Source organism: Macrotis lagotis, chromosome 1 (assembly GCF_037893015.1).
Source record: "Macrotis lagotis isolate mMagLag1 chromosome 1, bilby.v1.9.chrom.fasta, whole genome shotgun sequence".
Classification (NCBI taxonomy): Eukaryota; Metazoa; Chordata; class Mammalia; order Peramelemorphia; family Peramelidae; genus Macrotis; species Macrotis lagotis.
The window spans coordinates 257127261-257271439 of NC_133658.1; the positions used below are offsets into that span (position 1 = coordinate 257127261).

Here is a 144179-nt window from a genome sequence, read left to right on the forward strand (position 1 = left end):
TCACCCTGTAAAATTGAGTTCAATTAATTCATGTTAATTAATTTTGAACAATTTGTCCTGGTGTGTCATACCTTTCCCTTTTACTTATATAACACATGAAATCAGTACAACCTGCCAACATACATATATCATCCTCTTGTCTGAACTTGTGAAAGAAGTGAATTGATTCAAAACCCTCAAATCACAAATAAATCTCCTCATTTAATTTTCTTGCAAGAAGAGAGACTGACTCAGGCTATCTCTTGCATAAGAATATGTTTAACATTAAAAAATTACTTAAACTTGTAATCAACTCTTCTGAAGTCTCCTGAATAGAAATATAAAAAAATTTTAAAATAAATTGTTTTCAATTAAACTAAATGAATTGTACAAATTAGAATATAAGTTTCTTAAGGAGAGGAATTGTCTTGCTTTTTTCTTTCTCCATGCCTTGCATAATATTCTACAAATAGCATATATATGTATATATATATATATATATATAAATATATATATATGATGCTTATTGAATTAAATAGAAATGTGATAAAAACTTATTGGTTTAGTGGGAAGAGATTAGTTTTGGAGTCAAAGAATCTGGTTTGATTATTAGCTATTTGATGCTGGGTGGGTTATTTTTTATATCTTGTGTCTCAGTTTCCTTATCTGTGAAATGAGAATAACTATATTTGTGACTTCATGTTTATCATTTGTAAAATACATCTTAAAACATTAAAGTGCTACAAAAACATATGCTGTAATTACAATAGTAGTAATTAGAATCAGTCGCTATAGTCTATAAGAAGGTAAAGAATTCTAAGAGATATCTTTGGGTTTCATTTTATCCTTTGGTAGAATATTGGGGTTTCTTGAGTAAGTTCAGAACTCTAGAATTTATCTTTCCCTACATTTTATTTTTTTTATTACAGAAGGCTGTAGTTGTTTGATAGGTATATTTGTAACTAAATATAAAGCCTAGGAGCATGGGTAGCTTAATGTCCCACATAGTCTTCAAGAAGCTTCCATCAGCTTCTTCATTTACCTTGACAAATAGAACATCTGTAAATGAGGCAAGGGAGAGATAACCTGGTATAATATTAATATAATTTTTTCTATTTTATTGCTTTCTGATATTTTTCTTGTCACCTATAATTGGATAGAAAAGTTTAATTAGGACCAGGAAGGAAAATTTACCCAGTCATTCACAGAATTCTTCTTTACATTCATCTTCATAATTCTAATATTGTCTAACAGCTTTGTAAACTAGCCAAGACAAGCACAAGTTTTATCCTTTGCTCTCTGATTAGCCATTAAGAGGGTGTAGGAGAGTGTCAGGCAATATGCAAATAATCCCAAGAGATCCTTTCCCAGAGGGCACTGAATCATTGCAGGTAACTTATATGAGGAAAAAAGTTGATGATGACCCATTCATGCTTATTATAACCTTGGTACTCCATGGAAAATAGTTTGTTTATAAGTTTTTTGGAAATAGGAAACAGGAAACAAGAAAGAGTTTTATGTACATTAGCTGTATTCTCTGGTTAGACAATGCACAGAAGAAGATATGAACAAACCAATATGGACTGTTTGGTGGCACAGTGACTAAAGGACTGGATCTGAAGTCAATAAGACTTGAGTTCAAATCCTGAAGACACTTAACAGTTGTGTGACCCTAGGAAAGTCATCTATAAAATGGACCTAATAATAACTCATATCTCCCAGGGTTGTTGTAGGGATAAAATAATACTTAAAGCTGCTTTGCAAATGTTTTGACACTATAGAAATATTAGCTAGCTATTTTTTTAGGTTTTATAGGCAAACGGGGTTAAGTGGCTTGCCCAAGGCCACACAACTAGGTAATTATTAAGTGTCTGAGACTGGATTTGATAACCCACCCAAGTACTCCTGACTGCAGGGCTGGTGCTTTATCCACTATGCCACCTAGCCACCCTAGCTATTGTTTTAAGAAAGAGATGTATAGTCCTGGAGACTAGTGTGATGGCAGTAGAAAGAAAAATGGAGTTGAAGTGAAAAGACATGTTCATATCCCTTTGTGACTGAGCAAGTCTTCTTCTCTGGACTTCACTTTCCTTTTGTGTCAAGTAAGATTGTTGGACTGGATCATTTCAAAGGTACATCTCTTCCAGTTCCCATTCTGTGATTTGAGATTATGTTTTGGAGTAGTGAGTGTTAAAGATTGGAGGTGGTTTGGAGGTGGTTTTGAAATAATCACCTTTGGAAATAAGTTGACCATTTGAGTTGTTTCATTTTCATGCTTCTTTGCCTGGTAAACTTGCTGCCTAGAAACTCTGATTTGTTCTGTCTTAATGTACAATGTTATTTCATTATTTGAGTGAAGGTAGGTTGCCTAACAGGTAGCACAGTCTTTGGAACTCTAGGATGGTGACATTTCATCAGTACTAAATAGTTAGAAACATTTAGACCTTGGAAACATGGAAAAATGTATTGGGACATAATACAAGGAATATTGCTTACTTTGAAGCTCAAAAAATTAAATATATCAATTTAATTAATTAATTTCTACTCTTAATAGTTTAAATCATGAATTCCAAAATAATTTATTAGATTTCTATTAAAAAATCAGAGAACCTTGGGGTTAAAAAAGTACATTCAGAAGTTACCAAGTCCATCCCTTTGTCTTATGTTACTTATGTTACTATTCATTCATCTCAGAAAAATGATCATCTCTTTTTAATATTCTCCAGAAAAGACATTCTAACTTGCAACTTTCCCTTTCATCTGTCCCTGTGACTTGAGAACAAAACTAAAGTAAAAGAATCTAGGTTCAGTATGATGGTAAGAGGAATTCATATCCATTCAATCAGATTTTAAAAATTAGCTTTATTCTATTATCAATTACACAAGTAATTCCTGACTTATCAGCCCTTCATTTATGAATGATGAATATGTATAGCTCTGGAATGCCCACCTCCTTCTTGTCCAAGGATAATTGTTTTGTCTCCCTTGATCAAAACTTGTTAAGAGTTATTATCTTAGAGAAGAGTTTTTTCTTATAACACTAGGTATAGAAGAAATATGCATGGAAAACATGGTTGAGTGGAATATTCCCAATAATAATATATGGTTTACACTGTTATTATTACATATGTAATAATATATTAATATTCCTAGTGAATTTTTCTCAGGGTTAAGCAATATTAAGAAAATCAAACCATTATTCTTAGAAGAAAGACCTTGCATTGCAAATGAGGACTGTAATACAACCTGTTTTCCCGATAAGGATATTTCCATTAACTGGGAGGAGAGAAGACCATTCCTAGACTTTGTATTTCAAGACAAGTTACATTACTTCAATAAGATTGCTATAATCCTGAAGGTAATTCTCATCATCTGGATGGTGAGGTAGTATTTTATGAAAACCTTTCATTCTTTTCTTTATTGCTGAGGTAGATTTTCACAAGTAGAATGTAACTCTGAAGACTAACCAATGAGTGGATAGAGAGGATAAGGAGGAGGAGGGGATTGAGTTAGGCCATATAATCTTGCTTGACTGTCAATCTGGGGCAGCTCCCTTGATCTTCACTACCTTTGTGAAATTTGGAGTGTGCCGATCTCTCAAGAAAAGCAAATAAAAAACTTTCTTTTGCTCAGACCAATCCCTGAAGCTTTTGTTTAGTGTATTTTTATCCCACACGTGATCATTTTAATTTTATTTCATTTTTTTAGTTTTCTTTATTTTCAAAGCCAAGTAGAACATTACATTATGAACAATGATAATTGAAATTTATAGTGCTTTTGTTGCTATTATTTAATTGTGTCCAATTCTTCATGATCCTATTTGGGATATTCTTGGCAAAGATACTGAGGTAGTTTGCCATTTCCTTTTCCAACTCATTTTGCAGATGAAGAAATTGAGGGAAACAGGGTTAGGTGACTTGCTCAAGGTCATATAGCTATCGAATGTGTAAGACCAGATTGGAAGTCAGTAAAACTTATCTTACCTGACTTAAGGTCCAACATGCCATCTACTGTACCATTTAATGTTTTAGAGTCTGGTAAATGTTTTACATACATTCTGTAATTGAAATCTGCAAGGTGAATTTCATATTATCCCTAAATTACAGATGTCATAACTAAGGCTCAGAAAGTTTATGATTAAAAAGTGTCAAAGGTGGAATTTAAAATCAATTCTTCCTAATTCTAAATCCAAAACTTAATCTTTTCGACATATTGCCTCCTATGTACAATTATTTGTGAGGTTAATATTCCTGTTTTACAAATGGATGAGGAATTAGTTAAATGTGTAAACTCAAGGAGGAGTGGGTCAGTGTAAACCTAGAAGGTTCCCAGGGATTTGTGACTGATTCTTTGCTATTTGATTTTTTTGTCATGATTTAACTAAAGGAATCAATGATATGTAACATATGATATGTAACAAATCTGTAGATAACAGAGACTTGGTGGGATAACTAGCACACTGCATGGTGGAATCAGAAATAAAAATTATCTGGATAGCATAGAATATTTGACCCAATCAAATAAAAAGATTTTTTTAAGATGGGCTTTAATAAGGATAAATATAAAATTTTATATTTGGATCACAAAAATCAGTTTTACAAGTTTAATTCCTTTGAAAAAAGCACTTAGGATTTTAGTGGGCTTCAAACTCAATATGAGTCAACAGTGTGAGATCAGGAGCAAAATAGCTATTGGGAGCTCAGGCTGCACTGAGAAAGTCAAAGAATCCAGGACTCAGGGAAGTGATAGTCTCCCTCTATTCTGTTCTGATCATACCATATCTAGAATTCAGTTCTGGATGTTCATGCTATTTGAGGAATTGGCTTGTGTGGGATAAAAATCCACTTAAAAAATATAGAGACTCCTCTGAACAAAAAAGAAAGTTTATTTGGCTTTTCTTGAGGAAAGGGAACACTCCAAGTCTCACAAAGGTAGTGATCCCCTCCTCCTTCCTATCATCCCTCTCTGTCAACTCACTAGTTAGTCTTCAGAGTTACATTTTATTTGTGAAAATCTACCCCAACAACAAAGAAAAGAATGGAAGGTTTTCATGAAATATTACATCACCATCCAGATGATGAGAATAACCTTCAGGATTATAACTATCTCATTGAAGTAACAGTTTACTTATCATCAAACAAGAGGAGTCTTATGAGCTTCATTAGAATGCAAGGTTTTTCTCATGGGAACAGTCTACTGTCCTCCCAATTAAGATAGTATTATCATCAAATAGGTGACTAACTAAAAATGCAAGGTCTCTCTAGAAATAGTCTACTATTCTCCCCCACCCCCCAGCAGACCTGGGAGGGTGCCTGGCTTGGAATGCAAGGTCTCTCTCCTTCTCTCCCTCTTTCTTCTAAGAGTAGTCTAAGAGTAATAGTCTGTCTTTGTTTTAATGATTTTTAATCCTGAGAGGACTTTACTAGGAATATTAACTCTTTTTTTTTTAGGTTTTTGAAAGGCAATGGAGTTAGTTGACTTGCCCAAGATCACAAAGCTAGGTAATTATTAAGTGTCTGAGGCCAGATTTGAACTCAGGTACTCCTGACTCTAAGGCTGGTGCTCTATCCACTGTGCCACCTAGTCGCCCTGGAATATTATCAACTCTTAAGAGGGAATATCCCACTCAATCTCTCCTCTTTTTCCCTAAATATATATATACACATATATATTTGGCATCTGAAGTCTTCTCACACTATACTTGATATCCTCTGAGGTTCTATTCTTTCTCTTCCTGTCCACTTAGGACCCATCTTCTCCTTGGAACCCTGACCAAACAACTTATATACACATATATAGCAATATTGGAGGAAGATGAACTTGTCTGGTTTCTCTCTCTCTTTCCCCCTGGAAACATTCAATATCTTTCTGTATCTGCAGAGTCCATTCCAATCTCCAATTTGGATGACCTGTTGAGATCTCCTCTTCTGGGAAAGGAACTTCTTAACACATCTTACCAGACAGATTCATATTTTTGTCATTAGACCATAAAATTCTAAAGCTATTAAAATTCGCATTTTGCCTTACTCACTGTCACATTGATATACATACTTTACCTTAACAACTTCCATAATTATTCACTTCACAAGTGAATATGTTGAAAATTATCAACTTGAGTTTATAACATTTACATTAGATGACCATCTCTGTACAAAGACTGTCCAGCAAGCAACATACAAATAGCCTTAATTTCTTCATTAAAATAATAACTCAAGTATCCTTAACTAAAATAAATTCTTTTTTCTTCCCATAATGTTTCTTAACTAAACTATAGGTGACTTTTCTTCTGATATACTCACCTGATTTACATTCCCTTCTCAAAGTAGAACTTGAAATTGCTACTGCACAGAAGTGTATCTTGAGATTATATAACCCTCTTTATGCTTCTTACTAAATATCCCTTTCTTACCACAAAATAAAATAAAATCAAAGAATCTTAATTCTTCTCAAAACATATAGCAAACAGCAGAGGTTAAAACCACATGCTGGCCTTTCTATCTATTAAACTCTACTTGACCTAAAATTTCTATATCAGATTGACTTTCAGCAATTTACTATAAAGATCTAGGACATCAAAGGAAAATTCCTTTATAGATATAATTTTGAGTGTCATTTTCCAGGCACAGGTCATGTGGATAATCAAATGCCTTAAGTCAAATTTTTAGATTTATCTGGTGAGACATTATTCAAATGTCACATTTGAGGAAGTCAAGTCAAAAGGGTTCAATCGCAGGTTGCACTGAAAAATCGCCCCTTTGGCTTTTCCTCCCTATATACCTGTCACATGTGTAGTGTGCAAACCTCCTTCAGACTTCCAGACTTCGAGAGCATTGACTCAACAGCACTTCCTTTGCTGATCATACCTGATGTCAGACACAAAACAAAAGCCAATTAAAAGTCCCATGATCTAAAATAGTAATTCCATATAATTAGATCTCCAAGTGAATCCACTTCACAAGGACTAAATGCTAATTTTAATCTGGATTGGGGGGTCACAATCAATCAGTCCTCTTCCCTACACATATATCATCTATATCTACTCTTAGTGTCCCTGTCATCAGAATACATTAAATAAAGTGACTCTCGAAACATTCAAAAAGCAGTCAAGTTCCCCCAGCATCTGGAGTATTCCTTGATATACCCCACCCCAAAGCAACTTCTCACAAATATGTTTCATAATTCAATTAGAAGGTCTGTCCTCCTGGTGGCACTAACTTCTAATCTGCAGACCCACATCCCTTTGTCTGAAATCATATCTGTCTTATTTCTGGACAAAGATGGTATATTAGAAGCCTCTTGGCTAGCCTGCTGCATTACAATAAAGCACCTCCTTTGTCTAGGAGATTATTCTAAGAATTCTCACTTAACAGCCAGAGATTGTCACAAAAAATTACAAATTATTATCATTATTCATTATTTTCTTTCCCATGTTGGTCAGGTGCTTTTACTGCAAAGTAAACAATCACAACTTAGAGATAACAAATACACACACACACACACACACACACACACACACACACACACACACATATATATAAAACAACAAAATTCCAATATATATATATATATATATGTATATATATATATATATATATACACATATAATTGGCAAGTTCTTATGCAAACAATTCTCTATAACAAACCTGTTTAATTGTTAGCCATGTTTGAAATACAAATGATTACTTTTCAGAATTCATTCAACCCATTAGAATATCTTAAGGGTCTCTAAATTAACAAAACAGTAATAAGTGCAACACATTAAGAACTAGATTTCACAAAACAATCATTTTATTACCTGAACCTACAGTTCTAGAGCAAGGTCCAACACATCATTTAAAAATTTCATGGAATCCAGAGGGTTCCCTCATTATCCCTATAAAGCAATCAATCATTAATTCCAGGTTTGACCACATTACAGTAAAATAGTTTATATTTCCAAAGGTAGATCACATGTTTGATAACACTCTTCAACATTTTATTCATTGATAAATCATATAATTAGGGTTACATAATTTTTAATTTCCTAATTATTTTCCAAAGCCCCTCACATTTATACAACATTATTGGAAAGGGTATCTTTCAGTTACACTATCCTTCTGAATCTGCATTTAAAATGGGGGGGAAGAAATCTGCAATTTTACTTCTCTAAAATTTAAACATTATATCCTTAACCTACAAGAAACAAAGTTTTTATGTTGATATCTCATTCTCTTAAAACAAAACAAAACATCAGGTTCTCTTAAAGTTAACCTTATAATTATCTTTTACACACAAACCTCTTCTAAATATGTACTTTATTTTTTTTTTTTAGATTTTTTTTCAAGGCAATGGGTTTAAGTGGCTTGCCCAAGGCCACATGGCTAGGTAATTATTAATTGTCTGAGGTCGGATTTGAACCCAGGTACTTCTAACTCCAAGGCTGGTGCTCTATTCACTGCGCCACCTAGCCGCCCCTAAATATATACTTTATAAGCTTATCTCTTCTTCCAAATACTCTCCTATTTTCAAAACAAAGAAAAGATTCTCCATGAACTTAGTCTTATGCATATGATAATTTCAAAAGCCCAATGTACACTTTTTACTCATGCTAATGTTACATTTACATATATAATTTCTTCTTCTTAAATACCAGATAATAAATAAGCTACATTGATCTTACACATAGATATTCTCTTTTAAAAACATGACATAAAAAAAAACAAAACCTTTCACAAATTCTCTGGGCCAAAAAGACCATGAGATATATAACCTTTTGGCAAGGTATTCTCCAGTATTCTCATAAAAAAATCTTTACAAATGTGATAGGTTAAACCTAATACATTCATTGTTTGTTATTGTAACATAATTTTAAATTCTCAAAAAAGCTGTTTAAATCTGTTCTTATACAAAGTTTACTACTTTTTTACTACATATTTCAATTTCATGTATCCACAGAAAAATTTTTAAGACCAGTTGTTAATAAAATTCCCTTTTTTATAATTACAAGATTTTCTTTATACTTCTCTTAAATTCTAAAAGTCACATTCAAAATAACCTTAAATCATTTCCTTTTTCAAAGCCTAAAATAAAAATTTGCAAGTTCTTTTTATCTTTATCAGTGCAATTCTAACTTCTCAATGCTCTAACTTATAAGAGTTTTCTATCCTTACTGATCCACATTTCTTAATAATAGAACATTTTATGTTCTGGGATTTGAAGATTCCCCTCAATTTGAGATATTAAAGGAATATGTACTAATTCTCTACCTTTACTGTTTATCATTACTCACTCACCTCTGATTTTTTTCAGATACATGAGCCTAAATCCAAACATATTTTGAATCACTGTTTCCTGATTCCCCTTGTTTAGTAATTCTAAAGCTTGATTAAGAGCACACTCACAGTCTATCCTGACAATAGTTTTGGCAGACTGCCAACCTCCACCAAGGCCATTCTGTCCCTATCTGTTACAGTATTTCCATTAATTCTTTTTCCTCCTATGACTCTGGAGGAGCCATAAAACATTAAAATAAAAAAAACCCAAACCCCCTTTCTTTTACACAAACCCCTTAATTCAGTTTACATATATATTTTCAGATTACTTTGTACAAAAGATTAGCACATTATAGAATCAATAATAGCATAATAAAAAAATTAACATTTACCTAGCAATTTCTTTCATATCAAACTTTTCATCTTATTGGGTTTATCGCTTTTCCAATAAATTCATTAGCAGATATTGCAAAAGTGGAAGTTTATTGCAATTTTCAGATTACCCTAACCTCATTTAAACATAGATTTCCATTTGAATTTTTAGGTTTTTTTATACTGCTACTTTTTAAAATTGTTTTTGAAATCACATACCAAGGCTCCTAAAATCCTCAAAATCAATCCTTTTATTTATACAATATCAAACCTGTTCAAATCTTCTGTCTACTTTCTTTAACCAATTTCCATGCTTAGCAAATGGTTCAAAAACCCCAATTGTCTCTATGCCCTGATTCTCTTCCCAGTACTTTCAGAACCTCTTACTTAGATTATGTAACTCACATTTCCCTTAATATTCTGTTCCACTATTCTTTTTCATTAACTCTTTTTGACTGTAGTTAATACTGTTCTGAACTAGCTATATAAACCACAGACATGATTCCACTTTCCACAAAACATTTTTCATTCAAAGGATTTAATATTTAACACTTATTGATTTTAAATGGAAAAAGTTTTGAGAAGGCAAACAGCTACTTAAAAGAAAAATCTCACAGCCTAATTGGAATATCACCTGCTCTCCTCTTCAGATAGAATAGACCACATAACTTTTCTCATAAGGAAGCAGGTCCAAAATCTTTCTTGGGGTCTTGTCTGTTCTCAGGTCTCCACTTGTTCCATTACCAGAATCTATACTAATAAACTCCTGAAACTATAATGTTACCATATCATTCTGGTAAAAGATTAACTATTTAGTCTCCCTTTTCTGGCATTTCTGTATAACCAAATTATATACTCAGAATTAACCTGACTCTCTTGACTTTCTGGAATTTATTTCCCCAATACTTTTTCAAATTAAAATAACATTTCTTTCTGTGATTTCTTTGTTTAACATATTTGGTAATTTTCATTGTCTCTTTCCTGTCTATTTAATTTCAAAATAAGATCCCTTTTAACATTTATTTTACTAAGTCTTCATGAATCAGTTCTTTCTATTATTAATTAGTCCTTTTTATTAATAAATTCCCTTTTTGCTCCCATTTCCCTCCCAAGGTTGAGAGATAACAAACCAAACCAAACCAAAACAAAAACTAGGCAAGCACCCCAGAGAAAAGAAGCAGGGAGGGGGAGGAGGGAGAGGAGGAGAAAGCATTCTGGTAACACAGAATCATAGTGAAGAAGCAGGGAAGAGGAAAAATGTCAACAGTATTTTATCATTTTCTTCACTTTTCCTTTTTTACTTTGGATTTCTTCCCTATTATTAAATCTAGACCCTAGAGCTCTCAGCTGGCACTTCTGGACTCTTCTGTCTTGTTCCTATGGCCTCTAACCACTTGGACTTCTTTGGAATCTCTCCCTGAAAATTGTACTAATTGCTTAGGAGTATTTCCTCCCCTGCCCTTTTTTTTATTCTTATCAGATCAACCTGCAGATTTGATCTGATATGGGAGCCGCAAGGATCGGTTACCCAGGGCTACACCTGGGCTTGTGTATATAAACTTATGGACCATGACACCATCCCTGGGTCTTCTCCCGTGGTGGGGTACATTGTACTGCCTCTGGAGGTCCTCTGGCTTTCAATTTTGCTCAAGTTAAGTCTCTCTTCTGGATTTTTCCCTCGTTCCTCAAGGGATCTGTCTGGGCATTAAATCACAGGCTGCTGACAATTTCCAGCATGGCTACTGCTTGTGTTTGTGTCCAAGAGAGTCTTAAGGAGGGGGTCAATTCCCAGTCAGGGAACCAAACTATGTGGGATAAAAATCCACTTAAAAAATATAGAGTCTCCTCTGAACAAAAAAGAAAGTTTATTTTGTTTTTTCTTGAGAAAACAGAACCTCCAACTCTCACAAAGGTAGTGAAGATCAAGGAACTACCCCAAATTGAGAATCAAGCTCTCAGTCAAGACAGACCTAACATGATCCCCTCCTCCTTCCTATCATCCCTCTCTGTCAACTCACTTAGTCTTCAGAGTTACATTCTACTTGTGAAAGTCTACCCCCAAAACAAAGAAAAGAATGGAAAGTTTTCATAAAATATTACCTCACCATCCAGATGGTGAGAGTAACCTTCAGGATCATAACTATCTCATTGAAGTAACAGTCTACTTATCATCAAACAAGAGGAGTCTTATGAGTTTCATTGGGATGCAAGGTTTTTCTCATGGGAACAGTATACTGTTCTCCCAGTTAAGATAGTTTTATCATCAAATAGGTGACTAACTAAAAATGCAAGGTCTCTCTGGAAATAGTCCACTATTTCCCCCCCCAGCAGAATTGGGAGGGACTGTTATCTAAAAGAGGGCTGTTGGGGGCGGCTAGGTGGTACTGTGGATAGAGCACTGGTCCTGAGATCAGGAGTACTTGTGTTCAAATCTGACCTCAGACACTTAATAATTACCTAGCTTTGTGGCCTTGGGCAAGCCACTTAACCCCATTTGCCTTGCAAAAACCTAAAAAAAATAATAATAAAAGAAGGCCGTTTTTCATGGCTTTTGAGGACAGAACCAGGAGCAATGGGTGGAAGTTGAAAAGAAGAAAATTAAATATAATGTCAGGAAAATCTTTGTAACAAAGTTGAATTTACTGCCTCAGGAAGGGATCTTACTAATTGGAGGCCTCAAGGAAAGAGAATTGGGTAGGTTATGTAGAGAATTAATTTCAGCTATCAGAATTAGATGTCTGTATGCCTAGATCCCTTCGAATTCTGATATCCTGTGAAATCATTAAAGTATGATTTTATCTGAACATTCTCTTTTGATGTTGAGTAGAACTTTAACTGGAGCCTGAATCTAGCTTTACTGGATGTGAAAATTTTTTCACTTATATATTTTTTCATCTATTTTTCACCAAAATGATAGCTTATTTTGGAATGAAGTTCTCAATAAATTTTATAATTTTAATTTTTATTATTTCATGTCCTTGGTGGTTTTCCTCACCTAATCTCCCTCTTCTAGTCCCTCAATTGAATTAGTCATCAAGTCTTAATGATTATATTTTTATTAAAAAATGAATAAGATGCTCATAGATTTCTACCCCTGAATCTTGTCTCATTCAATTTCTACTACAAGGAAGGCCCTCCCTCATTTTCTCAAGTTTACTTATCTAAATTCTACTCATCCTTTCAGGGTAATCTTTACTGTCCTGTGACTTATTCCCTCATTCCTCCTACCACACTTTCTCTCTTTTTTTTTCTGAATACCTTTAGGACTTGTTCTCTATAATTTATGTGGAGCTTATATGTTATCTTCTATTATTATATGTTGTTCCTATGCTCATGCCTTTTATCTCCTACTAGTTCCTTGACAGGAGACCTTGGCATCATCTGTACATAACACAATGAATACATTAGGCATTCAATAAATGTTTATTTTTAATTATGATAGTAAATCATCCAATTTCTCTAGTCTGTCACCCCCCCACCTTTTCCAGCCTTGATGGTAAGTTTGAATAAATCTTTTGATTGTTTGCTCTTCCTAAACTTTCTAGCATTTGATAGCATTGGGTTTCTATCAGAAAAAGGGATGAGATGAACAGGTCTGATGAAAGAGACACCATAATATTGTGGATCATGGAAAAAAGGCAAGAACAGATTGCAGAAAATGTAGTTCTATCTTTGCCCTCAATTTTACAGATGAAGAAACTGAGGCCAAGGTCAATGGGGGGCTTATGTAAGTTGCTAACAGCCACAGAAGTGAGCATCAGAGGCAAGATTTGAATCCAGTCCTATGATTGTAGATTCAATACTCTTTCCCTTGTACAATACTCCTGAGGGTGACCATATGGCATATCAAAGTTGTTATGTTGAGATTAAGCCAAAGAATTTATCACTGTCAACCAATACAGAAGTCTAGAAAGGAGTCAGGAAATGGTGGTCAGAGCAGTAGACTAAGAAAGAAGTAGGATTATTCAGGTGTTAAGTAGATAAAAGTATGGGGTGTGGAGTGGGGAATAGCATTTGTCATGGCCAATATTTCTTCTGATATTACCACTGCTTGAGGCAGTTTTCTTCTGAAGTGACCACATTCCTGTTAACTACAATTCATTCCTTGTTGGATTCCATTTTCTATAATATGGACCCTTCAAAATAAAACATCTGATAGAGTAGAACAACAAGAAGAATAAAGTAAAGTATTAGCACCATAATTTCTTTGAATTTTTATTCATGGCTCTACTGTACTATTTTTTAATTTATTTTGGAACTAGCTTGATTCTGTGAATGCCCTCAGTTCATGGAGCCATGTTAAGGACTGTCCACTTTACTCTTTGTTATTCTCAAATGGAAAGCTATAAGTAACCTTAGCATGTGGATTAAAAAGAAGAGGAAAAAAAATACTTTTCAGTCTTCATTCTAACTAAAAAAAAACCCACCTGTACAAGTGAAGACAACTGGAAGATAGGTAGACAACAATTTCCAAGTAGGATCTGAGGATTTTCATGGACTGCAAGCTCAATAAATCAATGGATGTGACAAGTCAAAAAATATAGTGTTCTGAGTGACAAAAGTAATAATCCTTCTACCCTTTACCCTGATCAGACCACATCTCAAGCTTTGTGTTCTGTTCTGGGAGCTGCATCTTGGACTGGATGATGATAAACTGTGTGAGTTCAGAGGAAGGCAGCTAGGAGGGCGAGAAGATTGTAAATCATATCAGAACAGGATGGGGGGGAGAACAGTTGCAAAGATGTATTAATTCACCAAAACTCAATAAACTCAATTGTAACTCAATAAAAAGAAAATCTTCCTAGGAATTAAAGCTACTTCAATGAGGACAGTTATACCACTCATTGGGTAGTGGGTTCACCATCACTATAGAGGTTGAATGTTTACTTGTCATGGATGTAAAGAATATTACTGTTCAAGTAGACATTGGACTAGATTACTCTTGAGACCTATCTCATATAATTCTGAGAGTCTCTAATCAGAACAATATAATTTCTATAAATTGTGTTTTCTTATAAGGCAGATGAGTGGTCCAGTGAATAGAGTGTTGGATGTGGAGTCAGGAATAAATACATTTGAATTCTGTCTCAGATACTTCTAGCTGTGTAATCCTAAGCAAATTTTTCCTCATCTTGAAACTAGGGTAAATAATAGTGTTTACCTTACACATTTGTTAGAAATAGCAAATGAAGAAATTATATATGTATATATATGGTCCATATATGTATGGACCATACATTCATATGTATATATGAATATGTATACATGTATGTATATATGTATGTATTGCTTTTCAAACCTTAAATTGTCATATAAGTGCTAACTACTATTATTTTATTTGAGCCCATGAAGTAATTACAATACTCTGTGACAAAACAATAAGATCTTTGTTTTTCCTTTCAAGTTGGACTTTTGTCCTTAATATCATCACATTTTCAAATACCTACAAATATCTGGTGATTTTATTTTTTTGCTCATTTTTTCTTAGACTGCATTTATATTTTCAAAAGAAACTATTCAGATTAGAGACTTGACTTCTTCATAATCAGCATCTAGAGGATTTGAATATGAAGAAATGTTAGGTTTAAGTTTTGCCTTTGATAATGTACTGATCATGTAACTACAGTCAAGCAATTTGGGCCTTCCTTACTGGGTTGTTACTACAAAGGCCCTTTTCAAACTATAATATGCTCTGGAAATATAAGCTATGTTTATGATTACTATGTTAGATTGGCTGAGGCATCTTAAAAGCAATTCTTTCATGACAATTTCAAAATTACTTTAAGGATGTTGTGCTTTGGAAAATGAAGAGCAGTCAAAGTAAATTAAGTTCCAATTTTAAAAAGAACTTCTAGTTCAATTAAATTTTCAACATTTATTAGGTGTCTATTAAATGTCTGACATTGTGCCCTGTCTCATATATGCATATTTTATATTATACATGTATATATATATATATATATATGTATAATTACATATGTATACAAACACATTTGCATAGGAACTGGGTCTGTGATTTCATTGATATATGGAACACTTGGATGAGGAAATTTCCTCTCTCAATTAACAATCAACATCTTCTGTGCAATTTATAATCTTAGAGATAACTAGGGCAGTGGGAAATGAAATGACATGCCCAAAGTCCTACAATCTTTGTGTGTCAGAGATAGGAGCTGAATCTAAGCCTTCTTAGGTAGCATAGTGGACAGAACATTGGACTTTGAGTCTGGATAGATATCAGTTCAAATCCAGTCTCTGGTACTTCTGTAAATGAATGATATTTTTTCCTACCTTAATCTCCTCATGTATAAAATTGGTATAAGACTGTGATGGAGAATACCATCTGTATCCAGAAGAAGAACTGTGAAGTTTGAACAAAGACCAAGGATTATTACCTTTAATTTAGGAAAAAAACCTGATACCTTATTGTCTGATCTTGCTATCTCTTATACTTTGTTTCTTCCTTAAGGATATGATTTCTTTCTCATCACATTCAATTTGGATCAGTGTATACCATGGAAACAATGTAAAAAGTGGCAAATTGCCTTCCATAGCGGGTGGGAGGAGGGAAGTAAGATTGGGGGAAAATTGTAAAATTCAAAAAAAATAAAATATTTATAAAAAATTGGTATAAGAGAGAACCTTTTTGGGTTGTTGTATATGAGATAATACATGTAAAAGCACTTTCCAATCCTTAAAGTGCTATGTAAGTGTGAACTATTATTATTTCTGACTGCAAATCCTGTTCTCTAACCATTTTTGTTTTAGACTGATCTTATGATTTCCTTAATTAGGGAACACTCAATGAGGAACTTTTACAAATATATAGATTGGCATCTTCTTTGTAACTTATAGTCTTGGAGAGATACCTGGGATATTGAAAGGGGTTAAGTAGTTTGCACTATTTTTTTAAGGATAAAAAAAATTACACAGCCTTTACCCTTGAGAAACTTTTGAATTCAATGGAAGTCTATAGCAAATGCAAACAGAAGTATGATCCAAGTTTGAATGTCACATAGATAAGAGAGGTATCTAGGCTAACTGCTCTAGAAAAATTTAATGAGAAAGAGAACACTTTCAAATGGGATGATCAGTAAAGGCTTCATATAAGAGATGGGACTTGAACTGGACCTTGAAGGAAGGGAAGTCTTTCAAAAGTTAGAGATGAAGAAGTGTGGCAGATGTTGGAGTCCATGTAGAAGTCTGAAGGAATGTGTCAGAGGGGAATGGTGAGGAGAAACAAATATGGGATAGGATTGTGGGAATACCTAGTAACTCATTTTGATTGAGATACAATCAATGTTTATTAAAAGAAAGGAATTAGAATTTTAGAAGTTTAGGGTAAAGAATTAGTGTTAAACAAGGCTAGAAAGGCAGATCGAATCTTTATTGTTGAGAAAACTAAATGCCCAATTAAGGAGTTTATGTTTTATCCTAAGAACAATAAAAAGACACTAAAGTTTTCTGAGAGGGCATGGTCATAATTGTGTCTTGGGACAGAAAGAATCATTCTTTTGTGTCATTTTGGATGGTTCTCTGCTATTATATGAAAAGTGAGGTAAGAATTCAGAAGAGTAAAATAGTGATTAATTTTACTCAATGACACTATATAGCTTCTGATATGTCTTATTAGGACTACAAATACTTTAACAGGAATAAAATGGAAACATTGAATCCTGGGAATAGAATGTCCCCTAGTGGAAGCATTGAGTATTTCCCAATGTTTTAGAAATTCATATGAGAGCAAGATTTAGAATTTTTACTATATAGAAATGAGCTCAGAACATATGGAAACCATTGATGGAATAGCTGTCGATTGATTGATTTATAATAAAACCCAAGTGTCAACTAGTATTTGAATCAACTCTCCACCAGAGTACCTAGGACAGGATGGTGCAATTACTTCAAACCTGTCATGTCTCATGTTTTAGAGGAAGGAATACTACATTTCAAGCTAAAGAAATTGAGTTTGAATACTATTTCTGTTACTAATTTCCTGATGACTTTGAATAATTTGTTTTACCATACTGGGACTTATTTCCCCCATTTATTAAAATGAAATTTGATCATATGTTTCCTAAAGTCTCTCATGGTTTTATATACACAGACCCACATTTCTAGCAGGGAAGGTCAGATATGTGCAAAAAATTCATGAGGTACTCATAAAAAATCCTACTAAGATCTCGTAATCTAGTTTGTGAAATGAGTTGTGCCTACCTAGAACAAAAAGCAAACAAAGCAGTGAATTATATATATATATATATATATATATATATATATATATATATATACACATATATACTCTATAGAATATTAGAACTATAAGGGGCCCTATATAGATTATCTAACTCTCATTTTACCAAAGCAAGGTCAAGAAAGATTAAATAATTTTCCAACAGTCATATAAAAGAGCTGAAACTTCAACTGAAATTTTCTGACTCACAGTCCAAGCTTATTTCCAGTGTTAAATTGTGTATTATGGATAATAGATGCAAAAGATTTAAAGAGGAGATACCAGGAAAGGCTTCAAAGTAGTACAATTTGACCTGTGTTTAGAAGGATGAGTAGGAGGACAGTTAGAACGGAAAGTAGGCAGGGAACAACAGGAGCAAAGTCATGATGGTCTTTAGTATGATGTGTAGGAAGGAGAGAAAGGATACTACTTGAGAATGGAATTTTACAGAAAAAATCTAAATGTTAAAAAAGTCATATGGTATCCACTTTAATTTGATTTTTCAATTCAGTAAATTGAGGATTTTTTCCTTATTGAGGGATGAGAAATTATTAGGACAAGAATTTGAACTCAGGTCTTGATTCCAAGTGTAGCACCCTGAAGAAATCATTGAAAATATAAAGAAAAAATATTCTAGAATTAGAGTTTATGTGTCAGGAAATAAATTTGTCATTTGTAAATTTGTAATACTTAAGAACTGTAACACACTCTTTAAAAGTTTTTTTAAATATCTGAGCTAGTTAGTTTGATTTATTAGAATAAAAAAAACAGATTAGAAGTTTGATTCTCAAATGGATCAGTTACTTACAAAGAAAACAATGTTCTCCAATCATCTTAAAAGAGGGTCAATTGCCTTGGGAAAGATAACCTCTATTTTGCCTTTCTTTGCATCTCTAGCCCACTTAATAAATGTCTGTTGACTTGATTTATAAAATCTATCTCCAGGGAGAGAGTGGTCTTGATAAAGTAAAAGATTACTACCCCCCCCAAAAAAAGCACAACCAAATAAAAAAACCCTTAACAATCTGGAAGAGTCAGTGTATTTATGAAAGTGTATTTTGCATAGACTAAGACTTTAGAAATATTTCTGGAGAAAGAATAAATTTGAAGTCAGACCTACTGAAAGTCTATTGAAAGAAAATAAATCCTCAAGTCTCTTCCGAATCCTTCTAAAAGCCAACCGCTAAAACTCATAATAAACTCAAGCCTCTGATAACTTCTTAGCTATACTTTTTGTTTATTCTCTGCAGATTCCAAGTTGCACAAAATAACTCATAACTCTTTGAACTAAATCAAGTTGTGATAAGAGAGAGATTCTCCTGCTCTGTCACTCTCCATTGACAGCCCAGCCTTTTTCCACTGAGATTGTAGGTTTTAGCCTTGGAACAAGAACAAATGCTACAGACTTCACAAACCACCCACACACTTTGAGTTGTGAAATGGTGTGATGAGTTTATTATCTCTCAGTGACAGAAACTAAACTGGAACTTGTCTGGGCAATTTTGTAACTTACATGCCAATTCCATTTGGGGAAATTGGCTTTATTTTTCATTCAACACAGTTATAAGTGCCATTCCAGGAAACTCTGGATTTCCATGGGGGGTATTTCCATGTATTTTCATGGGGTATTTCTATGTATTTCCATGGGGTAATAATTCCATAGTGGTAGTACCATAGGGTAGATACCACCTAAATGGATATGGTAACTTAAAATGGAATGACCACTGAATAATGGAATCATAATGGGTGGAACTTCAGAAGGTCACACAATCCATTGCCCTATATCTACTCTACAGAATGTATTGGTGTTTGATTAATCTTGTAGGAGACTGCAAGATCCTTCTTAGCATTATGTCTATTAACACATTGACTATTTTCAAACTATAATAAAGAAGGATGACAATTGTGATATATTTTCCTAAGATAACTTATCTGAGTATAAGTTAAAATTTAATTTGCTTTATAACTTCTAACATGCCTAGAGAGGCAACATTAGAGGTACTGGAGAAAGAGCTGGTTTCAGATTCAGGCTCAAGTCCAGAGTTTAAGTCCAGCTTTTTATCTATACTGGTATTCTAATTAAGTCATTTAACTGTATGTCAGCTTAGACAACTCCTCAAGATTTTCAACTGCAAAGACAATGTATAGATAGAGGGAATTTCTTCCCTAAACTAATGAAATCACAAGTACTGAAACAAAAAAAAAAACAGCAAAAAAAAATCTTACCTTATTTTAAACAGACTATGAATGTAACTCTGAAATTTCTCTTTCAAAATTCAAAAATGACAGGCTAATCACAAAATTTTTTTTCTTCAGTATTCATTTGTTTTGATTTGAGGGCAGCATTTCATTAGACTCATTACCCTTTCTATTTTTGGGGAGAAACTTCCAGTTATTTGTCATCACCCTCACTTGGTTCTCCTCCTGCCTTTCTAATCATTCCTCCTCCTTCTCCTTTGTTGGTTTCTGTCTCTCTGACTTTCAAAACACAGACAATATCCAAGGTCACTTGACAAATAATTGGTCCTTTTCTCCCTACAGTCTCTCACATCAGTCATCTCATCTGCTATACAACTTCAACTTTATGTCTGAGTATAATTCCCAAATCTTTATCTCCATTACTGCTTTCTATTGATTATAGTCCTATATTTCACAGAAATCAAATAATTTCAGAATTTAATGGAACCTTGGAAGATCTTAAAGATTCCTGAACAAGATGCACCTCTATAAAATTCCCAACAAGTGTTCATTATATTTCTACCACCAAACCTCCAATGAAGGACTGTTTACTATTTCTGAGTCAATCTATTCCTCTTTTGGACACCTCTAATCATTAGAAATTTATTCCTTATTTTGAATTTAAACCTTTATCTTTGAAACTTCTCCCAACTGTTTCTGGTTCTGCTTCTTTAGGGAACAAAATAAATTGAATCTTCATTTGGTAGATCTTCAGATATTTGAATACATTTTTCATACCTCCCTCTCCCCATTTCTCCAACTCGAATTCTTTCAACAAACATAAACTAAGCCTAACTTGCCACTAATGAAGATTTGTAAAGACACTGGAATGTAGTTCATACATTAGAAAACTTGAATTCCATGCCCAACTAAAGGCAACAAAAAAGAAATCTGCAGGAAGAAAAGCAGATCAGAAATTCTATATTAACTTAATCTGACGAAGATAAAAACTAAAAGTTTTAGGTATAGAATGGTTAAAGATAATGTTAAAAAAAACAACAAAAGGGGTGGCTAGGTGGCACAGTGGATAGAGCACTGGCCTTGGAGTTAGGAGTACCTGAGTTCAAAGCTGGCCTCAGACACTTAATAATTACCTAGCCGTGTGGCCTTGGGATTAGCCACTTAATCCCATTGCCTTGCAAAAACCAAAAAAAAAAAAAAAACCCAAAAAAGCAATTATTCAAATCTAATGTAATAGGACCAACATTACTCTGCTTCTTTATGGACACTTTTGAACTTTCTTTTGCATAGTTTAAAATATTTAATTTTTGCAACTTTTTTTGGTACCACTATATCTACCCACCATGTTCCCTCTTGAAATTCTGTACCTTCCCCCCAAAAGTCTTCTCTTCTTATTAATAAGTACAATCAAACAAAACAAATTTGTTTTGTATTGTGTCTGAAAATGTGTATAATTCTTCACTCGCAATCTATCTGCTTTTCTACCAAGAGGTGGCAGGCATGCTTCATCACTGATTTTCTAAAATTCTGTCTGGCTATTGCATTGAAGTCTTTCAAAGTTATTTTCATTTGTAATGTTGTGTTGATTGCATGTTATTTTAACCTACTAATTTCATTCTTCATCAGTTTTTACAAATATTTTAGGGTTTCTCTGAAACTATAGTTTTTATCATTACATTTAAATGACATAATTTGTTCACCCTTTCTTTGGTTGAAGGGCAATTTTTTTTGTTTCCAGTTCTTTGTTTAAATAAGGTCAAGTTCTCCCATTGAATCCAACATCATCTGCAATTGTCCTGATCATGCCATTGGATCTAGAAGATGCCAGAGGAGAAAAAAAGACTGATTACTTTGCACAATTCAAAACAAAAGTTCTTTGGTATGCTACTATAAATATTATTGTACAAAAGTGTCATTCTGTTTTTAATCTCTTTGGGATACATATTTGCTAGTGGTATCATCAGGTAAAAGAGGAAACATGACTGAGAGACTTTTTGAGTATAGTTCCAAATTGGATTCAACAAAGATTGGGCCAATACATAATTCTACCAATAATACAGTAGTTGATGTAATTAATTGTTTCAACTAATTTTTATTTGGATTTGTAGTGTCCTAAGTAAATCATAATGTAATCTGAAAAAAGCAATAATTTTGTTTCTTCTTTGTCTCTGCTGATCCCCTAAAATTCTTTTTCTTGTCTTATTACTCTAGCTCTTACTGTTAGAACTATATGAAATATCAACAATGACAATGAGTATTTTTGTTTTATCCTTTTCTTATTGAGGTTTCTAATGTTTCTCCATTATAGATTTTTTGGTTTTAAATAATACCATCTATACTATTGAGGTAAGGTAAGATTCATTTATTCCTATGTGTTTTAGTGATTCTAATCTGATAAATAATTGATATGGTCTTACGCTCTCTTACAAGTGAGGTAATGAGAGGTCCATGCCCTTCACCCTTTTATTTATAAGTATATATTTTTTCTCATGCATCCCATTTAAGTGAACTAAGATCCTCCCCCTGCTTCCTTATTTATTTATTACATTCCTTTTCTTTCCTTTTTTTTAAGCCAGCAAAGCAGAATAAAACTCAGATCCGAAACCAGATGGTGTATGTGTGTATATGTGAGTGTGTTAAATGTGTTGTGTGTATTTCTGAAGACTCTAGGATTCTGAAGGAAAACATTCTCCCCATATTAGACTATGCCAGGAGGTTATGGCAGATTGAGGAGGAAAATATCTTCTTTCCTTTCCTAGATCATTTGGCATTTAAAGCAAGGCTTAATCCTTTGGAAACCTAATCATTTGCATAGTATGAACTAGCTAATCAATGCTTGATGAAATTTAAAGCCATTTCCTTTATCATGAGAAGATATGAAGATTAGGTGATCCTACTTCAATAATATAGTGATTTCATGATTTCACCAGAACATTTTCCCCTCTAGTGTAGCTTCTCCAAATCATCTCATTTTATGCTATTCTTTTTGTTGTTGTTTGTTTTTAATGGAAAACTATTGTAGGTAAAGCAGGTTAGTTGGACACAGTTTAGATGATTCCATTCTTTTTTGGGAACATTTAAAGTATCATTGTCTGGAGCAAGTCAGACATAGGTCTCCATCAGACCAGATCAGTATGTTGACCCTAGCCACATCAATGTCATATAGTTTCTTTAACACCTGCTTGATATGATACTTGTTGGTCTTGATGTCCACAAAGAAGGCTAGGGTGTTTGTCCTCAATCTTCATAGTAGACTCAGTGGATAAGGGAAACTTAATTATGGTATAGTGATCAAGCTTGCTTCTCTGAGGAGCTCTTTTCTGAGGATATTTGGGCTGTCTTGTAAGTCTTAGTGTGTTAGGTCACCAGAAAGTGGTGGATCTTTATATGCTTATGGAGACCCTTCAACATTGCCTTCTTGATTTTCAAGGCCTTGGATTTGCTGTCTTGTGGGGGAACAACTGCGGTTTTCACCTTCAGTGTCATCTTGGCAGAGGGCAGGGGAGAGGGTCCATTCTATACTATTTTTATGCATATATTTCCAAAAATCCTCCAAATCCTCCAATCTGCCATAACCTCCTGGCATAGTCTAATATGGGGAGAATGTTTTCCTTCAGAATCCTAGAGTCTTCAGAAATACACACAACACATTTAACACCCTCACATATACACACATGCACCATCTGGTTTTGGATCTGAATTTATTCTGCTTTGTTGGTTTAAAAAAAAAGAATTTTCCCAATGTTCTGGAGTTTTTCCTTTATATTTTTGAAATCTATAGCATATATGGAATTTGCAATGCCTATTTTTTGCTATATGATTCTTTAAGAAATAATACTTTGGATGATATCTTCTATGCTATGCCTAACATTCAAGTAATCAATCTATCCATAATTTTTTCCCTTTGTTCTTTGTATCATCTTAAATTGTGATTTTTTTAAGGTCCTGGTGTTGGTGTTCCATGCTTGTAGTCATATACCATCAACAGAACTGTGATTTGAGATAAGTTAGCTTTACCCTACTGTTGAAAGATTACTGCCAAAAAATTACCATATTGATTATTAGACTATGGAGAGACAGAACAACATCAGAAGTCCTGTTTCCTGTATAATGAAGCCACTGAGTAAGATGGTTCTGGAAAAGGCAGTTAGAGAAGGATGTCTTTGCACAATATTCCCTTCACTTTAATCAACATAATATTCGTGCTATATCATCATTTACTTGATGTCATAGACTTGATTCTGAGGGACAACCATATCGATCAATCAATCATTTGCTTTTATTGTTTAAGTCCACTTTCTTGAAGACTTCAGAGCTGCAATCATATTAGACAAGCTCTAGTGCCCTGATGACAAATTCATGTTTAACTTCTCTCTTATTTTGGTCAACAAAACCAAGAATCATCTGGAGATCAGAAACTCTAAAATTTATCATAATATTTTTGGCCTCCACCAGCTCCGCTGTCATCTTGACTCCCTCCTCCAAGAGCCCTAACCATCGAGTCATGTGACTGCCCACCACTTGTGGCAGAAGTAGCCAACTAGCACTTTTTTTTACATGTAGCATATGAACTTTATTAAACAAATATAATTCAGGGAGAAGTCAAACTGACTCATATTAAAGAGAAAATTGGAGAAAAATTCTATCAACATTGTATAACAAACTACCTGCAGTGGCATTTAACTGAGCTCTAATACAGTTCATGCACAGATATGATTGAATGAATTTATTGTTTTGAGTATTCCCTGAATACTTGGCAGTTTGTGTCATCTCTGAAAGGTATGGTTTTAGAGACTTGCCTAAAGCATTGGGAGGTTTAGTGACCTGTCCAAGGTCATAATTAATATGTCAATGGCAGAACTTGAATTCATGTCTTCTTGGCTCCAAGGATGGTTCTCTATCCATTAAACCAGACTGCTTTTTTGTATGGGAAATAAATAAACAAAATTCATCCAGTATTGTCTATTTTATAGTGTTGTCTATCTACTTTATCTTCACTATAACTCTGTGAGATAGGGTATTACCCCCATTTTACAGATGAGAAAACTGAGGCAGACTGAGGGTAAAGTTCAGGGTCACACAGATAATAACTATCTGAGGCAAGATCTTTTCAGATTCTAAATTGAGCACTCTATTCATTGTGCTTCCTACCTGAGATAAGTACTTATCAGATGAATAGTGGTTCTACTCCATAAAAGCAGCTCATGTTTACAGAACCTCTTAAGCCTTGCAAAAACATGTCGATCACAATGACTATGTTTTGATGCCAGAGGAGGAAACCAATGCTGAGAAAGATGATTAATTGGTCTAAAGTCACTCTGGTTGTATGTATATCCAAGTTTCGAGACTCCATTACATTATGCCACACTGCCTTCTAGTGGTACTATTTGACTGGTCTAGAAATAAACAAATATAATCAAATGAGATTCCATTAAATTTTATAGAGGTGAAAGGGACCCCTTTCATTTTGCAGATGTGAAAATTGAGACCTAGAATGAATGAAATAGCTTTCTCAAATGTCACATAATATTTAAGCAGCAGAGCTAAGATTTAAATTTAGGTACCTTGGATACAAATCTATCATTCTTTGTAGTATATCATGAAATAAAATATTGAATGTATTATATAAATCCTAAATTGCCATGTAATTCAGATTTTAATAATTTTGATGATAAAGAAAATAGCAAGATAGTGCCTTTCTCCACTTAATTAAAAATATTTAGTATTATGCTTTCCTTACTCTCAGGTAAAAATTTTAACATTCACTTTTTACACTCTGAATTCCAAATTCTTTCCTTCTATCTTCCCTATCCCCTAAAAGAAGACAAATAATTTAATATGTTATACATGTGTAATCATGTAAAACATTTCCAAAATAGTCATGTTGTAAAAAATATATAGATTAAAAACCCTTGAGAAAAATAAATTTAAAAAGAAGTACAGTTAAATCTATATTCAGATGCCACTAGTTCTTTCTTTGGGGATGGATCATATTTTTCATCATAAGTCCTTTAGAGTTTTCTTGGGTCACAGTATTGCTGAGAATAGGTAAGTCATTCACAGCTGATCATCTTACAATATCATTGTTATTTTGTATATAGTACATATCACTATCAGTGTATATATATATATATATATATATATATATATATATATATATATATATATATATATGTATGTATATGCCTTTTCCTTTTTGGTTTTTTATCTCTTTTAGAACACTGACCTGATGGTGGTATAGTTAGGTCAAAAGGTATGCATGGATTTTTATAGCCCTTAGGGCATAGTTTCAAATTGTCCTACAAAATGGTATAATCAGTTCACAATGCATTAATGTCTCATTTTTCCCACCTCTCCAACATAATTTTCTTTTATTGTCCAGTTAGCCAATCTAATAGGTATGAGGTAGTACTTCAGAATTGTATTAATTTGATTTTCTCCAATAAACTGTGAGAGCATTTTTATATGACTATAAATGGCTTTAATTCTGAAAACTGCCAATATCTTCTGATCAATTGGAGAATGACTCTTTTTATAAATTTGACTCAGTTCTATATATGTTTAAGAAATAAAAACTTGCTTCAAAATTTTTTTTCACAACTATTTCTTCTCATCCTATTTTTTCATTTATTTTATTTCCTCTTTTTATCCTTTTATAGCAGTTCTTTTCTGATGGTAAAGATTTGGAAATTGAGGGGATGACCCATCAAGTGGAGATAAATTGAGATAAATGATTATGATGGAATACTATTCAGCTATAAGAAATGAGTAGGATACTCAGAAAAACCTGAAAAGACTTAACATGAGCCAATGGATAGTGAAATGTATTATATATATATATATGTATGTATATACACTAGATCTTCTGACTACCCCTTCCCCAATCTTACTTCCCCCTATCACTCTCCCTTCTCTCATTCCCTTCCCCTCCTACTTTCCTGCAAGGTAAGATAGATTTCTATGTCTAGTTAAGTATATGCTATTCCTTCTTTGACCAGTTTGGGTGAGAGTAAAGACTCTTGCTATCCTCACCTCCCCATTTTCTTCCATTGTAAAAGTTTTATCTTGCCTCTGTTCTACCTCCTTTTCCCTTTCTCCCAGTACATTCCTCTATAATCCCTTAATTTTATATTTTTAAATATCAGCCTGTCATATTCAACTCATATCATGCCCTTGCTATTTACTATATACTAACTATGTTAATAATGAGAAAGGTGGCTCAATGGATAGAGCGCCAGCCCTGGAGTCAGGAGTACCTGAATTCAAATTCAACCTCAGAGACTTAATAATTACCTAGCTGTGTGGCCTTGAGCAACCACTTAACCCCATTTGCCTTGCAAAAACCTAAAAAAAAAAATGAGGAAGTTATGAGTTACCATTAACATCTTCCCATGTAGAAATATAAACTGTTTAGCATTGTCCCTTATGATTTCACATTCCTATTTTTTAATACTTCTCTTGTGTCTTGTATCAAATTTTCTATTTAGCTCTGGTCTTCTCATCAGGAAAATTTGAAAGCCCCCTATTTCATTGCATCACCATCTTTTCCCCAGAAAGAATATGCTCAATTTTGCTGGGTAGTTGAATTTTGGTTGTGATCCAAGTTCTTTTGCCCTCAGGCATATATTCCAAGTCCTTTGATCCTTCAAAGTAGAAGCTGCATGATACTTGAATTGTTTTCTTTCTGGGTGCTTGAAATATTTTCTCTTTAACTTGAGAGCTCATTTAACTTGGTTATGATATTCTTTGGAGTTTTCATTTTGGTGAATTCTTTTAATTGCCATTTTATCATCTGGTTCTAGAATAGCAGAACAGTTTTCCTTAATGTCTTGAAAATGATGTCTAGGTTCTTTTTTTTGATCACTGCTTTCAAGTATGCTAATAAATTTTAAATTACATCTCCTAGATTTATTTTCCAGGTCAGTTTTTTCCCAATGAGATAGTTCACACTGTCTTCAAGTTTTATATTCTTTTGGCTTTGCTTTATTGTTTCCTGATTTCTCATAAAGTCATTTGCTTTCCTTTGCTGAATTATATATTTAATGTAATTTTCTTTTGAGGTTTTGCTCCTCCTTTTCCATTTGGCCAATTTTTTTAAAGCAGTTTTTTTCTTTCAGTGAATTTTTGTGTTTTATCTATTTGTCCAATTCTGCTTTTTAAGGCATTCTTTTCCTCATTGGCCTTTTAGCAACTCTTTTTACCATTTGGCCCAGTCTGGGTTTTTTTTTAAATTTTTTTGCAAGGCAAATGGGATTAAGTAGCTTGCCCAAGGCCACACAGCTAGGCAATTATTAAGTGTCTGAGCTCAGATTTGAACTTAGGTACTCCTGAAGTCCTCCATTACCAAATGGACTTTTCCCATGATTTTCTTGTAACATTCTTATTTCTTTTCCCAATTTCTCCTCTTACCTTTTGTACTTGATTTTTCAAATTATTTTTTTGAGTTCTTTCATGTCCTGAGACCAATTCATATTTTTATTGAAGTCTTTGATGTAGAAACTTTGACTTTATCTTCTTTCAAGTATGTATTTTGCCTTTCCTTGTCACCACAGTATCTTTCTATAGTCAGTGTTTCCCTATTGTTTACTCCCTTTCCTAGGATATTACTTTACTTTTAAGTCTGTTAAAGTAGGATTCTGCTTTCAGGGTAGAGGATGTACTTTTTTCTGCCCTGGAACTGTGAAGAAGCTCCCCTGAGGCTGCAAACTCTAGAGAACGTTACCCTAGGAAGTGAGACCAGAAATGAGTTTGGGCAAAGCATTAGAGTCTCTGTAATCTCCTCCTGCCCAGTTGGGTTTGGGTTTAAAGTTCTGGAAGAGTGCTGCAGCTGCAGCTGCTACTGCTGCTAATTTAGCGGCTCCTGAGACCTGCTCCTAATTTGCTTGGCTAGGTGTGTGTTGGTGCTACATATGCTGTACTGTGTTCCACTCTCACCCTGGTTCAAAGAACCTTTCCTGCTGACCTTCTAGGTTGTCTTTGGTGTCTGTTGGCTGAGAGGTCTTGAAGCCACTGATTCAGGCACCCCATGGCCTGATGCTGATTTATTAGGGCTGGGTTGTGCTCACTGGACTAGGATCCTCTCTCACCCTGGTGCAGCAGACCTTTTCTGACAACCTTTTAAATTGTCTTATGTTAGAAAATTGTTTCACTCTTTTTGTGGGTTCTGCAATTTTGGAATTTGTGCAGTCATAATTTAAAGATATTTGGAGGAGTTTAGGGGAAAGCTTAGGCAAAATCCTGTCTTTACTCTGCCATCTTAGCTCTGCCTCTTCTTCCCACCTTTTTTTTGCAAGGTGGGGGTTAAATGACTTGTCCAAGGTCACACAGATAGGTAATTATTAAAAGGCTGGAACTGGATTTGAACTGAAGTCCTCCTGACTCCAGGGCCAGTGCTCTATCCACTGCACCAACTAGCTTCCCCATCTTCCCACTTTCAAGGATTTTATGATCAATGATCAATCTATTAATCAACAATGAGCATTTACTAAGTGCTTGCTTTTTGACAGACATTTTTCTTCTAAGTATTTGATAGACTATGAACAAGTGGACAAAATAATTGCTCTTGTAATTGATTGCAATTTGGGGATTGTAGGCTAATCTTTGGACTCATTGAAATTATTTTTGGGACCACTCTAGGAGCAGATCGTTCAGGAACTATATTTGCTTCATCCTTTACTTCCATGGTTTTGATTTCTTCTGGTTGGCCTTCATATTTCATTCTATTTACTTTGAAATTATGTGTATGTGAGGTGTGGAGCCAAGATGGCAACATGAGGGCAGAATTCCCCAGAAGCTCTCTTCCAAAATATTTCAAAAACCTTAAAATTCTGACTCTAAAATTTTTCAGAGACAAAACCCACAGAAAGACCAAGTGAGGCAATTCTCCAGCTCAAGGCAATCTGGAACATCATGGGAAGGCTCTGTTCCATGGAGGTAGGAGGGGGTGGCAGCACAGCTAGGATAACACTGTGCAGGAACACAGGAGCTCTAACCTTGCTGGAATAGCCTGTAGGATGCCTGGGTCCCTGGGGGTGCCAGGTTGTGGCAACAGAAGTAGTTTCCATAACTCCCAATCAAGCACAACTTGGAAGATCAGCAGGAAAATCTCTGCCAGAGTGAGAGGCGAGCCCAGGTCAGTGTGGCCCTCAGCACAGTTGTAGCCCTCTGCACTGTCCAGATCCCAGGAAACAGAAGCAGGCCATTGGAGCTGCCCAGCAGCTACTCCCAGAGTGCTCAACCCATAGAAGGTAAGGGGATGGGCAGAGACTATCAAGGTATTTACTCTTTTCCTGGGGCAGGACTCTGGTGCTTTGTCCATATTCAGACCCTGGTTGCAGTCTGGGATCCCCTATTACCATAGAGCAGGGACCCTCCTCATAGCTCGGGGGCAGAGGGGAGTACCTGTGTTCATCCACAGACCAGAGCACAGACTAGAAAAGCAGTCAGAGTCTCTCAGAAGACATTGAAAGAACTGAGTCCCTTGCAAGGGTGTCCCAATAACACTCAAAAGCTTGGGAAACACCCCAATCCAGGGCACAGTCTGGGAAAATGAGTAAACAGAAAAAAAAAGAACCTGACCTTAGATAATTACTTTGGTCCCATGGAGGATCAAAACACACTCAGAAGTGGATAAAGTCCAAGCTTCTGTATACAAAGCCTCCAAAGAAGAATAGGAGTTGGATTCAGACTATGGCAGAGCTCAAAAAAGATTTTGAAAATCAAGTTAGGGAGGTCGAGGAAAAATTGGGAAAAAGAAATGTAAGCAATGTATGGAAAAACATGAAAACCAAGTCAGCAGCTTGGTCAAGGAGATACCAAAAAAATGCCAAAGAAAACATCATGTTAAAAACCAGTTTAGGTCAAATGGAAAAAAGCAGTCCAAAATGTTAGTGAGGAGAATGCCCTAAAAAGCAGAATTGGCCAGATGGAAAAGGAGATAAGAAAGCTTTCTAAAGAAAACAACTCCTTCAAATGTAGAATGGAGCTAAGGGAAGCTGATGACTTTGTGAAGAATCAATAAACAATAATACAATAGCAAAAGAATGAAAATTTTGAATGTAAACTATCTTATGGGAAAAACAATTGACCTGGAAAACAGATCCAGAAGAAACAATTTAATAATTATAGAGCTATGTGAAAATCATGATCAGGAAAAGAGACTTGACTTCATTTTTAAAGAATTCCTACAGGAAAATTGCCCTGATATCCTAGAAGCAGAGGGTAAAATAGAAATTGAGAGAATCCACTGATCTCTTTCTGAATGAGATCCAAAAAGAAAATAACCCCCAGGAATATTATAGACAAATTCCAGAACCCCTGAAGTCAAAGAGAATATATTACAGTCAGAAGGAAACAATTCAAATATCATGGAGGATTACAATCAGGATTACACAGGATTTAGCAGCATCCATATAAAGGGCATGTTGGGCTTGGAATATAATATTCTGGAAGGCAAGAGAGCTTGGAATGCAACTGAGAATCAACTACCCAAAAAACCTGAACATCCTCTTCAGGGAAAAGACAGGCATTCAGTGGAACAGGGGAATTTCAAATGTTTCTGTTTAAATAGCAAGAGCTGAACAGAAGGTTCAATTTCCAAGTATAGGATTCAGGCAAAGAATAGAGGGGGTAGACAGAAAGGACAAATTATGAAGGATCTAATGGTGTTGAATTGGGTGTGTTCCTGCATGGGAAGATGATACTGATAACTCATAAGAACCTTCTTATTTAATGGAGCAATTAGGAGAAGCATATTTAGACAAAGCACAGGTGGGAGCTTAATATGAAGGTAAAATATATTGTAAAAAGGGAATGTACTGAGAGAAAGGGAAAGAGAGGTGGAGGGGGACAAGTTATTTTGTGTAAAAGTCAATAAAAAGCTTTTGCAATAGAGTGGAAGATGAGAGAAAATGAGTGAACCTTCATTCTCATCAGAACTGGCTCAGAGAAGAAACAATATATACACTTAATAGGGTATAGAAGTCTTTTACTCTAGAGGAAAAAGGAGAGGAAGAGGATGGGAGAAAGAGGATGAGTGAGTGGAGGGGGATGTAGGTAATAGAGGAGAGGGTAGATGGTGGGAGAAGGCAGTTTTGTTTTTTCAAGGTGGTGGGGTGGGGGGCTACCTAGGACCACAAGGCTGAGTGATTGCTGGGTGTTGGGGATGGGATGTAGGCTTGGGCCTCCTGGCCCCGGGGCCAGTGCTCTGTCCACTGTGCCACTTGGTTGCCCCATAATACATTTTTTAAAAGGGACAGAGTGAGAGAGAAAAATAGAATAAATGGAAATAGGGAGGAATGGATGGAGCGAATTACAATCAATAGCAACTATGGGGGAAAATATGGCAATAACTTCTCTCATGGACTTAGATTAAAGAACTGGACCCACCTCAGTGATAGAGCTGATGATGGTATCTGAACACAGACTGAAAACAAAAATTTATTTCACTCTCTTTCACTTTGTTTCTTGTGGGTTTTTTTTATTTTTGGGGGGTAAGGGGGGGATTGTATTTGCTCTTCCATAGGGACTATTTTGGTAATGTGTAAAAATATAAATTAAAAAAAGAAATTATGTGTTTGTAAACATCTATTAATAATGCTGTTCTTAAAATTTTAAAGCATTCAAAATACATCCCTCAAAGCTGTTGGCAACACAAAAACAAATATTCACTTCCCTTGAGGAGTTTCAGGGGAAGACATAAACATACATATACACACATACAACATATATGTATACATTTATATATAAAAACATTTACAAAATAAACAAAAGCTAATTTAGATGGGAGAGAAGAAAATGACACAGAGGAGGAAGACAGTGTTTGAAGTAAGTTTTGAAAGTTGAGATTCGAAAAGAGAAAAGAAAGGAGTGAGTGCAGTCCCAGCATAAAGAGAAGAAATTATACAAAGATTAGAAAAAACTATCCTACTGCTGCGTGAAAAATAGGAAAAGAGCCAGTTTGGCTGGATTGTAGATACTTAAAGAAGGGTAAAGGGTAACGGGACTGCAAGCACAGGTTAGAGTCGGATTGTGGAAGGCTTTAAAATGATAGTGGAGCTGGCGTTTCATTTCAGTAGTAGAAAATAGGGAGTCAGGGAGCTTAACTGACCCGTGTGTCATGTTGCACTTGAGGAAAATCCCTTTGCTTGCTATGTGGAGGATGAATTGAAGTGTGTGTGTGTCTGTGTGTGTGTGTGTGGGGGGGGGCGGTTTAAAGCGTTGATAGGCTATGAAGTGGCCATTCCAGCAGTGCCTGGGACAGGTGGGGGTGACCTGGCAGGTCGCAGATCTCACCAACCTCTTTAGCATAAACTACTCACGTCAAACAGTCAGTGGGTCAACCGTATGTTTTATTCGCCTTATTTATGAAGGGCGGCCCTGAGTTCAAGTGCGATCTCAGACTGGCTGTGTGACCTTGGACAAGTCGCTTAAGCCTGGCTGCCCCACCTTCGGGGCCAGGTGCAGATGACTCTGGAGCGGAAAGTGGGTGCAGCGCCCCCTCCCTCTAATCCGATCCACGGTCTGGTCACTACAAAAGCCAAGCATCCGAACGAGCCTCCACGAGGCGGCGGCTGCCCGGGCCAGCGGGGCCCCAGGGCGGGGTCTCGGGCCCCGTCACAGGCCTCCCTCCTCCCATTGGGCAGCGCCGCCGGGCCCCGCCCCTCCCGGCGCTCCGGGGCCCCGCCCCCTCGCCGCGCCCCCGCTGAGTGGAGGCCGAGGCTCGGCGGGGCCTGTGCCTTTAAGAAGGAGATACCAAGTGCTCCCTCCTGTCTGCCTCCCTCTGGTTCCCGGGGGCTAAAAAGCGAGCGTCGGAGAGCGGGGGGCCGAGAGTAGAGCCCCCCCCACCGGGAGGTACCCCCCCCCCCCCACAGAAGGAAGCCGAGGCGGGGCTGCAGGCTGAGCCGGGCGGCTTGAGCCCCCCCCCCCGTCCGGAGATGGTTCAGTCCCAAAATGGCCGCCACCATGAAGAAGGCGGTGAGTGGGGCTCCGCGGGGTTCTGGGGCTTTGGGCCGGGGCGTCGGGGCCTCGGCCGGCCCGGGGGCCGCGGGGTGCCGGAGCCGGCGAGGGGGCGGCGGAGGGCCCGGGCTCCCGGGGCCCGTCGGTGTGCCGGACGCGGCCGTGGGCCCGAGGGGCCTGCGCACGCCGCGGCCTCGCCTCTGCCGCCGGGAAGCGGGGCTCCGGCGCGGCCGGCGCGGGGCCGAGGAAGGGCCCCCGGAGCTGCCTGCCTGCGGCTCCTCGGCGCCCCGGGGCCTGGGCCGAGGTCTTAGAGCCCGGCGTGCCGCAGCCAGCGGGGCCGCCCGGGCCGGGCCCTGGGCCTTCGTGCCCCAGCCTCCCGGCGCGGCAGCCGCCCCCGACCGCCCGGGGCAGCGGCGGGCAGAGCCCCGGCCTGCCCACCCCGGAGCTGGCAGAGGCTTGGTCCTGCGGCCCCCCGCGCCTCGCCGCCGGGCCGCGCAGCTCGTGGCTGGGGCCGGACTCGAGCTCGGGCCCAGTGACCCCGGACTGGGGCTCACCCGGGGTCAGAAGGGACGCGTTTGGCCTGAGCCGCAGGCGGACCCCGAGACCCGCTGCTCACTTTACAGACGAGCCCCAGAGCGGTCAGTGCATGGGCCGAGCTCACTGAGGGAGGGGGAAAGCCAGCAGTCAGTGACCGCCGGTCTGAAATGACCCTTAAGTGAAAACTTAGGCACAGCTTGTCTTCACCCACTATGAATTTCCAAAGGCTGGTTATTTAAAAGGAAAAAATGCATATCTTTACCTGTTACCTGTATATTTCTCTATATATCTGTCTACATCTATATAACTATCTATATATCTATAGCTATCCCTATCTCTATATATCGCTACATATCTGTATCTATATCTCTGTATATAAGTCTGTTTCTATATATCTATATATCTACATATCTATATCGCATCTCTGTGTCTTTCTATATAATCTATATCTATATCTCTGTCTATATCTATCAATATCTATATCTGTACCTAATCATCTATATCTATATATATATCTATATCTATATCTATATCTATATCTAATCATCTATATATGTAATCATCTATATCTATATCTAATCGTCTCTATCTCTATCTATATCATCTATAGCTACATCTATATAAAAGACTGCCACCATCTCTATTAAGAATTACTTTCTCTTTTGAGGAGGTTGGGATTTGTTACATTCCATAGTAAAATTGAGATTCATCTTAGTGAAATGTATGGGGGGAAATGATGGACTTGGATTTGATAGACTGAGTTTGAATTCTGACCCTGACACCTAATCAATCAATAAGCAGATTGTATGTGCAGGTGCTTGGGATGAAAAGACAAAAAATGAATTGTTTTCACACTTGACCTGCTTCTAGTCTGGAAAGACAGTTTGTACAGGTAGATCAATCAGCAAGCACTTAAGCACCTACTCTGCTCTAGCAGCTAGGGAATCAGGAAGGATTGCCTTTAGAAGGTGGCTTTGAACTATTCCTTCAAGAAAGTGAGTTAGATGGAAGATGTAGTACCCAGTGTGGAACAAAGAGAAGAAGGCTGTTTGATTGGATGGCAAGATGTAGTGGGTAGAATAATATCTAATTAGGTTAGAAGAGGGGATTTGGCTGAAGGACTGTTGTGAAGGACTTTAAGATTATGTATATATATATATATATATATATATATATATATATGTATGTATGTATATGTATATGTATATATATATCCTAGAGGCAATAGGAAGCTTCTCATTGAATTTTGAATAAGGGAGTGACCTGGATAGATCTACACTTAAGGAAAATCACTTTGCTTACTTTGGTAGATATGGAGTAAAAGACTTGGGGTAGGGAACCAATTAGGAGATCCAACTGGGTCTCCTAATCACTGCAGCATCCTCGAGCTGGAAATTGAATACAATGGATGAGGACTAGCAGGATGGTTGGTTAAATCATTTTAAGGGAAGTAATGTATAATGAAGTCAGAAAGGTTATTCGAGCCAGATTGTGAAGGGTTTTAATTGCCAGACTGAGAGGAAAGTGGAAGCACCTATTATTGATCAACTTTTCAAGCAGTTTAGCCACAAAGGCAGAAGAGAGAGATAGGAAATAGGATGGGAAAAAGATGGAAGGGTCCCAGAGACATGGACATACATGTTTGTAATCTAGGAAGGGTAGTTTAGGACTGGAGAACACAGTATAAAGTTGACTGGTTCACCAAGGAGTTAAGATGAGGGAGAGGAACTTCAGAGGAGATGATCCAGAGAGCACTGAAGGGTTGAGTGATTGAAGGGCACATAAGTGGACAAAGAGTAGAGTTTGGCAGGAGAAGGTACAGGGGAAAATTGGAAAGCCAGTAGATGTTGGTCAAATAAGGGGATTTTGTATTTCTTCAACATAGAGACAGTATATTTGTAGGTGATGGCAAGATCAAGGCTATGATCGTCTTTGTGTGTACCTGAAGTGGGATGAAAGTATGGGAAGTGATTAGATTGAAAAACATAATGGGAAACCATAAGGGTGTTTGAAAGAGAATCATTATGGATATTAAAATCCCCTTTTAGGAGATGGAGATGATAGAAAAATTTTGAACCAAAAATCACTGAGAAAGGAAGGGGAGTGACCTGTAGGGCTACAATAACTTCCAGGCTTTTGATTGGGTGGTAGATATGAATTGCATGACCTCAAAGGAGATATTACTGAATAGAGGTAGGGGGAGAACCACAAGGAATGAGGAAAGTTCCAGCCAGTATTGGAAAAAGTGACCAGGGCCTACTTTATCACTTGGAGGGGGAGGTAGTTAATGAGAGCTAGAAGATGGAAGGAGTAGTAGGAGAGAAAAAAAAAATTAGGATGAAAGGAAGTTACTTTCTTCTAACAGCAAAAGAAGGATTTGAATCTATCTATGCCTTCTGTTCTATTTGAATCTGTACCCTTCTACTCTACTCAGTGCCCTGTTCTCTTAGATGGGGGTGTGGGTCTGGGGGTGGTGGTGAGGAGATCACAAAGAGGGAAGGGAATGACTGCCAGGATAATCTGCCAGAGTAGGATAAAAGTAGAGCAGTTGACCTTGGTGAAGATAAGGACCTCTCCATCAGAGATGGGAGTGAAGGAAGCTAGAATGGGGAGAGGATGCTAAAGGGATTTTGTGATATAGAACAGGGAATTAGGATACTCAGGGTGAATGTCTCTGTTAAGTAATGGACCAGCTGCCTTGAGAAATGATTTAGAATCAGCAAGAGGGGGTGAAATGATTAATGTTTGTGAGGTTGAGCAGATTATTTAACTTATTTTATTATGGTAAAATGTGGATAATGCTTGTACTTTTTCAAAGATGTTGGGGGGGCTTAGGGGGAGGGAAGCAATTCATTTGTTTTTATAAAGATTTTATTTATTTTGGGTTTTACAATTTTTCCCCTAATCTTACTCCCTCCCCCTACCCCCAACAGAAGGCAATTTGCCAGTTACATTGTTTCCATGGTATACATTGATCTAAATTGAATGGTCTTTGTTCAAACTCTACAGGTCTTTCTCTGGATACAGATGATACTCTCCATCACAGACAGCCCCAAATTGTCCCCAATTGCTGCACTGATGGAACAAACGAGTCCATCAAAGTTGATCATTGACCCCATCTTGCTGTTAGGGTATACAGTGTTTTTCTGGTTCTGCTCATCTTGCTCAGTATCAATTCATGCAAATCTCTCCTGGTTTCTAATAGAATAGTGTTCCATGACATACATATACCACAGTTTGCTAAGCCATTCCCCAATTGAAGGACATTTACTTGATTTCCAACTCTTTGCCACCACAGACAGGACTTCTATGAATATTTTTGTATGAATGATGTTTTTACCTTTTTTCATCATCTCTTCAGGGTATAGACCCAGTAGTGGTATTGCTGGATCAAAGGGTATGGACATTTTTGTTGGCCTTTGGATGTAGTTCCAAATTTCTCTCCACAAAGGTTGGATGAGTTCACAGCTCCATCAACAGTGTAATAGTGTCCCAGATTTCCCACAACCCTTCCCACAATGATTGTTATCCTTTCTCATCATATTGGCCAGTCTGAGAGGTGTGAGGTGGTACCTCAGAGAAGCTTTAATTTGTATTTCTCTAATAATTAATGATTTAGAGCAATTTTTCATATGACTATGAATTGCTTTGATCTCCTCATCTGTAAATTGCCTTTGCGTATCCTTTGACCATTTGTCAATTGGGGAATGGCTTTTTTTCCCCAAAAAATTCGACTCAGTTCTCTGTATATTTTAGAAATGAGTCCTTTGTCAGAAACATTAGTTGTAAAGATTGTTTCCCCAGTTTACTACATTTCTTTTGATCTTGGTTACTGTGGTTTTGCCTGTGCAAAAGCTTTTTAATGTAATCTAGTTTGTTTTTAGTGATGTTCTCCATCTCTTCCTTAGTTATAAATTGCTCCCCTTTCCATAGATCTGACAGGTAAACTAGTCCTTGATCTTCTAGTTTGCTTATAGTATTGTTTTTTATGTCTAAATCCTGTAACCATTTGAATCTTATCTTGGTATAGGGTGTGAGGTGTTGGTCTAATCTAAGTTTCTTCCATACTAACTTCCAATTTTGGAGGGAAGCAATTCTAACAAATATAATATATAATAATTTAAAGCAGCTTTTATATTAAAAATATTGACTTTTGTCATGATCCATAGCCTCATATGAGAGGTAGCATGACATAGTGTGCAGAATTCTACACTTGAGTCAGGAAGACAGTGTTCTTTCTGATCCTGTTACTGTCACTAGTTGTGTGGCAGCAAGCATTTGACTTGTCAGTTACCTTTCTGTAAAGATGAGAAAATAATACTCCTTGAACCTACCTCACAAAGAAATAAGGCAATGGATATTAAACACTTTGTAAATTTTAAAATAAGGCAACTAGGTGATACAGTGGATAGAGTGCTGGACCTGAAATCAGGAAGACCTGGATTCAGATGCAGCCTCAGACAGTTATTAGCTGTGTAAAAAGTCATAGTTTACTCATTGATAAAATGAACTGGAGAAGAGAATGGCAAACCATTCCAGTTATGTTTGCCAAGAAAATCCCAAAAGGTGATATGAAGATTCAGACACAACTGAAAAATGACTAACAATAAACTTTAAAGCACTATGTAGTGTCAGTGTAGTATATGCCTCTCCTAATTCTCTGCATTTTCATTGTCATCTTAGAATGCAGTGTTTTCCCTTGTCATCTCTCCTAGCTTCACTGACTTCCTTCAAGTCTCAATTAAAATTCTGTCTTCTAAGTTCTTCACTCCTTTAATGTTAGGGCTTTCCCTATGTGATTGTCTCCAGTTTATACTGTATATCCATATACTGTATAGTATCTATCTATCTATCTATCTATCTATCTATCTATCTATCTATGCATACTATATACACACACGATATATATATATATATATGTACTGTATAGTATAGCTATACTATTTATATATTTGTATTTTTTCTCCCCAGTTCCATAGTAAGCTTGAGGGAAAGGACTGGTTTTGCCTTTCTTTGAATCCTCCTTATTTATCATAGTGACTGCCCACATAGTGGCTACTTAGTAACTCCTCTTGACTTGTTGACTGTTAGAATTCTATACTCAGTCTATTTTATCAACAAACATTGAACTAGTCCTTATGTTTAATCTATTTTCAGCAAACATTGAACTTTCAAGGCCCTAAAAAATACTAAGAGGTTTAAAAGTAAAGTATGTGTGGCCTTGGGCAAACCATTTAGCATCTTTTCTATCAACTATGTAGTACCCATATTCCCTTGACTCAGATTTTTTTGATTCTTTGACATTGTCTCTGCTTGAGGAATGTACAATTCATTTGGAAAGGGAGATCATTTACCTAAAAAGATCAATAGTCCCAGGTCTAAAGGTACGTAGTGTATATAGCCTTGTTAATATGTTAAAACTAACCACACTATATCTAGCACTCATCTCTGCTGAACTCCAGCCCTTAATTAACAACTTGTGGTACATCTCCCCTTGGAAGACCTAGCTACATTTTGAACCTGTTGTATCCAAATATAATTCATTTCCCTCAAAACCCATTCCTCTTCTATACTCCCCTATTTCTTTTGGGTGTTAGATATGAATTACATGACCTCAAAGGAGATGTTACTGAATAATAGAGGTAGGGGGAGAACCCACGAAGAATGAGCAAAGTTCCAGCTAGTATTGGAAAAAGTGACCAGGGGCCTACTTCATTTATCCTTCTAGTCATTCATATTCAATTCAGTCTTTCTTTTTTCCCCCCTTATTCTTCAATTTATATTCATTCATGTTGATTCTCTCCAGTCATATATCCACCATTCTGTTTAAAGCCCTCATTACCTGTTGTTTGAAGCTTTAGCTTCCTAATTGGTCTCCTTGCTTCTAGTATCTTCTCTTTTTTTGTTTTGCAAGGCAAATGGGGTTAAGTGGCTTGCCCAAGGCCACACAGCTAGGTAATAGTATCTTCTCTTTAACTATTCTCCATATGGTTTTCAAATTAATATTCCAAAATACAGTTCTGACAATGTTACTCAGTAAAAATTGTCAGTGGTTTCCTCTTGCTTCTAAATTAATGAACTAGAACTTTGTTAACCTTCCATTTACATCTCTCCACAATTGTTTTCATCCATCTTTTCTACTTATTTCATATTCCCTTTTCAAGCTCTTATTTTCCAGCCAATATGATCTCTTCTCATAACTTGACAAATTATTTCTTTTGCATAGGATATTTTCCATCATACATGAAATGCATTGTGTCCTTACTTCCACTTTATAAAATTCCCAGTTTCCTTCAAGGTTCAGTTCAAATGCCACATTCACCTTTTTGCTGCTTTCCCTCACTTGTTAGTTCTTTCTTCCTCTGGAAGGTACTTTGTACTTATCTGTTTCCTATTGTATGTAATCTTTCCTTGTAATTAATTTTCAGTTTGATTCTTACTTGCATTTTAATGATTTCCTCTGACTTTTGGGATCTGTAAGTCAAATGACTATTAGAATTCATGCCCAGGAAAATGAAACAAATTCCTGTGCTAATTAAATAAATAAGTAAAAGACATATATATATATATATATATATATATATATATATATATTCACATCTGACTTTGTTTCCTTGTCACAAAAAGCATCCTCTTCTTAATGTCTTATGATAGCTAAAAGCTACTAAGACATAGGATACTTTGTATTTCATTTTTATGATTCACATTACCAAAATAAATTAAGCTTTTAAGGTTTATAGATTTTGGGACAAAGTGTCATAGTGCAATCTAAAAATTTTTAGATCCAAAATAGCAGATCTAACTTTCAATATGCTGTATGGCAAGCAGACAAACAAAAAGCATTTATTATGTAGTTAGTAAGAACCAGACATTATCCTGAGTTCTGGGGTACAAAGAAAGCCCAAAACATCCCCTAAACTCAAGAAACTCACATTTTAATGGAGGGAACAGGCAAACTACTATATACATTCAAGATAAAAACATACACAGACATGCATGTGCGATATGTGTATGCTATCTGATGATAATCTCAGAGGAATGTCATTAGTAATAAGGGGGACCAACTTTCTTCTTCTGGAGATGATCAGAAACTCAGAGGCATAGATGAAAAGGGTGAGTGTAACAGACATGGAGGACAGTGGGTGAAAATACAATGTTGGGAGATGAAGTGTCTTGAGAGAGGCATAGGAAGAAGTCTAGTGTTCCTGGATTTTTAGATTGTTTAGACTATTCCATACTTTATTATACTTTATATTATAGAGGGAAGTAAAAAAAAGAGAAGGCTAAAAAGTTATAAAGGGTATTAAAAGACAAACAGGATTTTTGGAATTTATTGAATGGTGAGAGGTTGATATGATCAGATCTGTGCTTAAGGAAAATCACTTTGGTAGATGAGTGGATCAGAGTTGGGGGAGACTAGGGTCAAGGAGATCAATCAGAAGACTATAGAAATAGTCAAGGTATGAAGTAATAATAGGTCTGCATCAGAGTCAGGAGAGAGAAGGGGAGAGTACATAGGAGATACTCTGAAGGTATAATCAACAAGCTTGACAACTGCTTTGATATCTGGGGTGAGTGAGAACAGTTGAGGATAACACAATTGACATAATTAATCATATTTAAAACAAGAACATCCAAAACCACATCATAATCTTATACTTGCAAGAAATAAGTTTTGAAAATAAAAACAAAACAAACAAAACCTTTAGTATCATGAAAATCATTTATCTAAAACTAAAAGCCAGCATCACATGTAATGGGGATATTCTAGATATGGGAATGAAGCGAGGTTGCCCATTCTCCCTACTTCTATTTGATATAGTTCTGGAAATGCTAGAGTAGCAATAAGATGAAGAAGTAGTTAAATAATAGATAAAAGAGGTGATAAAACTTGTTTGCTGATGTGGTGTATTTGGAAAATTTCAGGAAATCAGCAAGTGTTAATTGCGACAATTGCTTAAGCAGATTTGTGGACTATGAAATGAATCCCCCCCATTAACATTTTTTTCTGATGATAGTAAGAAAATAAAAGAATCAAAAAAATAGAAAAATTTCATTTCGAATAACTACAAAATCTATAAAATATCTGAAGTTCAACCTCTCAAAGAACATAAAAGATTTGTAAAGATTCATTTACTACCTCCTTAAGGCAATAAAGGATCAGCTTTTACTGGAGGAATATTCAGTGCTTGTGGATAGGGTTGTGCCAATATAATAAAAATAATAATCATACCAAAATGAATTTATACTTTTAATGTTATACCTATCAAATTACCAAGGGGATACTCTACAGAACTTGATAAAATAACAAAAATTATTTAGAAATAAGAAAATAACTAGAATAATAGAAGTGATGAAAAGAAGCAAGGACAAATAGCATACCACTTCCAGATCTCAAAGTATATTGAAAAGCAAATTATATCATCTGGTGTTAATGAAGAGAGAGAGAGAGAGAGATAGATCAGGACATTCAGAAACAGAATTCAGTAATACAGTGTTTTCTATTAAATGAAAATCTAAATTATATAGGGAAAAATATTCTTAGGGCATGAGTTTTTCCCACAGTAGATGTTTAAAGAATATGAACAAGGTACAGCTAGGTGGCACAAGTGGATAGAGCACCGGCCCTGGAGTCAGGAGTACCTACCTAAGTTCAAATCTGGCCTCAGATACTTAATAATTACCTAGCTGTGTGGCCTTGGGCAAGCCACTTAGCCCCATTTGCCTTGCAAAAACCTAAAATAAATAAATAAAAAAATAATAATAAAAAAATATGACCAAGCACATCTCAAAAGAACTGCAAAATGAAAATGGTCCAAATCACTAATATCAAGCAAAATAAAATCAAAGCAACCCCATATCTGGCAAATAGGCAAAAATGACCAAAAATGTTAAACAGGAAGGATTGTGAAAAGATAGATATTAAAAAAATATATATAATATATATTATATATCACTAATATATATATTGTTGGTGGAACTGTGAAATGGCATAACTGTTTTGTAAAGCAATTTGGAATTATGCAAATAAAGTGACTAAAATATCTATACTTTGACTCAAAGACTCTATCCATTACTCCCTTATACCCCAAAAAAGACATTGATAAGAAAAATTTCCCTATGTGCTCTAAATTATTCATAACAATATATTTTTTGTGACAGCTAAGAATTGGAAACAAAGTATATGTCCATGAATTGGAGAATGGCTAAACAATGTAATGAAAAATTGATTTGTTGATTCTTGTCCTTCTTTATCAAAGAAGACCAAATGATATCACTATGTTTGAGACAAATTAAATGTACCTGATTGTGACTGATCAATGTGAGGCATACTCTACCACAGGTCGGGCACAAATAGTCCATGTGAACACCTGGGGTGGGCACTCTAAACTTAGGTATGACATGTTTCCTTTGAGCTGCTTCAATTCTGCCTTCCTCATATAGTACCCTCACTGATGAGGGCATGCCATGCTGGATAGTCCTGTGGCAGTGTTTCCTATGCTGTACAATTAGTTCTTAAGATAGACCTTCAGGGTGTCCTGGTATTGCTTCTTCTAACTCTCTTGTGGGCTCCTACCTTGGAATATTACTGTGCTATAAGAAATGATGTGTATATGATGACTATGGAAAGATCGATAGGAATTGGTGCAGAATGAAGTAAACAGCCAAGAAAACAATATACACAGTATATTGAAAATATGTATTGAAAGAACAGTGACTCCACAAAATTAAAAGTAAATGAATCAAAATTATAAACATCAAATATTATTTAAAAGAATCTCGAAGGAGAAAACACTCCTAGTCCACACCTTTTTGGTGATGGTGGGAGGTCCATAGGCTACACAATGCATATATTTTTGTTCTTTTTCAATGTATTGATCAATTGTATTGACTTTTCCCCCTCTCTAAAAAATTAATTTTTTGTTACATGAGATTACTTCCTGAGAAGGGCCAAGGGAAGGATACATGCATGGAATACTGTGGTGATGTGAAAACCAGAAAATAAAAACTTATTTTTTAAGAAATATATTATAAAGAATGTTTAGATATTTAGGTGCAAAAGCTTGTCTAACAGTATAAATGCCGTTGAGTCTTGAACAGGAAACTTTTTGTAAGGAAAAGGAAAAATGTTTTCTACCCCTTTTCTTATTTCAGAACCTGTTGTAGTCTAATAGTTAAAAGTTTGTCATTGCTACCATCTGTAAAAACAGATCTCTTCACTATTAACCAAATGCTTTCCAGTTTTGCTTGACATAAATAATAACTATTGCTTCTAACAGATTTGATCATTAAGCATAATTGCTTTGATAAATATTTCTTGCACATTTTTTCTGCCTCAGTGTTCTACTTTTTTGTCCCTCACCTGTTACACTGTCAGAGTGATATTTGGTCTTTCCTGTTACTCCATGGTAGAGGTCTGCTTTAATTTCCAAATGTTCCAAAATCATTCCTCCTTTCTCTGAGAGAGAGAGAGAGAGAGAGAGAGAGAGAGAGAGAAACTGTGATTCTCTCCCATAGGACATCTCTGTCTAAGAACCTGTCTGCCATGAGTTATTTCAGGTGATAATTCTTTTAGGCCCTATGATTTCTCTAAAGCATGGGCATCTATCTCTTAAGAACATATCATTTTTTAATGTGAATATTAAACATGCTTTTAATACCAGTGCATCTAAATTTGGTTTAATAGAGGTAGTGATATGAAGAATATTTTCAAGAATTCATCTGAAATTTTTGTTTTAGTTTTACTTTTTTGGATGTTTCAGAGGGGAAAAAATTTAACTCACAAATAATATGTTCTTTCCAAAAGCGATGTCATGAGCAGGCCATGTTTCTTTTGGCTGATATAACTTATAAAAGTTCAATAAAGACACTTGAATCAATTTTTCTTTTAAATTGCATATCTGATTGCAACTTTATACATACTATTTGCTTGTTTGCAGGCAAATATTAATGTCATCTGATATTGGAGTAGCAAATATATTGAAATGTAGTTGATATTTTCTAAAATCTAGAAACTTCAAAATCCATTGACAAAATAACAATGAATGCTGCATATGATAAAATGTCTGTCACAATTATGATGAGACATATAATGAATTCCTACATGCATATTTTTTCAAAAAAACAAAAAAACCTCTGGCAGTTTGTGAACCTGTACAATGTTAGTTATATGAAAAAGGTGAGTCTTGTTAGTTAAGTTAAGGTTTAAGCCGATCTTTGATGTTGCAGTTGTTGGTAGCTGTGCTCAACTTTCCCTTCATTTTCTGTTAACACAAGAGGGGCCATACGAATGGGCTTTGAGGGTGGCTTGCGGGTTGGACACACCAGAAGACTTACAGAATAAATTAATAGTTTATGGTACTTCACTGATTAAAATAAGTTGTTTTATGGAAAAAATAAAAATGTGTTTTTCAGGCTGCAGAAGATGTCAACGTTACTTTTGAAGACCAACAAAAGATTAACAAATTTGCCCGGAATACTAGTAGAATCACAGAACTGAAGGAAGAAATAGACATTAAAAAGGTATTAGGAAAATATTAAACTTCTTATTGGCAAAAAGTGAATTTATTTTAGTGATATGTTACAGCTTTTTAATTACTGTGACTTCAGAAACTAAATATCTGTAGCAGTCTAGAGGTGATGTATTGCATAAAGTTTCACTTTAAAAATCATCTTAAAGTTTATCATTTAAGATTTTATTTTTATGTTTAACTTTTAATTACCTTTGGAGATATACTTATAGAAATTGAAATCTCCTTGTCTCAAATGAAAGTTACTTGCTACTTGTATTTGTATTAGTTTAAAAATCTCCTTTTTTAATGATATTTTCTCTTGGAATTATAGAAACAGCTTCAAAATTTAGAGGATGCTTGTGATGATATATTGATGATGGATGAAGATACTTTAATGATTCCCTATCAAATTGGTGATGTTTTTATTAGCCATTCTCAAGATGAAACTCAAGAAATGTTGGAAGAAGCTAAGGTATATTGGGAATCTTTGTTTTTGTTTGCTCTGTAATTATAAACATGTTTTTGTATATTGATTTCAAAAAATTAAAAACAGATCATTATACCTTTACTTCCAAAATACAAAGATTCTTGGTTTTGAAAATGGTGATATATATTTGAATATAATTACCAAATTGCTGTGCCATTCATTTGCTTCTTATAAGTCTTTTAAGTCTTTTAAATATTATTTCTGATATAATTCTTCAGAAATCACCTAAGAATAACTTGAATAGAATTGTTACTAACCAGTTATCTTCTCCTTTTCCAGAAAAATTTGCAAGATGAAATTGAAGCATTAGAATCCAGAGTTGAGTCAATCCAACGGGTGTTAGCTGATTTGAAAGTTCAGTTGTATGCAAAATTTGGGAGCAACATAAATCTTGAAGCAGATGACAGTTAAAAGTTTTCTAAATATAAATTTTTTATTTGTTTAATAAAATTGAATATTGGTAACAATGATTTCCATTCTTCATATGATGTTGAAATCAAATCAACATTTTTTTCTTTAAAAAAAGTTTGTCTTTTATTTAATGAAAACTTGCCTATTTTCACATGTCTTGCTTATTTATTTTATATTTTTTTAAAGAAAAAGCAGTAAACATCTGTGTATTTTGCATAATAATTTCAAAATTAGGGTCTTTGTGTCCTGTTTATTAAAGTCAGTTAAGCAATCTTTGTATGTTTCTATATTATCATTTAGAATTTTTAATTTGATATTTTCTTTTACAGGGTTAATTGCAATTGTATGTCTTAATTTCTCCTGAGAATGCTATGTTGGTATCCCTACTACAGTGATAGTGAATGTGAAGAGCACATCCTATGAGAAATTAATTGTAAAAAGTGGGATTAAAATGTATAGTTTCCAGTTGCATTAATCATGCTTTTTTCCTCAATGAAAGCATTATCAAAAAGGCATGATTCAGGTACTTATTCTGCTATATTCAGTTGATTATAGAAAAATAACTTAATTTGGTGCCCTTTTTGAATAGGTACTATGTTTTAGTAAATAAAGTAAACAGATAATAGTAGCACAATGCAAAAGGAAGGACTTTTATATAGACTGGCAGAGCAGTAAGAGACCTTATAGATTATCAATTCCAAACCCTTCATTTTTACAGATGAGGAAATTAAAGTTCAAAGTTTTAGTGACTTTAATAACTTACAAACTAAGCCTACACTCTAATAACAAAAATTTTTATCTAAACATATATTCTGCATATATTACTATTCCAGTATTTCTTACATATTAAAATTGTAAATCAAATTAATAGTTGATACATATTGATAATGAAATATATGTATGCAAATACATACATACACACATACATATACATACACACATATATGTATATATTTAAAAGCCTGCTAGTATTTCCAAATAGAAATAAACTCATTTGTTTAACATCATCAAAAAGCACATTTTTCTTTTTAGGAAATCAGAAAGCAACTCAGGTAGTTTGATAATTTCATTGTATTAACTTTCCAGCAGATGGCACTGATATACCAAAGCACTAACTTAAATACTTTGCTATATAGTAGAAATATTTTCCATTAAATTTTCATTTGCTACCAGAGAAAAGTTTTCAAGGCTAAAAATAAATATGTGATTTGTATTACATAGTAGCATTTAAAAATTGTTTTTAGTCCAAACCTATGATGTAAGGAATTCCTAATCAGGGAACTGCCCCTACCAAATTAGAATAGCAGTTGGTTTGTAATTTATGTTAATGGAAAATTGCATGAAGCACTGAGAAGTTAAGTAACTTGCCCAGAATCTTCTAACCTTTGTAGTCTAAAGGCAGAACTGTAGTCCAAGACTTCCTGCCTCCAAACATTTCTTCTACCCTCATAGCAAGCTGCCTCATGAGGAATTTAATCAAGATTCAAGATTTATCAAACAAACCAAAAAACTAATACTTTGTAGGTAGTCTCCTTGAAAGAGTTGAAAAATATACAAGTAGAAAAATGTTTGTAAAATAAAAACAAAAATTTTTTTAAAGTTTAAAATTGCTCAGTAGCAACCAAAATAGCAATGAATGTTTTAAAGTCTTAACAATTAAGTTGTAAAGTGTTGAAATTTACCAGAAGGTAGCTTTTCACCCAGAAAGAAATAATTCTTACTAATTTACAATTTTAAGAACCTAAGTCTAGAAATGTGAAAGAATTAGGTTATATAATTATACTTTGTTAGTTTTTTCCTTTGCACGTGTATGTTCTAGTGGTAGTTTTTTTCCTTAGGAAGATGACAGTAGTACTATCAATTTCATCATTCAAGAAATTTTTATTTAACAAAGCCCCTGAAGATCTTCCATTTTCTTCAGCTTAAAACCCTTTCAAGATTTTAAGTTACATCCCTTTTTCTTTCCCAGAATTGCCACATTATAGTGAAACTATTTATAGTTTTTTTTTATTTAGCAATTTCTTAGGTTAAAGAGGTTTTATTTTGAAGGATAATTGGGAAATATTCAGTGAGTGGGGAAGCAGGATGAAAATGTAATCATGACATCTACCATATGAGAAAATAATCTCTTTGACCATTTGCTCTTGTAAAATGAAAGATTTGGTCTAGGTAAACTCTTCAGGTTCCTTCTAGCTCCAGTGTGATATGGTCCTCAGCATTTTTTCTTCTAAACCTTTGATTACATTTGTATCAATAACTCCTTAGATTTGAAAACACCTTCCATGAATTAAGATCTTTAACTTAATGCCCTAGAGAGCTTCCTGGAACACTGAAGAGTTAAGTGACTTGCTATGATGTAGGCAGTTCGGGTCAGAGGGAGGGCTTGAACCCAAATATTCCTGAGTCCAAGGCCAACCCTCCACCTACTATGTAACATTGCCTTTCTTTGAACTTACCAGCTGAAAGTCTGCACAGAACAGTGACCCTTTGTGTGTGTGTGTGTGTGTGTGTGTGTGTGTGTGTGTGTGTGTATCAAAGGAGTGTATATATACATACACATATATCAGAGGGGTCTGTGTATGAATGTGTATGTGGGTGTATGTGTGTATATGTGTATATCTTTGTGGATGAAGAAATAAAAGCCTGCAGAGTTTGAGTGACCTAACTTAGAAACCAAGATTAAACATCACTGATACAAATGTATGTTTAAGTTCCTTCTCAAAAATGCATGAATATAACCTTATAGAATGTATGAATGTAGGTATATATATGTTTTCATGGGTTTGCCCAAATGATAGATCATGTAACATACTTTTTAGTCCTGCAGTTATATATTGCCATATCCCACATAGCTTTTTTATATATGATCATATATGTATATATTTTCTGACTCCAATTGTGTGTAAATTTTCAACTTAAAGCTATAGTATGCACATTGTGTATATACATACACCTATATGTAATATGTATATTAAGGAGTTGGGGAGTGATACTGTGAGAGGTGCATGAGCTTTAGCTGATCCATATCAAGATAGAATAGCTTCAAATGTGAGCCTGGTAATAGATTGTGATATGATCATCTGAGGGTTAGCCTATCCAATTATAGAGAAGCCCATCACCAGTTTAACTGCAGCCTGATGAAATCTTTGGGCACAGCAACTCTTGGTAAATAATTGTCTACTAAGATGAAGCAAGGAGATGGCTGAATTCAGCTTTGGTGGACTGTTTCTGGGAAACAGGTAAAAGCAATGGTTAGGTGAAAGCACAACATTCCATAAATAGTCCCTACTATTATAAAAGAAAAAAAATATGCCCTCCAGGACTTTTTTGCTGGGGGAAAATAATATACGGAAAACTTATTCTGAGTTAAGTATATACAAATATATCCTTTTGGGGGATGGGGGGGTGGGCAGTGGAATCATGAAAGAGATACAAAAATAGCCTAAATGGAAACCAGGGATATTTTGAGGAGCACGTGAGGAAGGAGAGCTTTCCAGACTTGGGGGAGTCTGTAGATACCGATGGGAAATGTCATGTATAAATATTTTATTTCCTTTTCTAACCTACCATTGCCTGTTAGCCTATCTTATACATTGAAGAGACCACTCTGAGCACAAGAGCATGGCTGACTGTTTATCTGTTCACTGTTCACTCCAAAGCAAGCTTTAGAGAATATTGCTGATCTGTGCTTGAAGCCTTTTTAATCAAGCCAGCAAGCATTTGTAGACCCTTCATATGTCAGGCACTTTCATAGGTAAAGATAAAAGAATCCATACCCTCAGAACTGACACTCTAGTAGAGGAAGCTATATGCACAAAGCTATACAAAATAGCAATTGAAGGTAATCTCAGAAGGAAACTAATAAAAAAAAAAAAGCTCTTACAAGAAGTTAGGGTTGAGTCTTGAAGCAAACCAGGGAAATCAGGAAGTTGAAAGGAGGAAAGAAAGGATTTCAGGTAGGGGGACAACAGTGAAATGCACATTCAGGAGATGAGGTGTCTGAGGAACAGTACAATGTTTGAGATTGTAGAGTTTATGGAAGTAAAGTCTAAAAGGATACTAGAAAAGGAGGAAGAGGGAAGATTTTTAAAAGCTAAATGAGATTTAGTAATTTTATTCTCCAGGTAATAGGGAGCCACTAGTGTATTGAGGGTGTTTGTAAAAGAGTGTATAGTCAGATATGCATATTAATATTTTGACACCTGAGTGGAGAATGAATTTGAGTGGGGAGAGATGAGGTAGGTATACTGCTTAGGCTATTGCAGTCATCCAAGTGTGAACTGATGAGGGCCTGCAACAGTTATGACAGTGTCAGACTAGAGAAAGGGTTGTATTGCAGAGATGTGAAAAACTCAGGACTTGGCAACTGCATGCCTGTCTGGGGTGTTATTAAGGTGTCAAAGGATAATGCCTACGTTGTGAGATTAGATAACTGGGAGAATTGTGGTGCCCTTAAAAGTAAAAAGGAACTATATTGAAAGAGGGGAGATTGGAGAGAAAGGGGTTATTTTGGATATTCAGAGTTTCAAATGCCTGAGGTTGAGATATGAGAACAGAGTTCTGGAAAACTTAAATGAATCCTAGAATCATCTGCATAGAAATCAGATATTTGAATCCATGAGAATGGATGAGTGCTAAGCGAAATAGTATAAAGGGAGAAGAAAAGAGTCTGAGGAAACCTTGGAGGACACACAATTAGCTGGTATGACATGGATAAAGATTTGGCAAAAGGGACAGAGGAAATATTTTCAGACAAGTAGAAGGAGAATTGGGAAAGATCAAGAAGCTAGAGAGACTGTCAAAGAGAAAAGTGGGATCAACAGAGTCCAAGGCAGAGAAGTCAAGGATGAAGACTGAGAAAAGCTCTTGAGATCTGACAATGAGATGAGAAACCAGTCTGTAGAGGGTTAAAAGGGAGAGAGAAAAGGAAATGAGCATTGACTGCAGATGAGTTTCTCAAGGAGCTTAGCCAGGAAAGGAATGAGAGGCATAGGATAACTGCAAGCAGGAATGAAATCAAGTGATAATTTTTTTTTTTTAAGGATTGGGGTGATAAGTAGGTGTGAGAAGCAAAGAAATAGCCAGACAGTAGACAGGGAAGGATGGAGGAATAGTGAAAGTTGGGGCAGTGTGCTGGAGAGGATGGGATGGGATAAGATGATGTAGTAAGGTCTTCCTTGTGAAGAAGGCCCACCTCTTTATGAGTACAGGGTGAAGACTTTTCCTACTATGGATAATTTTTTCCCATAGAAAAATCATGCACTTGTAGATATTTGTTGCTAAAGCTAAAAAAATGCTGGGAGAACACTGTCTTCTAGAATCTGTCCATCAACTCCCCCAGACTTTGAAACCTGCAGGCCTTGCTCAGAAAAAGAGTTGAGTACCTAACTCAGCAGAACAGCCAAATCAAGCCATGACCAGTCAAGGCCACAGTTGGGACTGCAGAGTTGGAGCCAGAACAGGAACCCCAGGGGAGGAGCCGCCTCCTACCCTAGCTCTGCTCAAGCTTCTTACAGTGGACTCCAGTGGCTACTCCACAAAGGTCAGCCCTATTGAATGTTGCAAATTTGGGTCCAGCTCCAGAACAGATGAAGTCTGGGACAGAACTTTGACATTAACATAAGGGGAAAAGTTTTAGTTTTCTGGCACCATGATGTTCAGGTCTATTTACTGTTCTCACATGTTTCATGTCCCATCTCCATACCTTTGCAATGACTGTCTCCCAAACTCTCATTTCTCATTTCTGCCTCTTGAAATGATTGGCTTCCTTCAAGATACCTCAAGCAACCATTTTCTTTCTTTCTTTTTTTTTTTTTTTAGGTTTTTGCATGGCAAATGGGGTTAAGTGGCTTGCCCAAGGCTACACAGCTAGGTAATTATTAAATGTCTGAGATGGGATTTGAACCCAGGTACTCCTGACTCCAAGGCCGGTGCTTTATCCACTGCGCCACCTAACCGCCCCTAGCAGCCATTTTCTTAGGGAAGCTTTTTCTATGTCTAACCTCCCCTACTATGTGCTCCAGTTGGTAATACTTTCTCCTTCTACTATGACCTGTATAATGTTTACTTTGTATGTATCTTGTATATAGACATGTACCCATTGCTTTTCCATTAGAACATAAGCTTCCTGAGGTCAGAGACTGTTTCAATTTTGTTTTTATACTCCCAAGTGCTGAGAGGAGAGCCTGGCATTTAAAAAGGAAAGTTTGTTTGTTGATTGATTGAGAAGACAGTCTCCAGTGGGTGAAGTCAAGATAAGAAGTGGGTAGGGAGACTACGAAGTGGGCTACAGTGCCAAGGAAGGCTTCCTGGGATGGTCCAGGACTGGAGGAGGCTCCTCAGGGAGAAAGGTGGAGCGCTTCAGTATGAACCACCTGGACAGGTCTTTAGCAGCCTGTCTGGCTGCTGGTTCTGAACCAAGGAGATGCAACACCTCCCCTTCCCCTCATCCCCCCCTTCCCAATCCCGATGGAGGTATCTATCTCTCTGCTTAGTTGCAAGCACTGAGTCATCTCACCCACCTTCTTCCCACCCCATAGGCTCAGGCATCTGGATGTGTGTTTGAAAACTCTTTCTGTACTTTTGAGGGGTGTCATCACCTTTGGGGCTGTACTCTAGGGAGCCAACTTTACAGTGTTAAGCTTGTTGCAAAGATGAGTGGGTAGTTAATGAGTTACTGAAGAATATGTCTATAGGGGCAGTGCCCTCCCACAAAGGACTTCTGGTGCTATTGAGTCTATATCCTTTACCCTTATAAGCATGTAAGCTTCTAGAATCTGTCCATCAACTTATAAGCATGTCCTACAGACCTAAGAGGTGGCCCTGGCTGAAACCAAACCATGACCATATTCAGCTTTGAGAGAGCCCTCCCAAAGGTGAGTGTATTTTACAGTTATGTCAACTCCAAATAAGCTTTGGTGGCTTCAATAGCTTGTTACTAGTTTGGATTTCCTAGGACTCAGAAGACCAAGAGCCTGGCAGAGGGGGAGGGGAGGGCGCAGTGCCTGGATGGGCAGTCCAGGTCTGCCTCCAATTGCATTTATCCAATTTTGATTGAATTCCACATCATCCATTTTGCTTCTCAGAATGACCAAGGTAGTCACATTTCTGACTTTACCTAATTGGCAATTGTCAGTGATATGAAGACAAAAAGCAAATTGCAGACAAAATTAAAATTTGTTTTTAAAATATTTTACCTTTTAGTTATTGTTATACTTCTGTAACTAAAAAGGCACAATGAACCTTTCATCTTCTTTGTATTGTATGTACCTTTTTTATGTACATGTCTTCCCCCAATTAGAATGAAAACACCTTGAGGGGAGGGACTGTTTTTCCTTTGGTCCTTCAGTACTTTCCACAAGTAAATTGACTTGATAAACTTGGCATTTGGACCCACTAAAATTGCATAACTTTTCATCAAGTGAAAGTAGACCCAAAAATAAAGTTTTTTTTGTATATAAATGATGCTTTGGGATTTGATTTGGGATTCAGAGGAAAGAATGATGAAATGCTTGGAATTCTACCATTTCAAAGGTTTCAAAGGCATATCATGTAATGAGTGAAGCTTTTTTGTATCCTTGATGCATAATTCATCTCTTAGTTTCCAAAGGCATAAGTCTAAATATGTTTATACAGTTTTTTTTGTCAAATAACACATCAAGTATGTGTCCATGAAAGTTTTAAGTGATCTATTTACCAAAGAGATAAATCAATGAAAAGAGACACTGGGGAAAGGACTTTAAAAATAAATTTAAATACATCCATAGAATTTGAATAGTTCTTAGTAAATAACTAGGGTTTATTTAAGACCTTCATCAAAGATTACAAAAACAGAGAGATGAGGGAAGTCTGAGGCAATTCTGGATATTGAAAACAAACTCTAAATGTTATATAGGACACAATTGAATATTTATCCATCTTTATTCCTTGCATTTAATGAGAGTACCTAATGAGAGACTCTGAGATATGCAAGACAATGGCTAAGTGTAAAATATGGATTTTCAGCAGTTCTACCATATAATAGAGACTCTAGAAAGAGAATAATATATATATATATATATATATATATATATATATATATATATATATGTTCTTATTCAATCATGAATTGTGGCATAAGAACCCCAAAGAGCAAAGTTCTGTGAGAATTGTGAATGTAAAAGAAACATGAAAGTCACAGTCAATCAATATAATGGAAATAATTGTCCATGCAGTTTAGCTGATGTTTAGCCATCTTAATTATCAGAATTTTAATTTTGCCCTGGTATAAAACAGTGATGTGTTCAGAACTGGAACACTAATATTCTAATTGCTATACCCCAAGAGGGTTATAGTAGAATTGACTTAGAATTATAGATAATTAGATAATTATAGAATTAGAATTGTAGATAAGGGATTTCAGAGGCATCAAGGCTATGCCATACCTGAAGTATTCCCTCTATGGCATTCCCTGAAAAGGATCATCTGAGTCTTGCTTGTCAACCTCTACTGAAGGTAAACCTTCCTCTTGAGGTAGCCCAATCCATTTTGGAGATCTCCAACAGTGAGGACATTTTTCCTTATATCAAACTTTAAGTTGCCTCTTTGTAGCATCATTTCTTGCTTTGTCCACCTGTGCTAAGTATAACAAGTCCAATTTCCTCCCCACTCTTAGCAAGACTTTCAAATTCTAAAAAAACAGACAAGATGCTTTCCTCCCAACTAATCATACCCTCTCTCCTCCCTTCCTTGGCTATCTTCACCCCTCTTCTTACCTTATTCAAGTTAAACATCATCATATCCTTCAGCCCATCTCTATGACCTCATGGTCTTTCATCCATTTTGTCAATCTCCTCTAGAAAGTACATTAATGTCCAATATTCTCACCCAGATCTTGCCTGTATCCAAATCCAATACTCTTTTATTCTAATTGCTTTTCAGTGGTGTCCGACTCTTCTTGATCCTATTTGGAATTTTCTTGGCAAGGATATTTTTACAGTTTCATTTTTACAGTTGAGGAAATGGAGGCAAACAGGGTTAAGTGATTTGAACAAGGTCAAATAACTAGTAAATGTCTGAGGCTAGATTTGAATTCAGGAAGATGAGTCATTTTGACCCCAGCCCCAGCACTCCATCCATTCTATAACCAAGCTGCCCATATATTTCCTTTTGTGCTGTATTATCTCTCGCCTTGTGCCCTATATTTGTCCTGAAACTTAGAGATAGTTAAGTACAGTGGATGGAGTCAAGATCTGATTTCAAATGCAGCCCCGTATAATTGCTACCTATATCATCTTGGGTAGGTCACTTTACCTCTGTCTGCCTCAGTTTTCTTATCTATAAAATGGGTATCGTAATAACACATGCCTCCCAGAGATAGTTGCAAAGTGTTTTATGATGATTAGAGAGCTATAGAAATGTTATATATCATTATTGCTATATCCACTTATTGCTATATCCACATATATTTTCTTATTGCCACAGCAATCAAGTCAAGTATCCTCAATCATAGGGAAGATTTTTATCTCCATTTTACAGTGAGGAAAACAGCTTGGAGAGGTTAATTGATTTATCTATGGTAACCTAGGTAGGGGTCTTGTGCTAAATATTTTGTGTATAGAACTAAGACACAATTGTCCTGATTCTTGGTCCAGTGCTTTCCCCACTATATTATGATGATACGGGAAGAAACTATGATCTGAGAGTTGGGGTGAGAGTGGGAGCAGGGAGACAGCTAGGAGCTATTCTCTAGATTTCTTTAAAAACCTGAGAATATGGGGTCTCAGGCAGGTTTTGATCACTTTAGACTCAGAAGTTGGAAAAGTGGTGAAGGAAGGACTATGCAGAGAAAACTTATATTTGTATCAAGGGCTTTATAGTACTTAATTGAGGTAGGGATTTCAAAACCAATAATTTTTGTCTTTAAGCAGCTTACATTTTGATGAGAGTGCTACAAAATCAGTTGATAGAGTCAGGCAAAGAAATAATGCTTCTGGTAGAAAAACTTCCTGAGTTCAGGTCAAGGATATAGGGTAGGGAAGGTAAAGATGTGCCTCACCTCTGATTGTGAAGGGTTGAATGCATACATTAAGGCTCAGCTCTAACTCCTCTGCCTCCCTCTCACTGTAAATCTCTGCTTCGGTGTTGTAAAGCTATTTAGGAGCTAGAAGGAAGTATCTTGATATAAATCCTGAAAGGAAGGATTGATCAACAAACTCTAAAACTGCCTAATGTAGTAACTTTTTAAAATGAATTAAAGAATAAAGTTCAGTTCAATTCAACATTTATTGAATGTCTAGGTCAGTAGACACTAAACTAGGCACAGGGGATCCAAGGACACAAAAGAATTATTCCCTGCCTTCAATGAACCAGGAGTCAACTGAACATCAAGTGAGAGAATAAGCATATGACCCCTTGGAGGAGGGAGGACTAGATATGTCTAAAACATAATCAATTAAATATAGATTCTATGCTGCTAGATCCCACCTAGTACCACTTTCCTGGTGTTCTGGTACTGATGTACATGGTAAGCCATGACTCTTGTTTTGTGAACTTCTGGGTCACCCAGCCTGCCATTGTTGTCTTGCCTGTACTCAACATAGACAAGTATTAGGAGAGTGATTTGGAGACACTGTGGTGGAAATAATCACTAGCAGTCTGATGGAGACCTCAAACTCTCAGGTCATACTGGTCTGATGTGAACTAATATAAGTACACATAAATACTATGGTCTCAAAAAATCAGATCTCAAACATTTAACATTATAACTGTGTGACTAGAAATAGGGTGTTGGGTTCATTGATAGGGATCAGTGATGGCAAACGCAACTTACATGAAGCCTGAAAAACTCTTATGGTCCTGAGCAGATTAAAATGAAATTGGTAAATACTTAAGAAAATTCATAAAAGTACAATACAAAATAGTTAATGTTAAATTGTGGTTTTCTAAGTATATATATATATATATATATATATATATATATATATATATATATATATATAAAACCTGTAAGGATCTGTTTCTAATTAGTTTGATTCTACTGATGTAGGTGGAGTAATCTGATTGAGTAAAATGGACAATGCTTATTGTTCTGGGTGAAATGATTATTAATAACCAAAATTTTGAGGAGATTCAGAGCTTCCCTCACTTCCAGAGTCCTGACTTTAAGGCCAGTTTTTGTTGAAGGATATTACTGATAATGAGATTGCATTAACTCTCCAGATCTCTTAATGAATGTAATTTAAGATGGGGAAGCCCATTCCTTTTACCTAGTTAGCCTATGACTGCTGGGTGTGATCTGATTATAGATAATTTCTCCTTCTAGAAGTCACTTTCAAGCCCTTGTTGATGTTCAGGCTCCACTGTCATGATTGTCTCTCTGGTCTAAGAGAGGCAGCCAAATTACCATAATTTTATTAATAACCTGTGATCTTATTAATAAAATGATTAAATTACCTATAAACTGCCTCTTGAACTCAAACTAAGATTAGAATTTAAATTAGAAATGACTGGGGGAAGGTGGGTGGTACAATGAATAGAGCTCCAGCCTGGAGTCAGGCAGACCTGAGGTTAAATCAGGTCTCAAAAATTTAATATTATAACTGTGTGACTCTGGGCAAGTCATTTAATCCTATTGCTCACAATACGAACAAACAAAAAAGAAATGACTCCCTATCCCAAATCATGATTCTTTTGTAACAGAGGAACCAGAGTTCAAAATCATTCTAGGACAAAAGCTGGTAATGCCTAATTCTGTGCAAGGGGTGGGAAAAAGTATGATTACCATCTTGCTCCCCCATGATATATATACAGACACACACACACACACACACACACACACACAATGCCACAAGAAAAGGAAGAGACTGAGAGGACTAAGTTGGACCTCAGTAGCATCCAGAAGTTTGTGGAAAGGGTCCCACAAAGTCCCAGGCAAAAGATGGCAAGAGCTTTGGGCCAGAAAACTATCGGCATTTATTCTTTGTGCAACCCCACGACACATTTCCCTTTTTCTGATCACTGTAACAGATATGTATCATTCTCAACCCCCTTCTCCTATTCCCTAGGACAAGTAGATGAAAGGAACAGATGAGGTAGATATTATAGAGTCCAATGAGAAAGGAGAAGCATCTCTGTGATGAGCTACTGGGTCCAATTATATGTGAAGAAATAGCCTTAGGTATAGTTTTGATCATTTTGGGAAATTGAAAGCTGACCTAGGTATGAAGATGAAGAGAGCATGAATTAGAGAAGTTTGCTGACACATTTACTTATTTTAAATTATATACAATGCTACTACATATATGTATATTCTATATCATAAAATATATGTTTAATATACATATTAATTTGTATACATTTAATATGTAATACAAAAGTAGACATTTAAAGTAGATGAGATTAAGGGCAGCTAGGTGACACAGTGGATAGAGCACCAGCCTTGGAGTCAGAAGGACCTGAGTTCAAATGGGCTTCAGACATTTAATAATTACCTAGCTGTGTGACCTTGGGCAAGTCACATAACCCCATTGCCTTGTTAAAAAAACACATGAAAAATAAAGTAGATGAGATAAATGTGAACTTTTACTTGATCTTAGTGCAACTAGAGAGCCATTTGAATCTCTTAAGCAGAAAAATGATATGGTCAGGCATGTGTGTTAGGAAAGCCACTTGGACAGTTGAATAAAGACTAGATTTAGTGGAGAAAAACTTGAGGCAAGGAGACCAACCAGAAGATTTTTGTAGTAATCCAAGTGAAAGAGGATGAAGGCCTAAACTAGATAAGTGACTGTGAGAATAAAGAGAAGGCAAGATTTGGCAACTGATTAGATCTGTGGGGTGAGGGAGCATTTGAAGTCCCTTGAGGATGACACCAAGCTTCTGAACCTAGGTGATTGGAAATTGGTGGTCTCACTAATAGGGAAGTTTGAGAAAGGATTGGAGACTTTGAAGAATAAGAAAATATTATTAAGAAATTCCTACCTTCTCTTCCTATATGACACTGTGTTCATCCCTCAAATGAAAAGATTGGGCACCAGCTGAGGAATACCTTTCCCAGGTGAGAGGGGAGACAGGGTGTGGTCAGTGTTGGGGGTTCAGTGCTACCAATTCCTAGATAGTGATTAGATTGTAACATCCCTGAAGAGCTGACACAGCCAAAGATAGCAAGGATGGAAAATATTGAGCAATATTATGGGTTAGACTATTTTATAGGGCAGGGAGAAGATATGACCCATTTTTCTACCTTCTAGTTGTCTGATAGAGTCCCCTTGGGATCATGCCATAGGTTACTTAGAATGATTGTCCCAGCTTTGGAGACTATGATTTTAGAATCTCTATTTATAGGCCTGAGTTTCCTCCTTTGTAAAATTGAGGATTTGAATTAGATAATTCATAATATTTCTCCCAGGTCTAACATGAAATTTTAAAGGTTAAGAGGGAAGAGGATGGGAAAGGGTGATAACTTCAAATCCATTTTAAGCTCACTTTCCTAAATGATTAAGTGACCTTATCATCATCAAAAATGATTTGTTTGAATAGGTAGTCACCAAGTGGCCAAGTAACTAAGGAATCCTTCTACCTCTTCATAGTATCTAAAGGTCTCTGACTACCTTCCTTTGGAGGGAATGGGATGGTGGTGGTGGTTATTAAAGGTGAGTTAGGAGCAACTGAATACGTCATGAGGCCACATTCACAAAACACCTTCCATATGTTTGCTTTTCCATAGGAACTGATTGCTTGGTTGAATAGCTCTTTTTCTTGACCCTGAATTGATGCCTAGTATTTTTTTTAACAGTGACATTTTGATGTAGCTAAAGCAATTGTCATTGATCAGAGAGACAGTAGAAATTATTATTCAGAGTGTAACAGAGACTTCATTTCATTGCCAGTGTTTGTTTATGTGAATTAAGGATTCAGAATCTCATTTGCTGACCTAGTATTTTTTTTCCCCATCAGCAATACAACTTATCAGATTAGTAAGAAAAGAGAAAATTTCTGCTTTGAAACTGGATCGAGTCTTTTTGTTTTGTTTTGTTTTGTTGGGATTTGGGGTTCTCTTGGTAAAGATACTGAAAGTAGTTTGATATTTGCTTCTCCAGCACATTTTTACCGATGAAGACACTGAGACAAACAGGGCTAAATGACTTGTTAGGATCTTAAATAGAACTGAACTCAGGAAGATGAGTTTTCCTAACTCTAGGACTGGCATTCTACCCACTGTACTACCTAGCTAAGTCTATATGTAAACTAGTTTCTTGTTTATTGTATAATTTACAGCACTGCAGATTCCAGCAGATGCCTTTCCTTGATACTAAATATACTTAGACTAACATCAGTATTACTGTAGCTTTATACTTTTTTTTTTTTAATAAAACAGGCATGGAGAATGGACCTGGAATTTCATTAGTGTCGGTTCTAATAAGAAAACTCACTCTACTAATGAAACATTTAGAGCAGGTGTGGGGAACCTTTTTTTCTGCCATGGACCATTTGGATATTTGTAATATCATTCGAGGGCCATTTAAAATCAACAACTAAACAATTAGCTTGCTATATTTGGTCAAACATGTAATTAACTCACTCCTAAAAAGCTCCTAGATTTAATGTGTTTTGAGTCCTGTCTATGATTAGCATGTCAGCCCCAAACCAAATGATTTCAAGGTCTTTTTTTGGTCACCCCTGATTTTGAGAGATATCTAGAATACAAGTTAAATGACTTGTCCAGGATCTCACAGTCACTGTATCAGAGGGAAGACTTGAATCCAGACCTTCCTGACTTTAAAGCAAGCTTTTTCTTTACTATGCTGTGAAGACTCTCAGATGAGATAATAAGGTTAAAACTGTTGGTAAGACTTAAAGTGCTATCTAAATAAAAGATAGTTTGATATTATGTTCGATTTTTTTCTAATCATCTTTTGAGTCACATTTTTCAAAGACCTTGAATGCCAGGTCAAGGAATATGAACTTTATTTTGGACTGAATAATAATTTGATTTTTTAAAAAAATTCTGAATTTAATGATGCCCACCCCCAGAACAAGAAAGAATTTATCCGTATACAAAGTAGCATTAAAAATAGGATTCAGTGTGACACTGCTAATCTTTATTTTGCATAGCTTTCTTTTTTTGGACTATATAATAAATTCTACATATTACTTTCAAAGCTGTTCCTGTTTCCTCTAAACTTTTTCTTTTTAAGACTTGCAAATCTCCTTATGTTTTCATTTAAATTTTAAATTAATTTTTTTCAATTATCAAACATTTAAAAAACTATTTTCTTCTATGCACTTAAAAAATAATTCACTGCTCCCCTTTATTTCCATTAATCCAGTTAACCTGGTCATCTTGCAGCTCTTCATATGTGACATTCAATTTTGCAGCTCCATGTCTTTGAACAGGTAGGTATCTGTCCTCCAAGCCTGGAATAGAGTATCTCTTTACCTCTTAGAATACCTAACTTCCTTCAAAGCTCAGCTCAGGTACCACCTTCTTTATCAGCCCCTTCCTGAATTCCCACTGCTCTGAATGCCATCTGTCCCCTCCCTCAAATTACCTTGTATTTTCTTTTATGCACGTACATACATGCATACATACATACATACATATGTATACACGTATATGTATATGTATGTTTATCTGTTGTCTTTCCAGATAGAATGTATGATTCTTGAGGTAGAGGACTATTTCATTTTTGTCTTTGTATTACTAGCAACTCAATAAATGTGTGCTGGTTGATGTCATTCAATTTATTAAGCACCTGTTTGGTTGTAGGTGCTGTGCAATAACTGGAGGATAACAAAGATAAAAGGAGAAGTGGTCCTTGTAAATTAAGAACTTACATTCTATTGGAAAAAGGGGCAGCTAAGTGGTGCAATGGATAGAGCACTGGCCCTGGTGTCAGGAGGACCCAAGTTCAAATCCAGCCTCAGACACTTAATAATTCCCAACTGTGTGGCCTTGGGCAAGCCACTTAACCCCATTGCCTTGCAACGCCCCCTTCCACAACTAAAACAAACAAAAAACACTATACATTCTATTGGAATAGTTTCAAATCTAAACCACTGAAGGGAGGGAATAGCTATATCAAATGAAAGATCAAGGATTCATTGAAATTTTGGAGAGGTAAGAAACAAATGACTCAATAAAAAGAAATCATGCAGAGATTTTTCAGTAGTAAAATAAACCAAGGTATTGAACATTTTATAATTTTTTTTAAAAGAGGAAACAAATGTGGCTAGAGACATGTCAATAGGTCAACAAAAAAGGGCTGGTTATTAACCTCAGGGTATAGAGGTGCCATTAGAGAGCAGAGAAAAACCATCTGCTATTGACCATTTTTTATTAGCACTTCAGGGTAAAACAATAAAGCTCTCAGTTTCAATTAAATTGTGGAAGCCCATGTTTCCCCTTTATCAGCTGCCTTATAAAAACCAAGATGGCCCAGGAAAGGTTACATGTTTGTCCTTTGAAAAGATTGCTTGCAGCAAACAATACAGGGACACAGGATTTCATTTTTTTTCTGGGTTCCTCCTGATACAGGAAGTGGAACAAATGTAACAGTTTAACAGTTTTCCTACTATAGTCTTCTTGGATATAAAAGTACAAGGCATCAGATGCTATTGTTAACAAGGAAAAAAACAATGGTTATAATTTTGGGGGGTGGTGGAGGTAGTTTTCATTGAGTGCTCAATTTCATTCAACTCAAGTATCTCAGGTGTGGGACAGCCCTGTTCAAAGAAAGACATTGCTGCTGTCCTCTAGGAACTTGTTATCTAGGAGATGACATAGAAGAAAATAAGATAAGGAATAGAATAGCCACAAAAGGTAATTAGGTGCCTAAGAGAGCTCAAACAAGCCTTTGCACTGACTCTTCACAGTAGGCTGCATTCATATTATTTAAAGAGATCCCATTTCACCTATTTCATGATTGATATTCAGAAGGTGTATAACACAACCTGAATCAATACCCACTAGACACAGGATTTATATTTTGGTAGCTGGAGCTATGACAGAGGAAATATTAAAACTTGCAGGCATCTCTCTCCTGCCTAATGGTGGGAGGTGCCTAATGACAAATTGATCACAGTTTTGCCCAGAGTCATGACTAGGGAGGGGGTTCAGATATTTTTCTAGGATTGTATAGTGTGTTTCCTCCTAGGGTAGGTGACATTTTCTTCCAATGTAGCTGGGAGACTACACTATCCAACACTCATTTGGGGATTTGGATAGGGGCCAAGGTGAAAGGCAAGAGAGTCCTGGACTAGCAGACACTGGGAAAGGAAGAGAGGAATACTTTTCTGTCATTTTATACCTGTATTTGTACCTTTCCTCCAAATATCCTTTCCTTGAACAGCTGATGGGATCATTCTTTGGATAATCATGTCCCTTTCTCTGTTTTAATTGAATTTGTCTCAGGTGTTGAAATTTATAGTGACTGCTCTTGTTTCACTGTCTAATTTTCAAGTTTATATTGTTAACACATATAGTTTGACAGTGCTTGGACCTTCCATTTTTTTTTAGGATTTTGCAAGACAAATGGGGTTAAGTGGCTTGCCCAAGGCCACACAGCTAGGTAATTATTAAGTGTCTGAGACTGGATTTGAACTCAGGTACTCCTGACTCTAGGGCCAGTGCTCTATCCACTGTGCCACCTAGCTGCCCCTGGACCTTCCATTTTGACACAGGTAATTTTGACAAAGATTTGATCCTATATTGCTAACCCATACAGTTTGATTTATAGCAAGGCGGCCATCTGTGTCACAGATTCATAGAAAACATGTTTACATCTAAAAGGTAAAGTTGAAAGTTTCCTTATTACATATACCTGTATATTTCATAAGATGGCTGATGACTGCTTCCTGGTCTTGTCTATTTAGTATTTTGTCTATATTTTTTAGAATTCAGTGATTCATGATTTCATCTATGTGGAGGACTGTATTAGGTTCATAGTTCTAGAGTTAGAAGGGATCTCCAAAGTTATCTAGGTGAACCCCCTGATTTTATAGGTGGGGAAACTGAGGCCTAGGGAGGCTATGCTTGTCCAAGATCACAAAGTCACCCAAAATAAATCATTCCATGGTGGCCCCTCCTTTTGTGCTGAGCCTATCTGAACCAAATCAGGTTGATTCTCAGAAAATAAACATTGAGTTTTTGCTAGGCATATAACTTTTATTTTTTGATCTATATTACCCTTTTCTCTCTCTCTCCTCTCCCCTCCCCCTTCCTTTTCTCTCTCCCTCTTCTTTTCCTTTTCCCTTTCCTGATCATGTTTTTATTCACCTAGAAAAGTCTGTGAAATACTTGGATAAGTCTGTGAAATCACTTGTAATAATCAGAGTTTAGGTTTTTGACCTAAACAAGGATGTTTTTCAGAACATCCAATAAATTACATGTTTTCTTCTCCTAAACTTGATGTTCCATCTGCTACTTTTAAAGTTTTGCTGAGGTTATTTCTCACATTTCTCATTCTTAGGAATCAATTCCTGCCTCATGTCAACCTCTTAGAATCTTTTGCTCCTTTCCAGGTACATCTCAGTTATTGTTATCTTTTATTTTATTTTTCATTTTTTATTTAATTTATTTAATTTAATTTTTTATTCTCATTTTGTACAAATGTTTTTTTTACATTAATAAAATATTCTTGTTTATAAGTAAACAAAATACCCCTCCCCCCATGAATATAGATAGACTTTCTTGGGCAAAAAAAGTAAAGGGGAGAGAAAAAAAATTAAAATTAAAAAAATAATAGTAATAATTGTTGGTATGGCCAGGTGGCACAATGGACGAAGCACCAGCCCTGGAGCCATGAGCACCTGAGCCCACATCCAGCCCTGTAGACCCAACAATCATCCAGCCATGTGACATGAAAGCCACCAGATCCCCACTGCCCTGCAAAAACCAAAATGAAGAAAAAAAAGACCCAAAATAAAATAAAATAGTAATAATAGTAGGGGTGGCTGGGTGGCAGACAGAGCATTGGCCCTTGAGCCAGGAGCACCTGGGTCCAAATCCGGCCCCAGACACCCAAAGATCACCCTGCTATGTGGCCCCAGGCAGGCCACCCAGCCCCACTTGCCCTGCACCCTCCCCCAAATAATAATGACAAAAAATGTGCTTCAGTCTTTGTTCCAACACCATCAACTCTGTCGTGAGTGGATCACATTCTTTATGATAAGTCCATCACAAAAGTTACTTCCATATTTTCCCACCGTTGCCATTGCTGATCACAACTCCCTCCTTTCTTATTTCTCCACTACCATGTACTATATTTTCTCTCTCCTTTCACTCTGACTCTGCTGTAGGGTCGCTGAGTGGCGAAGCAGACAGATCCCTGGTCCTGGGGCCAAGAAGCCCTGAGCCCCCATACCACCCCTTAGGCCCAGAATCCACCTGGCCCTATGGTCTTGGGCAGGCCTTCAAATCCCATCCCCTTGCAAGAAGTTAAGAAAATGTGTTATATCTGACCACTCTACCCCCATGGTCCATCCTCTCCTCCTTTATTCACATCCCCACCCCTTCCCCCTGCTCCCCCCTCCTTCTTACTCCAGATGCCTATACCCCATTGAGCTATTTCCTCTCCTAGCCATCTCTGATGAGAGCAAAGGTTCCCTCATTCCCCCTTGCCTACCCCCTTCCATATCATTGCAATAGCTCATTGTAATAAAAAAAAATATTATGTGAAATATCTTGGACTATTCCCCCCTCTCCTTTTTCTTTCTCCCATTCCATTTCCCTTTTTTTCTATTGACTCCATTTTTACACCATATTTTATCTTCGAATTCAGCTTTCTCCTGTGCTTCAACTATAAAATCTCCCTCTACCTGCTCTATTAACTGAGAAGGTTCATATGATTATTATCAGTATCATTTTTCTATACATGCAGTTCATCCTCATTAAGTCCCTCATATTTCCCCCCTCTCCTCCAATCTCCATGCTTCACCTGAGTCCTGTATCTGAAGATCAAACCTTCTGTTCAGCTCTGGCCATCCCAAAAGGAACATATGAAATTCCCCCGGTTCATTGAAAGTCCATCTTTTTCCCTGGAAGAGGACATTCAGCCTTGCTGGGTAGTTCATTCTTAGCTGCATTCTAAGCTCTTTTGCCTTCTGGTATATTGTATTCCAAGCCCTACGAACTTCCAATGTAGTTGCTGCTAAGTCCTGAGTGATCCTGACTGCAGTTCCATGATATTTGAACTGTGTCCTTCTGGCTGCTTGTAATATTTTCTCTTTGACTTGGGAGTTCTGGAACTTGGCTATATTATTCCTAGGGGCTGTTTTTTTGGGATCTCTTTCTGGGGTGGGGGGATCAGTGGATTCTCTTGATTTCTATTTTGCCCTCTGCTTCTAGAATATCAGGGCAATTTTCCTGTAGTAATTCTTTGAAAATGATGTCAAGGCTCTTTTCCTGATCATGACTTTCAGGTATTCCAATAATTTTTAAATTATATTTTCTAAATCTGTTTTCCATATCAGTTGTTTTTTCAATGAGATATTTCACATTTTCTTCTAATTTTTCATTTTTTTTGTTTTGAAGTATTGATTCCTGATTTCTGGTAAATTCATCAATCTCCCTGCATTCTATTCTTTGTCTGAAGGATTTGTTCTCCTCAGAGAGTTTTCTTATCTCTTTTTCCATCTGGCCAATTTTGCTTTTTAAAGCATTCTTCTCCTTAATAACTTTTTGAACTGTTTTTATCCATTTGACCTAAGCTGATTTTTAGCATGCTATTTTCTTCAGCATTTTTTTGGATTTCCTTCACTAAGCTGCTGACTTCATTTTCATGTTTTTCCTGCATCTCTCTCCTTTCTTTTCCCAGTTTTTCTTCCAACTCCCTCATTTGATTTTCAAAGTCTTTTTTGAGCTCTGTCATAGCCTGAGCCTAATTTCTGTTTTTCTTGGATTCTTTAGATGCAGGAGCTTGTGCTTCCTCATCTTCAGACTGAGTATTTTGATCCTTCTTGGGCTCATTTGCAAAATATTTCTCAATAGTCTTCCTCTTATTTCTCTGCTTGCTCATTTTCCCAGCCTGGGCCTTGTTTTTGGGGTGCTTCCTGAGCTTTTGGGACACTCCCACAAGGGTCTCAGTGTGTGAGGCTCTGTCCTCCCTCCTGGTCTGTGAGTGACCATAAGCGCTCCCCTCTGCCACGGGGCTGAGGTGGAGGGGGCCCTGCTGATCTATGGGGGGGCCTAGACTGAGATCAGGATCTGAATGTGGTCAAAGTCCCAGAGTCCTGTTCCAGAGGCAGAGGACAGAGCTCTGCAGTCTCTCTTCACTCCCTTCCCTCAGCTCAATGGGCTCATTCCCTGGAGGCTCCTGCTTACTGGCTCCGCCTGCTTCTGCTTCCGGGTCTGGGCTGCCAAAAGACCCAAGCTGCTTGCTGTGTGCCCTGAGGGCTGGGTTCCATGTGCTCACTCTGGCAGAGGTCCCCCGCTGTTCCCCCACTTTGTGCCCAGTGCTCCCGGGACATAGCTCCGGAGACTCCCCCGCTGTTGTGAGCTGTGGCTCCCAGCGTCCTGGGGCTGCCTCCCGGAGGCTGAAGTTCTTTGGCTCTGGTGGGCCACCCCTCTGGCGGGCCACCCGTCTGACCCCAGGGAGCAGAGCCTTTCTGCTCTTTTCCAGGTTACCTTGAGTAGGAGAACTGCCTCACTGGGTCTCTTTGTGGGTTCTGTCTCTCGAAAGTTTACTTAGAGTCCTTAGCTTATGAGTTTTATCAGAGAGCTCCTAAGACTTGCTCCCTTCTTGTTGCCATCTTGGCTCCGCCCTATTGTTATCTTTTATATAAAACTTTTGATGATTCCCCTGTTAATTCCCTCCCCCTTATTTTTTTTTAAGATTTTTCCAAGGCAATGTGGTTAAGTGGCTTGCCCAAGGCCACATGGCTAGGTAATTATTAAGTGTCATGCCAGATTTGAACTCAGGTACTTTTGACTCTGGGGCCCATGCTCTATCCACTGTGCCACCTAGCCACCCCCCCCTTCTTAAATTGCATTGATTGTTCTGTTTTCATGTTGAATACCTCTAGCAGAATGTAAGCTCCTTGAGTTCAGGGCCTGTGCTTTTTCCTTTCTTCCCTGGACCTAATGCAAAACCTTGCGGTGTTTTATTTACTTAATGAATGTTTGTTGAATGGACACAGGCAAGATGGCATGTGAGGGCAGCATTTCCCAGGAACTCCCCCGCCCCAAACTCCAATTATGTCAAATTATGACTCTAGCCAAAATTTGGAGGGGCATAACCCACAGAAAAACTGAGTTATACATTTTCCAAGTCCAAGATAATTTAGAAGCTTGGCAGGAAAGATCTGTTTCATCGGGTCTGGTAGTTGGAAAAAAGCCCCACCGCAGCACAGCCCAGTCCAGTCCAGTCCAGGGATCACTGGGAACAGCTTGAAGGGGCAGTGAGGGAACTCTGCTACACCAGAATGAATGTGGAGTGAGGAGCACTGGAGAAACCAGCCTGCACCTCCAGAGTACTGCCCACAGATGATAAGGGGGGTCAGGAGAGAAATCTCTCTGCTCTCCCTGGGGCAGGACTACCCACACTCAGATCCAGATTGCAGTTTGACCTTCCATATTAAGATAGCAGTGATCTTCTCACAGCTCCAGGGCAGAGGGGAATGCCTGTGGTCATCTAAATATCAAAGCACAGGCAAGAGGGCATAAGACTCTGGAGGAATAAAGGTCCCAGTGGGGTGTTCCAAAAAAAACTCCCAAAGTCTTGGAGGTGCTGTAAATTAGTCTTGGGCTAAGGAAATGAGTAAACAACAGAAAAAGAAGACTCTGCCCATAGAAAATTATTTTAGTTCCATGGAAGATCAAAACACATACTCAGAGGATGACAAAATTGAAGCTTCCATATCCAAAACCTCTAAGATACATAGAAAATGGGCTCAGACAGTGGATGAGCTCAAAAAAAGACTTTGAAAAGCAATTAAGGGAAGTGGAGGAAAAATTGGGAGGAGAAATAAGAGCTATGTAGAAAAATCATGAAAACCAAATCAGCAGCTTGGTGAAAGAAATACAAAAAATACTGAAAAATATAATACATTAAAAACCAGTTTAGACCAAATGGAAAAAGCAAAACAAACAGTTAATGAGGAGAAGAATGCCTTAAAAAGCAGAATTGGCCAGCTGGAAAAGGAGATAAAAAAGCTCTCTGAAGAAAATAACTCCTTCAAATGTAGAATGGAACTAAAGGAAGCTGATGACTTTGCAAGAAATCAGGAAGAAATAAAACTCTTCCCAAAAAAAAAGCCAAAAATTAGAAGAAAATGTGAAATATCTCAATGGAAAAACAACCGACCTTGAAAACAGATCCAGAAGAAATAATTTAAAAATATTGGACTACCTGAAAGTCATGACCAGGGAAAGAGCTAGACTTCATTTTTCAAGAAATCATACAGCAAAATTACCCTGAGATCCTAGAAGCCAAGGGTAAAATAGAAATTGAGGGAATTCATTGGTCACCTCCTGAAAGAGATCCCAAAAGAAAAACTTCCAGGAATATTCTTGCCAAATTCCAAAACTCCCAAGTCAAAGAGAAAATTCTAAAAGCTTCCAGAAACAAACAGTTCCACTACTGTGGCTCCATAGTCAGGATTACACAGGATCTGGCAGCATTTACATTAAGTCCTCAAAGGACTTGGAATACGATATTGAGGAAGGCAAAAGATCTTGGTTTCCAACCAAGAATCAACTACCCAGCAAAACTGAACATTGTCTTTCAGGGGAAAAGATGAACTTTCAATGAAACAGGGGACTTTCAAACTTTCCTATCGAAACAACCAGGGCTGAACAGAAAGTTTGATCTCCAAGTACCACACTCTGGTGAACCATTGAGGCGGTGGACGAAAAGGACTAACTATGAGGAATTTAATGATATTGAACTGTTTGTATTCCTGAATGGGAAGAAGAAGATATTGATAACTCATATGAGCTTTCTCATTTATGAGAGCTTGTTAGAAGGAGCATATATAGACAGGGCACAGGAAGGAGCAGAATCTAATGGCATAATATAGTAAAAAAGATGGAGTCAATGGGTGATAAAGGGAAGTACTGAGAAGAAGAGAAAGGAAATGAAGAAGCTAAGAAATTTCACATAAGAGTCAAGAAAAAGCTTTTTTCAATGGAGTTGAATGGGGGGAAGGCAAGGGGAATGAGTAAGTCTTCATTCTCATCATAAATGGCTCAGAGAGGAAATAACATACACACTTAATAGTGTATAGAAATCTATCTTACCCTAGAGAAAAATGAGGAGAGAGAGATGGGATAAGGAGGAATGGGGGGGAAGGGGGGAATAGGTGATAGAAGAGAGGGAAGATTGTGGGACAGGGTACTCAGATACAACACACTTTTGGACAGGGCCAGGATGAAAGGAGAGAATAGAATAAATGAGAGTGGGGAGAAACAGAGTGGAAAGAAAGACAGCTAGTAATAGCAATGGTGGGAAAAATATTGAAGCAACTTCTCTGGTGGACTTATACTTTTTTTTTTCTCTCTCTCAATATTCTTGAGGTTTATAATCTTGTGGGGGAGGGGGTTTATGTTTACTCTTATAACAAAATTATTGTAATAATAAAAAATAAATAAACCAAAATAAAAAAAAATTTGTTGAACTAGAGTGCTAAGTCAATAAGGTTTAAATACTGCTCCAGGTAATGACTAGTTTAGTAACTAGACAATACACAACATTGTTACATTTTTTTATCTGTAAAAGGAGAATGATAATACCTATGGTAGCCACTTCTCAGGATTATTTTAAGGATGACATGGGATAATGTTTCTAAAATGCTTTGAATTATTTTTTTAATGCTTTATTTAATATTTATTTATTCTCATTTTATACAAATAATGAATTTTATACATTAATAAAATATTCTTGTTTAAGAGTAAACAAAATACCCTCTCAAAAAAATATAGACTCACTTGAGCGATAAAGTAAAGGGGAGAGAAAAAAATTAAAATTGGAATTAAAATAAAAAATAATAATAATAATTGTAGGTATTGCCAGGTAGTGCAGTGGATGGAGCACCAGCCCTGGAGCCAGGAGCACCCAAGCCCACATCTGGCCCCGTATACCCAACAATCAACAAGCTGTGTGACATGCAAGCCACCCCAACCCCACTGCCCTGCAAAATCCAAAAAAAAAGAAAAAAAAAGACCCAAAATAAAATAAAATAGTAATAATAATAATAGTAATAGGGGCTGTTAGGTGGTGGACAGAGCATTGGCCCTTGAGCCAGGAGCACCCAGGTCCAAATCTGGCCTCAGACACCCAACAATCACCCTGATATGCGGCCCCAGGCAGGCCACCCAGCTCCATTTGCCCTGCACCACCCCAAAATAATAATATTCAGGAGATACTTATGTTCTGAAGCCCTTTCTTCTGATTGGTGAGTCCCTGACCTAAGTCTTCAATCCAATCCAATAAGGAGGTACTTAAAAGTATGTGCTTCAGTCTGTGTTCCAAAACCACCAGTGGGTGGATCACATTCTTTATGATAAATCCATCACAAAAGTTACTTACTTGCATATTTTTCCCACTGTTGCCATTGCTGATTGCAACTACCTCCTTTCATATTTCTCCACTACCATGTACTATATTTTCTCTCTCCTTTCACTCTGACTCTGCTGTAGGGTATCTGAATGGCACAGCAGACAGATCCCTGGCCCTGGGGACAAGAGGCCCTGAACCCCCATACCACCTCTTAGTCCCAGCATCCACCTGGTCCTATGGTCCCGGACAGGCCATCCAATCCCAGCCCCTTGCAAAAAGTAAAAAAGAAAATGTGTTATATCTGACAACTCTCCCCCTCCATGGTCCATCCTCTCCTCCATCATTCACATCCCTACCCTTCCCCCTGTTCCACCCCCTTCTTACTCCAGAGGGCCATACCCCATTGAGTATATATGATGTTTCCTCTCCTAGCCACCTCTTATGAGAGCGAAGATTCCTTCATTCCCCCTTGCCTTCCTCCCTTCCATATCATTGCAATAACTCATTGTAATAAAGAAAAATCTTATTTTATAAAATATCTTGGCCTATTCCCCCTCTCCTTTTTCTTTCTCCCATTCCATTTCCCTTTTTTCTATTGACTCCATTTTTACACCATATTTTATCTTCAAATTCAGCTTTCTCCTGCGCTTCATCTATAAAAGCTCCTTCTACCTGCTCTGTTAATTGAGAAGTTTCATATAAGTATTATCAGTGTCATTTTTCTATACAGGAATACATGCAGTTCATCATCATTAAGTCCCTCATATGTTCCCCTTCCCCTTCAATCTCTATGCTTCACCTGAGTCCTGTATTTGAAGATCAAACCTTTTGTTCAGCTCTGGCCATTCTAACAGGAACATTTGAAATTCCTCTGGCTCATTGAAAGTCCATCTTTTTCCCTGGAAGAGGACATTCAGCCTTGTTGGGTAGTTGATTCTCGGTTGCATTCTGAGCTCTTTTGCCTTCCAGTATATTATATTCCAAGCCCTATGAGCTTCCAATGTAGTTGCTGCTAAGTCCTGTGTGATCTTGACTACAGCTCCATGATATTCGAACTGTGTCCTTCTGGCTGCTTGTAATATTTTCTCTTTGACTTGGGAGTTCTGGAACTTGGCTATAATATTCCTAGGGGTTGGTTTTTTGGGATCTCTTTCTTGGGGGGATGGGTGGATTCTCTCCATTTCTATTTTTCCCTCTGCTTCTAGAATATCAGGGCAATTTTCCTGTAGTAATTCTTTGAAAATGATGTCAAGGCTCTTTTCCTGATCATGACTTTCAGGTATTCCAATAAGTTTTAAATTATCTTTACTAAATCTGTTTTCCATATCTGTTGTTTTTTCAATGAGATATTTCACATTTTCTTCTAATTTTTCATTCTTTTGGTTTTGAAGTATTGAGTCCTGATTTCTCATAAATTCATCAATCTCCCTGAGTTCTATTCTTTGTCTGAAGGATTTGTTTTCCTCAGAGAGCTTTCTTATCTCTTTTTCCATCTGGACAATTGTGCTTTTTAAAGTATTCTTCTCCTCCATAACTTTTTGAACTGTTTTTATCCATTTGACCTAAGCTGGTTTTTAGCATGCTATTTTCTTCAGCATTTTTTGGATTTCCTTGACTAAGCTGCTGACTTCATTTTCATGTTTTTCCTGCATCTCTCTCCTTTCTTTTCCCAGTTTTTCTTCCAACTCCTTCATTTGATTTTCAGAGTCTTTTTTTTGAGCTCTGTCATAGCCTGAGCCCAATTTCTGTTTTACTTGGAGTCTTTTCAGACTAAGTGTTTTGATCCTTCTTGGGCTCACAGGCAAAATATTTCTCAATGGTGTTCCTGTTTTTTTCTCTGCTTACTCATTTTCCTAGCCTTAGCCTGGTTTTGGGGTGCTTCCTGAGCTTTTGGGACACTCCCAGAAGGATCTCAGTGTAAGAGGCTCTGTCCTCCCTCCTGGTCTGTGAATGACCATAAATGCCCCCCTCTGCCATGGGGCTGAGGTGAAGGGGGCCCTGCTGTTCTATGGGGGGGGCCTTGACTGCCATCAGGATCTGAATGTGGTCAGAACCCCAGAGTCCTGTTCCAGGGACAGAGGACAGAGCTGGCTAGTCTCTCTCTGCTCCCTCCCTAGGCTCAGCTCTCTCATGCCCTGGGGGCTCCTGATTACTAGCTTCTGCTTCTTGTTCCTGGATCTGGGCTGCAGTGGGACCACATTGCTGGCTGTGTGCCCTGAGGGTTGGGCTTCACATGCTCGCTCTGGCAGAGGTCCCTGTTCCCTCAAGTTGTGCCTGATGCTCCCCGGGGCATAGGTCAGGATACTCCCCTGCTGCTGTGAGCTGTGGCTCCCAGCTCCCTGGGGCTGTCTCCGGGAGGCTGTAGTTCTTTCACTCTGGCAGGCCACCCCACCATCCCCGGGGAGCAGAGCCTTTCTGCTCTTTTCCAGGTTAGCTTGAGTAGGAGAACTGCCTCACTGGGTCCCTCTGTGGGTTCTGTCTCTCGAAAATTTAATTAGGGTCCTTAGTTTCTAAGTTTTATGAGAGAGCGCCTAAGAGTGATCCTCTTTTGTTGCCATCTTGGCTCCCTAAAATGCTTTGAATTTTTATTTTTTTTTAACCAAATAAAAAAAATCACTTTGAACTTAAAAAAAGACAAAAAAAGAACAACATAAAAAGAGGATTCAATATAAAACCATGATTTTCCATTTCACACTGCTTATTTTTTTTATTTAAGCTATGTAATGAATACTACATATCATTTTCAAAGCTGCCCTGCTTTTCTATGCTTCCAAGTTTTCTGCTTTTTGAAGTGTTTTATAAAGGTAAGTTATTCACATTCGATATGGAATAGGTTGTCTGAATAACTGAACAATTTTGAGCTCTGCTCAACCATTCCCGTTCTCTAGGTTCTACTGTCAAGTGAGAAATTCAAGTGTTATTAAAATATTTGGATCTGAAAGGAAGGTGCTACTATCATTCCTTTTGTATGACAAACAACCCACATTATTTGCCAGCTTGAATATGTAAGTTTGCCAATATTCAGAGGCAATTTGTTAACTCCTACTTATTTCTCCTATACATTCTTTGTCCGACTCATATTTCGAAAAGTCTACTTTTCCTTTTGCCTCTTTAGCTACAATATTCTCTCCTAGTCAAGTTTTATTTATTTATTTATTTTTGCACTTGGATGCAAACAAGAACTACTTTTTAAGGGCATGTGAGTAAAAGTAGAGTTCATTGAATTTAAGGTTGGAAGGGACCTTCACAGACACTTAGACTAATCTGTTCATTTCACAGATCATAGGATCATAGATTTTAGAACTAGAAAGTACTTTAAAGATCATATAGTCCCTTATTTCACACATGAGAAACTATATGCCTTCAAAGGTTAAGTGGTGACCAAAGTCATACAGATATTAAACAAGAAGGCTTCATTTCCAAGTCCTTTGACTCTAATTATAAACCTCGTCTATACCATTTCATGCTGTGCCTAGATCATGCCCACTGTACTGCTAGTTCCACTCCTCACTATCTGGACTTTTCCACCTCTTTGCCAGCAGCCTTCTCATTCAGGAGATACTTATGTTCTGAAGCCCTTTCTTCTGATTGGTGAGTCCCTGACCTAAGTCTTCAATCCAATCCAATAAACATTTTTAAGCACTACCATGTGCTTATTATGCTAATTGCTAGAGATACTATTAATAAAAGATGGTCTCTGCCCTCAAATAGCTTATAATTTAAAGGAGAGGGGGAGACAATATACAAAAGGAGGCAGAAAAATGTAGTGGGGGAGTAGGGCAGGATTCCAGGAGGTACTTGATGCAAAGGAATTTTTATTTTGGCAGGGCAGTGGGGTTAAGTGACTTTCCCACAGTCACATAGCTAGGTTATTATTAAAGGTCTGGGGCCATATTTGAATTCAGATCCTCCTGACTCCAGGGCTGGTGTTCTATCCACTGCACCCCCCCCCAGCTGCCCCAGATACAAAGGAATTAAGTTCTGTAGAGCTGAAATCAGGCAGAGCAGTTGCAAAGTGGAGTGACCATCATTTCATTGAGGTTCCCAGGCCATGCCTCTGAGCTCTAGAAGCCTAGTTTTTACCTCTATAAAGGAAGGTATTTAGGAACAGCTAGGTGGGACAGTGGATAGAGCACCCAGCTTGGAGTGAGGGGCACCTGTGTTCAAATCTTGTCCCAGAAGCTTGATACTTTACCAGTTTGGACAACTCACTTAGCCCTATTGCCTCACAAAAAGCAAAAACAAAAATAAAACAAAAGGAAGATATTGGAAGGAGTTTGGTCCACTACCATCCAGCCCTTCCCGTCAAAGGGGAGGAGGTAGAGGGAGGAGATGCCACAATCATGGGTTGAATTGGCAGATTAGGGTTGAGTTTAGAACTGATGAGCTCGTGGAAGTGACAACTTATTCTATAGATACTTGTTCAAGTATGCCTACTTGAAAGTAGGCAGGGTAAAAGCTATGAATTCGAGTGACCATCCTTTTATGAGGTACACAGGTTATACTCAATTTACTCAAAGCTCTCTCTGATCTTGCTCTGGACTTTTCCACATTTTTGTCTAGAAGTCTTTCTTTTTCTTGGGCACATTCAACACTTTGCTTTTTAGCTCCTCTTCTTGTGTTGACTTCCCATCAGTAAGGGGGAAAGTCCATAAGAGTAGGGACTTTTTTTTTTCTTTATTTTATTTGTGTCTCCACTGCCTAACCAGTTCCTAACAATAGTAAGGTGTTAATCTTTATTATTCTCTTTTTATGAAACTAGATGAAACATTTAGTCAAATAATTCCATGTTAGAAATGTGTTGGATGCAATGTAAAGACTAACAGACTGCCTTCTGTTGGGGGTGGAGGAGGAAAGTGAGATTAGGGGAAAAATTGTAAAATTCAAAATAAATAAAAAAAATGTGTTCAGTGAATTGATCTTGAGGCCACAGTTGAATTACATACTAGGTTTATCTATTTTCTTTAATTTTATTTATTTAAGGCAATGGGATTAAGTGACTTGCCCAAGGTCACACAATTATTGTCTGAGGTTAGATTTGAACTCAGATCCTCCTGACTCCAGATCCAATGCTCTATCCATTGCACCATCCATTGTACCATCTAGCTGCCATATCCATTTTCTAGTTTACCCAGGAAGTTTAATTATTCTTACCCAAAATATGATTTAGCTTAAGGTAGTTTTGTGACATAAATTCTAAGAGCAGTAGTATTGGACCTCTGTTTCTTGAGACTGAATGATCCTTTTTTTTCTAGGTCACAATTCTGGATTTGTTTGAAAGCAATTGAGTAGAAAAATACCACACTAAATATTGACTTTCATTAGTACAAGTTTTCAGATAACTTTTCAGAAAGGAAAAGTGAATAAGCATTTCTATAGTGCCCACTCTGTATTCTGAGAGTTGAGTGTCAGATGCCAAGTATGGATGAGCTGCCTTGAAAAGGGTTTGGCAAGCTCTCACATCTCACCTGTAACTCCAAGAAGCTGTAACCTGAGCAACATTGCACCTCAGTAAATGTCTCAGCAGAAGGGCTAAACCAGGCTTAAGATAACCAAAAGTTTAGTGGTGTCTACTCCAAGTATGTGAACTCTTCCCTGGCAGAATGGGCATCTGAGAACAATTTGTTCCAATAGACATGAAGGTGACTAAAGTAGGCATGGTGGAGCACTTAGACCTTGTTCAGATACTGAACATCCACATCCATGTATGTCCACATCATCTTGGATCACTGCCAGTTGTTTTGACTTTTATCTTGGACCTGGATGACTCTGGAAGAGAAAGGGGAAGTTTATGATGGTCAACTCTGCCTCCCTTATGTCTGGTTCACACATGAATCAAGAAATCACCCCAAGATGGCTTTGGTCCTCTTCAAAAATGAAGGACAAACAACAACAAAGATGTGCGGTTCATGATGCTATATACTCTACCTATATTATCTCATTTGATCTTCACAACATTCTGAGTCTATAGTCACAAAACTATTATGTAGAAGAGATTGAATATGAATTCTGGTCTTTTTGACTCTAAGCCCAGTATTCTATCTATTGTGCCATTTAACTGCTCTTTTTTTCCATTGTGCTAAATAACTCTGGGACAAAAGAACATAGGCTTACAGAATAGCTTTCTGTTCTCCTTTCTTCAATGGAATCCATTTCAATGCTTTGTCTGAAGATTTTGAAGACACATCAAAGAAACCTTTCAACTAAGGAAAACGTGTACAGATATACAAGTTCAGAGAGGCATCAATTTTATTTCTTTTAGAAAATTAGCATTCAAGAAGATGCAAATAGTTCATAAATAGACTAATATATAGAAAATTTAGTAATACAAGTAAATCTATTTTCTTCTAGAGAGTCAGTGTGACAGTAAATAGAGTTTGTCAGAGTAGGAAGACTAGTCTTCATGTCTTACCTCTGCTGGATACTGGCAGTGTGACGGAGCAAGTCATTTCAACTTTCAATGTTATAGGCAACTCTCTGAGATTGGCAAGATAAGGTCCTGGACACTGGGGTCATTCTCTCGAGCTGAATTGCCAAACATTGCAACTCTACTTTGGAGAGGTCAACTTTGATGGATTTTTGTTCAAATGTCAAACATGTGTTTACCTAAAAGGCTATTTTAAGGAGAACTCACTTAAGGCAAAGGATCATGTGGAGGTCAGAAGGGGTTCAAGGATACATGGAAGATCTCTCTGAAGCACTTTAGTGTATGGAGATGCTGGCACAGGACTGCCCAGTATAGTGTACCTGCATCAAAGAAGACACTGTGCTCCATGAGCAAAGCAGAATTATAGAATCACATACAAAGAAAATATGAGATGTGCAAATTTAGAGGTAGCTCTAACCTAAATGTTCAGATGAACTATTTGTACCTAAGCCTTCCAAACTTGTTTTAGACTGATCAGATACAATTCAACACACTGTATCTTGACCCCCACATTGTGATGTCATTGGCTCTCTTCTAGTAAGGATGAACAACAGAAGTTGAGATTTTGACCTGCATTAATGGAAGAGATTTTCTCATATAAGTTCCCTGTACTGTCAAATCAGAGTTTTATTCCCTCTCTAGTTCAGTCTTAGCTATTTTGCTTACATTTTTTTCCTCACTCAAGACTTGCTTTTCCCCTTTCTTATTTTTCTTCTTCTTTAAAAACTTTCACGTTCCTTTTCATACTATAAAGTTAAAAAAAGTTTGTCTTTCCATCTTGTTTTCTGATTGAGACTACTCACACATCAGTTGGAAATAATGGAATTAAATTGCCCCCTTTTCCTAGCGCTACAAACCTTTTTAAAGGCTTCTATAAATGTCAAAACTACTTTTTTCCCCTGAAAAGTAATTTCCCTGTCACTTCTTGATTTGCTTCTTTGAGATACGATATTATTAGTCAATGATGATTTCTTTAAAAAGCATCAAAGAACATTCTCCAATGTTTTTATCATTTTGCTTACTTAGAGTGAATTTTTCACTAACTTCAATATGTATTACTAAATGACTAATTATGCATAAAGATGGTACCGTTTATTATTTACAGAAGTGGGATGATTTTCAAGGAAGAGCCTGGGGGCCCTTAAAATACTACAGTAGACTAGGAACCAAGATGATATCCCCACTTAAGTCACAAACTGCAGACTCTCTAAAGAGAAAAATGAACATCATGACAGATAAGGGTGATGCAGTTTGAGAGCCAGAAGAGAAATGAGTTAGAGTTTGTATTAATAGTAATAATACAGTATAAAAAAATCACTAAAATTAGCACAAAGTCCAAGCATATCCAATGGGTTTTCCACTCAACTCTGGAATCACACAGCTATTTAGATTTGATGTCCAGTAATGAATGCCCCCATCATAGAACAGAAATGAACCACAAATCAAATATTTATTTTGGAAGGGAATGAGCATAATAAGGAACAAGGATAAATTCAGCAAAGGAATCATTCTCAGCCCCCCTATTCCCCACCCAATACAATTTGATACAATCTCCCACCAACTCCAGTAGGAAATTGAATGGATCTTTTGATAAATAACTCTCCTTATTGAGGAAGGGTTTTAGGAGGCCACTTCACCTGGTTTGTGCTGCAGAAGCAATCTTTCTTCTTCTAGAATATTCTTAGCTTTTCCTCTTGCTGGCTTATTATTGTGGCACCAGACCAGATACTTCTTAACTCTGAATAGTATTTACTCCTGCTGAGACCAGGAAGCCCATCTCTCTGCTGATGGGCTCTGCTCCCAAAGTTGGCATCGACTCTGAGTTTCTCTTTGTTTTTACTTTTTAACTCGTGTGTGTGTGTGTGTGTTGTGTGTGTGTTTGTGTGTGTGTTTGTGTGTGTGTTTGTGTGTGTTAATCACTACACTGCCACTTGCTGTGTAGACTTCACTCCTTTAAAGAATTAATTAGTATCCACTCGGGTGATGCACAAATGGACTCCAGGCAGCTATGAGGCTTCTCTGACCAACACCAACACCATCTCTTGATGGTGAATTCTTCTCACTTTTTTCCCTGACTCAGGGTATAAACAGGGTATTCCTCACATGCAAATCTTTCTGATCTTGAAGGGAAGTACTCACATCTCTTGGTATGCCTCTTCCTCCTTTAATTTTTAAAAATCATTTCCACTCTTATTATGTCCCTACATAAGTAGGCATCTGATGATGCAAATGTCTCTAAAGACCAATAAACCTTAGAAAATACTAGAAACACTAAGACAAATTCTCTAAATAAGTATGGTTTTTTTCACATGAGATCTGCCAGGATCAATACAAATAACTTCTTTTGGAAAAAACCCCCAATAAATTAGAGAGAAGATAACTATTCTGGGAGGCATGGGATAGAGTAGAGAGGGGAGAACACCAGTCAGTGGGATCATAGAAGGTTGGAGTTAGAAGGGTCCTTAAAAATTCAGTTACCCCTTTCACATCATAGGGGTTAGGGGCATGATTTAGAAAAATCTATGTAGCATTTTTTGGCCTCTCTTCATACTAGAGAAGAAGTCTAATTTTTGCTTTTTCTTTTGTGTGTATTTATAGTACCTTATTGTAAAATTTGGATTAATTATTTGGTCATAAGCTCTGTGACATCTGCTGGCCTTCATGTGTTGTCTATTTAAAGGCTGTGAACTCCCCCTATTTATTTTCTTATACTGGTTCTGGTATATTGAAATTGCAGTGGGGGAAAGTTGTGATGTAGAAGGAATAATTGTAACATTTCTGCCTGTCTGTCTGTCTGTTTGTCTGTCTCTCTCCTTCCTTCTTTGTGGGCCTCTCTCTCTCTCTCTGCCTCCTCCACTTCCAGTTTGTTCATTTTACATGTATGGAAACTGATGAACCAAGAAATAAAGTGACTAGGTGGCATGGCTAGTGTTTGACATGAAGTCACAACAACTGCTAAGTATGTGGCAGAGAAAGAACTTAAACCCCAGATTTCTTATTCCAGATGCATTATTCTTTTCTTTATAATTCATTAACTAAGTTTTAGCACTACTTGGAAAGGTTGAGAGCTCAGGTACTGTAATCTTCTACATAGCTCTTTAATATATTTGGATTATACTAAGCAACACAATTAAATGAAATTTTGGAATAGAGATGTCATAGAATGCCCAAAATGGGAGGTATTCTTAGAACACAAAATATCAGAACTACATGGGACCTTTAGATCACAGAATATATAATGCCAGAGCTAGAAAGAACTTTGGTTAATGAGTGTTTTAGTTTAGGGGAGTGACAGGGAGGAAGCCATGGAAGATCTATAAGAACCTGAAGAGGCCCCTTGATAGCATTCAGAAGATCTGTGAACTTGGATAGAGGAAAAAACATAAAACATCTTTATTCTGATATAATTAGTTTCCTTTTGTAATACTATGTATTTTATTTAAAACATTAAGACATATTATTCTAAGGCTTGACCAGCTTCTTAAAGGTGTTCATGACACAAAAATATATTCAGAATCCTGAATCTAGATGAAACTTCTTCATTTCACAAATGAGGACATTGAAGTTCAGAAACATGAAAAAACTAATTTAAGATCACACAACTAACTTTAAAATGATTTCTGGAATGCAAGTTGCTATATTTCTAGATGTTTAGCCCTTGACAATTTATCTCATTTCAATCTTGTGTCCATGCCCCTAAGCATTCACTTTTTTTAGGTTAAATATTTCTAGTTCTTTCTCTGTTGTTTCTCCCAAAGGACTTGCATAGACTATAATAAATAGCAAGCATTCTGTAAATATTTGTTATTTGTTTATTTTGTCTGAGGAAATCAAAAATTAAGGAAATTAATCGATTTGCCTGAAGTCACACAACTGGTTAAGGATGAACCTGGGACCAGTCCTGAGGTCTTTTGGCTCCTATATTTTCCCACTTGTCCTCTAGTTTCATTAACAGTCTAAGACATTCATTCAATATTGAACACTCATCTTTCTTTCTTTGAACAATATGGATTCAGAACAAAAAAAGCAGTCTTTTATTTTATCTATTGAGAGAAAAGGTAATCTGAAGACAGAATAAACTGAGAGAGCACTTAGGTTTAAATTTTGATGTTATAATTTTTCATCAATGATTTTCTTCAAGGGGAAGAGTTCATTTTTATCATATATGTATATATATAAATATATACACACATACCTATATATATATCCACATAAGTCTACTGCATGCATGTATATCCATATATATGTGCTTGCATTTAATGATCAGAATAGTGTCAGTGACCAAAGGTTTTCCTTTCTTCTTTTTTTTCTGACCACTTCAGTTCATCATGTATGTCACCCAAGGATAGAGGGGCTGTGATCTAAATTGGTATATGGAATATCCATACTGACAAATCATAGATCCTTGTACTATTATCAGTATATACTTGCATGCAAGAAGCAGCAAGAGGTAGGCATGGTGTATAGAGAGCCAGCAACAGAGACAGAAATCTTGCTTCTGACCTATATTAGTTATGTGACCCTGTGCATATAACCTCTCAGTGCTCTAGGTAACTCTCTCTGTTGCTTGAAGATGTTTCACTATGAGTTTCCTGTACTGTTGAAATCACAGATGCGGACATATATACTAATCATTCTTCTCCTGTCCCCAAAAACTTCTCTTCTTAACATCCCTATTTCTATGAAGAGTAAATACCATTATCCTAGTTAACCAGATTCACAGCCTAGATATCATCTTTGCCTCATTACTCTCTCTTACATTCCTTAATCATTTTGTTGCCAAATCCTATAAATTCTACCTTTGTAATATCTCTGTTATTTACTCCCTCCTCTTCTCTTATACTTCCATGGTCATAGTGAAGGCTTTCTCATTATTTTACATTTGAAGTACTAGAACAGTCAACTGCTTGGTTTCCATGCCTCAAGTGTTTCCCCACTCCAGTTCATCTTCCACTTAGCTATCAAAAGGATCATCCTAAAGAATAGGTCTTACTCTGTCACTTTCCCTACCATTTAATAAAATCCAGTGGATCCCTATTATCTCCAGGATTAAATATAAAATCTATTTGGTTTTTAAATTCTTTTATTATGTTGTCATTTATGGCATTTTGTGACTAAATTGGAATTTTCTTGGCAAAGATATTGGAGTAAGTTTGCCATTTTCTTCTCTAGTTCATTTTACAGATAATGAAACTGAGGAAAACAGGGTTAAGTGACTTGCCCAGGTTACACAGTTAGTAAGCATCTGAGGCCAGTTTTGAACTCAAGAAGATGAGTCTTCCTGACTCTATCCACTTGTACTAGAGGATAGATATCCATTGTGCCACCTATCTGTCCCTGAATATTTTTATAAACTGGCCCCTATTTATCTTTGCAATTTTATACCTTACTTTTCACCATAATCCCTGTGCTCCAGTGATTCTGGCCTCCTTGTCCTTCCTTATACATCTCCTAGTTCCATGCTGGCTGCCTCAATGATTGGAATTCTTTCCCTCCTCATCTCTGCCTCCTCACTTCCTTGAAGAAACTAGATTTGAAATTTCCATCAAATTTCAGATAAAAATCCTACCTTTGATGAGAATCCTTTCTCAATCCCCTTTGGGTGTTTTTCTCTGTGATCCTTTTATTTTGTATATGTCTTGTTTGCAAATTTTCTTCCTACTATAGCATAAACTTTTTGAGGACAGCTACTGTTTTTACCTGTTTTTGTATCCTCATTGCTTAAGACAGTACTTTTGACATATAGTAGGTTCTTTTTTAAAAATTTCATTTATATAAGGCAATAGGGTTACAAGTGACTTGTTCAAGGTCACACAGCTAGGCAATTATTAAGTATCTGAGATGGGTTACAAGTGACTTGTTCAAGGTCACACAGCTAGGCAATTATTAAGTATCTGAGATTGGATTTGAACTCAAGTCCTTCTGAGGTGGGTTGGTGCTCTATCTACTGCACTACCTAGTTGTCCTATATAGTAAGTTCTTAATGAATGTATGTTAACATGATTTGCTTCTTTCCTGGGAATTTTCCCCAAAACTCAATCCTGAGTCATTTTCCCTTGCTATCTTCTGGATCATCTCATCAACTCCTAAGGATTCAATCATCATGCCTATGCAGATAACTTCCAGAGTTATATGATCATCTCTATTCTCTCATTTGACTTTTAGTATTATATTTTATTATATACTATTTTAGTATTATTATATAGTATTATATATTATATAGTATTATTTAGTATTATATAGTATTATATTGTATATTATATTATATATATGTATATTGTATATAGTATTATATAGTATATATAGTATTATATTGCCTACTACCAATTAGACCTTTTCAACTGCATACACTATTGGTACATAAAACTCAACTTACCCAAAATAGAACTCATCTTTTTCTTAGAACTCATTCATATTTTGAAATTACCTTTTTCAATTGAAGCATCAGAACTTTTCCAGTCATTAGGTTCAAAACTTCCATCATTAACTCCTCATTCTTCCCTATATCTCTAATCAGTTACCAAGTTTTAATGATTCTGCCTTCCCCATATGTCTTGTATCCAGACCCTTCTCTGTACTCACAAGGTCCCAACCCTAGTTTATCCCTTCTTAATCGGACTATTTCAATAGGCTCATAATCCATCTCTCTGATTCAAATATTTCCTCATTCCAGTGACATTCCTAAAATATTTCATTACTTCCTGCTCCAAAACCTCCAGTAGTTCCCTACTGCCTATAGGATAAAATAAAAATTCCTCTCTTTGGCCTTTTTAAGACCGTTAACAATATGGATCCAGTCTAGTATTCCTGCTTAATTATACTGGATACTCCAAAAAATCATAGTGTGGTTTAAAATCTTAATAGCTAGAATGGCACTAATACTTCTGGGACATGGCTCCCTCCTTCATTCTTTGGTCTATCTAATCTTGGTTTCTTGCTGTGCTTCTTACACAATATTCCTTCTCTTCTATCTGTGGCTTTGTGTAGGTTATCCTTCAGACCTGGAATATATTCAGTTATTTCTGACTCTTAGAATATTTCCTTCAAAGCTCAGCTCAAGTGTCACTTTCTGCATGAATATTCTCCTGATCTATCCAGTTTTTGTTGTTCTACCCTTCTACCTCAAAAAAATTACCTTGTACTTATTTTATAAGTATTTAGTTTTAAAATCATCTATATTTAATATAAACAACTATACATATAGTGTCCAAAATTATAAATTGTTGAATATTACATTAGTAGAGGGAATTGCCTCCCTGAGAGTTTCTATGCCAAAGAAAAGGTATTGCAGAGTCCAGGCAATTTTTTCCCTTTGGTATTATTTGGTTCATATTGTTTATCCTAATAGAACATAAGCTTCTCAAGGGTAGGCACTTCTCACTTTTGTTTTTGTATCTCTAGCATGTGGTACAGAGTCTGGAACATAGTGTATTTAATTAAATGTTTACTGTTGCTCCTGGTGTTGATTGTTGATGTGTACATATTTCCCTATATAAGTGTCATTTTATGACAAAAACCTTGTCATTTCAATGGGAAAAAATATGTTGGCTGGTTGCATAATGCATACAATGAAAAGACACATCAGACCATTTCAGAAACATAATGAGCCAAGAACTGTCAGCTCAACTATGCTACCCTTTCCTTGATTATTGATATTGAACTTTATCAGGCACTTCAAATATTGATGGGAATTTAAGTAGTTCCTCATGACAATCTACCATTCCATAGAATTGCTTAAGTGAGGTGCTCCTCCTGGCTAGAGGGAAACATTAACTCTTAGGATATGTCAAGTGCCTCATGAGAATGAGGTGTTAAATTTCACATCTTAACTGATATGTTTCCAGGTTCTGTTTTTTCCCTCCCATGAGTTTTTACTGTCTATTAAAGGACTTGTTCATATTGATTGTTGGTTCCAATATAGACAATTGCTACTTCATTATTTTATCAATCATCTACCTAAAATCTGCATATTTGATCTATGATCTACTAAATAGTTTCAGAGTTTTTGCTGATCTTAAAATGATACTGACCTAGCAGGAATTTTGAAGTCAATGAATATAACTACTATTACCTTTGTAACCTGGAAATAGAGCAGAAGATATTTTTGAGGTGACTGACTCTGGGAGTTGTTCTTAGGAATAAATGCATATTGCTTCTAGAAGGATGCTTGTTCTACTCAACTGCAAAATATTAGGCAATTTTCCTATAATTATTCTAGAATTTTTTTCCTATCATTAATTTTATAAAATTTTGAGTTCTTCAATTCTGTAATGATAGTAAATGACATTCAGAAATATATTACATGTCAATTAATTTAAGAGAGAGAAACTTTAAACAAATTGAATTGTCAAACAAAATAAATCCATAGCACCCCACACTTAAAAAAGTATGTCTCTTTTCTTCACCTTGAGTCTATCCTCTTTAATGTTTGTCCTTCATTCTCAAGGAATACCATAACATTAGGGAGATGATGCCATGACAAGGATATGAATTGGATTTGAGTGAGGGGGTGCTGTGCTGTCACCAACCTCACTTTCTTTTCCAGAGACATCTGGATCCAGTGGCCAAATATGAATCAAGATGACTAGAGATGACCCTGGATGTGAGGAAATGGTCTTGCCCAGGGTCTCAGAGCTAGTTAGTGTCAGTTGTCTGAGGCCAGGTTCGAATTCTGGTTCTCTTGACTCCAGAAACAGTGCTCTAATCCACTGCACCACCTAGCTGCACTTCATAGATCCTCTGGGAATATGGTTAGCTATTATATTGACCAGAGATCTTAAGACTTTCAGAATTTAATTCTTTTTTCTTGAAAAATAATATTGTTGACACTGTATAAATATTCTCCTGATTCTACTTACTTCACTATGCATGAATTCACACTTCCTAGTATTCTCTGATATTTCTTTCATATTTTCTTAAGGCAAAAATACATTTATATACCACAATTAGTTCAACCATTTCCTAATTGATAGTTCTTCTCCCACCTCAGATTCTCATTAATTTCTTTTCTTCAGTCTTTTTTTAACTCTCTCTGGAGGATCAGAAAGGTATTTTTTGTTTATTTGTTTGTGTTTATATGCTTTCTGATTAGATCCTTTCTCAACTCTGCTCACCAGTCTCCAATTATTTCCATTTAGTTTGATGTATTTCTGCATCAAACTATTTGCATTTATGTACAAATGTGTTTACAACCTTTCTTTGTCTGTTTCTGATGAGTTAGAGTCATCTGATGTCAACTTCCCATCCTTTCCTCCATGTTTTTGTATTCTTCATATCATCTCATTTATGAATAGCAGATATCCCTGTCTTTGACCTTTCTACACTAATATATTATTTTTACCTCCCTTTGTTTTCTTTCTTAAGAACTGAACCAAGTCACCTCCTTCCTGCTAGACCCTCTGTTCTGCTTATTGAATTCGTTTAGTATCCTTTGAATATATTAGGTTTCTGAAGGGACAGTTTCTTCCCATTAAAGTGTTAGCAAAACACTGATATAACCTCTACTAATTGCACAAATAAATGCACTTTTCTAAGTTTCTCTTCATTCTTTTATTTTTATATCAAAGTTCCCACTCAGTTCTAGTTTTTTTCATCAAAAATGCTTAAAAGTTCTTTTCCAGAGGCAACTAGGTGGTACAGCAGATAGAGCATTGGCCTTGGAGTCAGAAGAATGCAGCCTCAGACACTTGATACTTACTAACTGTGGGAACTTGGGCAAGTCACTTAACCCCAAATTCTTTTTCATTTTCCAATAAGATAATACTAAGCTTTCCTAGTATTCCCCAAGTCTTCTCTTATTTATAGTAAAGTTGCCAGGTCTTGCTTGATTCTGTTCATTTAAAAAAGAGTATTAAATTCTAAAAGACTTAAGAACTTTGCTCACATTCTTGGTACTTGCTCTTTCTGGATACTTTCAATATTTTTTTATTGTTGCCTGAAATCTGAATTTTGACTATGTGATTTTTCCTTTTTTTAAATTTTCCATGAAAAAGATGATTGGTGTATTCTTTCTATTTTTTATTTTGCCTTCTAATCCTAATGGAAGCAAGCAGTTTTCATTTTTGATTTCTTGAAATATTCCATTTCAAAAAAACCCCATGGTTTTCAAGGAATGCATTTGTTATAAACTATTTCTCCTACATTTGTTTTTTAGGTCAGTTGACTTACATCTTACACTTTCTTCTATTTTTCAGCCTTTTGATTTTGTTTTATTTATTGCTGTCTCACAGTATTATTGATTTTTTTAGTCTATTCTAGTTTTCAGAAAGGCTGTTACTTGGATAAGATTTATCACTTTCTGTTATAAGTTATTTATTCTCCTAATTCTTTCCTTCAGTGTCTTTATATATATATATATATATATATATATATATATATATATATATATATATGCTTTTTGCTTCATTTCTTCTAAGTATTCTTGAAGTTTTTGTAAATAATTCATTTTTTTCTATTGAATCTTAACTTACAATTGTTACAGAGTTACCCTTTTCTTCAAGGTTGGAGTTTTGGGCAACTTTGTATCTATAATAATTTATATTTCCATTAGGAAATCTGCTAAATCTAATCTAGATTATTAGATTTTATCAATCCAATGTAGGGAAACATACTAATGTTTTCAACCCTCAATCTGCAAATGTGGACAAGGCCTATGCCCTCCTTAAAGAAATGAATAGCAGACAAACATAATAAAACCACTTGTATTGGGAAAACATTTTACAGTTTTAAGATGCTTTATATCATTTGGTTATCACAACAATTCTGGGAGGCAGATAATCCAAGTATTTTTATCTATCTTTTATAGAAGAAGAAACTGAGACCTAAAGAACACTTTCTCATAATCACACTACTAGTAAGTGGGAGAACCCAGTGCTGTGGTATTTACATCAAAATGATTCTTTTCCATCTTTTGTCACTTGTTATGTGCAACCAGTATAGGACAAACAGCATTGTCAATTAATCAGCAAACACTTACTAAATTTCTGTACCAGGCACTGTGACAGGTGCTGGAAAAATACAGGAAAATAATCCTTGTCCCCAAGGATCTTGAATTCTGTCAAAGGGAGCTATTATATAAATAGATATTGTTGTCCAACTCTTTGTGTCCCCATTTGGGGTTTTCTTGGCAAAGATTCTGAAGTGGTCTGCCCTTCTTTCTCTAACATTTTACAGATAAGGTACCTGAGGGAATACATGACCTAACTATCTGAGGCCAGGTTTGAACTCAGGAAGAGGAATTTTCTTATCTCTAGGCTCGTCACTCTCTATACTGCACCATTTAGCTACCTTCTCCCCCCATAAACACACACCACACACACACACACACACATATATGTGTGTGTATATATATATATATATATATATATATATATATATATGCAAAATAGATGTAAGAGTTGACTCATATAGAAAATTATGGCTATGGATACTGTGAAGCAGTGGTGAAGGGGATGATAATTAATTGAAAGTAAGGAAAATAACCAATTCAAATTTATACATATGAGATTATGGACTGTTGCGTAGAAGGAACAACAAGAAGATTGGGTTGAGTAGAGTAGGATATTCATATATATATATATATATATATATATATATATATATATATATATACCAAACACCAGATGAAAAAGAGCATTTCTATATAGAATGGAATAAAGAGATAAAAAAGAAACTTGTCCATGAAATTTTGAATATTATCTACAGCTTGTTTTTCCTTTAAAGTATGTAGTAAATTTGATATGTAACTTTCAAAGCTGTCCTACTTATCTGTGTTTCCTTCTGGCCTTTCTTCTGTTCTCTTCTATGTATTAAAAATGCTTTAGTGACCCTCTTAACTTTCTTTTTTCTATACCATAGTTTAAATCCATAATTCCCTTCTACTTCCTACCTCATCTCCTGGAGTTGGAAGTTTAAAATGGAAAACCATGAGATCTGGCTGAAAGCTCTCCATTCTCAGCTTTGTTTGCTTTTGTTTTATCCCCTTAGGGTAACCTCTATGATTGGAAATTGAAACATAAAAAAATGCTCACAGGATCTGGAGGCAGAGGACCTGGGTTTGAATTTCAATTCTGTCATAGTGTGACCTCAGGCAAGTTTTTCATTTTTATGGTCTTAATATTCTAATCTCTAACATTAAGAGATTATATGATATGATCTCTAAAGACTCTTTTTAACTCTTAATCCTAATATCCAGTTTTTCTTGTGGGTTTCTGTTTTTGCAACTTATTGCTCAAAGAAAGAAAATTCAAGGAAAGAAAAGCTGTAGAACTCTGCTGCACCACAATGAGTGTGGAGTGAGGAGCACTGACCTCAGAATAGCCCTGCTGTGAGAACCTGCAGCAGGAATCTGGGGAAACCAGCCTGCACCTCCAGAGTTCAGCCCACAGATGGTAAGGGGATGAGGGGAGACTGCAGAAATCTCTCTGCTCTCCCTGGGGCAGGACTCTGCTGTTTGCCCACACTCAGATCCAGCTTGCAGTTTCAGTTTCCATACTAAGATAGCAGGGACTCTCCACACAGCTCTAGGGCAGAGGGGAGTGCCTGTAGTCATCTATATATCAAAACACAGGCAACAGATCATAAGACCTTGGAGGAATAAAGGTCATAGTGGGGTGTCCCAAAAAAACCCCAAAGCAGGTATCCCAATAATATTCAAAAGCTCAGGAAATACCCCCAAACCAGGCACAGACTGGAGAAATGAGTAAACAGAGAAAAAAGAGGAACACTCTTGAGAAATTCTTTGTCCATGATCCCAAGAAGGATCAACATACTCAATGTGAAGATGAGGAAGTACAAGCTCCTGCATCTAAAGACTACAAGAAAAACAGAAGTTTGGGCTCAGGCTATGAAAGTGCTTGAAAAAGATTTTGAAAATCAAGTAAGGGAAATAGAAGAAAAATTGGGAAAAGAAATGGGAGAGATACAGGAAACACATGAAGAAGAAGTCAGCAACTTAGTCGAGGAGATCCAAAAAATGATGAAGAAAATAACATGTTAAAAACCAGCAGAAGTCAAATGGATAAAACAGTTCAAAAAGTTATTGAGGAGAATGCTTTAAAAAGCAGGATTGGCCAGATGGAAAAGGAGATAAGAAAGCTCTCTGAGGTAAACAAATCCTTCAGATGTAGAAGGGAGCTAAAGGAAGCTGATGACTTTAGGAGAAGTCAAGACACAATACTTCAACCAAAAGAATGAAAAATTAGAAGACAACACGAAACAGCTCATTGAAAAAATAAGTAATCTGGAAAACAGATTCAGGAAAGATAATTTAAAAATTATTGGGGTGGGCGGCTAGGTGGTGTAGTGGATAGAGCACTGGCTCTGGAGTCAGGAGTACCTGAGTTCAAATCTGACCTCAGACACTTAATAATTACCTAGCTGTTGGGCAAGCCACTAAACCCCATTTCCTTGCACAAAAAATTATTGGGATACCTGAAAGTCATGATCAGGAAAAGAGCCTTGACCTCATTTTTAAAGAAATGCTTTAGGAAAATTGCCCTGATATCCTAGAAGCAGAGGGCAAAATAGAAATTGACAGAATCCACTGATCTCTCCTGGAAAGAGATCCCCCCAAAAAAAACCAGCCCCCAGAAATACTGTAGCCAAGTTCCAGAATTCCTAAGTCAAAGAGAAAATATTACAAGCAGCCAGAAGGACACAATTCAAATATCATGGAACTGCAGTCAGGATCACACAGGACTTAGCAGCAGCTACATTAAGAGCTTGTAGGGCTTGGAATAAAATATTCTGGAAGGCAAAAGCGCTCGGAATGCAACCAAGAATCAACCACCCAGCAAAACTGAACATCCTCTTCCAGGAGAAAAGCAGAATTTTCAATGAACCAGGGAAATTTCAAATGTTCCTCTTGAAATGACCAGAACTGAACAGAAAGTTTGACCTTCAAATACAGGACTCAGATGAAGCATAGAGAGTGGAGGAGAAAGATAAAATATGAGGGGAATTAATGATGATGAACTGCATGTATTCCTGCATAGAAAAATGATATTGATAATGTTCATATGAAACTTTTCATTTAATAGAGCAGGTAGAAGGAGCTTTTATAGATGAAGCACAGAAGAGAACTGAATTTGAAGATATATATATATATATATATGTATATGTGTATTATATATTGTAAAAATGGAGTCAATGGCTAACAGGGAAATGCACTGGGAGTAAGAGGAAAGGAGAGGTAGAATAGGCTAAGATATTTTGTATAAAAGATATATTTTTTACAATGAGCTTTTGCAATGATTTGGAAGGGGGGAAGGCAAGGGGGAATGAGGGAACCTTCATTATCATCAGAAATGGCTCAGAGAGGAAACAGCACACACACTCAATAGGGTATAGACATCTAGAGTAAAAAGGAGGGAAGGGGGGATGTGGGTGATAGAGGAGAGGGTAGAACATAGGAGAGAATAGTCAGATATAAGACATTTTCTTTTTTACTTCTTGCAAGGGGCTGGGATTGAGTGGCCTGTCTGGGACCACGGGGCCAGGTGGTTGTTGGGTCTCAGGGGTGGTATGTGGGCTTGGGGTTTCTTGGCCCCAGGGCTGGTGATCAGTCCACTGTGCTACTCAGATACCCTACAGTACATTTTATAAGAGGGATAGAGTGAAAGGAGAAAGAAAATATAATATATGGTAGTAGGGAGGAATGGATGGAGGGAATCACAATCAGCAACAGCAACAGTGGAAAAATATGGAAGCAATTTTTATGATGGACTTATCATAAAGAATGTGATCCACCTAAGACAGAGATGATGGTATCAGAATGCAGACTGAAACACATTTTTTTCCTCTTTCCTTTACATTATTTCTCATGAGGGTCTATATTTCTTGGGGGGATGGGTATTATGTTTACTTTTAAAAAATAATATTTTAGTAATGTATAAAAAATCACTTGTACAAAAATATTCCTAGCAGCTCTGTTCGTGGTGGTAAAGAATTGGATATTAAGTAAATGTTTTTCAATTGGGGAATGACTTAACAAAATGTGGTACACGTATGTGATGGAACACTATTGTTCTATTAGTAACCAGGAGGGATGGAATTCAGGGAAGCTCGGAAAGATTTTCATGAACTGATGCTGAGTGAGATGAGCAGAACCAGAGGAACATTGTGCACCCTAGCAGCAACATTGGTGTGATGACCAACCTTGATGGACTTGCTCATTCCATTAGTGCAACAATCAGGCACAATACTTTATTTTTCTTCCTTAGCGATATGATTTCTCTTTCATCACATTCAGTTTAGATCAATGTATACCATGGAAGCAATGTAAAGACTAACAGACTGACTTCTGTGGGGGGGTGGGGGGAGGGAAGCAAGATTAGGGGAAAATTGTAAAAAATTCAGAATAAAATAAAAAAAGAAAAGTTGTATAATAGATTTCATTTAGCCTATTACATGAATGTTTCTGCAAAAACAAAATAAAAACCCAAACCCTTAATTTTCCACTTCTTAAAATAAATCAGTGGATTGAATCCTGTTTTATTTGCAAGGCAATGGGATTAAGTGACTTGCCCAAGGTCATACAGCTAGGGTTATAATTAAGTGTCTGAGGTCATATTTGAACTCAGGTCTCCTGATTTTAGAGCTGTGCCACCTAGCTGCCTGCATTGAGCCCTTTATGTAAATAACAAAACAATATAATTTTGCAAAACTCTGAGGAGAGACAATAAGCCTGACCAATAATAACATTCTAATTGACCATATTTGCACAGTAGGGCACTTGGAAGGGAAATTTTTTAATAATATTCAGCAAGCAGCCCATTTCCAAAAAAAAATCTTTCTTATGAGCTTAAATCACATAATTCTGGGGGAAATAAAAGGCATAACATGAGAATTGCTGAATATAAAAACGATCAGGTGACCTAATTAAAAGAACTGTTTTGGATGATACCTCTGAACATCCGGTAAAATGAATATCATTATGACATTTTCAGGAAAATGCTTGTTTATTTTAATAGTACAAATTCAAGATAGCACAATAGTAAAAGAGAAAGATTGAACAACAAAAGAGGTTATTAGGAAGGACTCATTTAATTCTAAAGATAAAAATCTTACTCTAACTATAAAATTTAGATCTCCAGATACCTTCCAAGGAATGTTGTTATTGAAACTTGGGTTTCCTGGTGAAAAACCTAAGTATATAGTCTCCATATATTCAAACATCTGGAATTGTTGATAGTATTACTAATGTCAATGGGCAACTTGCTACCAGTCATTGCTAGAATGCTGGAGTTGATCAATACTAGTTGTCTCCACATTTTCAATGACACATACATAATGATAGAAAATTTTAAAAGCACATACTGAGTTTATGTATATTGCTTAAAAACTATCAATGCATACCAATACACTAAAAATTATATACATTTTATAGCAAAAATAGAAATTAAAAAGGGATGAGCTAAAGAGGAAATATTTCATTCTATTGTCTATAGGGAGGTACTGAAGTTAATTGAGTTAATCAAATGACATAGTCAGATATGCATTTTGGAAAAATCATTTTGATAGCTGTTTGGAGGATGGATTGTGCTGGGGCCAGGTTTAAGAAAGAGATAGCAAATTAGTAAGCTCCTATAAGAGTCCAGGTGAGAAGTAATGAGCCTGAACTAAGCTGGTGGCTAGATAATTAAAAGGAAGGTATAACTGCTCGATCAGCTAGATAATGTAGTAGAGCACTGGCTTTGGAGACACAAAGATTTATCTTCTTGATTTCAAATCAGATTTCAGACATTTCCTAACTGTGTGACCTTGGTTAAGTCACTTAACTCTGTTTGCCTTGACTCATCTGTAAAATGAGCTGAAGAAGAAAATGGAAAATCAGTCTAATATTTTTACCAAGAAAATCCCAAAATGGGGTCATGAAGAGTCAGAAACAATTGAAACAACAAGCACAACAACTCCTTGAGAAGAGAGATTATTTCATCCTTTGTATTTGTATCCCATGTAGCCCATACTTAACACATAGTAAGCATTTAATTAAAAGTTCCTTTATTCATTAATTGATTGACCAACAGATAAGGGATGAGAAGATAGAACCCACCAGATATGGCAATTGATTAGGTATGTGAGGGAAGGAGAGTGAGGTTGTGAGAACCTGGAAGGCTGAAAGGTCAGTGCCCTGGACACTAACAAGAACGTTTTGATGAGTGGAAAGGGAAATGCTATCTGTGTTCTATATTATAATTCATTCCATGCCTGCTCATCCCATTCGATTTACTCATGCAAGTTTTAGGTTGGAATATTTGCCAGTGCAAAGCCTGGTCACACTCAGATCTGGATGCTGATCTGGAGGGCAGGGGTTGGCTAACTGCTTTGGGTAGAGGTTAGTTTAGATTTATAGCTGCCCCAAGGGTTCAACACCTGACCAGGTAGGGGTGAGTTTGGGAGCTGGCACAGTAAAAATGGACTGTTGGAGTGTTTGGAGATAGAATACTTGTGATTTTTAAGACCTACATGGCAATCATATGGAAGGTAAGAGACCTGGTAGATCTTCTCACAATCTGACTGGTAGATCACATTTTACTTGGCATGAGGTCATGGTTTCTTTAAAGTGATGTCCTCAGGGCCCACCCCTCAGTAAACATTTCTTAAGTGTCTACTATGAGGCAGAGACTTGAACATACAAAAAAGAAGGCCCTCAAGGAGCTTATGACATATGATAGGAAGTTGGGAAATCTGAGGGACCCTCTTGTCCTATGGAGTACAGACTAAGCAGAGATGCAGATGGAAAATGGAATAAACTGCAAGGTGCAGGTCCAGTTCTCCATAAAGGAAAACTTTGGATGGAGTTTAGTGCTCCACCTTCCAGCCCTCAAATCATAGTGGAGAAGAGACTGGGGGAGCTGGAAGCTGCTAAGTATACAGCATTAAGTCAAACAGCAAAATGAGATTTTTATTTGATCATTATTGTTATTATCAGATTAATTTTCTTCCTGGAGCTTGGACCAAATAGAACTGTAATAGTTCTCACTTTGAAAATGACTACTCTACTCATCAAATAAGCTGAAAATTGGAGATATTGGTTATTTTTGTTCATTTTCATGACCTTGTTGATCCAACTCATAATAGTTGAGTAGATCAAGTAGAGAACGTATAATTTCAAACTTATGAAAGTATATTTTTCTTAGAACATAAGGAAACATTTAATCTTTTAAAAACATTTTCTTTCCTCACTATATTAACAACAATTACTAAATATATTTTAATTAACACTATTAAGTTAATATTAAACATCAATATTAAACAACAATTACAAAAAACAAATCTTATAATAAATATGCATAGTCAAGCAAAACAAATTCCCTCATTGGTCATGTCCAAAAATGTATATATCTCATTCTGCATTTTGAGTTATCACCCATTTGTCAGGAAGTGCTTCCTTTTTTGGTCCTTTGGAATCATGGTTTGTTATGCTTTGTTATTGAGTTCTGAAATCTTTCAGAGTTGTTTGTTAGAAATGTTGTTTTTATATAAGTTGTTCTACTGCATTATTTCATACAGGTCTTCCTACATTTTCTTTGAGTTTCTTTCATAATTTCTTATGGTTCAGTAATATTCCATTACATTCATATACCATTATTTGTCTAGTTATTCTTCAATTGGTAGGTATTCCACTAATAGAAACCATTTATTTATAAGGTCATAAATCTAGAGATGGAAGTGATAGTAGGGGCCATTTATTCTATTTCATTGTATAGATTATGAAAATAGGGTCTAGAGAAGTTAAAATATTTGCCTGAGATCACAGTAGCAGAGCTAGGATTTGAACCCAGGTTTTATGATTCCAAGTCTTACATTTCAACTGTACCATGCTACATTTCTTTGTTCTTTTATATTTAGAAACTTCTCTGTTGCCTTGGCAAAACAGCTGGGAAAATGAGGCCTACAGAGAGTTGAGGTCAGAAAGTCAAAAGAACCCGCCAACCCACCTGTCAAGAGTCTGTATATTCTCAACTCCTACTTAAAGCAGATTGAGTTGAAATTCCCTTAATTAAAAGCAGCCACTTCCCTCTCAAGTATATAATTTGTACATTCTATAATTACAGATTACATGAAACATTTCATGCTTCTTTCTTGAGACAGATGAAAATGTTATGGTATTTTAAAATATTAGGTAAGCTAGTTTTTTAAAAAAAAATAACACAGAATTTTATCTAGTGCCTAATACTGTTTCCAGATCATAAGGAGAGTTGTTTGAAGGCATTTAATAAATCCTTGCTGATTGACACACATGGCCTTGAGTAAGTTATTTTCTTGATCCACTTTGTTAAAGGGGTTGAACTAAATTCCTTTCCAATGCTAAATCTTTAATTCCATTCTTTCATAATGAAAATGCACAAAGATAATCCATTACTATGCCATAATTTATTCTAAAATTGGGTTTTATTGCAAATCATCCCTAATTTTGGCTATGCCCCCCCCACTTTTTTTTAAAGAACTAGAACCTTGTGTAAAAGAACATCCATTTAGAGCAGGAAAGAACTTTACAAGCTATTTGATCCCAAACTCTCATTTTAATATAAAAGGAAACTGAGACTTAATGAGGTAAATGATTGCTCAAGGTCATACAGGTAGAACATGGCAGACCCTGGGAAGGTCCTCTAATTGTAAGTGGTCCATTATTTCTACTTCATCATTGTTCACTGAAAGCCATACTCTGATTAGGATGGATGGGTATGGGACCCAAAAAGGAGGGAATAAGTTTTTATTAAGGATGGGCCAGTCACTGTGCTATGCATTTAACAAATTATTTTCTCATTTGATTCTCACAATAACTCTAGGAAATCATTGCTAGTATTACCCCCATTTTAGAGCTGAGAAAACAAGGGACCCAAGAGACATCTTTTGACCCCTTTCCTTTCTATTTACAATCATATTTCTGTCCCCTGATAAACACAGAGGGGAAGTTCCACTCAGTAACAGAGTTAGACACTAAAACAAACAACCTGCCCCCTGCCCAAGTGTTCTGGTAGCCATCAGTGCAATTTATGGCCTCTTGGAAAGGGATGACAAAGTCCTGCAGGGGAAGGAACTCATTAGTGGCAACAGTCCTATGCTTTAGGATGCCTGTGACCTGTGGTATATAAATCTCATCAAGGACTTCAGAGTGCTGCCTGGCACACTGATAAATAGACAGAGGTGCCCTGGAGCCAAGCTTTGCAAACTCTTTGGTTTCTCTGTCCCTGTGTGGCATACGAGGCCATGGATTTTTTCTGCTAACCAGACCTCTAAATTATCAAGAGCTGCCAAAGGAAGGGTATCAGTTTGTCATTTCACTTAAGGTCCTCCCTCATCCTCCCTGCCTCTTAACCTTACTTAGGAATGTCCTTTGGGGCTGATTTTTAGCAGCATGCTGAAAGAACCCCAGCATAATGCAGTGGCATCCATCTAATTTGACCACCTTGGTTTCAAGGAGAGAGGATTGCCCATGGATGGGAGTGAGGGGGAGAAGTATTTCCACTTCAAATAACAATTCCTTTGTAATAGGCTTCAGCTTCCCAGTTGGAGTGACTGGGCTGATTTAAGATGAAATCTCAAGAAAAGAAACAGGCATGAAACATGTCTATCCCGGATCCTGTGTCTTATGCCTTACTGCAAACAAGTTAAAAGAGAAGCCTCCACATCTTTAACAGTGCTGATGCAGGTCATCCAGTGTGGGTCCTTACCCAAGTGTCTTCCAGCTGCATGGAAGGAACTTAGTGTCATAAGCACAGTTGGCTCCCAGAGAGAACCAAGGAGAGGAGGGTTTCTGGTGTGATTTCTTGCGCTTTTGGAAATAGTCTTTTGAGGATTAAACAAAAATTTTCAAAAGAATTGAATTGTCATTACTGAATCCATATAAAAATAACTATTATGAAATTTTGCCCAAAGATCAGCATCTAGAATGATATGTTACCACTACATTTAACATCCCTTCAATTAGGATGCTAATTAAATCTGATTTATTTCAAGGAAATGTCCAATTTATTTTTAATTACTGCATGCTTTGTCAGTCACTGAGTTTAATAGCAATGCCATCATTAGCTGATTATTTGTCTTATACATAGTTAAGTAAAGCAGAACCACAACTCACACATTTTTCTAATTTGAGAATAATAGAGAATAAACAAAACAATATAGTATTTTATCTTTCAAAAAGAAGTGGCTGCCCTAGTAGACAGTTATTATTTGGGTTCTTTTTTTCCTTCTTCCAAGCTTAAACACACACACACACACACACACACACACACACACACACACACACACACACAATTTAAAAAATCCTTGGAAAGATTAATTGAGTACCTTACTTTAGTCTTGCCTATGTAGGACTGGTTTCCTTTTCTTTATTCTACTGAGCTTTTGTAATTATCTATTTTTTTCAATAAAAGCAATGTAGCATGCAGGAGGGAGCTCCTTTTTTTTTCATTTTTTTCCCAGTTTGCCTTTGAATGTCCTCCATAGCACTATTATTTTTTTCCTGTGCATTCACCTTTATTTAGCTTGGGATTTAAAAAATAAATCATTATTTTGTTTGAATTTAATAAACATTTGTTGAGCACTAATTATGCACCATAGGCGGCTAAGTGGTGAAACAGATAGAGTGCTGGGCATAGAGTCAGGAAGACAGCTTCCTGAGTTGAAACTGGCCTCAGACATTTGCTAATTGTGTGACCCTGCGTAAGTCACTTAAGCCTGTTTGCCTCCATTTCCTCTTCAGTAAAATAAGTTGAAGAAGGAAATGAGGTACTGGAGAGTCTGATACAACTGAACAACAAAATTTTTATTCATCAGTAGTCGTAACTTATTTCAAACCATTGATAATATATTCAATGATGCTCATCCATGCTCTGGACCTAGATGGAAGACATTTAAAAAGTCAAGATACTAATATTTGATTAACTCCTTTAATGAGTAGCAGTGTATTTTCATAGTAGAATTGACAGAACATTGCTGGGAAACTGGAAAACCTGGGTACAAATTCTAATTTTAATTTACCAGCTGTATAATCCTAGGAGGTTCTCTAGGACTAAGCTTTCTTTTTCATAAAAAGAGTAGGTTAGGCCAAATACTTTTCCTGCTGTCTGTTTAAGCTCTGTTTGTCATTCTGTCTTAATATTATTCTATTTTATTCTGCCCACTCTCCTCACTCATTCTTGGCACATATTTGGATGTGAGCAACAACAATAAAAGACAGACCTGGTCCTCTGAGTCATTTTCTTGATTGATCTAATTTACCATGAAGGTTAATGTATTCTAAACTAATTCTGAGATTAATAACTACTTAAAGATATATGAAAGACATTTAGATGTATATGAACAGTGTGTCATAGCCTCTTTTATTACCTGTACTAAGACTTTGGGAGTTTATTTGATGAAATTTAAAGGGAAATTTGATTGCAGGCTATTGAGAATGACAGGTACAATGTACAAAAAGAACTTTAGAACTAACTCTTTTTTAATAAGTAAAACAAGTTGTAATTTGATTTTTCTGTAATGTGATTCCCAGAATCAAATGTTTATTTTCAAGGTGGAAAGAATTTTTATTCATTGAATGAGATAATTGAATGTGCTACATGGCTAAAAAGGAAGAATGAAACTTAGGATACAAAATGACATATAAGTTTGCATTTTATTTCTGATTCTTTCACTTAATCAGGTAATGAGACACAACAGGTAGCCAAATGCTGAATGATTCCTGCCTAGCCCTTAGAGCATTTTTAAAAAGATTTAATTTGTTTTCACTCAATCAATTGATAAGTATTTATTAGCATAGCACTATTAATCTCCCTAAGTTGTTTTTGGGTTAAAAAAAAAGACAAAACTCTACTATAGACTAAGTAAATTAATCTGAAGGTTACACAATTTCTCTGAAGTTTTCTAACTCTCTAACATACATGGCATACCTTCTTTTCCTCTCTTTTTCTTTCCATCTCTTGTTTTAATAATAAAATACTTTATGGCTACACAGCACTTGATATAATTTGTCTTGTTTGAGCCTCATGACATCCCTGAGAAATAAGTAGATCAAATATTATTGCTTCTATTTTATAGATGAGGAAACTTAGTCTCTGAGAAGTGATAAGGTCAAACAAATGGTAAGTTCTCCTCTCCTCTTATCTCTTCCTCCCTTCCCCTTCCCCTCCCCTTCCCCTCCCTACACTCCCCCCCTTATCTTTTTCAATTAACTTTCATAAAGTACCTACTGTGTGCTCAGAATTGTCAGACTGCTAGGTGATAGAGTGGATCTTGAGCTAGACTTGGGATTGGGAAGACCTGAGTTCAGACATTTATAATCTTTGTGATTGTTCACAAGGCACTTAACCTCTTTTTTTGTCTCAATTTCCTCATTTGTAAAATGAGGATACTAAAAACAATACCTATTTCCCAGGGTTTTAAGAATGAGATAGCATATAAATGTCTTGCATATCTGAAATACAATTAAATGCTAGATTAGTGCTATTATTAGTTTGATTATCTATGCTATACCTAAATCCTAGAGCAATAGATATATGGGGGATATCCCAGCCAAGTCTTGTTTCTCTAGGGGCTACTGTTAGACTTTGTGGACTTTCTTCTTATTGAGAACATATTATATAAATTAGGACCTAAGCAATATACATATATATTATTTAAATTTCCCTTAATAATATTTAGATTTGGCTCTTTGGGTCAATAATAATTATTCATTATTTCCTTTAAAATTTTTTTTGCAAAGTAATAGGGTTAGGGGCATCTAGGTGGTGCAGTGGATAGAGCAATGACCCTGGAGTAAGGAGGACCTGAGTTCAAATCTGACCTCAGACACTTAATAATTACCTAGCTGTGTGGCCTTGGGCAAGCCACTTAACCCCATTGCCTTGCAAAAACTAAAAAAAAGAAAAAGGTAATGGGGTTAGGTGATTTGCCCAAGGTCACACAACTAGTGAGTGTCAAGTGTCTGAAGCTGGATTTGAACTCAAGATCAATATTCTATTCACTGTACCACCTAGCTGCCCTCTTTCATTATTTCAAGAATACATAAGTTCATTAGTGTAAGTACACTCTTCATTTGTTCAGATGGCACCCTCTCTATAACTCTACAGATGACCTTTGGGAATTGTTTCCCTAAGTAAATTAATTTATATGCAGAAAATCTGATGATAGTCAGGACAAGTTCATAAAGTAGCTAGGTAGTGCAGTGGATAGAAGACTGAGCCTGGAGATAAAAGAGACCTGAGTTTAAATCTGACCTTAGGCATTTGCTAGTTGTAGGACCCTGGACAAGTCATTTAAACTCTGCCTTGGTTTCCTCATCTGAAAAATGAGAATAATTCTAATACTTACCTTTCAGAGCTGTTTCAATGATCCAGTGAGATTATAATTATGAAGTTCAGTGCCCAGCATATAATAAATGCTACATAAATTGAGTTCTTATTTTTGAATGATACTTGGACAACAGATTCAAAGAGTTGGAGCCCACATGGGAGTCAGGTGTTAAATTTTCAGAGAAAGCAACAAAGATGACAAATCAAGGCTCAATGTTGCTTTGTTGGTTGTCTATACCTAAGAAAGTGATGGAAAAATGATAATGATATTTAAATCTTAAATGTTTACATTTTCTTTAAATAGCTAATTGTTAAATACTTTCCCTGTGTCTAGTCCATTTCTTGGTCTATATTTGAAACTTTTCCAGAAACTGTTCTTCCCTGGTATAGTCTTCATAAATCAGAATCCCATCTAAGGCACAGTGAAATAAGTGAAATAGTGAAATAAGATTAACATTAATGATATATTTCCCCTATATATTTCTTCTTTTTTAAAAAGTTTGATTTGGAACATCTTATTTTTATTTTATTTTTTTCCAGTTACATTCAAAGGTAGTTTTCAACATTCATCAATTTACAAATTTACAAATTTCATATTTTTCTACCATTCTCCTTTTCCTCCTCCTCCCCATGACATCTACCAATATGGTAAAAATTGTACACGAACAATTATGTTTAACATATTTCCATATTTGTCATATTGTGAGAGGAGAATCAGAACTACCCCCCATATATTTCTTGGGGAAAAGCACTTTGCATCTTTGTTATGACCAACACTAAATGGTCATGACCAATCTAGTGATTATTGTACTAAATAAACTTCCTGAGGAATCTATGAATTCCATATTAAAAGTAAATAAGCAATTTTTTGCCTGTTCTTTAGACTGATTCTTCCATAGAAAATAAAGGCCACCAGTTGTCTTAGCAAGATAGGGAATCTTTTGAATCTTCTCTTCAGTGGAGATATGTGGGGCAAGAGGGGAAGTCTTTATTGCATTCCCAGCTGCGCAGCTAAGCAGCTGAGATCATCTTCATCTCTCTGTAGCGTTACTTTCTTCATCTGTAAAATAGATAAAAGCATATCCTGACTCTCTCACAGAGTTGGAAGATCAAATCAAATTATCTATTTATTTATTAAATTAGTATTTATGAAATTCCTTCTCTATCTAGTTACTATAACAAAACTTCCTGTTCTCAAGAAGCTTGTATTATATCGGAAGATCTGTAGAAGGGATTTGTAAAGCTTAAAAACACTAGTCAAATGCAATTATAATAAGAAAAATAACTATTATTTCTTTTTTGTTATTCAGGTGTGTCTGAATCTCCATGACCCATTTGGTTTTTCTTGGAAAAGATACTGAAATGATTTGCCATTTCCTCATTCAATTATTATTACTACTACTCCTAATTTTATTCTTATTAAATGGAATTCATATATAGAGAGTACTAGGATGCATTACTATCATAACACTTTTATGTTCTGTGGACTATTGTTCAGGAAGATAAAATGTCTGTCTTGACATTTTGTAATCGAATAAAAAAGTATTGGGATATTATTGCTCATTCTATACATTCACTGAAGGCATTTTGGGCACAACTGCAATAGCAGATAAGATGACAAGATTAGTATATACTTTATTCATGTTTGTAATTTTGGAATTACTATTACAAACGCCCCCATTTCTATTTTTTTTTTTTTAGTTTTTTGCAAGGCAAATGGGGTTAAGTGGCTTGCCCAAGGTCATACAGCTAGGTAATTATTGTCTGAGACTGGATTTGAACCCAGGTACTCCTGACTCCAAGGCCAGTGCTTTAGCCACCTAGCCACCCCCTGCTATGCCACCTAGCCGCCCCCTTCACCCCCATTTCTATAAACAAATCTACATGACCAACTATTTATTTGATTATTTTTTTGTTTAAAATATTGTTGACTAAGGCTTGTTGTTGTTCCTCTCTCTGGTACTATTTTTTACATTTGATACCTTTCTTAAAGTTAGAGAGAAAGTCAAGACTAATAAGATTGTCTTGGGAAGGCTTAGAAGGAGGGGAGCGAAACTGATAATTCATGTTTACTTTCTCTTTGCATATCTCATTGGCTCTGGAAAATTTTATAGACATCAACAAAGGAGGTGAAGAACATAGTACTTCTTAAAAAAACACACCAAAAAACCCCCATCAATTCCCCATTATTACTTTATCTTTTGCCATTCTATCACCCCCAACTTCAATCTGAAGATATCTCTTGGCATTTATCCCATGTATTCTTTGTAAACTTTTCATACAGGTTTGTCTTATCTCTCCAGGTAGACCACAATTCTTTTTAGGGCAAAGACTGTCATATTCAGTTAAATTAAATAAAACTTTATTAAGTGCCTACTATGTTCCAGAGACTGTGCTAAGAGTGATGCAAATAAGAATTCTTTGGATCACAAGATCTCATAGTTGGAAAAGTGGGACCTAGATATGATACATTCTAAATTTCTGCCCAATATATGAATCTTCTCCCCAGTGTTACAGACAAATGATATTCTTGTCTCTACTTAGTCAAGTCTAGGGAACTGAATAGTCAAAGAGACATTTGGTTATATTTTTAATTATTTCTGATTGTTAAAAAGTTCTTCCACTATTGGATCTAAATCTGCCTTCTTGCTTCCAATATGGATCTAAATCTGCCTTCTTCTTGCTTCCAATACAGCAAACATTTATTTCTAGTGCAAGAAACTTTGTTAGGTGCAGAGGATGAAAGACAAAACTAACCAACACACCAAATGACCACCACTACCACCACTATCACTAAAAAAAATGACAACTAGTTCCTGTCTTTGAGAAGTATATGTAGGGGACCTGAAAGATCATCTAGTCTGGTGGCTTTTAATTTTAGAGTCTAAAAAAAATTTTTTTAGATGCAATTGGGAGTCTTTGCCCAGGGCCACATAGCTAGTAAGTATCTGGAGGCCAGATTTAAATTCAGGTCCTCCAGATTTCAGGACCAGTGAGTGCACTATCCATTGTATCACTTAACTGGCCCTATCTTATGTATTTGCAAATATTATTTTGAGAACGATCTATACATAAGTTTCACCAGATTTCAAAAGTAGTCAGTGTCACAACAAATTTTAGGAATCTGTGATCTAGACTAACTCTTCTCATTTTAAAGAAGAGGAAAATTATGCTCAGAAATATGAAAGGACTTAGTATCACAGAGCAGGTTTTGTTTGGAATTTGGTCCAAAATCATGCTTGCTAGACTTCTTTATAATGTTTTTAACCCTTTTTTCTCCATGAGAGCAATCTCACATTTTGATGATTCTCTTGTCTTCCCATCTTCTCTTTATCAGGCTTAACATTTCTGGTTCATAGGACTTGGAATTGTTTTCAATAAATAATATATTCAATAAATAGTATGATCACAATGCTCGCCAAATTAAAGTTTTGGAACATGAATCTTTGGCCTGGGCAGTTTTGCAAAAGCAAAAGTTGTGTTTTTAGTCAAATACCAATTCTGAAAAAAATTTGGCTCAATATCATGAATTCAGTCATTTATTGGCAAACCTTGCTACTAAACAATGAAATTACAATGGGCTATCTTCTGGGTTGGGGAAAAATGATTTATTTTCACTAGTTATTGATGATCTCATAAGTGCAGAGTGGTGGAACAGAGCTCAGCTAGGAGTGATTTATGTAGGGTTATCAATAATGAATGGAAATAAAAGATATCTCCAGAGTTAGCCCTATTGTATGTCCACTTTATGCAACACTAAGCCCAGATAAATGTCAGGATTAAATCAATTATCTGGTCTCAGAAATGTACCAACAAACTGTTTAGAAAGTCAGATTTAATAGTCTAGGAGAATAATTCATCTTGGCTAAAATTCTTTAGAGTGCAGTTGTCACCAGAAAAGTCACAATCAAATGCGATTAAATTTTATATCTGTCTTCTTTCAATGAACTGGAGGCAAAACATGCATGTGTGAATGCAGCTTGAATGGACACCTGAGAGCTGATTGTTAAATTTTCAGTGAGAGAATTTATGCCTTAGAAATTGACAAATGCTATAAATCAAGGTTTGATTTATTGTTTTGTTGGTTGCTGAGACTTAAAAAATGTAAATGTTAATAATTAATATAGAACAAATTTCAATATTTTCTATATGTATTTTCTATAGTTTTTATTTTGGTGAGTTGGTTGTTGAATATTTATCAGTTCACCTGGGGCTAAATTTTTAATGACAAATGGAATGTCAACATCTCTGCTCTGTTCTTGCTATATTGTTCCTACTGTTTGTGTTTTTTCCTGGCCTGTTTTTGAATTCTACTTCTGTGACTGGTTAGCATGGGTATTTAAAACATGTTGTTAAGAAGAAAATACCATTAGTTCAATTCCCTTCTGGGCTAATTAACTTTTGTTGTCACAGGCTGTATGCTTGACTTCAGCCATCTTTCTTGGAAATATGAAAAGAGCTCCTTTATTGGGGGGGGATAGGACAAGATAGTTTGGATGGTGGTATATAAATCCATCTCCACAATGGGGAAAATAATTAGGCAAATAAGCTACTCATTACATGAAGTAATTACAGAAGGATTTCGGTGTATCTATTCCTGGGATTTTTGTTGAGTATAACAATACCTTGATTTTGTGAAAATTCAGGGTAGTCAGTTTAGGATCATAGGTGATGTGAAAAAAGTTTTCCATTTTTGCTTATTTTTTAAAGCTAGTGTTTCATAGGTGATAGTGTGAGGTAGCCCTTTCAGCACTTCTCTGTTGTGAAAGATAGGCCATCTGAGTTCAGAACCTTTCTTTCTGGGTGAGGCAATTTCTTGAGAATTTGTTGATTTGCCATCAGATACTACCTTGACTTTCCTATGCCTATTTAATACCAAGAATAGGAAGTTTATGAATTGTGATTCATTTCTTGATATTAATCATTGAAACAGAAAAATATAAAAGAATAAACATTTTGTAATATAGATTGTTCAGGGAAGTAGGGAAATGAAGTAGAGAGAAAGAGGACTAGCCTTGGCATCAAAAAGATCTGAGTTGAAATCCTGTCTTGATACATACTGATTGTAAGACTCAGAACAAGTTACCCAGGCCACCCAGTGTCCCCAGGCAACTCCTGGAAAATATAAGCTGTGGACAAGTTTCTTGTGTGAGGGGATTTATACACTGGACACTCCACTTATGTATGACAGGTTGGGACCAAAAAAAAAATTTTAGAAAGGAGGACCCTCTTACTTCCACTACCAATTATAACAGAGTATTCAATATTTTGGGAGGTCAACAAAGAAGATATTTATTGATATACATACATATATATGCCTATATAATCACTTAACTAAATGAGGGAGAAAGCTTTAAGTTTAACACACTTAAAGTTTTGTCTAAGGACTTGGGGACCACTTAAATAATGATTACTTCAAAAGGATGTAAATTGACCAAGTGTCTGCTAAGTTCTTTCTAAATACAAATCATTGACTTAGACTTTCATAAAATGTTCTTATCAGTTTGTGTGATCACTATGAGAAACATGGTGGTCTGATATTTTAATGCTATTTCAGAATACTCCATATTTTCTTATTTTTTCTTGTATCAAAGATTATGGATGGAAGTTTTTTCTTTCTATATATAATGTGCATGTGTATATATATATTTTGTGATTCAGTCCAACTACCTTTGATTTTTCTTCTTCATTTTAAATTATGTATACTATTTCTGTATACCATGTTTTATATTAGGTATGGAAATTGCTTTTAATCAGAATTCACTTGGCTGATGGAGGCACCTTTTGTGGATCAACTCCTCCTCTCTTTGCCATGCTAATAAATGCTAATAAAGATGTGTTTGACAGTTTTAAAATAAAAATACCAAGTGAAATTTATTTCTTCCATTCTATCAGTTAGTAAACAACTATTAGACTCTTTAACTATAGGCCAAGCTTGTAGGGATAAATGCTAGGGATATAAAGAAAGCTAAAAGACAGTCCCTGTTCTTAAGGAACATGTAATCTAATGAGTGAGACAATGTGCAAGTAATTATGTATGAACAAACTATATACAGGATAGATTGCAAATGATTAACAGAGAGGAGATGTGAAAATTAAGAGGGATCAGCAATGGTTTCCTGAGGAAGGCAGGATTTTAGCTGGAACTTGAAAGAAGCTACAGAAGTCAAAAGGCAGAAATCAGGAGGGAGACATAGGGAACTGCTAGTGAAAATGTGTTAATTCTAGATTGTGAGAGATGAAGGGCAGAAAAACTAAGTGCTCTACTGGTATGCTTTTGATACCATGAGAATGGCTTCCAATATGTCCGGTAGCCCCTCTATGTGGAATGTATGGTATGGACAAGTCACGCAGTATAAGGGAAGCAGGGATGGATTACAATTTGAATCTTTATAAAGAACTCCTAAATTGAGAAATCCCAAATTCATTTGAGTATTGAAAATATGCTCTGAGGTTAGTTAGTTATCAAATAACATTGACCATGGAGTTTTTACATGTTCAGAAAAAATAATAAGGATAATAATGTATTTTGGAAATATGTCATAATGTTACTATACTTTAGTACTTGAGATATCTTAGTTTTGTTATTGTGGATATTTTTTGCACTGATGGAGGCCACTCACTTAATCCCACCATATACCTATATCTTGTGAGTTACTGTAGTTGAAATATTCTATACCTAATGGCCACCTGGTGATAAGCCTCTTGGAATTTATGCATTCTAATCCTTACACTACAGAAAGGTCCATCAACATGACTTTTTTAAGCCTTTTCAGCTTCACAGGACCTGACAAACTTGCTCTGCAATGTCAAATTTTTGGGAACCAAGGCTCATCTTAAGAATGTAAAGAGGATTTGGAGAACTTTATAGGAATATCATGACCAAATGGAAAAGAAACACAGTAAAATGAAAGGTCAGGAAAATATTATTTCCTTGCTTGAATTTTGAGGTAGTTGTGAAATAATATTTAGGTTCACAGTCTAGAAGCATTAGAGTTGATAGAGGTAGAAGAGGAGAAAATTGCAGTGTGGCAAAAACATCATTAACAGCCTCATTTTCTTTTTAGGGGGTTATAAACTAGTAAATCTCCCTTTTGGGAAACCCTTGGAATTAATGGCCTTCTGCTTAAACTGCCTTTATCTGAATTTAATTTCAGCCATTGTTAATAGACTCAATGAAAAGAAGTATTAGGAGTATTAGGTTTTTCTTGATAAGAAATGCAGAGGAGATGGTAAAAAGTAGAAACATACCATTAGGTCACATTTTCTCAGGATTAAGTCCATGTTTTCATCTTCATAGCATTTTAGATCAGAAGCTAGAAGGCTCCTCATTTAATATCTAGTCTAAGCTTCTTAATTTACAGATGAAGAAACTGAGGCCCAATGCTTTGTGTAGGAGCCCACATTGCCTCTGTGAGATGATGGTTTTGGTTGTTTGTTTGCCACGTGTACTGATTGTTCCATCTGTCTTGCCATGGGTAGTTTGTAACTCTTGTGATTAAACATGTAATTAAGACTTAAATAAAATAAGCACAAGAGATTTTGTAATTAGGATGGGACTATTATGTGAACAACAGATTTAAATGTCAGCACCACTGGAATGAAAAGTAAGATGTTCATCTTTGAGTCAGGGGCTGGTAAGCATCTTTTACATATTGCTAATGGGAATCAGATGAGACCAGAACTCAATGTACCTAGTAGTGATTCCTAGCAGCCTTATAATGGATTTGCCCAGGATGATTTTTGGAATGATCTGTAGGCTGGCAGCATACACATGACGTGGTGCAAACATTATTATTTCAGCTTGTTTATTGACTTGTCATTTCATATCTTTCTCTTTTCAATGTAGTATTGTAAATCTGACTCACACAGGAAAAGTCACCATGATCCACTAGCCTGTCAAGAGTTGCGGCAATATTATTATGAAAAATACATTCATTTGTCTATATGGAAAGGATTTAAAGGTTGCTGCATTCATTTGTTCACAGTCTGAACACTTAATCATCTAGACACTATTCAGTAGGAAAATTATCTCTTCTTCTCCAGTCCATTAATGGTACTTTTCCAGTCTTGAGAAATATAAATACTGGAGTATATTAATGAAAATGACAACCAAACTTGATATAGTAAGGCTCAGAAAGTATGATTAAGTGCCTAGTTAATTAACTTTTTTCACCCCATAATTATAAATTCATGCTCATAATTTAAAGTTGTTTTAGATTACTGAGAAAAGGTTAGTAGACTGGCATGAAAGTGAGGTGAATCAGACAGCATTCTTTTAACTACATACCATCACCATAACAAAACATAGATTGAAATTTCTGGAAATATGAGGATGTGAAAGTATTCAGAATTTTCTATTATTGCACTAGAAGATGATCTATTTCTTGCTTTTCAATTCCCTACCTTAATGCCTTGTCATTACAGTCATTAGCAAGAAAAAGTAAATAAAAGAATCAATGGATCAATGAATATGCATTTATTAGGCTTGGATTATGTGCCATATACATTATGTTAAATGTTCGGAAACATTTTTTTAATGAGAGTTCTATTTTTTAATTAACAGAAATTTATTTTTTCTTCCTCTCCATTTTTGGAGGTAGTAATTAATTCCTTGTAACCAATATACATAGTCGAATAAAATAAATTTCCTCATTGACCATGTTCAAAAATTTTTTGTATTATTCTGTACTCTGATTCTCTTACCTTTCTCTTAGGAGGTATATAGCATGATACATCTATTATATGTCCTTTGGAGTAATGGATGGTCATTATATTGATGAGAATTCTTACAACTTCCAAAGTTATATGTCTTTACAGTGTTGTTATTATATAAATCATTCTCCCAGTTCTATGTAATTAATTTTTTTATTAGTTTATGCAAGTCTTCAAAACTGTTTATTTTAAAATTTTTTGATGTTATAGCATAAATTCTTCTAGTTTTCATTGTGTATCAGTTCAGGCAAATCTTTCAATCTCTCTGGAATTATCCATTTTCTTATTTCTTACTGCACAATAATATTTCATCACATTCTTATGTCATAATTTATTCATCCATTCCCAATTGATGACTATCCATTATTTTACATTTTTTTTGCTACCACAAAAAAGAGCTGCTAAAATATTTTTTGTATAAAACATTTTCATCTTTCTTTGATCTCTTTTGGGCATAGGTTTATAGCAATGATATAGATAGTTCAAAGAACTAGCTTTTTAATAGTTTAATAGCTATTTAATAGTTCATGTGTTTGTGCTTGTGTGTGTGTGTGTGTGTGTGTGTGTGTGTGTGTGTGTGTGTATGTGTGTGTGTGTGGTTCCTAATTGCTTCCCAGAATGTTTGGATCCATTCACAAACTGACCATCAACAATGCATCAACAATATATCAATGTGCCAGCTTTTTTCTTCCCATTGTCCCTTCAGCTTTTATCATTTATCTCTTTTTTCTTTCTCAAGCTGATAGAAATAAGGTAGAACTTCAGAATTGTTTTAATTTTCATTTCTCTAAATATTAGTGATTTGGATAAATTTTTTTCATTTGGATTTCTTTATTTAAAAACTGCTTTTTCATATCCTAAGACTATTGTGAAACAACTCTTATTCCTATAAATTTGACTCAGTTTCTTATATATATAGTATATAGAACCTGCATCAGGGAAACTTGTTGCAAAGAGTTCTCTTCCTCACCTGTTAGATGCTATCTTTTAAATATTAGCTTTATTGAATTTGTGCAATATCTTTTAAATTTTATATAAAAATAACTGATTTATCATCTGTGATCCTTTCTGTCCCTTGTTGGTCATGTGAGGTGAACTCCATATTGCCCTAATTTGTTTATGACATGACCATTTTATAACATGCTCAAATACCCATTTTGAACTTATAGTGAAAAATATATATGGCCAAAAATTGACCTAAATTCAATTTCTTTCATACTGTTGTACAATTTTTGTCAAATAATCCTTAAACCAGTAGTTGGAGTCTTTTCATTTATTGAGCTCTAGGCTGCTAGATTCATTTATTTCTGTATGTTGTATACCCAATTTGTTCTACTGATGGATCGCTTTATTTTTTAACCAGTAGCAAGTTGTTTTGAAAATTATTGCTTTGTAGCTATCTTGTACTGCCTAGAGCCCTTTCATTCCCACTTTAAAAAATTATTTCCCTTAATATTCTAGACCTTTTAAAAACAGTACTTTGTAGTTGATTATATGTATGTAAATATGTATGTTTTATAGGTAAAACTATGGAGTCCTTGACTCCATGGATCATGAATTCTAATGGAAGGGGATTACTTATGTATAGACATATCTATATGTACAAAGAGTAGATTGAAGGTAACTTTAGCAGGGAAGCACTACCTACTAGGAAAGGAAACTGGAAAATTTGACATTTGAACTAAATCTTGAGGAAGTCAAGAAGAATCAAAGATTGGGAAAGAAAACATTTCACAAATGGGGAATAGTTAATGCAATTCATATCAGCAGAGCTCAAATAATCCTGATAATCAAGGATTTCAATAACCTGAACGTTATCTATTATAACATTTTCTTGTTCCTGCCTCTGTTGTTTGTCCTTTGTTTTTGAAGAGGACCAATGACATCATGGATGTCTTCACTTGTCTGTGAATTGAATTTGTGAGGCAGAATTGCACAAAATTGTCAGCCTCACTCTCTCTTCCTAAGTACTGAAGTCTAGTGGTAGGACAACAGTCAAGACAACTGGTGATATCCCAGAATATAGTAAATAATGTTAACATATTTGATGTCTGACCAAAATCTAAGCACTTCATAGTACCTGGTTCAGTCACCTTCATGGTCATTGGAACAAATTATTTTCATCCATCTATTCTTCTAGGGGAAGTCATTACTTGTTTGGTATAGACATCCACCTAAGTCACTGACTGATTTGAGACCCTTGGATTATCCTCAACCTCATTTATCTCATTAGTGAAAGAGTTTATTAGGAGGGTTCTATTGTACATGCTATAGTATCCTGGAGCCATAGGTTATTGAACTACAATTTAAATATTGGAATGATAGTTTCCTGTTCATACTTGGACTATAATTATCAAAGGTTTGTAAATATATGCATGAACTCTAGAGAGGCAATGGGATATGGTAGATAGAGAGCCAGCAGAGGGGTCAAAAAGAAGATTCAAATCCTGACTGACAAATGTTAGCCATGTGAATCCAAGCAAGTCACTTAAACTCTCATCATTTTAGGTAATTCTTTAAGACTGCACATTGAAGAGAAGGTGATGACCTGAATTGGCAAAGGGAATTTCCACAATGGAGAATTCCTATATCTATGAAATCCCAGGTCCTGCCTCTATCCTTTATAAGTAAAACTTTACATGGAAACTTCCTCTGCATATCCAGTAAGCTAGATAGAGAAAATAAATAGCAATTCACTATTGGAATAAACAGAGAAATGGATAGATTGATAGATGATAGATAGTTTATTATGTGTCAAGAACTGTGATAAGTGCTGGGGATACCAAACAAGCAAGCTTGTCATAGCTTCCCCTCTCAAGGGGAAAGATGATGACTTGTAAAGGTATGCTTGAAAGGGTCAGGGAGAGAACACGTAACAATCCAGTCTAGATAATTCTGAGAAGTGAGGTGAAGGCCCAAAATTAGGTTAGACAGAATCCCATAGGAAACAAAAATACAAGGAAAGAGTCAGCTATAAAGCCCAGGACTTCAAATGTTTACATATAAATAACCAAAATGAATCAAAAAAGCAGATTTGATGTCATAGTTATGTAAGATGATATTTTTGACAGCAATATAGTTATTGATAGGTATATTCAAAAAGTACCACTTAAAAGAAATGTATAATAACATTACATTTTAAGAAGATATACTTATGTGAGGGAAATCTTACATAAGAAACTAGAAGGAGGGAAGTTTAGTAGAGAATATTTAGGTAGAACTCAATGGAAAAAGAGATGTAAGGAATATTGTTATCCAAATATACTTTGGAGCATCTTCGTGAAGGAGAGGGAATAGATGAGGGTTTGAGAAACAAAACACAAACCTGGCATAGAAGAATGATATGATATTAAAAGGAGGCTTTGATTCTCCATGAATCAGCTGGAGCCCTCTTTTTTGTCAGATATAGAGCAGCTAGTAGTATCTTGATTTGGATTAATTGTAATTTCATTTTTCATTCTTCAGAAAGAAGAGAAAGCAATCAATAAAGAAAAAGTGATTTCTGGAGTGAAAATGATAATAGACTTGGCAAGAATTATCATCTTATAATTTCTAATAGGAAAGGGGAGGAAAAATGGTCATCATCTGACTTGAACTACAGAAATGGGGAAGGGAGGTTTCAAAGGTTCAGAGGAAGAAGGAATAAGAAGCTATGAAAGAAAATTTTACTATAGAAATCAATTCATAAGGGAAGAAGAATTCTCAAGAATGAGATTCCCAAGACAGATATAGAGATAGAATTTCAACATGGAGGAAAAGGGGAATTTGTCAAAGAGATATACATGTGAATGTAAAGGGAACTCATCAACCTATTTTGATTTTTTTAAAAAGACAAGTACATATCTAGAAACAAGGTTAAGTAATGGATGATGAAGACAAAAGAATAGCAAAATCCTGTAAGAATAGTGTCAGAAATATAGAAGTTCAGAATAAAATTCTTCTGTGTGTGTGTGTGTGTGTGTGTGTGTGTGTGTGTGTGTGTGTGTCTATATGTGTGTGATAAAGATGTGAATGTGAATGTTGGAATAGTTAGGGTAGAAAAGAATGAAAAATAGACATATAATAAGAATAAATAGGTAGCACTAAGAGAGCATTGAATGGTTTTTCAAATCATCTTCAATGGGTTTATCACCAGTATTATAGATGGTCTACTGAATTGACCGATGTGATTTCTGGTCTTGTAACTCAGAATTGGAGATAGGTAAATATCCTGTCTTTACAAAAAGGTAAGAAAATGGACGTTGGAAGCTATACATCAGTGAACTTGACTCTGAATCCTGTCAAAATTCTAAAATGTATTATTAAATGAATAGTTTGTGAATATCTATTAAAGGAAATAGGAGGTACAAATAACCAGAATTACTATATTAAGAATAAGTCATGCCAAACAAACCTTAATTTTTTTGTCTAGTATTTAATAAGTATTTAATTAAGTTGAATTAATAGCAGGTCATGTCAAATAACCATAGAAAGAGGAAGAGGGAGAGGAAAAGAAGAGGAAGAAGGAGAAGGAACTGACCTTTTTATGATGGATGAAAGAGATACACAAAGGAAATACAACCCTTGGAAATAAAAGAAAACTGAACCAGAACCAATAGAGAACAGTGGTATAAAAACTGATTAAGGAGATGGATGCTTTTGATGATCTGGATGACTTAAACTTTTTCAATCAGAAGAAAATATATTTGATATTGATGAACTGAAGGAGGTGTAAAAGACATAAAGATTAAAAATGATGTGTAAGAACCAACAGAATCAGATGGCTTTGATATCATGCAATAAAAAAGAAGGAAAGGAAGAATGTCAACTTCCCAGATGAGGATAAAACACTAGAATATGAAGACAGCAAAAAGGATGATGGAATTTTCATCAGCAATCAGACTGGCCATGCATGAACAGATGAGAAAGAAACTAGACATATAATAAATTGTTAGATTGATTACTCAACATAGAATGGGAAAAGAATTCAGATATTGGTTGCTAGAGGAAAAAAGAAATTTGTTATGAAATCTACACAGGCTGTTAGGATAAGAATAAAGAAAACTTTTTCATCAACTTCACAGATATATGTTAACAGAATAAACATTTCCTGGCATTTTTATTAACTGAACTAGATATAAATGGTTCCATAGATGGTAGCAAACAACTTATAATCAAAGGAAGATTCCAGCAGAAATAGAAAATGTCTTGAGAAGCTATAACAAGGCAAATGTCATCTGCTGGACATGTTGGTCACCAGACATAGTCCTATAAGACACATGACTCATTTCTTATAGTGTGACACCTTTCCCTTTCACTTCTCTGTCACCATTAACAAAAATGGGTTCCCTTTCACTTCTCTGCCACCACTAACAAAAATGGGTTCCATCACAGCTAAAAGAGCACAGCTCTGCCAAAATTAACTACTTTGCTAATCAACACTTTGCTAATCAACACTGGGTTTTGCTAAGTATTTTGGAGACAGGATTAAACAGGTTTATAATCAGAGTGATATTACCCTGGCATTAAAATTATAAAATAAAGTCTAACATTTGTTTGATTCAGTGAAATCCTTGGAAGATGCACAATACTGAATATACCTGATGGGGAATATACATGGTGCTTTAAAAAAAACATAAAATTGTGTAAAATTCAAGATAAAGTTATAATAATGAAACTTTATATTTATCTTATTTTCAGGTCTGAATTCTCTGTCTTATCTCTCCCTTTCTACCACTTCCATTGAAAGAGCACAAAGAAAACAGGTCTATTGTACATATGTAATAGTAAAGCAAAACAAATTCCTGCTCATGAACACAGTATTCTGCTCTTATTTTTGTCTCTGTTGTGTCTATTCTTTACCCTGCTCTTGGATAAAGGAGAAGTGAGCTGCAAAAGAGCTATTTCCTTTATTCACATAACAGCTAGGGGGAAACTGGAGGGGTGTAGGGTACCAGTGAACTGTAGCAAAGGATTTTTCTGCCATTTTATTATGTAGGGTTAATGTTTAGCTAAGATATTTAAGGACTAGAAAAAATATCTATATAAGCTGTCCCTATCCATGTCTTTGGGCAATATTAGCAGAAAAACTTTTAAGAATTAGATATTAGAGAAAGGTACTTGTGTTTTATATGGTTATCCAAAGGAGTTTCCCTTTACTGGCTATTTTCCATGTATAATCATGCATGCCAACATTTGACTGATTAGTATGAAGGAATCACTGGGAGCAGATAACTATTGATGTCTTTATGTGTGTGTGTGTGTGTGTGTGTGTGCATGTGTGTGTGTATACATGTTGTATACATGTCCCCCTCAAATTATCATAATGATGCATACCTGAAAACCACTAATCTGAGATTGTTTTATTTTATTTTATTTATTTTCATCCATTTGTACATGTATATTTCCAAGTTACAAAGTTTCCTTCCATCCTACCTTCCCACCCCCCTCCCCTCAGTTGGGAATGGTCAGGTTAGCATTTTACATGCATATTTTGTTAAACATATTTACAAATTAGTAATTCTTTGGCATGAGGAATAAGGATTAAGGGAAAGAGATACATAAAATATAATTTTTATAAAGTGTTCATCAGATTTGGTAGGGGTGTTTTTTTATGTGTTTTGTTCTGTTTTTTTTTTTCCCTCTGGTTGGGGATAGTATAGTCTATAATTTGTTAAATATGGTTGTCCTAGCTCTCTGGACTGTCGAGAGGGGTTGTTTCCATCAAAGTCATTCATCTATATTGTTGATGTATAAATTGTTCTCTTGGCTCTACTCCCTTCATTCAGCTTCAGATCCTGTAAGTCATTTGATTCTTCTCTAGAGATTATTTTGAGATTAAGTTCCTATGCCCTAGGGACATATCGTCATAAAGTCTATAGGTAATTTAGGAAACCTTTTTCATGCCCTCTAATGTAGTTCTATAGTCAATAATCAATCAAGTAATCATTCAACATGCATTTTTTGAAGCCCCTACCATGTGCCAGATACTGTTAGGCATTAGAAATACACACACACACACACACACACACACACACAATCAAATCAGACCCTTTAACATATATCATGGGTTTAGAGCTAGAGGGAACTTTAGAGGTCAGCTAGTCTAATTTTCTCATTTTACAGATGAGTAAACAGAGGTCCAGAGAGATTAAGTGACTGTTCAAGATCCTATATGCAAGATAGTAAATGGTAGAACTAGGATTAAAAGTGAGTTTCTTCAACTCCAGACCCAAAACTACCATCCCACTTTTGCAGTATGATTATTTGTGGACTTACAGTATTTTGTTGTTGACAAATCTAGTTCATTTTCATTATTTATCTGGTACCATGTGTCAGGGGTCTGAATATGAAATACAAATGAAAAATATCTGAACTAACTTTAAAATGACTTTCTCTCTGCCTGACTCTTTATTGACAGGAACTCCATGGTTACGAAAGTAGTACACTTTGTCACCCTTGTATTGGAAACCTTTCATGAGGGAAGTAATATATTAAACCAACTATACATCATCACATTTGTATCCCACAATTATTAATAATCAATGGTCTGTAAGTTTTTAATGAGTAGAACATAAATGAAGAGACAGAAAAAGATATTAGCTTGTATCCCTAGAGTGAAAGGCTTTAATTATACTTCTGACTTCAGGTCATTAGCTGCATAAGTACCTGTTCAGGGACCGATGATCATTCTCTCCTGAAAACAAATGCGTTTGCTTTTACAGATGGACTTTCATTTCATAATCTGCTTTGGAGGCAAGAGACATGAAAATAATAGCTTTGCCTTGAAAATGACCATGGCATCTTAAATTTTAAAATGTGTTTCAAGTGCAGGAGGGGAACATCATAATGGAAAGAGAGCTGAATTTCTTAAGTTAGAAGACGAGTTCAAATCTGGACTGTTTTTTAAGAACTGTGTATCCTTGAATAAGCCCCCTACTTGGGCTTCAGTGTTTCTTTTTTGTGCAATAAGAGTGTGACTAGACTATTTCCAAGGATTCTTCAGCTCTAGAATCTCATAAGATTGTGCTTGTACTTGGAATATCAAAGCAAATAAACAAACAATATATAATTCTTCATAATATATAAATAAATAAAACTATATATATATATATATATACATGTCTCTCATTTTTAAATCACCTATATTTCTCAATAAATGTCCCTCCCCACAATCCTTGACTTTTAGGAACTCTTGTCTTATAAAAAAGAAAGGGGGGGAAACAGTCAGCAAAACTAAAATATTGAAAAGGTCTAATATTACATACATCCATAATACTATATCTCTGCAAAGAAGTGGCCAGAGGTTCCTGGAAATAATTTTTAAGAATCTAAAGCATTAGGAGTCCTGTGGATAAAGAAAAATGGTCTCATTTTTCACATAAAGACAGTCTTCTCCATATTGTATATTAATATATTAAAATTCTCTACATTGTGGAGAAGAATCAACTGTCTCATGAAACTAACTAATAAATCTAGGTGAGTGACAAAAATGCTTAGAAAAGATTCCTCAGGCAGTAGAATAGCATTTGACAGTTGAAGGAAAGGGAGCTTGCAAATGAAATCCAGAGAAAGTTAAACCATCTGCTTTTCAGCTTTGGAATATAGATATAGTCCCTTTTCACAAAATTAAAAAAAAATGACTGCAGTAATTAAAACAAGGCCCCTCAATTTGGTGTACAGCAAAAACAAAAGTTCATTGTCAAGGTACAGCTTGAGAAAGGAAATAAATGAATGCTTTCCAGGTTTGTTGGAGGGCTCTTGACTTGGATTACACAGACTTGAAATGAGTGGTAATTTTCCCTTCAAAGTGAGGCAAGCCCAGCCTCTAACGAGCTCCACTTTCTCTTCCCAGATGAGCTCTGCTTTTCCTATTTCTGTCAGGAAGACACATGAACACAAGATCTCCAGGTGGCTTAGTTAATTTTTAATTGTCATTTTTATCTCAGTGAAAAATAGATTTGCCTAAGGACAGGAGAAAGGGGCAGAAAGTCTATGAATGGTGCACAAAGCCCTTCTTGTGCTTAATTTACTTTCTTCAGAAAAAGAAAAGGTTACAGTCTTCTATTCCCCCACAATTCCCTAGCTGTAAATAGTATTTCCTGATGCAAAGTTCTTCCTTTGAGTGGGGTTCATTTTCCGCCTCAGACCTTGATTGACTCTGTAAATGTAATTTAACCAGTTATTTCCTTATCATGCTGACTGTATACTCTCATTATCATCCTCACCCCCAACCCAACACCCCTACCTCAAACTAGAACTCTCCTTGAACTCTCCTGGGCTTTGATATGTGAACTTTCATCTTCTCTCATAGAATCAAAACCATTTTCATACCATGCTGCCTTGTCTTCCTCTCTTCCTCCCTCATCCCTCTCCCCCCCACCTGCCCCACCCCCACCCCAACAATAGCAACCTTGGACTCTGACCCTTAAATGTTGAGATTTTACTTTATCCTGACAGGAACCAGGCATCCACAACATTTATGAGCCATCTGTCAAATGTTACTTACCTTCCCCCCCCCCCACCCCAGTTCCCCACAGTTCTTTATTAAGTCTTCTTTCCCATTAGAAGGTAAGCACTTTGAGGGTATGTACTCTTTAGCTTGCTTTTTTGAATGTTCCCTAGGACCTAGCAGAATGTCTGTAATATAAATATTCTTTTTCCGTCTCTTTATCTGTCTGACTATGTATCTATTACCTATCATCCATCTATTTATCATCTTTCTGTCTATTATCTATCTGTCTGTCTATTATCTGTCTAGCTATCTATCTAGTTATCTTGGATGTATTTATTTCATAGATCCTCAACTTCTCCATTTTAAAATTTTGGGATAATAAAAATAACTACCTAAATAAATCCAAGATAAACTTGAAATGCTTTCTGAGCTGCTAGGGTTACCACTATTATTATCATAATCATGTCATTAATCTCAGCTTTTTCAATGGGATTTGGATAAAAATAGTCTGAGGACAATTTGCTCTCCTGCTATTGTGGTCTCTTTTAATGAAGGTTGATGAACTAGGGGCCCTATTATTAAAATAATTATTATTAAATAATAAATTGAAGTTATTATTGCTACATTATTAAATTAGTATTTCTATATATCAAAAATCTCTTCTTAGTTTAGTTGTTGTTTTTCAGTTATTTCAGTTGTATCTGATTCTTCATGAGCCCATTTCAATTTTTTTTGGCAGATACTGGAATGGTTTGCCATATCATTTTACTGCTTATTTGTCACTTGCCTAGGGACATACTGTTTCAGACTGGATTTGAACTCAGGTCTCCTGATCCCAAGTCCAGTGCTCTATTCATTTCTTAGTTTGTAAGCCATATAAAAATAGGGAATAGACTCAAATTTGGTTCACTGGCCATAGTTTGGTGACCCATGGTCTAGTGCATAGAGAACCTATTTTCAAGTCCCACCTTGCTGCTTGGTGATTGTGTGACTCTTGGCAAGTCATTTCTCAGTGTTCTGAGAAACTTTCTAGGTCTCTAAGATGGTACTATATGAACATAAAAATATTAGATATTTTTTCTAATTAGATATTCTATATGACAACTGAAAGAATTCTCAATTCAACTCTAATAGCCCAAGACAATAAGGATGATATATATATATATATATATATATATATATATATATATATATATATATATAATATATATATACATATATATGTGTATATATATACTCTTTCCACATGGTTTTAGTTTCCTCTGCTAGGTCTTTGCACTTCAAAAGACCTCCCCCCCCCAGGTAGTATGGGGATTAAAAGAAATTGGGAGGGTGCTCTCAATTATTATTATTAATTTTTATGAGTCTATGTTCCTCCAGGTGATTGTAGGCAACAGTTTAGTCTGTGATATGGAATAGATTCTAGAATAGTTTATTAGTTAAATTCTTGAGGACATGTAAAGGTCTATAGTAATAATATGATGATTTCTTTTCTGAGAGGTCATGAAGGACAACAAGCTTCTGTATATGTAAAATTTGTTGCTGTTACAGCTTATGCTTGTGGTTTGATAAGACTTTGAAATGTCCAAGTCTGTAGTAATTCTGTCCTTGGAAGTGTAGTTTATCAGAAATGAATAACTTGTGATTAGCCCCCCAGTTAGAGAGAGAAAAACCCTCAACTCTTTAACAATGGATTGAGGGTAGGGTCGGGAAGAGAATGCTGATGGGATTCCAGTTCTATATTAGGAAATGTCACCCCATGTGGTTCCCAGAGTTGCTCTGTGCTCTCAAGCCATGAAGAAAATGCCACAAGGAGCTTCAAAGTACTTGGTTAATCACTGATTTTTATGAGAAGTAGGATTAGATCAGACAGATACAATCTCTGACAATAAAAGAGCATACTTAGATATCAATCACACCTATCTTAAGTAAGGCAGGGCAAGATGCTAAACACAACTAACTCCTTAACATTTCCTACAACTTATCTGACTTTTCCTCATATCCATCGCCTGCACAAGCTTCCAAAACAAACAAATAAATTGAAAAAAATGGTCTTATATTTCTTTTACTTTCCCTTATCCAATCTTCCTAGAGGCATTTGAGGAGGGTAACCACCAGTGTTACCACTGATCTTGCTGCCAGTATTCTGCCACTTCATGTCCCTGGAAGGAAGCCCTGTCTACCATTTTTTCCTTTACATGAAGGATTCATAAAATAGTTAGTGTTAAAAATTCCTTCTATAGTAAAAAAATGAAAACTTTTTTCCCTTTTATCATTTTTGCTTCTCTCTTCTCAAGCTTAGATGTTTAGTATTTAGTGACCCTTGCAAGGCAGCCACAAGAAGATTTGGTAGAATAGAATGACTTACACTTAATTCTAGCTACTACTTAAGTCTTACCTAATTTAGTAGCGGTTGAAATTTTACAGTCTGCAGTGATCTTCACTGTTTCTTTCATTGTTTCCTTATATAATCTACATTTAGAGTTTAGGATACTACAGGATAACTTCTGTAATTTTTTTGGTAGCAATGATGACAGTGATGACAATTATTTTCATGAGAAAAAAAGTATGAGTATGTGTATGCAGAGAAAGCAATCCATGTGTTCGAAGGCAAAGTTTGGAGAACTACTATTCTCCAAAAAAATATCACTGTCTAAATGCAGGACTCTGAACTGTGAAATGTAGTACCTTCATTAAACAGGACAATGGAGGTCATTTTTTCCACTGGCAGATTAGTTGACTTATGACAAGAGAGAAAAAAATAAAACTCCTCAGGGTCTTCCTTTTGTGTTGGTGAAAATGGAATTAATTCTAGCTACTTTTTGGATAGCGAATGTGGTGGTAGTTTATACTTCCATATTTATCCTGTCCTTGGATTGTGACCCTGGGGCTGGATTCTGAAATGTGGCATTGACCTACTTTTCTGCTTTTAATATTCATTTCTTAAATGCTTCGGTAAATACACTTCTATAGGTAATATAGTCTAGTAAAATGATGGTTGGATATTTCATTAGTGAAAGTCATTTTGATTTGTCGATTAAATTGCTTTGATCAAGTTTCTGGAATTGGACACAATGCAAAAAGTACAGGATCTTGAATATTGAATGGCCTCCAAAAATGTTTGTTGAAATGACATGACATGTAAATATACATCAAAGTCTTTTCTGTTATTATTGTTTGGAGACAGTTCTTGGTGTTCTTTAGTTTTTACATTTAAAGGGTATTTAGTTTGATTAGTAAATTAACATTTGTGGTCCAGTAAATTGTCACCTTCTTAGTCATTTAAAACTGCAAATCAGCAAATCCAAGGATTTGGGATTGGGATTCTTCCCAAGTACCAGGGCAATAATTTTTAATCTTCAAAATTTATTTGTTTCATTCTAGTTCTTAAAGCCTGGTGATTCAATTTTATTATGAACAATTTTTTTTTCTTTTTGGTAGCTTTCTCTCTAGAGGTATCATCCTATGCCACCAACATTATCACTTCTGCAAGAGGGTTCAATGTGGAGACAAATATGTGACTTGAATCCCCATTAATGCATCTTTACCAATGTACCTAGAGACCCTAAATTAAATAGTAAAGAATTTAATGGAGAAATTTATTAATATTAAATAATAAATAATTATTGATAGGGAAAAATTAAATGATAAACTTACTCTTAGCCCTCCCAGTCTGTTCAGAATGACTTTTGCACTAAAATTTGTTCATACTACACCTGGAAATTCCTGCAATCTCTGCTTGACTTTTACTCTTGTAGCTCACTGGCATAGTTTAGAGTCTGATGAATTTCAGCTCTAATTCATTAGGATCATGAATTGTTGTTTTTGTTGCTGATGGTTCTTTTTTTGGCAGAAGACCAATAATATTATAAGGGTGATGTCTTGCCTTGTGTGTGAATTAGATTTAAGTGAGGTTGAGTTGCAAAAAGTCATTAGTTCTCACTCTCCCAGTTAAGTCCAGTGGCAAGACAGAAGTCAAGACAACTGGATTATTTGAGCATAGGTTTAAAGATGGATGAGAGCACAGAGGTCATCTAGTCCAGATTGTTCAATTTACAGTTGAGGGATCTGAGGCACAGAGATGAAATGATTTTCCCATTGTTACATAGCCAGAAAGTGCTAAAGTTGACATATGAATTCAGATCTTCTCACTACTTATCTAGCATTTTATACAATAGATTTCACTGTTTTTCACTATATCTACATTCATTGAATTTGGGAAGCTTTCCAGTTAGTTCCTTTGCTGCTAAAATTGCAATCTACTGATACTCTACTCTCTGCTAGCATGTTTCACCTTTCTTTGCTTCATTCTACTGCTATTCAGTCTTAAACTACCATCATTGAGACTCTTCTCTGAAGCTGGACATCATGGCTTGGTTTAATCTTTAGCTGTATTCTTAAATAGCCCAGTAGTTTTTCTTCCTTTGACACACTCAAATAGTTAGAAAACTATTCTGACTTACTCTGGCACACTCAAATAGTTAGAAAACTATTCTGACTTACCCTTTCCTATATAAGGTTCTTGGTTTTAGTCCTACCTGAATGAAGATAATTTTAAGACATTTACTTCTTCTATCTTTCAAGGTGCAATAGCCTTCTCTCTTTCCATGTTACTTATGAGTCTTATGAGTCTGTCTGGGACTCTGAATAAATACTTACATCTTTTTCCCCTTGTCTTTTCTAGTTGTGCAAAAATGCCTGGAACTTCCAGAAAACACTAGAGATAGAGGAGAAATTGAATTTTTTGACCCTAGTCAAGAATCCTTTCTCCCATGGTGAAGCTTACAGGGACAATCAATGCTTTTTGGAGGGTCTTTAGTTCATTTGCATTTTAGATTCTATTCATTGGGACAGAAGGATAGAGAAGGAAGACAATTGAAAGGATAAATGGAAAGAGGATATGAATATTTATTTTTGCCTCAAAGATCTGGAAATGTTTATAGGTAGCAGGAAAGGGCCAGTGGTTAAGGAGAGAAGGTGAATAAAGCAAGTTCCAAAGGCCAAAGGAAGAGAATGGAATCAAGGACATAAGTATCTCGAGAGCTTGGTCTTTTAGTAAAATTTTAACAATGGCTCCAACATCTCATATATTGTAAAATTCAGTATATTATACAATGTATATGTATATGTGTGTACATATATGTTAAAATGTATAAATATATATAAAGTATATAGGTATATTTGATGTATATATAGAGTATAAGGAACTAGATTTTTTATTTCATTGATTAAAGGGTTTAAAAGGAAACTCTTGGATAAGGAAATTCCTTCTACTGATGAAACTCAGCACTTTCCCTAACATTTAAAATGTGAGAGGATTGACGAGTGTTTTTAGAAACTCAGTGAATTGGTCTATATCAGAGGAAGGACATGAATCTTCTGGGCTCCAAGGCCCACTCTTGATCCAATGTGTCATTTTGCCTCTCATGTATTATATATAATATATTTAGATTTATAAATGTATATTCATATTTATAATGCATATGTATATACAAATATATGTATGTATATATGACAATTTATCTGTCATTTAAAATCTTCAAGTTGAATAATGAATGAATAAATGAAACACTAAGAATTTAAGAATTTAAATTACTTGGTCATATTATGTTCTAGATAAAACACTCGAACCCAGGCCTTGTTGACAGCCTTTCTAGCCACTTCACTATGCTGCCTTAAATCATCATTATCATCATCATTTTCATCACTGTCATCATCCTCCTATTAATTCCTAACATTTATGTAATGATTTAAATATAAATTGTACTTTCAGAGAAGGGACCTATTTATGATTGTTAGAAATGATTTACTTCTATGGCATTCTCAAGAAGGAAAAGAATTGTCCTTAAAGAACACTGACAATGTTAAAACCATACATTTTCTTTGAAGACTAGCCAAATTCATTACTGCTAGAGAATTTCCACCAGAGGGATTAAATAAAATAGAAAAATCTGATTTTTATATAAAACTCCAATGTGGGTTTTTTAAATTCAAATGAGACATAAAAAGGAAATAGATATATAACCAAAGGACATAATTTTACCCAAGAATTTTACCAAGTGTCAATTGAACCCAGATTTGTAGTTCACTAGAATCATAAGCTGGGAAGTCTCTATATTATTTATTCTCTTAATTAGCAACTTTGTACCACAGAACACTTCCACCAGAAAGGACAAAGCCCTCAAAATATTCATTTTAGGAATACTGAAGCACAGATAGATCAAGGGACAGGTCTGAGGCCACATAGTGTTCAATAATTCAGTCATTAGGAGGTGCTAAGAGACTTCCATTTCAGAGACTGAACAAATATTAATTGTGTATATTTATCATCATCCCACCCAACATATTTTTATAAATAAATACTTATTCCTTATAAGACAGCTTGGGAGAGTAGAGAGGATACTAGATTGAGAATCAGGATTGAGTTCAAATTTTATTTCCTTTGGTTACTAGCTATGGAACTATGGGTAGGAGATAACTTTTTTCTAGGGCTTAGGCAACTTATTAAGAGTTATCTGTTAATTTACAGCTGAGATTAATCTTTAACTTCAAAAACGTGTGACATCATTATCAGTACATCTTCATCTTATATGTGAATTCTAGGTCCTTCATGCCTTACTGCACTGTTTCATGAATATGGGTGAAAAAAATTTACAAGTTTAAGTCCAAAACTCTCAAGTCCCAGGTACCCTAACTTCTTATGGTTTCTCTGCTGGGCTGCCTTATCCCACCTAGAATCTTGGCTCCAAGGTTAATTTTCCTAGAACTCTCCATTTTGTAGGGTTTACTACCTTCATCTAAAATTGAGAATAAACAAAACTGAACAAAAATAGAAAATGTCAAGCCACAGGACCTAAAACAGGAGGGGGTTGAGAGGTATCCCTCCTTTCTGATTCAGTTCATGGTATCCTCCACCCCATTGCACTGCACCCCTGGGAGTGAACTGTATGTGAATTTTTGCATTCTAGATTTAGTGAAAAAGAGACTGTTCAAGTTTGGCAGTTTTAAAGACACAACCTGCTCTGGTTATGCAGAAACTGAAGGAAAAATACAGAAAAATGTAAGATGTCTTTTTCCTGGAGCAGACACCTGGTGTTTTTCAAGTGGTTGTTTCCATTTTAGGTGATTTCAGCACAAAGCAAGCTCCCTCTGCCCCCACAGTTAAAGGAATGTCAATGACTCTCTCTTTGGGGGGGGGGCGTGATTCTAATCTATCCTCCCCATTCCTTGCTCTTCCCTCCCACACTTAATTAAGAGAAAAAAGGAGGGAAATCCTTGGGAAAAATTAGCATTGTTAAGCAAAAGAAAGCCTTGCCCCCAAATGTATTTCAGTATCTCGCATCTATTATCTTTCTGTCAGGTCCTCTGGAAGTAAATTTAGTCATTTCATCAGATTTCTTGTCTTTCAAGGCTGTTTTTATTTTACTATGTAGTTGTCCTGGTCACTTCACTTTGCATCAATTTATACTACTCAGGATTCGCTGAAAACTTCTTCAGTCATTTCTTGCAACACAAGGTTATTCTATTACATTCATATACCACAGTTTGTTCAGTCATTCCCAAGCTGTCTAAGAAGTTCTCTCAGCTTTCCCTTATAGATTCTAGTTTTTTTTTATGATTTTTCTCCTCTTTTTAAGCTCCTTTCAGAATCAGGAATTTTGTTTTCTTTTGATTGCTTCTCAGTATTATTCTGCCTTCTAATACTACTCTCCCCCTAACCCCTTCTATTTCCCTATTGATTTTTATGTATTTCTAATTCACACTCTGTATACATATGCTTGAATGTTACCCTTTCCTTTGTCCTTTTTGGATAAGAGTAAGGTTCTTCTCATATGTACTCCTTCATCTTTTCTTCCCTCCTTTAACCCAAATATTCCTAATTTTATTCTTCCTTGTTATTTACCGGTTCAGGTCTTTGGGGGATGGTGGTGGTGGTAGGGATGATATTCTATTTCCACATTCTTTGTTTTCCTAATTTATTTCTCTCAACATATTTTGAAAACATTAAATTTCTTAATGTACACTTGTTTCTTCGTATATTAGGATGTTAGTGCTAAAAACATGAAAGAATTCTTTCTAATCGTGCAAATAAGCTTGCCTTTTGTGAAAATTAAGTATCTAAATCTTATATTTCTGATCAAAAACTAGTCTCTAAATAAGATTTATGAATCTGAATATTGTCTATGTGTGTAAAAATGTCAGTCTTCCATGTGAAGACTTGCTCTTCTCCATTTCAATGTTGACTTGGTCTGTGTCAATACTACCTGGTTGGCTTAATAATATCAACAATAAATTCCTTTACTTGGGTCAATAAATCACAAGGTAAGGGACATCCTGGATGAGAAGAGAAATCTTATATTTGCTTGTAAACATTCCCTCTCCAGGCTAAGTGGGATTCTTATCAATAGAAATTTGAAGCAAATATCATAACATATGAGAGGAGCATAAAATAGAATAATGTCATCTATATGAAATCTCATTGGTTGCCTAACTTAATTATATGACTCTTTATACTTTCTGTATAAATATGCCTCAAAAACTTTGTATTAAGTTCATACCTTTAATGATGTCATTCATCCATGGGTTGGGGTCTCAGATAATGAAACATCATGGATAAACTAACTTTTCATTATTTCATTTAGCTTAAGAAAATTTATGTTTCACACTTTCTAGGTTTCTCTGTACTCTTGCTTTTGCATGTCAAAGTTTTCCTGGTCTTTTAGAAATTCTTTAAAGTTCTCTTCATTTTTTTTGACTTTTAGAATTAAGTATTCTAAGATCTTCTCTGGTTTTTATTAGAAGCTGTCAGGTTTTGTGAGTTTTTGACTATGGATCCTTTGTACCTGAGTTGCTTTTTTCTAGATAACTGAAATTTTTTTTTATATGAGAGCTCTACATTTGGGCTATTCCAAGAACTTTCCCTTTTGTGATTGTTTTCACATTCACTGTTTTTGTTAGCTAGCTGGCATAGTAGCTAGAATCCTGGACCTGGAATCAGGAAATTTAAGTTCAAATCCAACCTTACTCATTTACCTTTTTTAAAAAATAGTATTTTATTATTTCCAATTACACATATAGTTCTTAATATTCATTTTTATGAGATTTTGAGTTCCAACTTTTTCTCCTTTGCTTCCTTCCCTCCCTCCCTCCTCCCCAAGACAGCAAGCAATATGATATAGGCCATACATGTAAAATCATGTTCAATATATTTATTAGTTATATTGTGATGGAAGACAAAAGACTAGAACCAAGAGAAAGAAAAAAAATTTAAAAAAGTAAAAATAGTGTGCTTCAATCTGTATCCAGACTCCATAGTTCTTTCTCTGAGTGTGGGAGGCATTTTCCATCATTGTATTGCTGAGAGGAGATGTCTATCATAGTTGATTATCACACTGAAAGATCAAAAGGTGAACTCTTGGTAAAAAGAAAGATAGTGCTATAAATGGAAGTGAGTGTAAAGCTGTTTATCGAAGGAAGGAATGGTGGACTGGCCTTTTGACCTTTCACACATATTATTGCTGTTGCTATGAACAGTGTTCTGGTTTTGCTCACTTCACTCAGCATCAGTTCTTGTAAGTATCTACAAGTTTTTCTGAAATCTGCCTCTTCATCATTTCTTATAGCAAAATAGTATTCCATTGCATTCATATACCACAACATTTTCAGCTATTCCTCAACTGATGGTCATCCCCTCAATTTCCAATTATTTGCCACCACAAAAAATAGTTGCTATAAATATATTTGTACAAGCAGCCCAAAACTTGGGGAATTCATTTAAGCTCCATCTGTCTCAGTTTCTCCAATTGTAAAACAGGAATAGTGTTTTTCTAATCTTATAATGCTTTATAAATTAATTTAGTAAAAGAAATATCAGACAGAGAAATATTTTCTGTAATTAATCTGTTCTGGACTGGCACAGACTTCTATTCTATTGCTCAAGGCTATTGACTCTCTCATACACCCTTACCTCCATCCCAAGGTCCAGGCTATAGAGATGAGATCAGAGAACTTTAGAATAGTACTTTGCCCCATTCTTGTAAGGACTGGGTAAATTCCCTTCCCTCCCAAGATAACCCCCTATCAACAAAACAATGGATGCCTGCCTTAACCTTAAAGGATTAAATCTTTGAGCTGCAGCCCCTCATCTATATAGTCCTTCCATTACTATCCCTAATTGCCTCAACTTTCTGCCCCTTTAAAAGCTCACCCTCTCCTCAGTTGAGTTTTGATATTCCTTTGTGAAATCAGTCTGCTCTTGGAGATCATGATCCCCAGGCAAACTCTGTTGCCCTTATAATCCTTCCTTATTGCATATACCTTGATGGTGGTGTCTACTTCTGTTTCTGTTGCTGCTAATTTTCTATTCTCTCTGAAGTCTTTAGTTGGACATCTATCTGGCAACCTTAGCTATTATTATTATTGGTATTTGAGAGTTTAAATCTTTTTTTTATTCTTTTGATTTTTTCTTGCTTTCTCATGAAATTAATGATTCAATTTAATTTATTTTATTTTCAGGGACTTCATTTCTTGAGTAAAGTTTGCCACTTTCTTTTTTGAGATACTTATTCTTCTTGAATTCTTTTCTCCAAAGGTTGTATTTATTAATTTTTTATCTCTTGCTTCATTTCTTCAAGGAATTAATGTATTCCTTGTGTAAAATCTATTTTTTGAGTTTCTGCAGTTATTAAGGAGGTTTATTTGCAATTTTTCTTACACTGATATATTCTTTGATTTATACATCTCTCCAGTTTTAATTCCTGAATTGGGGCTTTCAAAAAGGGCCAGGGCCCCCCTGTATATTTTTTGGGTGAATTGGTTAGCCCTGCTTATTCTTGCTCTGGATTCTCTAGTTTCCACCTTTCAAGGTTAGGTTCTCCTAAGTCTTTTGAGGTTCAGAGATCTTGAACTTTAGGGTCTTCTTTGTAATCTTAGGATTGAGTGTTAAGGTTATTAGAATCCTTGGACCTTGGATGTCCTGATAAAATTTCTGTGGTACCACTGTTAGTTGATTGTTTTGGTTACTGTCCACTTATCTTGTTGACACTTCCCAAAGTTTTCAATGTCCCTGTCCTGAGGTTTCTGGACTATCCTGGAACTTTCTCATAATGAACTCTCTATACTGTTTCCAGATATAGAGCATCGCCAGTGTATTTTTGACCATATTATACTTGTTTTTCCAGAAGTAATTTAGGTCATTTAAAATTTTTTTTAATTTCAGGCAATGGGGTTAAGTGACTTGCCCAAGGTCACACAACTAGGCAATTATTAAGTGTCTGAGGCCAGATTTGAACTTAGGTCCTCCTGACTCCAGGGCCACCTAGCTGCCCCCTAGATTATTTTCTTATTGACAATGGTCTACTCATTGACTTTTCCCTCCCTTTATTTTTGGATTGGAAGATGTCATTTTTCATTAGACTTCTTGATTATCTTGTTTGATCAAACTTCAGAATTTTGCTGATTATATATGGAAGATCATTAATGGCAGCCCTGAAGCTAGTGACTATAAAAGGCAGATGGAATGCTGATCCTAGAGTTGTAAGAAGACCCAAGTTCAACACCAACTTCAGATTCTTACTAGCTTTGTGACCTTGGGCAAGTCACTTAACCTTGAGCAAATCTGCCTTATTTCCTCATTTAAAAAATGAGATAATAGTAACTTCCTCCCAGGCTTAAGAGGAATATTAAGATAACATATAGAAGGTACTATATAAATGTTAGTTATTATTATTATAATTATTAAAAGATAGGCTATCTTTTGCAAAGATCCTGTCTTAGGCCTCAGGAGGAACTCTATCAACCCTCCTGTGGGCTATTTTCTCAGTCTGAAAATGGTCAAATAAACATTTCTGTAATGGTCAGCTATGAAAGACATAGCTCTTCTCAGCAATATAGTGATCTAAGACAATACCAAGAGACTTGTGATGGAAAATGCCATCCACATCCAGAGAGAACTGTGGAGTCCTCTTGCAGATGGAAACATGCTATATCCACTTTTTTAAATTTGTTTTTCAATTTTTATTTATTGTGTTTTTTCCCAATATGACTAATTTAGAATTATGTGCACATGATTATACATATATATGTACAGATATATATATACATATATACATCTATATATGTACAAATATATATATATATCTACATCAGATTACTTGCTGTCTCAAGGAGGGGGGATAATGGGGAAGGAAGGAGAAAAATATGAAAATCAAAAATCTTACAAAAATGAATATTAAAAACTATCTTTACATAAAATTGGAAAAAAAACACTTTTAATTAAAAAAAACTCAACGAATATATAGTGAACATGAGAACTTTCACTTTTCATTGCTCCCTAAACCTGTCTGATCATTGGATACAAAAGAAAGCAGTCTTTTAATCTCTGAATTGCCTTATTTCTCTGAATTATTAAGTAAGCTTCCTAATTCCTAATTTCTTAGAAAATGTTTTTTATTCAGTTACTAATTCTTAACTAATTACTGTAGTCTAGCATCTATGCCTTTTCTTTCTGATCCTTATCTTCATACTCCAATCAGCTAAGTCTGTGAAGTCATATTTTATTAAGCAGCTACTATGTTCCAGTTACTGTCCTAAGTGCTGGAGGATACAAAGAAAGACAAAGGACACTCCCTTCCCTCAAGGAGTTCACAATCTAATGGGGAAGACAACATGCAAATGACTATGTACACATATGATATACACAGGATGAAATAATATAGTGACAAAAAGAAGACACTAAGACTGAGGACTGGGAAAGGTTTTTTTAATAGAAGATAGGACTTTAGATATGACATGAAGGTAGCCAAGGAAAATGAGATAAGGAGTTGAAGATAGAAAATGATCCAGGAATGGGGGTCAGCTGATGAAAATAGTCAGGAGATGGAGTATTTTGTGTGAAGCACAGTAAAACGGTTGATATCATTAAAGTACAGAATACGAGGTAGAGAGAAAGATGTAAGAAGACTGGAATGGTAGAAAGGGATCTGGTTATGAAATGATTTTTAAAAAGTCAGAGGATTATTTCATGTTTGTTACTGGAGAAAATAGGGAAAGGAGTCTCTGAGATTTAATGAATAGGGAAGTGAGGATCTTGAGAGAAGAGACTATCTGACTTTTCTTTATAGTGCCTGGCACATGGTAGACAATAAGTGCTTATTGATTGATTGGGAAAATGTACATTTTAGGATGATCAATTGAGCGCTGAATGGAGGATAGATTAGAGTGGGAAGAAATTTGAGTCAGAGAGGTCAACCATCAAGCAACAGTTCAGACATGAGGTGATGAAGATGATGGAAGCATCAGAGGAGAGAAAGGGGAGTAGAAAAACAGCAGGACCTAACAACTGATTGGATATATGGGTGAAGGAAAGAGGAATCAAATATAACATCTAGGTTGTGAGCCTGGGTAGTCTTTTTTTTTTAGGGGGGGTTGCAAGGCAAATGGGGTTAAGTTGCTTGCTTAAGGCCACACAGCTAGGTAATTATTAGGTGTCTGAGGCTGGATTTGAACTCAGGTACTCCTGACTCCAGGGCAGGTGCTGTATCCACTAAGCCACCTAACTGCCCCCGGGTAGTCTTTTCAACAGTAATAGGGATAATAATAAGTTTGATTTTGAACATATTCAGTTTTAGATGTTTATGAGACATTCAATGTCAGATGTTTAATGGACAGAAATGCAACAGTTGGAAATCAGGAGGAAAGTTAGGGCTGGACAAGTAGAACTGGGAGTCTTATGCATATAATAACCTTGGGAACTAATCCCATTAGATAACCAAGTTAAATGGAATAGAAGGAAAACAAAAGAGGACCCAGTATAGAGCCTTGGATAATCTCCCTTGGTTAGTGGACATAATGTGAATGAAAGGTAGGAGGAGAATAAAGAACAATTACATGAAAACTAGAAAGAAGAGAAAATCAAGAGAATAATGGTGATTGAGTTGTCTAAGCTGCAGAGAAGTCAAGAAGGATTATTGACTACAAGACCATCTTTTTAAGAGTTTATTACTTTTTAAAAAGATAGGCAGTTTGGTGCAGTGAGTAGAGGATAAACCTTGGGCTTAAGTCCTAACTTTAGCAAATGTTGACTGTGATCTCAGGCAACTTTTCTATAAATCATGAGGAGTTGCTGATCCTCTTTGGTGGAGAGGTTGCTTTTACCAAAGAAATCACAGGTTGGGAGTTTTTATCCCCCCCCCCCCCCCACAAAGCAAACAAATCTTGATAAGGGAAAAGAGATCATACAAAATCAGAATACAATGGAGAAAGGTAATCAGAATTATGTACAAAACAAACCCACCAAAATCCAGATAGAATGACAATTGTAGTCATTCAGTTGTGTCCCACTCATCATTATCCTTCATGGCTTTCCTTGGTAAAGATACTGGAGTCCTCCAGTTCATTTTACAGATGAGGAAACTGAGGCAAAGAAGTTTAAGTGACTTGTCCAGGGTCAAAAAACTAGTAAGTAGCAGAGGTCATATTTGCAGAATAAGGAAGACTTTTTCTGATCACAGACTTGGAGATCTATCTACTGCACCACCTAGTTCAAGTGATACCTATGCCACTTTTTGACCTAATCCTTAACTAGTTTCCTAGCATATTCTGTAACACTGATCTCCATGGCACATTTAGTCTTCCCTTGAAGAGAAAGGTTCTCTTTGTTTTCAGGATAATATGGTTTTCCTACCTTGTTCAAAGATTACAAAGCTATTTATGAGCACTCAGGTCCCTCAGTGGAGGAAAGAATATCAGGAGGGAGAAATGCAAGACCTAATGGGGGTAGAGTAAGGGTAGGATTAAATGAAGAATAGTAAAATTCTGCTGTCTCTGGGAGGCTTTCTCTCTACCTATCTATTTTTGAATCTAGCAAGCCAAACTGTATCATGCCTATGTTATGCTTTTCTTCACATTTTCTTTCCTCCCCCACTCCACCTCCTTTTCTCAAAATCCAAAGTAACAGAGGCAGTTTGGTCAGATCTGGGAAACATAATCACAAAATGTGGGCTATGTTAATCCATTTTCTTCTTTCCAATCTCTGTAGCTGGATCAGACTTTATTAACGATTGCTCACTATTACTTGTTTTAGGATGCAAGAAGAAAGCTCAACACTGGATTGTACAGTAACCAATAGTTAAAGCATTGCTGCATCTAGATAGTTGTCAGGGGCAACTAATACTTATCTGATTTTTGTTCCATAAATTCCATAAATTTTGTTCCATAAATTGAAAGCAGTTCAGTTTACAAATTTATCTTCACAATTGCAATTTTAAGATAGACAGATATGCTTCTTAACAATAATATAACACACCTTGCATCAATATCTAATGTTTTCACATTTTTTCTTTCCCTATCATCCTCCCACTCCCTCTCCTAAATCAGGGAGGTATCCTAACATGATTGTACTTTTTGGTAATATATTAGGCATATTAAATATAAATCCTTGTATTGTTTATCAACAAAAAAATGAAGTCAAGGAGTCATGAGATGCCCATTTATCATGGGTTTCTGGCTCAGTGACTTGAAACATAATGTATAAGAAAAAATGAAAGGATTGATTATATTGAGGTGGCCAAAATGTTTGGAGGTTAAGTGAAGTTGAATTAAAAGAAAAAAATCCTATTTTAAGTGACAGAACTTTAGCTGACAGGAGCTGTTGATTTTCAGCAGAGGATTATTCTGGAGGAGGGTGACCAGGATGGGGAAGGGCTTGAAGTTCATAGACATGATTGAAGAGTCTAACTAAGAATATTTAACTTGACTAAAAGAAGTAGAGGGAGGGGTGCAACAGAGGATTAGGGATGTGATAATAATAATCAAGCTTTTTTTAAGGTTTATCATTTAGAAGAACTTTTGGACATATTCTCTAAGTCCCCAGAGTGTGAAATTAGCAGTTATAGGCAAAGATAGGAGAGGCAGGTTTTGACTTAATATAAGAAAAAAATAAGAGTAATCAGTTGTCTTAAAGGACAGTAGAATGTCCCTAATTATAAGTCTTTGAACTAGGCAGGGATATTAATTCTTATTCAAATATGGGTTCTAATTCAGTGAATTCTGAGATCTCTTCCAACTTGGTTATTCTGTGATTTTTGTTCCAAAAGCCTAGGTTAAGTCTTGGCTCTACATTTATTATGTGTTCAATATCAGGAAAGTAACATCTCTGGGCCTTACTTCCCTCATCTATCAAGTGAAAGGGTAGTCTAGATGACCTCTAAGGTACCTTCCAACTCTAAATCTTTGATCCTATGATTCTATGATCCTTTTTGAGAGTTGTATTTCAAAAGTACAAATTTTGAAGAATTTTTTCACAAATAAAACATTTTGTTCATTGATTTGGTCACATTAGGTACCAAAAGAAAATAAATTTTCAAAGAGTTATCTGTGGATTTCTGAAACATAATTTGTAAGAAATTTTTGTTGATCTAGGGTAGGTAGTTCCCAGTGCAGAACTGTGACTATTGAGGATGAAACCTCTGCCAGAAAAAGTTCAATGGTTAGCATTCTCCTTTCCCTCTATAGGTTATCCATCCTAGAGATTCTTAATCCTTGGGTGCCAATAAACTGGGGACTATACAATTAACAAATTTACAATTTAAATTTCTTCCTCTCTCATTTCTGCTTCCTAATATCACTCACTCAACCTAATTCTGAACTGATGACACTACCTCTCTCATTGACCTTTTTTCCTCAGAATCAATGGTTGAGGTAGGAGAAACAGAATGCTCCATTTCTAGAGAGTATGCCACAGAACTAGAGGAAATCGTGAAACAATTCTAATTGAGTCCACTATAAATTTTTGTTTATTTGCTTAATATTTGTTTTCATTTTAAAGTAAATTTTTATTAACAACTTTTGTTTTTATATCACTGTTTTTCAATTTGTCCATCTCTCTCCTCCTTCCAAATTCCTTCCCTTAAAAGAGACAATTTCAAAAAATTCAATAAAACAAAGAAATATATTTTTAAAAATCTGCTGTCTATAGAATTTCATGCCTATAGACATTCACTTCTGTGAAAAGAGAAAAGGGGGGAGATACTTTTTCATATCTTTTCTTTGGGGTTAAATTTTGTAATTATAATCTTACCACATAATTGAAATGAATGACTGTTATTCTCTCCTTTTACATTACTGTAGTCATATATATTGTTTTCCTGGTTCTTCATACTTAACATTGCATCAGCTCATATAAGTTTTCCCCTTTTTTTGTTTCTGTTTTTGTTTTTTCAAGGCAATGGGTCAGAAAGGTAAACTTCCCACTCTGTCACCTAGCTGCCCCTTCCCCTCCTTTATGGTTTTCAAGACTAATTTCTTTAAGACTGTACATTGTATGTCTTATTGCGTTTACCACAAACCTTTAATATCCCCTTTATATTTGACTCTTAAAAAATATTTAATTTTTTTATTTTTGTGATTTTGCAAGGCAAATGGAGTTAAGTGGCTTGCCCAAGGACTATGTCCAGCTAGGTAATTATTAAGTGTCTTAGGTCGGATTTGAAATCAGATACTCCTGATTCCAGGGCCAGGTGCTCTATCTATTGTGCCACCTAGACACCCCTCAAAAAAAAATTTAAACATAAATTCAAAATAAGAAATGGAAAATATTGCCATATACAAAGCAGAATATAAGAAAGGATTCAATATAAACAATAAATTTCAATTTCAAGCCTCTGTAGTAAATATTACACATTGTATTCAAAGCTGCCCAGTTCTTTGTTTCTTTATAGGTTTTCTTTTGTTCTCTGCTGCACATTATAAACTCTCCCCTTCCCCCATATCAAAGAAGGATACAATTAAACATGGATACATATACATGTTCAATATATTACATACACATATACATATAAATACATACATGTATATACATATACATAGATATTTATAATCATATTCACATATGCAAATGTAAGTATATACCATACTTAAGTCCACCTGTCATTTATTTCTCTGAAAGTGGATTGCATCTTCCTTCATAAGGCTTTCCAAGCTCATAATTTCCTATACCAAAGCAATATTATGATCCAATTACATTCTGTCTGAAAGATTGTCCACAAGAGTCTCTTTCCAAAATTCTGCTTTCTTTTTATTCTTAGCTATATGTTTTATTTATACAAGAAAATTTTAAAATAATCAGAATCATCCATTTTACTCTTCAACAATGCTCTCACCTTATAATACGGTTTTGAGATTTGATACCACTGAATCTGTTTCCTTTGTATCTTTCTTCCCCGGTCTCTGAAGTTTTTGACCCTTTGTTTTTCTAAATGAATTTTATTATTATTTTGTTGAACTCAAAAAGATAATTTTTTAGTAATTTAATTTAGATGACATTACTTAAATAAATTAGGCAAAATGTTTTCTTTATTACATTATCTTTACCTACCCATGTACAATAAATACAATTTCAAATTATTTGAATCTTACTTTATTTGTCTAAAATATGTTTTATAATTCATTCTCATTTGGTTCCTGTGTCTGTTTTGGCAGGTATAATCTCAGGCATTTTACACTCTTTCATTATTTGGAAAAGTCTAAAATAATATTGTTGACACAATGTAGTTTTCCTATTTTCCTCTTTTGATTAAATCTAATATAGCTTTAATTTTGTCTGAGATCTTGACTTTTTTTATATAATAAATTCTGCTACTGACCTTTTCTTACATGTTTGTTTATCTCTCATTTTTTTACAGCATTTCCTGAAAAACAACATATTATTGAATTTAAAGTTTTAATCTGTTATCAGTTTCCACCTTATATCTAAATTCATCCTATCCGCATTCTAAACTATAATTACTTTGTTTCAGGTTTTCCACCTTCCTAACTTACCTCACTGTCCTTCTCATTCTATTCCTATCCCTCCTCTCTCCTGTGTTTTATATTTCCTAGCTACTTTGCCTTCCTATTTCTTAACCTACCCACCCCTCTGAAAGTCCTTATCTTATCCTCTCCTCCAACCCTAGCCCCTTTTGCTTTTATTCAGCACTGCCAGCTCTCCTTCCACAAGATTTTTTTTTAATCTTTTTTCCCTTTTTGGCCTTATTTGTATAAAATAATTGCTCCTTTTTAATCTGTCCTACTCCATTTTATGTTTTAGACTACCTATCATATTCAACTCAGTCCAATTCTTTCTTTAAGACTACTCAAATGAAAATGACAATCATAAAAGAACTGATAATAGTTTCATTTATAAAAGTAAACAATTTGACATGTGTCCTTTAAACTTGGTCTTTAATATTTATATTTCTCCTGAATATTATATGCTGAATTTTCCTAAGTTCTGCTGTTCTTATCACAAAAACCTGAAAGCCTTTGGGTTCAATAAATGTTCTTTTTTTAAATTTGGAATTATATGCAATTTTGTTGGGTAAATTACCCTTGGTCATAACCCCATATCTTTTGCTCAATGAAATATAGTATTTCAAGACCTAAGTTTTTTTTTTGTTTGTTTTTGTTTTTAGGTTTTTGCAAGGCAAATGGTGTTAAGTAGCTTGCCCAAGGCCACACAGCTAGGTAATTATTAAGTGTCTGAGACCAGATTTGAACCCAGGTACTCCTGACTCCAAGGCCAGTGCTTTATCCATTAGGTCACCTAGCAGCCCCGACCTAAGTCTTTTGACAAAGTAGCTTCCTAGGTCTAGTGTGTCCCTATTGCAGCTCCTTAATATTTATTTATTTATTTGTTTTTGTTTTGGCAAATCAATGAGATTAAGTGACTTGCCCAAGGTCACACAACTAGGTAATTATAAAGTGTTTGAGAACAGATCTGAACTCTGGTCCTTCTGATTCCAAGACTGGTGCTCTATCCACTGTGCCACCTAGCCACCCTCACTCCTTAATATTTAGATTTCTTTTATTCCTTAGTGCTTCAAATATTTTCTCTGAGGTTATGTTATTCTTGTAAATTTTCCTTCAGGGGTCTCTTTCAGGTGGTGATAAGTGGATTTTTTTCCTATTTTTGCTTTACCTTCTTGTTCTAGAACTTCAGGACAATTTCCTTTGAAAATTTCTTATAATACTGAATCAAGATTCCTTTTTTTCATTATAATTTTCAGGAAGTCTTACTATTCTCAAATTATTTCTCCTCAATCTGGTCTGTAAATCAACTATTTTTCTGATGAGATGTTTTACATTCTCTTCTATTTTTTCATTCTTTTGATTTTGTTTCATTTGTTGATGTCTTAGGACACCATTAGCTTCCTTTTGCCCAATTCTAAAGTTTTTGATTCTCTATTTCAAGTTGGTTAATTTTCTTTTCATAACTTTCTTGATTTTCCTGGATTGGTCTTATGTTTTCCTAATTTTTCTTCAATCTCTTTGATTTTTAAAGTCCTTTTTAAGTTCTACCAGGAAATCTTTTTTGTGCTTGGGACCATTGATGTTTCTGTTTGTTTTTTTAAAGCTCCATTGTACTTCTGTGAATATGAACTCCAATTTTTTTCAATCCCTTTAGTAGCTGTTTTGGGTTGGGTTCTTTCTCCTTTGCTTGTTCATTATTGTTTTTGTATTGTTATTATTTTATGTTATTATTACAATATTATTATTATTATTATTATTATTATTATTATTGTTATTACTATTTAGCAACTATTGGTATGACCAAGTTCGATTCTTGAATTACAGGGAGTAATGTTCCAAGCTTAGTTTCTTCTGGCTATTATTTTCTGAGATCTGTCCCAGGGCTCAACTTGCAACTCGGGATTCATCTCTCTACTCCTAATCCAAGGCCAGAGTCCCAGATCACCTTGTTTTGCAAATGATCTTACTACTTGGGATCCCTTCTTCCAGGGGCTGCAAGCTACAGTTTTTCTCTTTGCCCTGGAACTGAAACCAGGGACTCTCTCTCCTACAAGTGCCCACAGCCTGCAGGTTCTTCTCCCCTTTGCTACTGTACTCATCAGGCTTATGTTAGCCCCTTTTCCCCTGCAGCAGCCTGGGGTACATCTAATCAGCCCATCTGTGTTTAGTGTCCCTCAGTAGAAGAAGGTCTTTCAATCTCTTCCTGATCATTTGCTGGATCCAGGTTCACATAATGTCCTGAGAGGAAAGTTTCTAAGGAAGAGGCTACTGCCCAACTTCAGCTATCTCCAAGGGCTTGCTGTTGATTCCATAGAGTTGACTTGGAGTTATTTATATTTCACTCAGGCTGAACCTCTGCCCCTGGAGTCAGGTTTTTCCTGGAATCTTCTCTGGTGGACTCAGGAGAACAATTGTTTTCTCAATTTATTTATTTGTTTTTTGCTACTGCTCTAAGGCGATATTATTTCATAGAGGAGAGTGGGAGAGCCAAAAATTTTCTGACCTACTTGGCCATCTTCCTAGACTCCTCCCCTATATTAGTCTCTCAACTCTCCCTCTCATCCCAGAATTACATTCAACCATATGCTTTTCTACCTAGCTTTGTTTTACATTATTATTTTCCCCTCCTATTCCTCTCACCCTGACCCCAACTCAGTGGGGGGGGGGGGAAGAAAAATAAATTATCCGCAACAAAAACAGATAGTCAAACAAAACAAACTGACACATTGTCATTGTCTAAAACTGTGTTTCTCACTCTGTAAATCTAGTCCATTACCTCTCTGTCAGGACAAAGGAAACATAAATCATCTGTTCTCTGAAATTATGGTAGATCTCTGGATTAATCAAAAGTTCTCAAATAATTTAAAATTGTTTGGTTTTGCAATATTATTATTATTATAGTATAATTTGTTTTCCTGGTTTTGCTCACTTCATTCTACATCAGTTCAAACTGAAGTTTAAATGATTTTCATTCTTCATTTGCATAGACTTCTACTTGCAGATTTTCATTACATTGAAAAAGAAGTGACCCTATTCTCCTTTGCTTTCCTAGTTCATCCTTCTCTTCCTAATTTTCCTTTTTTTCTTAATGATCATTACAGCAGAACAAAAATTTCTCCTACATTATCCATTTTAGTTAGCTGTTTTTTTATGAGCTCTGCCCATTACATCTTCCCTGTTACATTCATCTTTGTAAAATCTTTTCTGGTAGATGATGGAGTAAGTCAGAAAATTCCACACTCTCCAGATTTCCTCCACAAACAAGTAGAAAAAAAGCCTCAGGTAAATGTAGAGTGGCAAAAATAAATAGTGGTCCTCAGGACAATTGGAGATTGGAAGAAAATGCCAGGACTTAGATTTGGCAGAGTGAAGTCTAATCACCTTCAGGCTAGCTACATGAGACAGAAAGAAGCAATTAAGCGGCCAGATTAGGAGGTAACCTCCACTCTTCAGACATAGGAATCCTCATCTTCCAGACAAATGTGGGGAGTATCTGGGTGGAAATGACAGGTCCAGTTGTCCTGCCAAGGAGGTCCTGGGCAAGGAAGAACCTGTACCTCCCACTCCACCAGTATACTCCCCAATGAGTGTGAAAGCAGTGGTACAGGGACATTGCTGGCTGGGAGTCTAGTTCTAGGTCAGAGGGGAGAGTTGAAGGTAACAGACACTGAAGGATTCTCGGGGAGTAAGATCATTTTCCATTACAGTATTGAGATGAATACCACATTCCCTAATACCCCAGGGCCAGAGGTAATTATAACAGGTTCCTAAAAATTTAAAAGAGGCAGGCAAAGGAGAAAGAACCCAACTATAGATAGTTACTATGGGAATAGAGAAGACCACGATTCATTTTTAGAGGAAGATACTAAAGCAAAAAAAAAGTCTCTCACACTATAAAGAACAACTTCAAATGCTCACTTATTCAAGAAAAATTCATACAAGAACTCAAAAAAATGAGATTGTGGAAAAACTTTAAAAAACCCAACCAAATGAGAACAATGCAAGAAAAACAAGAAGATTATAAAAAGAAAGTTAACTAACTGGAAAAGAAGAGTCAGAATCTTTTTTTTTTTTTTAGATTTTTCAAGGCAATGGGGTTATGTGGC

General features: G+C 35.8%; 1 protein-coding gene and 1 pseudogene across 1 annotated transcript; both read left to right on the forward strand.

Annotated features, from left to right (window-relative positions):
- Positions 1 to 33722: 33722 nt before the first annotated feature.
- On the forward strand, positions 33723 to 50281 carry PFDN4 (prefoldin subunit 4). The gene is made up of 4 exons (XM_074210286.1): positions 33723 to 34008; positions 45943 to 46050; positions 46372 to 46512; positions 46807 to 50281. The coding sequence occupies exons 1-4, from the start codon at positions 33985 to 33987 to the stop codon at positions 46936 to 46938; spliced, it is 405 nt and encodes a 134-aa protein (XP_074066387.1). The 5' UTR covers positions 33723 to 33984; the 3' UTR covers positions 46939 to 50281.
- A 2070-nt stretch (positions 50282 to 52351) lies between these two features.
- On the forward strand, positions 52352 to 117107 carry LOC141489708 (eukaryotic translation initiation factor 2 subunit 2 pseudogene; annotated as a pseudogene).
- The last annotated feature ends 27072 nt before the right edge of the window (positions 117108 to 144179 follow it).

What these genes read in the sequence shown, in the direction of transcription:
- PFDN4 (XM_074210286.1), top strand. Translation starts at nt 33,985, where the DNA reads ATGGCCGCCACCATGAAGAAGGCG. An exon ending in AAGAAATAGACATTAAAAAG is followed by an intron (nt 46,051 to 46,371) that starts GTATTAGGAAAA and finishes TTGGAATTATAG; the next exon opens with AAACAGCTTCAAAATTTAGA. An exon ending in AAATGTTGGAAGAAGCTAAG is followed by an intron (nt 46,513 to 46,806) that starts GTATATTGGGAA and finishes CTCCTTTTCCAG; the next exon opens with AAAAATTTGCAAGATGAAAT.